At 49.8% G+C, this 121896-nt stretch overlaps 4 protein-coding genes, 1 long non-coding RNA gene, 2 other non-coding genes and 1 pseudogene across 33 annotated transcripts; 5 read left to right on the plus strand and 3 right to left on the minus strand.

Annotated features, from left to right (window-relative positions):
• The first annotated feature begins 15277 nt into the window (after positions 1-15277).
• On the plus strand, positions 15278-15339 carry LOC112132163 (U7 small nuclear RNA). Its single transcript, XR_002913971.1, has one exon. It is a non-coding gene; the product is annotated as a U7 small nuclear RNA (small nuclear RNA).
• A 4503-nt stretch (positions 15340-19842) lies between these two features.
• On the minus strand, positions 19843-28471 carry SH2D6 (SH2 domain containing 6). 7 transcript variants are annotated; one of them, XM_054547977.2, is made up of 13 exons: positions 26440-28471; positions 25606-25664; positions 24916-24976; positions 24092-24114; positions 23603-23663; positions 23125-23203; positions 22866-22896; positions 22739-22763; positions 22124-22182; positions 21750-21833; positions 21422-21580; positions 20648-20776; positions 19843-20405 (listed from the first exon to the last, which is right to left on the minus strand). In XM_054547977.2, exons 1-12 carry the CDS (start codon positions 26546-26548, stop codon positions 20660-20662), a joined length of 867 nt encoding a protein of 288 aa, XP_054403952.1. In that variant the 5' UTR covers positions 26549-28471; the 3' UTR covers positions 19843-20405; positions 20648-20659. The 7 variants fall into 7 exon arrangements, 4 of the variants coding, with proteins under 4 accessions (XP_054403952.1, XP_024098437.2, XP_054403950.1 ...); XM_024242669.3 differs by lacking the exon at positions 21750-21833; XR_008522317.2 differs by having other exon boundaries at positions 20648-21833; positions 22124-22179.
• An 11446-nt stretch (positions 28472-39917) lies between these two features.
• LOC103889806 (uncharacterized) lies at positions 39918-42816 on the minus strand. Its single transcript, XR_654165.4, has 3 exons — positions 42503-42816; positions 41908-42079; positions 39918-40789 (listed from the first exon to the last, which is right to left on the minus strand). It is a non-coding gene; the product is annotated as an uncharacterized LOC103889806 (long non-coding RNA).
• Positions 42783-62192, plus strand: CAPG (capping actin protein, gelsolin like). Of its 9 annotated transcripts, none has more exons than XM_054547971.2 (11): positions 46177-46537; positions 48214-48290; positions 54702-54737; positions 54903-55075; positions 55177-55331; positions 55531-55695; positions 57573-57722; positions 58077-58169; positions 58707-58839; positions 61334-61422; positions 62001-62192. In XM_054547971.2, exons 3-11 carry the CDS (start codon positions 54715-54717, stop codon positions 62064-62066), a joined length of 1047 nt encoding a protein of 348 aa, XP_054403946.1. In that variant the 5' UTR covers positions 46177-46537; positions 48214-48290; positions 54702-54714; the 3' UTR covers positions 62067-62192. The 9 variants fall into 9 exon arrangements, with proteins under 9 accessions (XP_002811876.1, XP_054403947.1, XP_002811877.1 ...); XM_063713578.1 differs by lacking the exon at positions 48214-48290 and adding an exon at positions 48035-48128 and having other exon boundaries at positions 46474-46537; XM_063713577.1 differs by having other exon boundaries at positions 46477-46556.
• Positions 62193-65199: 3007 nt separating this feature from the next.
• On the minus strand, positions 65200-102209 carry ELMOD3 (ELMO domain containing 3). Of its 13 annotated transcripts, XM_063713241.1 has the most exons (14): positions 102118-102187; positions 101777-101871; positions 101349-101392; positions 99667-99955; positions 94696-94770; positions 93790-93859; positions 88194-88262; positions 87119-87210; positions 85737-85860; positions 85380-85502; positions 79466-79596; positions 67124-67200; positions 66686-66813; positions 65200-66192 (listed from the first exon to the last, which is right to left on the minus strand). In XM_063713241.1, the coding sequence occupies exons 4-14, from the start codon at positions 99718-99720 to the stop codon at positions 65990-65992; spliced, it is 1146 nt and encodes a 381-aa protein (XP_063569311.1). In that variant the 5' UTR covers positions 99721-99955; positions 101349-101392; positions 101777-101871; positions 102118-102187; the 3' UTR covers positions 65200-65989.
• Positions 83454-83514, plus strand: LOC112132168 (U7 small nuclear RNA). The gene has a single exon (XR_002913976.1). It is a non-coding gene; the product is annotated as a U7 small nuclear RNA (small nuclear RNA).
• Positions 102210-102260: 51 nt separating the features above from the next.
• On the plus strand, positions 102261-114992 carry RETSAT (retinol saturase). The gene is made up of 11 exons (XM_009237133.4): positions 102261-102611; positions 105070-105252; positions 105913-106154; positions 106693-106894; positions 107353-107550; positions 110969-111088; positions 112350-112488; positions 112740-112849; positions 112923-113089; positions 113290-113449; positions 113707-114992. The coding sequence occupies exons 1-11, from the start codon at positions 102440-102442 to the stop codon at positions 113844-113846; spliced, it is 1833 nt and encodes a 610-aa protein (XP_009235408.3). The 5' UTR covers positions 102261-102439; the 3' UTR covers positions 113847-114992.
• Positions 114993-115115: 123 nt separating this feature from the next.
• On the plus strand, positions 115116-116593 carry LOC100435084 (phosphatidylethanolamine-binding protein 1-like; annotated as a pseudogene).
• The last annotated feature ends 5303 nt before the right edge of the window (positions 116594-121896 follow it).

Raw genomic sequence — 121896 nt, forward strand, 5'->3', positions numbered from 1 at the left:
CGGCTGAGTTCAACCTTGAAGGCTCTGGGGGAGGAGCACCTAACACTTGTTGGGCATCTGCTAAGCAATCAAGGCCTTTTGTATATTTTATCACCTTCATCCTGGCAGCAAGACATGGGATAGATGGTGAATCTGACATTTGCCCGGCACCTTTGGTTTTTGTTTTCTTTTCATAAACTCTCATTTGATTCCATGGTAACCCAGTGAAGTGGTCAGAGCCCTCTTTGGTGAATGAGAAAACTGGATCCAAAAGTCCTCCATATCCTCATTACTCAAAGTGTGGTCATCAGTATCACCTGGGAGCTTGTTAGAAACACAGATCGCCCGCTTATCCCAGGCTCACCCACTGGAATGTGCATTTAAACAAGAAGCCCAGGGATTCGTGGGCACATTAAAGCTGATCTATGTGACTGCTGGAGGAGTCTGGACCAGCCTTACACAGCTAAGTCTGCCCCTGGTCAGCAACGTTTGGCACAAACGCCAAGGTTACCTGCAACTCTGAGACAAGCTCGGCCATCAGCGGGGAGTGAGGCTGACAGAGCTGGGGATTGGGTGGTGAGAGGAGAGTGGAAAAGGGAAGTCAAGTCAAGGGTTGTTTGTGGGGATTACGCTGTGTGCCCGTTGCTGTGGCTCCAGGCATCAGGTGCTCCAGGACTGACGATGCAGCTGAGGATTGGGAAGCAGGAGACCATCAGGGAAGATGGCAGCCCAGCCCATGGAGGCAAGCAAAGTGGAGTGGCTGAAGAGTTAGTGCTGGAGGAGGCACAGTCCCCTGGGAGTGGAGGGCCTCCCTGAGTGAGAGAGAAGGCAGGAGGAGGTGAGTAGGCCTGGGATGTGGAGGGCCGTGTACACCTGGCCGGGGAGTGCAGGCTTGGTCTGGGGGCAGTGGAAAGTCTACACTGGAGAGGTGTCCTGTGCCTCTTCCTCCACCCTGTTTCCCTCACCGGCGTCTCCTCATGGAAACATCTGTCTTGATAATCTTGACAGTCTCCTCTAGGACATCATAGCTCACAGACCTGCTTCCAGCCAATTCTCAACAACCAGAATTGAGCCCAGCCTGTCCTTTCCCTCTTCCTGAGCCTCCAAAGAGCCACCACTTTTCACCCAGTCACTGGCCACTCACCTTGGGAGTGATCTCAGACTCCTCCTGGTCCTGTAACCTCCACACTGCATTGCTCTTTGAGTTATCTCTGCTAAAAACCCTTCATCATCCCTAAGCATCCTCCCCACCTGCAGCGTCTCCAACCCACTCTCAGGCTTCCTTTGTTGGGTCCAAATTCCTCAGCCTGAGCTATTGTTCATAGCTCTCTACACCTTCCTCCTACCTTATCTTACCTGTCAGTGCTCCCAGGGTCCCAGTTCCCCCTCCTCCCCACCCTGCCTCCACTCCTGCCATTTGATCTCCTTGTCCCTTCCTGCTTGTCTGTCCCCTGCTGGTGAGAGGTGAAGCCAGCTGGACTTCCTGGGTTGAGTGGGGACTTGGAGACTCTTCTGTCTTACAAGAGGATTGTAAAATGCACCAATCAGCACTCTGTAGCTAGGTTTGTAAAACACACCAATCAGCACTCTGTAGCTAGCTAGAGGTTTGTAAAATGCACTAATCAGTGCTCTGTAAAAATGCACCAGTCAGCACTCTGTGGCTAGCTAGAGGTTTGTAAAATGGACCAATCAGCAGGACATGGGTGGGGACAAGTAAGGGAATAAAAGCTGGTCACCCCCAGCCAGGAGCGGCAACCCGCTCAGGTCCCCTTCCATGCTGTGGAAGCTTTGTTCTTTTGCTCTTCAAAACAAATCTTGCTGCTGCTCATTCTTTGGGTCTGTGCCACCTTTAAGAGCTGTAACACTCACAGTGAAGGTCCGCAGCTTCATTATTGAAATCAGCGAGACCACGAACCCATCAGAAGGAACCAACTCCAGACACTCTGGGAGAGACTACCTCTCTTTGTTTCCTCTGGCCAAAGCCTGCCTGTCTTTCTATGCCCATTATACATGCCTTTACTTCCTTCCTGTTGGGATTAGAAGATTAGAACCCAGGATTTGTGACTAGTGGCCAGGTTATAATTTTTTTTTTTTTGAAACTGAGTCTTGCTCTGTCATCCAGGCTGGAGTGCAGTGGCATGAACATGGCTCACTGCAGCCTCAACTTCCTGGGGTCAAGTGATCCTCCTGCTTCAGCCTCCCATGTAGCTGGGACCACAGGCATCCACTACTATGCCTGGCTAATTTTTTTTTTTTCTTTTTGAGACGGAGTCTCGCTCTGTTGCCCAGGGTGGAGTGCAGTGGCACGATCTTGGCTCACTGCAACCTCTGCCTCCTGGGTTCAAGCAATTCTCCTGCCTTAGCCTCCTGAGTACCTGGGATTGCAGGCATGCGCCACCACTCCTGGCTAATTTTTGTATTTTTATTAGAGACGGGGTTTCGCCATATTGGCCAGGGTGGTCTTCAACTCCTGAGTTCATGATCTGCCCACCTCAGCCTCCCAAAGTGCTGGGATTACAGGCATGAGCCACCACGCCTGGCCTCCTTCCTGCTTTCTAAACATACTTTCTTGTTTTCTAGGCTGAGCATGTATTATGTTATAATTATAGGATGAACATAAACCTTTCTGAAGAATGAATTGCCGCTAGGGAGAGGCTGAAGGGCGGGGTGCGGGACAGGAAGGTGGCTGTGAAGCACATCTGGGAGTGGAGCCATTGATTAGTGTTGGCCTCGGGAGGACGGGGAGGGGGAGGTGGAAAGCTCTGTGACTTCATGCCATGTTTAATTCAGACCTGGGCTTGAACCCCAGCTTTCCCTTTGCTCCTTAATCTGTGACCTTGGGAAAATTAGTTAACACTGAATTTCTACGTTTACTAAATTATGTGGCCTTAAGAAACTAATCTAGCCTCTTTAAGCCTCATCCATTCAACAGTTTTAGTATCTAGGAAATGTTAAATCAAGTTTAATCTAAAGCTGCCTCCTTACATTTTTTATTTCTTATTTATTTATTTATTTATTTATTTATTTATTTATTTATTTATTTGAGACAGAGTCTCATTCTGTTGCCCAGGCTGGAGTGCAATGGCATGATCTTGGCTCACTGTAACCTCCGCCTCCCAGGTTCAAGTAATTCTCCTGCCTCAGCCTCCCAAGTAGCTGGGATTACAGGTGCACGCCACCACACCCGGCTAAATTTTGTATTTTCAGTAGAGACACGGTTTCACCATGTTGGCCAGGCTGGTCTTGAACTCCTGACCTCAGGTGATCCACCTGCCTCGGCCTCCCAAGTGCTGAGATTACAAGCATGAGCCACCGCGCCTGGCGTCCTTACATATTTTAAGTTTGGGCTAAAAGTTTCTCTGTACATCACGAACTATAGCCTAAATGGAAGCGTAAACAGACTGTAATCTACTCTTGGGCCAATCACTGAGTTTTGGCCAATCAAATGTGGCCAACTCTTCAAACTGTGTTCAAATAAGGCAAACGCAAAACTGTAACCAATCCGGCTGTTTCTGTACCTCGCTTCCGTTTGCTGTATATCTCTTTCCTTTTTCTGTCCATAAATCTTCTTCCACCACGTGGCTACACTGCAGTCTGTGGGTCTACTCTGGCTCAGGAGGCTGCCTGATTCGGGAATCGTTCTTTGCTCAGCTTTTACATTTAATTCAGCTGAAGCTTTTCTTTTAACAGGAACTATGTACCAGACACTGTTCTACCTGCTAGGCTCTAGCAGGAAATAATTCAGGCAAATTCTTCATCTTCATGGAGTTTTTATAGTTTAGAGAGGAGAGGGACATAATAAATAGCCAAGAAGAAGCGTAGTGGCTCATGCCTGTAATCCCAGCACTTTGGGAGGCTAAGGCAGAAGAATCACTTGAGCCCAGGCATTTAAAACCAGTCTGGGCAATACAGTGAGACCCCCCCATCTCTACAAAAAATTAAAAATTTAGCCAGGCATGGTGGCACACACCTGTAGTTCCATTTACTCAGGAGGCTGAGGATGGAGGATGGTTTGAGCCTGGGAGATTTAGACTGCAGTGAGCCATGATCCCACCACTGCACTCCAGCCTAAGCAACAGAGCATAAGACCCTGTCTCAGGAAAAAAAAAAAAGGCCAGGCGCAGTGGCTCACACCTGTAATCTCAGAACTTTTGGAGGCCAAGGTGAGCAGATCACTTGAGGTCAGGACTTCAAGACCAGATTGATCAATATGGCAAAAACCCATCTCTACTAAAAATACAAAAATTAGCCAGGCATTGTGGCAGATGCCTGTAATCCCAGGTACTCAGGAGGCTGAGGCAGGAGAGTCGCTTGAACCCGGGAGGTGGAAGTTGCAGTGAGCTGAGGTCACAGCACTGCACTCCAGCCTGAGGGACGGAGTGAGACTTCTTTGCCCCTATCCAGCAGGAAGTAGCTAGAGCGATCATCACCCAATTCAGGAAATTCGGAAATTTGTGATATTTTATTTTTATATATGTGCACTCATGTGCACACACACACACACATATGATATGAAAAAAATGCAAAGAGGAGGAATCCAGAATGTGGAGTGTGGGAAGATTTGTTTGTCTTGGAGTAGTGTGGGGAGGCCTCACTGAGGGGTGACATCTGAGCAGAGACCAGAAGGAAATAGAACAGCCAGCTTTGTGAGTGTTTGGGGGAGAGAATTCCAGGCTGAGAAGACAGCAATGCACTCAAGGCAAGAGTGGGCTTGCAGTGTCTGAGGCCAGTGTGGCAGGGGTCAAGGGAAAAGTCAGTGGCAGGAGATGGAGCCAGGGAGGTGGCAGAGGGCCAGATCACACAAGGCCTGGTAGGCTGTGGTCAAGACTTCAGTGGCTAGGATTAGTGGCAGCAGGGCCAGTGGTGGGTATATTTTGAAGGTAGAGCCAACAGGGTTTGCTGATTTTTTTTTTTTTTTTTTTGAGACAGGGTCTTGCTCTGTCACTCAGGTTAGAGTGCAGTGGTTGCAATCTCAGCTCACTACATCCTCGTCCTCCTGGGCTCAGGTGATCCTCCCACCTCAGCCCCGCTAGTAGCTGGGTATACATGCAAGCACCACTATGCCCTGCTAATTTTTGTATTTTTTGTAGAGACGGGATTTTGCCATGTTGGCCAAGCTGGCCTTGAACTCCTGTACTCAAGTGATCCTCCCGCCTCGGCTTTCCAAAGTGCTGGGATTACAGGCAGGAGCCACCACGTCTAGCCTTGCTGGTATATTAATGTCGATTGTGAGTAAATGAAACAGGTCAATGAAGAGTCCTTTGGTTTTGGTCTGAGCATGGAGAAGGTGAAGGTATCGTTTACTGAGCTAGGTAAGGCTGCAGAAGGAGCAGGTCTGGGGTAAAAATAAAAGTTTAATTTTGGATATTGTGCCAGCTGTGTCTATTAGACACCCAGGTCAAGATGTTGATTAGGCAGTTGGATATTCAAACCTGGAGTTCAGGGGACAGGTCAGGGCTGGAGATACAAATTTGGGAGAGGTCGGCATAGAGAGATTGATCTTAAAGCCATGAGCCTGGATGAGGTCACCTGGAGTGTGAACAAGGACAGAGAAGAGAAGGACTGACTCCTGGGGCCCTGCAGTATTTTGACATCAGGAAAATGAAGAGAAACCAGAAATATTCATGGGGAAGGAGGGGCCAGTGACATAAAAGAAGGTCCAAGAAAGGGTGGTGTCTCAGAGACCAAGTAAGGATGTGTTTAATAAACATGATCCCAGCTGGGCATGGTGGAGCACACCTGTAATCCCAGCTACTTGGGAGGCTTAGGCTGGAGGGTCACTCGAGCCCAGGAGCTCAAGGCCAGCCTAGGCTACATAGCAAGATCCTGTCTCTAAAAAAATAAAATGTGAACCCTTGTGTTTTTGTTTCTAGTGTTGTTGATAGACTGAATTCATGCTATAGGTGGGTGATTCTGCAAGCACTTTGTCAACAGTTACTCTGGAGGCCTAGTGTCATTATGGCTATATTAAAGAAAGGCTGCCTTTTTTTTTTTTTTTTTTTGAGAGACAGGATCTCACTCTGTTGCCCAGGCTGGAGTGCAGTGGCATGATCACGACTCACTGCAGCCTCCACTTCCCAGGTTCAAGTGATCCTTCTGCCTCAGCCTCCTGAGTAGCTGGGATTACAGGCACACATCAGCACAGCTGATTATTTTTTTTTAATTTACTTTTATCTTTTTTTTTTTTAATGAAATGGGGTCTCGCTATGTTTCCCAGGCCTGTCTTGAACTCCTGAGGTCAAGCAATCTGCCTTCCTTGGCCTTCCAAAGCGCTGGCATTACAGGTGTCAGCCACCACTTCCGGCCATTAATATTTAAAAAAATTTTTTTGTTGAGATGGGGTATCTATGTTGCTCAGGCTGGTCTCAAACTCTTGGGCTCAAGTAATCCTCCTGCCTCAGTGTCCCAAAGTGCTGGGATTACAGGCGTAAGCCATTGTACCTGACAGAGGCTGCCATTTTTAGTGGCCAATGGTTGAACAGCCAATCCATCCAATGTAATCCAGCAGTCTTCCTCTTCCCCCTCACACAGCCACCTGCAGTGAAAATCGGGAGGGAACAGGCAATGAGGGTGCCGCGGGGAGCAGCACTTGGCAGGAGACCATGGATGGAATTCCAGGTAGGCAGGTAGGGCCTGACAGCCACAATAGAGCTTTGGTCTCTGGGGAGCCTGGTGAGTGTCAGGTGAGACACTGGCCCTTCAGTACAGTGACACCTTGGGCAGAATGAGGAAGCAGGAAGGGGTCCCAGGTGTTAGAACAGATGAGTTCTTTGGTGAGTACACAAATTTTCAGGTGGTAGAAACACCAAATAGAGCCTCCAGATCCCTTCTCTGTGACCCATGGCCTGTCACACCATAGATTCGCCATCCCCTCACCCTTCTCCATCTTTGGGAATCCCCTCTCTGATTCCAGCCCCGTGACTTGACCTGTTCTTCTCCCTCCAGCAGCACGGGCTTCTGATCCTCTCAAGTCAGAGCCCCTCTGGTTCATGGGTCCCTTCCCAGAGTCTCTCACCCCAGTGATGTCCTCAAACCCACCCTAGAACTGAGCCTGGTTTCACAAAACAGCCGTGGCAGCTACTTTCTGTTCTCCGAAATAAATAAAAGTCTCCTCTTGTCCCTGTTGCATTACTAATCAGCCACAGCTCATACCCTCTGAAGTCTTCTTATTATCCTGTTTCCTGAGAACCTGATTCTTCCAGGCACTCTGTGATGTTTAGAGAGAAACCTGCTTTATTTTATTTGTTTTTATTTATTTTTATTTTTATTGTGACGGAGTCTGGCTCTGTCACCCAGGCTGGAGTGCAGTGGTGTGATCTCAGCTCACTGCAACCTCTGCCTCCCAGGTTCAAGCAATTCTCCTGCTTCAGCCTCCCAAGTAGCTGGGATTACAGGCATGTACCACCATGCCCGGCTAATTTTTTTTTTTTTTTTTTTGTATTTTTAGTAGAGACGTGGTTTCACCATGTTGGCCAGGCTGGTCTCGAACTCCTGACCTCAGGTAATCCACCTTCCTTGGCCGCCCAAAGTGCTGGGATTACAGGTGTGAGCCACTGTGCCCAGCCAAGCCCTGCTTTATTGAAGTTAGCTTTTACGTCAAAGACAGAATGTGAAGATATAATAGATGAGGGCTCATCTCAGAAAAACCCCATGGATCATAGAGGTGGGGTGAGAAGGAACTGGGAGGAGGAGGGGATCGCAGGAGGAGTCACCCTTTCTGCTAGAGAACTGTGCATTTTCCATTTCACAGAGGGACAGTCTCTTTTTGTCCTCCTGTTGTAATGTGCAACACTCTGTTCAGTTCATGGCCAAGGAACAGAATGTCTCACCACGGGAGGCCTCACCCCCAGGGAGCCAACCCACGGCCTTGGTCTTCTGAGCAGGGGCATTAACAGAGCCAACTGCACAAAAAAGAACTCATGAGTCACAGGGCCCGTGGGCCAGTGGGTTTGGTGGCCAGGGATGTGTGTGTGTGTCCTGGGAGAAACCGCAGGGCCTCGGGGTGCCCCTGGAAGAAGAGCAGACCCCCTCCCTCTCTGACTGCATTCAGCCAGTGTCCTTAGCCACTGCTGAGGGGCTGATCTGGGGCCCAGCTCGAAATCCAGCTCATAAGAGATGACCCAAGAAGAAGAGTCCTTGACCCTGTCCTTGAGATCTCCATAGACAAGTTGTGGTGAGATATTTAAGAACTCAAGGTCATTTACAAAGCAAAGAGAAGACAATAGGGAAGTGGGGCAATGATATGAAAAACTGAGGGTGCCCCAGTTAGCTGTGACCTTGGGTCTTCTTAATTCTTGGATCCTCAGCTTTCCTAAGAAACAAGGAGGCCAATACCATCTGTTCTTCACTTCTGCCTTGGGCGTCCAGTGGGGTAACAGGTGGAGGGCTGTGAGGGGAGAGAGAACTGCAGCGGGGGCCTGTGATGGGAAGAGCCTGTCTCTGGTCATTTCCTTTTGGTTCCCAAGGAATGTTCAAAGCAGAGGAGTTTGTCCTTCCTCATCCCAAGCATAAGAGTTAAGCGAGTTGTGACCTTGCTGTGTGAGCTCAGATAATAAAAAAATTCAGCGGTTAATGGAGCCTTATCTTTGGAAAGACATACAAAAGACTGGTAGCACTGCTTGCCCCAGGAGGGTGGAGAATGGGCAGCTGGGCCACAGGTGCTTGGGGGGAGAATTGACTTTCTCTGTATTATGCTCTTTTGCACTTTTTAAATGTAATACCATGTGATTGTAATATCTAGTAACAAATAAAGAGAATTCAAACTTAAAAGTGATTCAAGTGAGCCGGGCGCAGTGGCTCATTCCTGTAATCCCAGCACTTTGGGTGGCTGAGGCGGGCCAATGACCTGAGGTCAGGAGTTCAAGACCAGGCTGGCCAACATGGTGAAACGCTGTCTCTACTAAAAATACAAAAATTAGCTGGACGTGGTGGCGGGCACCTGTAATCCCGGCTACTCGGGAGGCTGAGGCACGAGAATCACTTGAACCGAGAGGCAGAGGCTGCAATGAGCTGAGATCACGCCACTGCTCTCCAGCCTGGGCACAGAGTGAAACTCCGTCTCAAAAAAAAAAAAAGAAAAAAGTGATTCAAGTGATTCAAGTTTCTAGGAATTGGTTCAGGGTTGGGGCAGAGTCAGGAGTTAAACTTTATTCTTTTATTCTTTTTTTTTCTTTTTTTTTTTTGAGATGGAGTTTCGCTCTTGCTGCCCAGGCTAGAGTGCAATGGCGCGATCTCAGCTCACCGTAACCTCCACCTCCTGGGTTCAAGCGATTCTCTTTCCTCACCCTCCCAAGTAGCTGGGATTACAGGCAAGAGCCACCACACCTGATTAATTTTGTATTTTTAGTAGAGACGGGGTTTCTCTATGTTGGTCAGGCTGGTCTCGAACTCCCAACATCAGATGATCGCCCGCCTTGGCCTCCCAAAGTGCTGGGATTACAGGTGTGAGTCACCACGCCCAGCTAAACTTTATTCTTTAGATCTCCTCTCAGTGAAAGGACAGGAGAGTAGAAGGAGGATTTGGAGTGCTCAGCAGGCTGGGCCTCCTCATCGCTCTTTCCAGCGAGCCCTTGCCCACACCGCAGGCCTCCCTGTCAGGCCTAAGTCTGGGAGAGGTGGGTGCAGCTGGCACAGCCTGTGCCTGCCCTCCAGCGCAGGACACCATGTTCTCGCCTGCCCATGAGTCCAGCTGCCTGAGCTCACCAGCAGCAGAAGTTGCATATGCTGCAAGAACTGCTGGGAGGGTTGGCCGGGAGTCATGAAGGTGGGTGCATGGTCCCCCAGACACGGTCAGACGGGGTTGAGGAGAAAGGGCAGGCCCCAGATACAATGGGCAGACTGGAAAGGCCTTGTTCAATCCTGAATCCTGGCATCAGCGAGGAGGCCAGTGATGGCCACGGTGACTGGTCCTCGGCCAGAACTGGAGGAGCCGGTCCTGTAGCCAGCCTCAATCCCCAGGCAATAGACCCAATCCCACTGGTGCCAGCCTGAGCTCAGCAGGACAGTTGAGTATTGTCTAAGCAAACAGCTATGGTAAAGGGAGGCACAGCTCCAGTGCTCCAGGTACCCTTCCTGCTCCTCAGCCTGTCTCCAGTCCCTCCCAGACAGGTGTGGCTCTGGCATGCCACTACCCTAAATCCACAAGTCCTGGTCTCCCAGCCTCCTACATCTACCACTGCCCATGGGAAACACTGTTCTCTGCTCCCTGTCCCAGCTGGTATCCTGTGACAGTCGAGCATGTGGCGGGAAGCCTGCCTCCTGCTCAGTGCGTGTGTATGGGGCAGGATTAAAGTAGCAGGAGGATATGGGAAGACCCTGTGGTGTGACTCCTGGTGCTGCCAGTTCAGCGTCCTGGGCCTCAGCTTCTCCACCTAGGGCCTCCCTACATTATAGCATCGTCACTAGGATCCCTCAAAACACTAATCGCAAGAGCACTTTGTAAGATGAGGCATGCATTTGATATGCGTCGAGTTATTATTTGTCACATTCTCATTACAGAGCTCTTAGTAAGTAGATGCTGAATGAATCCTGGTCCTGAGCTGATGACACCTGAGGGCTGTTGAAGAGTGATAGGCCCCAGCCTTCCTACATTGGGCCTGGATGTCCAGTAAAAGGGGAGAGCCAGAGGAGGAAAGTCCATCTTCTCATGGGATAAGAAGGTCTGGAGACTTCCCAGGGGCTGTCTGACCTCTCCCGGAAGAGGAAGTGGGCTGGTGTGGACAGACCCTGAGGCGCAGAGGCTGCAGGGAGCCCCGCCCCTCTATTCCACTGCAGAGGTCCCTGGAGGCAGGGATTTGGTCCCTGCACTGCTCTTAGGCTGCCCATGCAGAGGTGCGGGGTTGACTCAGAGATGCTCAGAAATGACCTGGAAATGAAGGGGCTGAGGAGCTCCAGGCTGCCCCGCTCCTCCTTGCCACCCTATCCCTGATAGCAACAGACAAGGCCAGGAGGCTCCTGGGAACCTGCTGCCTAATTCCCACCCCATCCCCCAAGCAAGGCCTGCTTCCAGATCCTTAGGTGGCCCTCCTACGCTTTCAGAAAGAATGGAGCTGAATCCTAGGAGGCTGAGGCAGAGGGGGATGAACATGCATTTTCAAGGGCATACCAGGTGCAAAGAGGCTCTGGGTGCTGGGGACAGGCTGAGCTCACCCACCCGGGGCCTTGCATCAGCTGCAGGGCTGGCTGCCAGGCCCTGGGAATTAGGTAGCAGGCTCCCAGGAGCCTCCCGGCCTTGTCTGTTGTTATCAGGAAGAGGGTGGCAAGTAGGAGCAGGCCAGCCTGGAGCTCCTCAGCCCCTCCATTTCCAGGTCACCCAGCTGTCCCAGCTCCCAGCTTCCCAGGCAGTGAACATTCTGTGCAATCAAGGGCAGGCACAACCTAGGGCCTGGGAGATCACCCAGCCTGCCCAAGGCCTCTTTGCTGGAAGCCTTCTTAAGTTTGTGGGCATTTCCCAGGCTGATCTGGGAACTGTGGGGCTGGTTTCTCTCGGGCCATGACATCACTGCTTTAAAAACGATCCTCCAGCTGGGTGCAGTGGCTCATGCCTGTAATCCCAACACTTTGGGAGGCCAAGGCAAGAGGATTGCTTGAGGCCAAGAAGTTCGAGACCCACCTGAACAACGTAGTGAGATTCTGTCTCTACAAAATATTTAAAAAACAACCAGACATGGTGGTGTGCCCTGTAGTCTCAGCTACTCAAGAAACTGAGGCAGGAGGATTGCTTGAGCCAGGAGTTCAAGGCTGTAGTGAGTCATGATTGCAGTACTGCACTCTAGTCTGGGCAAGAGAAACCTCGTCTCTAAAAAATTAAATATAAAAATGAGCCCCCACCAACAGCTGCAGGTGCCGCAGATGCAAGCTGACAGTATATGAGAGAGGCTTCCAAAGTGGCCATGGATTATTGCCATTGCATCTCAGGGCTGAAGGCGACAGGAGGTTCGCAGGTGAGACACCTTGTTCAGTTGTTCTCCCTGGGACCCAGCCCCAGTGTTTTGGATTGCCTAGTACCTTCTTTATCCCTGGATCCTCTTGGGGTGCAAAAGTGGATGTGCCCTGGGGAGAAAAGTCTGTTCTGAGCATCAGGGCTGCTATCTGGGATGTCCTGAGAGCAGAGCTGAGGTCTACAGGCAAAGGAAAGGAGACCGGAGAAGGGACTGGAGCAGAAAGCAGGCCGGGGAGCAGGAACACAGGCTCACGGGAGCCTCGGGCCCTTGTCCTGGTCAGTCCTAACTTAGTGCTCTGGCCTCGGTTTCCCAATCTGTCTTCCTTGATTCCTTCCCACAGGCAGGACTTTCCCTTAGCTGAGGAGCTGCTAGAGGAAAAATGTAGTTACCCTCTCCCCTCCATTCACAGACTCCTCTCCCCTCCATGGGCCTTAATTTCCTCATCTATAATGTGAGGAGACGGGACAAGGCAGCCTTGGAGCCCAGCAGCTTAGATGTCCTAGGAATCTATGCTATTATGACTCAGCCAGAACCTCCCTCTCTTTCAATGCTCTTTCCCCACCCAGCCCCTACCCTGGTGCCTGTTGTGCTTTTGCTCCTCATCTCCCACCTTCTGTCCCTCCAACTTCCCGGCTGCATGGAAGCTGGGCAAATCCACATTAGAATGTCTGAAACCCGTGTTTGCTTTTTATCCACTGTGTCTCCTGGGAATCCAGAGTGCGTGGTGGAGGGGCACTTCTCCCTAGAGGACACTTAGGAGGGCATACTTTGTGGAGCTAAGTAGAAGGGCTGGTGGGGGGCATAGGGGAGAGGGTGCTGGGATGAGTAGGGTGGGAGTTGGGAGGTGGCCCAGGCTATGAGAGAAGCATAGTCCCAGGCAGCAGGAATACTGGAGTTGGAAAGGCCCTTAGGGATCCTTGAGGCCAACCACCCTGCCCGTCTCACTCCATTTTAAAGATGAGTAAACTGAGGCTCAGCAAAATCAAGTGACTTGAAAGAATATATATATACACATATATGTGTATACATATATGTGTGTGTGTGTGTATATATATATATATTTTTTTTTTAGAGATGGAGTTTCACTCTTGTTGCCCAGGCTGGAGTGCAGTGACATGATCTCAGCTCACTGCAACCTCTGCCTCCCAGGTTCAAGCGATTCTCGTGCCTCAGCCTCCCAAGTAGCTAGGATTACAGGTGCCCACCACCACGCCCAGCTAATTTTTTGTATTTTTAGTAGAGACGGGGTTTCATCATGTTGGCCAGGCTGGTCTCGATCTCCTGACCTCAGGTGACCCACCCGCTTCGGCCTCCCAAAGTGTTGAGAATACCAACCACCACCACCTGGCCCAGCCAAGAAAATATAATTTAACATCAAGAAAGGAGGAAGAACTTGACTTCCATTTAAAAGATGGCCCTTAAATGGAATAGTTTTGCACAGAAAAAGCTCATGCCGGTTGCAGTGAGCTGAGATCGCACCACTGCACTCCAGCCTAGGTGACACAGTAAGACTCTGTTTCCAACAAGAAAAAAAAAAAAAAAAAAAAGCTCATGCCACAGGTTGTGTTTTTCTCTCTCTCTCTCTTTTTTTTTTTTTTTTTTTTTGTCACCAGTGATGACATGGTGATCATCATCACGGTCCATGGGTGTTCTGAGGACCAGATTTGGAAACTACTGTCCTGACATCCTTCTGCTGCTGCCACCTTTCTTTCTCTTCAACCAGCTTTGCAAAGTAAAGAAAGGGAACACTCAGGAGAATTTAGATCAAAAGTACTTTTATTTATTTACAGAGACAGGGTCTCACTATGTTGCCCAGGCAGATCCTGAACTCCTGAGCTTGAGTGATCTGCCCACCTCAGCCTCTCAAAGTGCTGGGATTACAGGCGTGAGCCACTGTGCCCAGCCCAAAAGCACTTTGAAAACAACTTCAGTATTCCCCAAAATGATCACTGCAGACATGAGGGCAACAAAAGCACAGTTGTTCAGAGAGGTGTGCAGGCAGGGGCCCAGCTGGGGTCCCTGGGCCAGGGCTAGGACTTACTCCATGCTGGGCAGAACCTACAGAATGTAGGTAGGCAGGTAAGTACGAGGGTAGGTGGGTGGGTAGCTCGCTGGCTCCTCTTGCATCCTTAGCACTTAGGAGTTCTGGGAATATTGATTCTGGGAAGACAGTGAGTGTGCTGGACCCTATCCTGGTAGAGAAAGGCTGTTTCTCTACTTGGCTGAGTCTTCCCCTGACTCAAGGGTTCCTAGAGACTGGTAGTGAAGCTGGGGAGGGATAATCTTTCAGCAGATGTAGAGGAAAAATGAGATGCTGGTTTGGTGCCTGGCACATAGTAAGCACTCAATTATTATTTGTGAGTGAACAGTGGAATGTATGGTATAGTTTATGGTAAATTCAGAGATGACCAGACAAGTCTAAGTTCTATTAATCGTTCTACCACTAACTGCTCTGTGCTTCAGATGAATCTTCTGACCTCCCTGAACTTCAAGGACATGAGTGCCTCTACTGGGCAGGAGTCTTCCTCTTCTTCTCTTTTTAAAGATGGGGTCTTAACTATGTTGCCCAGGCTGTAGCACAAATGGCTATTCACAGGTATGATCCCACTATTGATCAGCACAAGAGTTTTAACCTGCTCTGTTTCCTACCTGGGCAGGTTCACCCCTGATTAGGCAATCTGGTGATCACCCACTCTTGGGAGGTCACCATATTGATGCCACTAAGTTCAGACTCCAGAACAGCATAGCACACTACAGCCCAGAACTCCCAGGCTCAAGCAATCCTCTTGTCTCAGCCTCCCAAGTAATTAGGATGACAGGCACACATCACTACCTCTGCTAATATTTTTCTTTTTATTTTTTTGTAGAGACAGGGGTCTCACTATGTTGCCCAAGATGGTCTCAAACTCCTGAGCTCAAGCAATCCTTCCTCTTTGGCCTCCCAAAGCACTAGGATTACAGGTGTGAGCCACTGCACCTGGCCTGGACTCTTCTTTACAAAGATCAGAAGCCATATTCCCACTAGCTTAAGCCAAAAAAGAAATTTCTAGCTCACATAACTGGGAGGGGCACTAAGGCAAATACTGCGGCTTTGGGGAAGGACCCAAAGTCTCCAAGACTCTTTTTCTTTGTCTTTGCTTCACTTCTGCTCTATCCACATGGCAGGGAAGGTGGCCATTTGCAGCTCAGATTTGGAAAGAGGGCTGGATTCTCTCTCTCAACATCAAGAGGTTTTCATGGGCCCTGTTTGGTCCCAGTCAGACCTAGGTCACATGCCTGATCTATAGTGGGGGAAGTGGATTGTGCTACCAGAAGGGGAACAGGAAAGCCTGGTGGGCAGACAAAACAATAATTATTAATGTTACAGCTCTTTTAGTATTCGTCTAGCAGGCTTTCCAGTTTTTACCAGAAAGCCCCCTGAAAAAAAAATTTCTTAAAAAAACAACAACAATAATTATTACAGTACCTACAGTGCCTAAAGACGTCATAAGTATGTGTGTATACTGGGAAAGACTGAGTCCTTAAAAATGCGGCACAAAAGTGACCTGAACCAAGCTTTGCCAAATCACAGTTATTAATATTATTAGGTACCAATCAGATGGCTCTTATTACATGTCAAGCTCTGTATTAGGCTAAGTATACGGGGTTTTTGTTTTGTTTTGTTTTGTTTTTGTTTTTTGAGACAGAGTCTCACTCTGTCACCCAGGCTGGAGTGCAGTGGCGTGATCTTGGCTCACTGCAGGCTCTGCCTCCCAGGTTCAAGCGATTCTCCTGCCTCAGCCTCCCGAGTAGCTGGACTACAGGTGCCCGCCACCATGCCCAGCTAACTTTTTTTTTTTTTTTTGTATTTTTAGTAGAGACGGAGTTTCACCATGTTGGCCAGAATGGTCTCAATCTCCTGACCTCGTGATCTGCCCGCCTCGGCCTCCCAAAGTGCTGGGATTACGGGCGTGAGCCACCGCACTCAGCCAGTATATGGATCTTTTTAACTTTTAAGTTCAGGGGCACATATGCAGGTTTGTTACATAGGTAAACTTGTAACAAACATAGGGGTTTGTTGTACAGATTATTTCATCACCCAGGTATTAAGCCTTGTACCCATTGGCTATTTTTTCTGATCTTCTCCCTCCTCCCACCCTCCCCTCTTCGATAGGCCCCAGTGCGTGTTGTTTCTCTCCACACATCCATGTGTTCTCATCACTTAGCACGGGCACCTACAGGTGAGAACATGCGGTATTTGGTTTTCTGTTCCCGTGTTAGTTTGCTAAGGATAACAGCCCCCAGCTCCATCCATCTCTCTGCAAAGGGCATGATCTCATTCTTTTTCTATGGCTGCAAAGTATATGTTAAATCCATGTTTTGTTTTTTGAGATAGGATCTTGCTCTGTTGCTCAGTCTAGGGTGCAGTGACGTGATCATGGCTCACTGCAGCCTCAGCCTCGAAGACTCAAGTAGCTGAGACTACAAGCACACACCACCACACCCAGCTAATTTTTTTATTTTTTTGTAGTGATGGGATTTTTTTTATTGGCCAGGTTATTCTCGAACTCCTGAGCTCAAGTGATCCTTCCACCCTGGTCCCCTGAAGTGCTGGGATTACAGGTGTGAGCCACTGCGCCCAGCCTATACATGTTATTTACATCATTTCTCATCCTCACAACAATCCTGAGACATATGTATTGTTAGCCCCATTTTAAAAGCGGAGAGACTGGCCGGGCACAGTGGCTCATGCCTGTAATCCCAGTGCTTTGGGAGGCCAAGGCAGGTGGATCACTTGAGGTCAGGAGTTTGAGACCAGCCTGGCCAACATGGTGAAACCCGTCTCTACTAAAAAAATACAAAAATTATCTGGGCTTGGTGGCGGGCACCTGTAATTCCAGCTACTCAGGAGGCTGAGGCAGGAGTATTGCTTGAACCTGGGAGGTGGAGGTTGCAGTGAGCCAAGATTATGCCACTGCACTCCAGCCTGGGTGACAGAGTAATACTCAGTTTCAAAAACATAAAAGTGGAGAGACTGAGGCTAAGGTTACGCAGGAAGTGAGTGGCTGAGCCAGAATGAAACTTGGGTCCTTCTGTCCATGTTTTCACCAAAGATCAGGCTGCCTCTTCAGAAACCAAAGCTGAAAGCCTGGCAGAAGATTGCTTAGACCATGCTCTGAGCCCCAGCAGGTGTGGTTTTGCTGAGGCTTTCATGCCCTTCTCAGCTGCACACTCCTTCAGCTCACCTGTGCTACAGACCCTCCCCGGCCTCTGGAGACAGGTAACCCACTGTCTGTTTGTAACACACGGGCTTCTTCACCAAAAGGCACTTTTTTTTTTTTTCTTTTTGAGAGAGTCTTGCTCTGTCTCTTGGGCTGGAGTGCAGTGGCGCGATGTCAGCTCACTGCAACCTCCACCTCCCGGGCTCAAGCAATTCTCCTGCCTCAGCCTCCTGAGTAGCTGGGATTCCAGGCATGTGCCACCAGGGCCTGGGTAATTTTTGTATTTTTAGTAGAGACAGGGTTTCACCACGTTGGCCAGGCTGGTCTCGAACTCCTGACCTCAAGTGATCTGCCCGCCTCAGCAGGCTGGGATTATAGGTGTGAGCCACCTCACCCGGCCTCCAAACGGCACTTCTCAAAGACTTAATCCCCTAGTCGGTGACCCTGCCTAGAATTTTCTAGAGTCTGGCCTGCTGGGTGGGAGAAAATGGGGATGGGGTGCTTGGAGGGATGCTGGCATGGTGAAAAATCAAGGGGAGTCATCTCTCACCCGAATGATCAGAATACCTGTAGCCCCTAAATGTTCCCCCGGCCTCTGTGCAGCCCCTCTGGCCCATTCAGCACTACACAATGAGAGTGATGCTCCTAGAATACCATCATCCCTCCTGCATCCACCCCTGCTCAGAGCCTCCATGGCTCCCCACTGCCTTACGGAGGCCTCCCAGGCTCCTCCAGACTTAGCCCCTGCCGAAATCTCCAGCTTTCCCCACTGCCCCTCACACTTGCGAAGGCATGAGACTTGGAACCCTGGCCATATGTGGCTACTTAAAAGTAATTAAATCGTTAATGAACAATTCAGTTCCTCAGTTACACTAGTCACATTCCAAGTGCTCAATGACCCCCAGTGGCTGGTGGCTACTGTACTCGACAATGCAGATACAGAACGTTTCTATCATCACAGAAAGTTCTATTGGACAGCACTGGATTGGACTTTTCACTTAACAAAGGAGGCCCTGATAAAAGAATGTTATCAGCTTTAGAGGAATCCAGAATAGACTTGACCTATTTGATCACTCTTTCAATAAATATGCGCCACCTGCTGTATTCCAGGCCCAGAACACCCAATAGTGGGCAGTAGCAGCTTGTCTGTCCTGGGAGTGAAGAGACGATGGCCTAAGTACCTGGGCCCAGGCTGGGGGAGTGGTGAAGGCTCCCTGGACAAGGGGCCATCTGCTCAGGCCTGCAAGCTGAGGAGGCACTGGGCAGGCAACAGGTTCCTTTTTGCCCTCAAGGGTTACAGACTGTCCCACTGCCTAGCTGCTCCTCCTCTCTTTCTCCCCAGGGAGGGGAGGAATGGAGGCTAGTTCCTTGAAGTTAGTCCCTAAGCTGGGAAAAATCAGAGTCCCTGTTGGGCCATTAACTTCAGGAGCTCTGGGCTGTAATTTCTACTCCCCCACCAAAGGCCTCATGGCTGCGGGGCTCAGTAACAACAGGCCCCTGAGTCCCGAGGCCTTTGTGGCCACAGAGTGGAGAGCTCCTCTAGGGAAGTGGAACCTGTAGAGCTGTTGCGGGGATACTAGGGGGCTGACTGTACCCTGGGTCCCAGCCCAAGGTGCCAAGCTCCCCAGCCTCCACAGCCCCTGCGGGCCTGCGGGATGAGGCTGGGGAGGGTGTGGAGGACCGAGGCCAGGGTCTGGAGGGAGCCAGGGCTGGGCCAGTAGGGCTGAGGGTGTGTGTTGGGGGTCTCCTATTCTCCTGTTTCTGCTAGAGGCCTCCGCTGCTGGTCCCTTCCTCAAATACACACACCAGTGTCCACCCGCCCCCCGCCCCCACCCCTATGCCGGCTGCCCCAGCCCGTGCCCCTTCCTGGTGCCCTGGCCGATAACTGCGTCTTCCCAGCGATTTTGACAGTGGCAGCTAATTGGCCGGAATTTGGTGTTTCCTTCTCCCCATCAGGCACCCCTTTACGCAGGCATCCCTTTACGTGGCATGTCTCACTTAAGCCTCCTACCCAGAGGACGATTACGTAGGGACGATTATCTTCCCCTTATTACAGGCAAGAAATGAAGGTTCCGAGGCGGTAATCCGCAGGAGCCGGCAGTGACGGAAACTGTCCACGCCCTGCAGCCCCGCACCCCGCCCCCCGCCCCCAGCCTCGCGCTTGCATCCCAGTGTCTTCAGTGCCCGCCCGCGGGCCCCATCCCCCGCGGGGTTCCTGCGCCTCCCGGCCCTGCCAGAGCCCGGGGTCGGAGGGCAAGCACGGCAGGGAGGCCCGGGGGTGCGAAGTGGGATGGGGGTCCGGGCCCTCGGTGCCAGCCTGAGCTCGAGGCGGCCGCAGAGCCGCCCTTTGTTTGGCTGTGCTCGCGGCTTCTGCGGAGTCACGGTCACATGGAGCTTCTGGCACGGGGTGTTCCGGGCGCCACGCCAGGGCCCGAGACGCCCCCGCCCCCTGGCCTGCCCTGTGCCGCCAGGGGCCCTCGCCCGCCTGCAGGCCGCCGGCCACCCGGAGTTCCCTGGGCCTCGGGGTCCGCGCACTGTCCCGCAGCTCCGCCTGGCCGCCTGGGAACCTGAAGTGCCCCTCCACCTCCCACCGCCCCCCAAGCTCTCGCCCGCCGTCCTGTCTTGTCTGAGCGCCACTGTTCAGCTTTCCCTAGCTTTGACCCTAGACTGGAGCATCAGATCTAGTTGTTTCTCGGGGCCCACTGTCTCCCCTCCTCTAGACAACACCAAGCTCCCAAAATCAGGCTCATCACTCCCCCGGTAGCACGGTACAGTAAGTAGGTGTTGGAGGAGTAGGTAATGGACTCCATTCTCCTCATTTAATAGGGTGTCAGAGACATCACTGAGCCTCCCTCCCTTCCGCACTCCAACTCCCACAAATCAAAACAAAAATCAGCCACTCAGCCTGGCCTCGCTCGGCACAGAGCATCTAAAAGTAAAAGCCCCAATCTGGGGTAGAAACGGATGGCCCTTTCTGCCTGGGCCTAGCTCCTGCATCTCCATAACTGCAGGCTAGTCTGCCTGTGGCACTTGAGAACCGTGGGGCCTCCCTCGTGCAGGCCACCTCTGCTTCAGTTAGCAGATTCAATAATTCATTCAACAAATGTTTATTGAAAGCAAACTTGTGCAAGGCAGGCCAGTCCTTCTCAGGGTGCCCTAGGCCCACAAGTAGATGTGAGAGGATCCTTTGCTGTTCTGGCAGTGCCTGTGCTGTCCCCTGACTGGTCTAGGCCACCACGGTTCCTTCATCCAGGACCTAGTAAACTGGGGGACACCTGCATTCCTGGAGGCCAGGAAGAGGGTGTCAGCTTTGGAGAGGCAACAGAGAGGGCAGTGGGAGGCTCTAGGTGAGCATGGGGTGGGGTCTCCAGGACCCTTCCCTGGGCCTCCAGGCAGCCTTTCTCCATTAATGCTGCTTGCGGGCACTGGGAAAGGCTAGGGCGAGGAGGGGTGGGGAAGGAGAGAGGAAGACAGCCCAAGGTGGGGCGGGGCAAGAAGCAAACTGGGGCCAAAGGCTGTGTGTACTTTGCTGTGGCCTCAAGGCTTGGCAGGGAAGAGCAGGCAGGTGAGTTCACGGCTGCCGCTGTGTCTGTCCACAAGGGGCAGAGGGTGCTGTGTGAAGTGCTGGATCATGGCGGCCACGGAGCAGAAGAGCTGGCCAGGGAGGCAGGGCATCCGTGAGTCCCGTGAGCTTCATGCTGGGAGCAATTTCCTGAGGCAACTGTGGGACTCTGACAAGGGGACTTTTGACATTTTTCTAGATATCTTCCTTCCTGTTTGCCCCATGCCGCTCCACTGCCATTTTGCTGCCCCGTTCCAGGCCTCAGGCAACTTTCCTGCTGCTGCACCTATGGGCACGCCACTGGCCAGACTCTTATGTCCAAGGCTAGATCAAACTGACTCTAGGGTGCGCTTCTGCCCTGGTCCTCCAGCATGGGGAGCTGTGTGATGGGTGTCTCTAGTTTGCATCCTGGCAAATGCTGGGTGCAACGTTGAGTCCTCGGGGGAGGTAGACAAGAGTCTGAAGATCCTGGACCCCTGGCCCTCCTCCCAGCTGGGTTCATTAAAGGCACAAAGGCCCCACCTCAACCCTGTGCAGACTGAGCCATGGCAGGAGGGGCACCTCCCCCACCAGAGGGCCTGGCGTCTGGGAAGGAGTTCAGGGCTCTGGGCTCTGTCATTTCTGCCCACCCCAGAAAGATACAAAATGAAGGTTCTTCCCTAGGCAAATGCTCTTGGCTGGGCCTGGGGTACTGCTCTGCAGTCCCTCCTTAGGCCCCTGCCTCCTCCAGCTCCCACCTCCTCATGGTTCCTGCCCTCCCGGCCCAGGGCATAGTGGCATCCGCCATCCAGCCGCCGGATGGGAATGTTGAAGACCCGGCCTCGGAGAAGCACTGCCAGGGTGAAGGGCTGGGAGCCATGAGGCCCTGAGCTGGGGCGCACGGTATAGGCCCCATCCTGTGGAAGAGACCCCAGCCATCAACCTCATCTTCCAATAGCCCTCCCACCGCCCTGACCCATGATGGGGCCAGAACCCTCCTGGCTCTCCTGCTCCCCACTGCTCGGCCAGCCACAGCCTGTGAGCAGAAGGGGTTTTGGAGAAGACCCGGGGTCTGTGGCTGCCCACCTTTTGTAAGTGGAGCAGGGCACTCTCAACAGCATGGCGGTCACAGTTCCCCGAGTACCAAGGCTGAGCCAGCAGATCACCATCCTGTGCATACACACAGTCACTCAGAGACATGCCAGGGCACTCGATCAGGCATGGGGAGCCGAGGACCCAGGGTGCAGTTATTTGTGTTCCCATAGCCTTTGCTCAACTGAGTCCCCCGCAGGCAGAACAAAGAGGTGTCCCTGGTCTGGGGCACGGTGGGGTGCCGCACACGTGTGTTCAATGTGTTCTTGCAGTGGTGCACCCTTCAGCCCAAGAGGGTTGCTGGGTGAGGACTCTCAGGCTCTGCTCCCGGAACCTCTCCCTACAGCCTGCTCCCAGCCCCTCCTCACCTCAGCAGCTGAGGCGCTCCCAGTGGGGGCTACAGAGGGAAGAGATGATTTCCTTCCTGCTAGAAGAAGCAGATTATTGAGCTGGGGTGGGGTGGGGGTGGGCAAAGGCGGCTTCTAGGGGACAGCTGCGGGGGTGGGGGGTAGGAGGAGGTGTACATGGGCCCGAGTCCAAACCCCGGCACCCAGTGCTTCCTCCACTCTCCAGATCCAGTGCCCTGGTAGGACCCACCAGCCAGGCCTCGTGTGACCTCCAAATGAGGCGTGATCTTGAGGCACAGACTAGGAGCTTCCTGATTTGGTGCAGGCCCTGGAAAATGCCCAAGAGGGACCCCTCAGGCCCGATCGCAGCTGCAGTCAGAGCTTCAGGGACATCCTCAGTAACTTGGGGCCTGAGGGAGTCTGGCCTGCAGGGCTGGGGCTGGGGCAGGCCCTGGCAGAACCACCTGCATTCATGCTGAAGATGCCTGCATTCACCTACTTTTTTTTTTTTTTTTTAAGTCTAGTCAAGTGCAGGAGTGAGAAGTGGGGAAAGGGTAGAACAAGGAGTTTGATCTGTAACTGACTGTGAACAACCAGTTGGGATAACTCACTACCTTTGGACCAGCCTTTACTCACCTTTAGAGGCGGCATCTGCTGCTCCCTCCCTGATAGGAGGTCTGATCAGAAGAGGCCGGGCCCCAGGTCCCACCCTGAGCCTCCCTCCCTGCTTCCCTCTCTTCTCCCCTGACCATCAGCCTCTTACATTCTGAGTTTCCTGGGGGGCTGTGGTAGGCCTGTAGGAAGCAAATTGGGGGACAGAACTCAGGGTCTTTATGTTTTTCAAGAGAAAGAGCCAGTGAACCCAGCATTCCAAGCTGCCCCTGCCACCACTGCCAACAACCGTGGGACAGTGCAAGGAGATTCCATCCCAGGGTCAGGGCTGGGGAAGCCTGAACTGGGGTGCTGTCTCTCTCTGTGTCTCACATACGTACACACAGGTGCACACCTGGTGGGGCACTTACCCGGGCACCATTGATGTCCTGGGCAGAGGGCCTGAGGGCATCAGGACTTGGAAGCTGAGAGTCTGAGTCAAAGCCAGGACTGAAACAGGGAGGGCAGGCTGGGCTCGGCTGGGCACCAGGCAGGGAATCCATGCTGGCCAGGGTGGGGCTGAGAACAGCTGCAGGGCCTGCTGCTTCTCTGCAGCCTGGACTTTCTGGGAGTGCTTCCAACCAGAGGCAGATGCTGTCCTGGCCACAGCAGCTGGGGAGCCCCACCCAGCCCATGCTCTAAGGGGAGCACCTCCCTTGCTGGCACAGTGTGGGTCAACCTGGACCACACGCAGGAGTGTGATGTCCATGCGGTGACTGAAGGCAAATGCGTGTTGGTGGGGGTGGTGAGAGGCAGCAAGGGAAGCAGATGGAGCCAGGAGAGTGTGTTGTGCTGTGAGCAGCTGAGGGCCTCAGGCAGGAGGGGTCTGGAGCTGAGGGAGGGGCTCACCTGGATTGGGCTCACATTCCAAGTAAAGATCCTCATCAGGTTTCTTTGGAGGGCCTGGCTCCTAAGGTAGGGAGGGGTGTGTGAGACCATGGGTTTGACCAGTCCTGAGACTCCATTTAGGACTAGGGGTTTCGGGGGAGGAGCCATCGATTTGAAGGGGTGGCAGGCACCTCACTCCCTCCTCGCACGGTGACCCTCTTTCTGGGAGCTAGCTTGAATGATGACAATTTCTCCTCTGTCTCAGAGGGGGCATCCCACGAGCACCTTCCCCTTCAGAGGCGCCCATGGGCCCCAGCTCTCAGAGAGTGTGAGGAGGATCCCTGGCTCATTGCCTGCCAGGGGCCTGTGGCTGAGGGGCAGGGGCCCTGCTCTGGGCCTTTTCCCTTGGTTTCAGGGATATTTCCTGGCCCTCCCCAGCCCCCAACCCACCCCTGCCAGTTTCTTAACCAGAAGCCTGGAAAGTGAGGTGGAAATGGAGGGGCTGCTCACCACTCTGGACGATGCACCCTGCTCTGGAAGGAAAAGGAGAGAACCACCTGTCATGCACGGCAGGGAGCAGAAAGGAATTCAGTGGGACTGAGGCTGAAAGAGCAGAGTCTCCTTAGGGCGCCTCCGAGGAGAGCATCTCAGAGCCAGCTTTGAAGCCCCAGGAGAAAGCTTTTCTCGTCCCCTGATGGTTCTCTGCACAGCCCTATGGTGTCACCTTTCCTGACCTCCCAACTGACTTGCCAGGCCTGGCTCCAAATGACTTTGGACTGTTCAAAAAATCATAGCAGCTGGGCACAGTGGCTCATGCCTGTAATTCCCAGCACTTTGGGAGGCCGAGGTGGGCAGATCACTTGAAGTGAGGAGTTCGAGGCCAGCCTGGCCAACAAGGTGAAATCTTGTCTCTACTAAAAATACAAAAATTAGCCAGAAATCGCTTGAACCCGGGAGGCAGAGGTTGCAGTGAGCCAAGATTGTGCCACTGCACTCCAGCCTGGGTAACAGAGTGAGACTCCGACTCAAAAAAAAAAAATCAGAGCAGCCGAACCAAAAAAAAAAAAAAAAAAAAGAGCAGACTCTGCTTCTGTGTGATCTTAGGCACAGCATTTCATATCTCTGGGCCTCAGTCTCCTCATTCATTTCATTAGAGGCAACGCCACCTACCTGCCTACCTTAGAGGACTGGTAGGTTAAAAAGGGGCACAGCCAGGGGAGTGCCATGAAGGGGCAGAGTATGAGACCCATGTCAGGCAAGCACAGCTCTACCCCGTGGCGGGAGGACTCCCCATCCCAGGGTGGAGCCACAGAAAGAGAGGACATCCCCATTACCTCGCCTCCCGAAGATAGGTCCCTGCTTCCCGGCCACCGGCAGGCTCACTGCTCCCTTCAGCTGTGGGCACAGTGGGGCTGGTGAGCGCGGATGGTGAGAGCAGGAGGGCAAGGATGGGGTGGGATAGGATGGGATGGGACCACTTGTATCTGTGTAACTTTAAAAAATGTACAAAAGGGATGACTCTTCCCTTTGCTTCTACCCTGTGGCTCTTTCTTTGTTGTGAATGACTCCCTGCTTTTCACAAAAATTCTAGTGAAATGTATGATAAAGGTAGTAGCTTTCAAAATCCATAAAGTCCCACTGGGATAAAGGTGGGAATGGGAGCTGGCAGTGACTGACAGCTGAGGAAGGGATTTCTTTGCTCTGGAGGTGGGGAGGGTCCTCAGGTCCCAGAATCCAAGGGAGGGCAGCTGAGCCCCTCCCCTCCCCCTCAGAGAGATGAGAAGGGCACCGTGGGTGAAGCTGAAAGGGAGGCTGGAAGGACCAGGCCAGGCGAGTTGGAGGAGTGACTGACAGCGGCAGGGCTCTGGCTTCTCATGCATCTGGCATCTGATTTTTCAGGGGCCTCTTGAATGCAAATGTGGGGGAATCTTGCAAATGAGATGCCTCTAAGATTCACTCACTGGGAAATGGCAGCCTGGGATGGGGCGGGTGGGGAAGGAGGGACTTCTGGAGAGGCCTCTCACCATGGTGGGCTGAGGCAGGGGTGGCGATGGCTTTGATGGACCCAGGGGGCCAGAGTGATCTGGAAAAGATCGCATGTGTTGTGAGTTGGTGGGTTCCTCCCAGGTGGGTTCCCATTTTCCTCCCGCCTCCCCCCCACCAGCCTCCATTTCCTCCTCCTTCCCTCGCTCCCCTTGCTCATTGGCTTCCTGACAGCCCAGTCTCCATGGCAACTGGAGGCGGGCAGTTTCCCTGCCCCCACCTGGCCGAGGAGCTGAGCAGTGGGGGTGGGATGCCAGCGGCAGCCGGGGCTCTCCCAGCACCCCCGCCCTTGGCCTGAAGAAGTGTTGGGATCTCAGAAGGGGAATGCCAGGCCCCTGCTGTTGCCTTGGTTACACCACCCCTCCTCTTCCCTTCCCACTCTTCTTCCTCCCTCCCACCCTCCCTCTCTCCATTCCTTCATCTCTCTCTCTCTCCCTGCCCAGCCAAGCGGCCCTGGTGACTGCCAGCTGAGGCCTCCTTTGCTGCCTCAGTGCGGACAGGGGAGGAGAGGCGAAGCCTATGCCCTCTTGTCTTGTGGGGACCCTCCTGCCCTGCCCAAGCACCTGGTCTCCCTGCCTCCCACCTCCCAGCCCTCACCCAGGTACAAGGAGTCCTCCTCAGTGCCAGGAAGGTGAGCAGGGGCTAGACTGAGGGGTAGAGCCTCACAGGGGGGCAGCTCATACTTATTTTCCTCCTCCTCCTCCTCCTGGGCCTGGAGGAAGGGATGCTCAGCACAGCAGGAATGGAGGGGAGAGAGTGTTCAGCGCAGGCTCTGGCCGCTGCCTCCCCACCCCAGCCTCAGTAGGCAGACTCACCTTGTGTCTCCAAGTCCCTGGGGCAGGCAGAAAGGAAGGGCTGGAAGCATCTTCTCTCCAACCTGGGGAGTCTGGACAGACAAGCTGGCCTCACCTCCTCCCTGCCCATCTTTCCCCAGTATAATAAACCACCCGCCCTTGACAGCTCCAGTGCTTCAACTCAAAGGAACCACTCATCACAGGCATTCCCAATACTGCTGCGGGGCCACTGAGGTAGGCAGTTTGGAAACAAGGGGCCCTTCCACCTATGCCCATCCCCTGTCCCCTGCACCCTTGATTCTGGCCAAGACAGCTGGGAGAGTTCGGCCCCTGTGACTCAGCAGTGCTGGGCTCTGGGAGGCAGGAGGTGTGCAGAGTCGCTCAGGGGGGACCTGACTTGCAAGGGATCCCAGTCTGTTGGGCCCCTCTGACCCCCTGTGTCACTTACCCACACATCTGGGGGGTGGGAGCGGTGGCCCCAGCCTGCAAGCACATTCTAGTCAACTCTGCCCAAGGGGCCCTGGAGTTTCTGTGAGACAGACGCTGTGTTCTGGGACATTCACATCCATGACAGTGTGACTGACAGATGCCCTGGTACCAGGGCAGCAGAGAAGGAGGCTGGGGGCAGAGCTGGTGCCCGTGGGCACATAACTGCATGAGCTGGTGCCCTGGGGAAGCCGGGAGTCGGGGAGCCCTAGTGCTGACAGGAAGTGGAGGCGCGTGAATGGTCTCCCTGGGCAGAGAGGGGCCAGGCAGAGCCCGCACCGCTCCTGGGATGGCTGTGCCCAGGAGAGGAGGGGTAGAGAGAGACAAGAGGGGAGGGCAGGAGAGAGAGGAGCCCCAGTACTCACCGGGGCCTGCTCCCACTGAGCTTGTCTTGGAAAAAGCCAGGTTGGGGAGAAGAGGGGTCAGTGCAACCACCCTGTGGCCGAGTCCCGGGCCTCCCAGGTGGGCAGATTTACGTGCCTGGGGCCGTCCCGGGACCACATCTTACCCATGGCAGAGGCAGAGGAGCTTTGCCTCCCTGGAGCCCAGGATCTGCCACAAATGGCCTGGGGACAAGGGCTCCATTGTTCCCATCATTTGCATCTCCTAAACACCAGGAAGGTAGAACTGCTGTGGCCTCCAACCCCGGACCAACGTCATCCAGGACACTCCCAGGGCCCAGCCCCAGGTCCCTGAGCCTCCCCTAGGCGGGCCTCCCCCAGCTGTGGTCTCCAGCCCCTCTGCACGATAAGAGGAAGAGCTAAGCTGGACCAGGGTTCTCAGGCTTCCTTCAGCTCTCTGATCAGTGTCACCTTTCTCAACTCATAGACAACATTACATTATTTGGCAGATCCAATTAAAAACAGCAGGCTGGCCTTGCAGACACTTTTCTTAAACTCTTTACTACTGTTGTCATTTGCTGGTGAGTGATGACCAACGATTAAGGAAATGAAGGCGAGGGAAGCGCTTAGAAAAAGGTTCTCATATTTAGTGTGGCAGCTTCATTTTTTGATGGATGTATTTATCCATTCAGTGGGTATTTATTGAACATCCACTATCTGCCAGAGGCGGTTCTAGGCACCGAAGATGCCGTAGGAAAGCGAAGCAGGCAGGCATTACGTGTGTTTCCTCATTGGATTCTCACAATAACGTCATGCCGCAAGTACTAGTTTTATCCCTGCTTTTCAAATGAGGAAACTGAGTGTATTAGTCAGCTCAGGCTGCCATAACCAAAACCCACAAACTGTGTGGCTTAAGCAACAGAAATGTCATTTTCTCACTGTTCTGGAGCTAGAAGTCTAAGATCAAGGTGCCATAAGGGTTGGTTTGTGATGCGGCCTCTCTTCGTGGCTTGTAAACAGCTGCTTTCTCTGTGTCCTCACAAGGCCTCTTGTCTGTGCAGAGAGAGGCGGTTCTGGTAACTCTTCTTCTTATGAAGACACCCACACTATCAGATTAGGGCCCCACCCCCATGACCTCATTTATTCTTAATGACCTCCCTAAAGACCCTATCTCTAAATAGTCACATAGGGGGTTAGGATTTTAGCATATGAATCTTAAGGGAACACAATTCAGTCCTAACACTGAGGCTCTGAGAAGTTGAATAGCTTTCCTGAGGTCATGCAATGAGCAAATGTTGGAGGTGGGATTCAACCTGAGCTCTGCCTGCCCCAGAGCCTGTGCCCTAAAGGCTAAGCATCCTGTACCTCACCAGGATTGGGTCTGGACCCTCCTTTCCTACAATGGAATTAGCAGTGCTAATTGTGACCTTCCTTAAGCAGCTCATGACTTCCAGGGGCTCTGTTACCTGAGTGAATTTAGGAACTTTGACTTTCTGAGAAGGGTCGCAATAAAAAGGAGGGCTGGGGCCTAGCGTCTGACTCTGTTTAAGTCAGGGAATGAGGAAACAGACCACGATCATGAATGATGACATGAGAACTTCTAAGGCCCTGGAGCTTTCTTGTGCTTATTATTTCGGTGGCATCCTGGCTGTTGGCACAAAGAAGAAATAAAGCCCATGTGCTTGCATCTTTGGAGGCCACCAGGCTGGGGGCACTGGGGAGACACCCAGGGATGGAGAGGAAGACCAGAAAATTCCTGGGACCTGCAGGCAAAAGGGCATCCAAGAAACCAAGAAGAGTCACTGGGAGCCCATTTGGTACAAAGCTTCACAGGGAGCCCATTTAGTACAAAGGGAAAAACTGAAAAAACAAAAATAATAAATCCTCATCCAGAATTGGTTCTACTGGGTCTATTCTTTGTCCTCCACTCTCAGCTGACCTTTCTTCCACATTTGAACCATAAGGCAGGCGGCAACTTCCCTCACCCAAGGGGACCTCGTTTGGAATCAGGGTCAGTAGGATGTTCTGGACACCACCCCACTGTAAACCTCAGCCTGAGCGAGTTTCCCAGTCCATGCTGCCCTCACTCCAGCCACCTCCCTGCTCTGCTCAGGGCTTTGCATAGGCAAATGCCAAGGCCTGGGTGAGTGAAAGGGCCCCAGGCAGAGGGCAGAGTCCATGCCATGTAGGTGGGGGCACTGGCCTGGGCAGATCTGGGAGAAGGGGAAGGAAAGAGGCCTGCCTCAGTGGCCTCGTGTTGTCACACAGGCAGATTGGGACATTCTCTTTATCCATCTTTGGCATGGAATTGCTCTGTGCACACCATAGATATTCCCTGGGGATGAATTCCTGGAAGCAAACTTACTAGAAACTCACATTTTGAATGTATAATGCCCCATTGTCCGGCAGCACCTGAGTGCCTGTTTTATGGTCCTTCCATAGCACAAAGTGATTCTCCAAATTTTTCAGGTCTCAGCTACTGAGAACAGGCCATGGGCCCAAGGTAGTCTAAATCCACCCTCAGAAAACACACAGTGGTGTTTAAATAAAACTCAAATGGATTTTTCCCCTGCTCTCACACAACAACAGTCAATACAGAGCAGACCTCTGCGACCAAACGTGGTGGCAGGGTGGGCAGTTCTCCCCACCACCCAGTGAGCAATCAGTTCTGCAGCGGACACAGTGGGGTGTCCTCCAACCCAATTCCAACACTACCTACCTGGAGACAGAGTCAGATCCCATAGGTTGAGGGCTCAGTCCCCAAGATGCCTGCCCTGCCACCCCAGATACCAGGCACAAGTCTGGGCCTCCAGAACTTCTGACCAACTGGCTTCAAGCTGGGGTTCCCACAACCTCCTCTTTGGGTTTGATTAATTTGCTGGAGCAGCAGCTCACAGAACTCAGTGAAACACTTACTTGTGTTTACTGGTTTATTATGAAGGATATTGCAAAGGATACAGATGAAGAGATGTGTAGGACAGAAATAGTGGGAAAGGGTGTGTGGAGGCTCCATGCCCTCCCTGGGCACACCACACTCGAGGAGCCTCCACATGGTCAGCTATGGAGAAGCTCTCTGAAAAAGGCCTCTTGGGTTTTTATAGAAGATTCATAACCACAGCATTCCTTCCCCCAGAGTATGGGGCAGGACCCTCTCTGGAATTAGGGTCCCACAATCAGAAAGGTGGAGGAAGATAAGAGTACGGCCTTGGGCGGGTGAAAGAAGGACAGGAAAAGGCCAGAGAGATTCTGTTTCCCCAAGGCCTGCTCCTGAGGCCTAACACAGCCAACATCATAATCAAAGGCTCTAAACAGGGCTGTGGGAGTTATGAGCCTGGAACCGTGGACGAAAACCTACATATGGAAGAAATACTTGAGGTCATTTTTGCCAGCAGACAGAGAAGATGGCGAAGTGTAGCCAGGACCCGTGGTGTGAGTGGACTGGGATTCATTGCAAGGAGGAGGATGGAGGTGGCTCTGAGGACCTGCAGGGGGACAGGTAAGCAGGCTGTGATCAGAGGTCTCAGAGGTGGGAGAGCGCAGCAACGTGGAGGAAGAGCCGTGGAGATGTGGGTGGCGGGGCTCACCAAGAACAGAAGGGGACATCTGCCATCCTTTTTGGCTGCTAAACATGCTCTACATTTGGGGAGTTCTCCACCTCATGAATCCTTGTTTCCAATTGCAGAAGCCAGGTGAGGCCTTCCCAGCCTCCCCTTGCCGCTGAGGTGCAGGCTCTGCCAGCCAGAGGCCCCGTGCCAGACTCTGAACCTGCATCAGGCACCAAGATGAATGCACCCTGGGAGGGTGGTGACGGCCAAATCCTGTTTCCAGAGGCTTAGGGGGGTGAGCCCTTAGTGCCACCACCCAGGGCCCAAATCAGTGGCATTGGCAAACAGTGGTATCAGCGTCCAGGGTGGCTCTGCCAGGCTGGCTTGGCTGTGACCTTTGGGACATTATTCCTGGCTAACTCTCTGGCTTCTGGCCCTGCTGGAGATGCTACGAGCTACAGAATAGTTTTAATAAATTATTTTCCAGCTTAAACTAGCTAGAGTCTGTTTCTCTTACTTTCAGTTAAGAACTTTAATCTGGCCGGGCATGGTGGCTCACGCTTGTAATCCCAACACTTTGGGAGGCTGAGGTGGGTGGATCACAAAGTCAGGAGTTTGAGACCAGCCTGGCCAACATGGTGAAAACCTGTCTCTACTAAAAATATACAAAAATATTAGCTGGGCATTGTGGTGAGTACCTGTAATCCCAGCCCTCAGGAGGTTGAGGCAGGAGAATAGCTTGAACCCGGGAGGCGGAGGTTGCTGTGAGCCGAGATCGCGCCATTGCTCTCAAACCTGGGCAGTAAGAGTGAAACACAGTCTCAAAAAAGAAAAAGAAAAGAAAAGAAAGAAAGAAAAGAAAAGAACTTTAATTTGGGGATGAAACCTCAGAGTCAGTGGGATCACCAAATGGAAGCCAAGAAACTCAAACAGTGAACCCAGCTATGGGTGTCTCCTGGGAAGGTGGAACCAGATAGAACTAGTGTCATAGCATTATACCTGTATAGTCTTGGGACTATTTATTTATTTATTTATTTTGAGATGGAGTCTCGCTCTGTCACCCAGGCTGGAGTGCAGTGGCACGATCTCGGCTCACTGCAACCTCTGCCTCCCGGGTTCAAGCGATTCTCCTTTTTCAGCCTCCCGAGTAGCTGGGACTACAGGCGCACATCACCATGCCTGGCTAATTTTTGTATTTTTAGTACAGACGGGGTTTCACTATGTTGGCCGGGCTGGTCTCAAACTCCTGACCTTGTGATCCACCTGCCTTGGCCTCCCAAAGTGCTGGGATTACGGGCATAAGCCAACACGCCTGGCCAGGACTATTTATTTTTAGAGACAGGGTCTCATCCTGTCACCCAGGCTAGAGCGCAGTGGCACGACCATAGACCACTGCAGCCTCAAACTCATGCCTCAAGCTTAGGTTAGGACTCAAGTGATCCTCCAGCCTCAACCTCCCAAGTAGCTAGGACTATATGCTCGCACCACCAGGCCCAGCTAATTTTTAAACATTTTTTGTAGACATGAGGTCTCGCTATGTGGCCCAGGATGGTCTGAAACTCCTGGCCTCAAGTGATCCTCCTGCCTCAGCCTCCCAAAGTGTTGGGATTACAGGTGAGACCTACTGTGCCCAACCATTAATTATTTTTATAATTAAAAAAACAATCAATATAGATAGAAAGAAAGAAAAAGAAGGGAAGAAGGGAAAGAGGGAGGGAGATGTGACCTGGACTTCAAATATAAGGAAGCACAGGAAGACAGAGGCACTAGAGGAAGGCAGGGCCAGGGAGCGGGAGGCCAGGCCAACAGGAGGTTATGTGGGGGCCACCACAGGAAAGCCAGGTTTCCCTTCTTGAGGGGAGTGGAAGAGAGGTATTGATGGCACAAGGATTCCTCTCCCAGCAGAGTGGGAACCCACAAAGGCAAGTGAAGTTTAGGTGGGGTAGAAAGGAAAGAACTTTCTGAACATGAGGTTAGGGCCAAGTGCGTGGGGAGAGGTCTGTCCCTGAGGAAATAGGGGGACAGGAGCTGGGGAGCTCAGAAGCTCAAGACCAGCCTGGAAACGGGGACAAGGCAGGGAGCTGCATGTGGAGAAGAAGGCCCCACGAGGGTAAGGGGCCTTGAGTCCTCAGGACATTTTTGCCAGAGCAGGTGCTCAGGTTAGAGGCCCAAGACGTTCCTGGTGGAAGGGCCTACAGCCAACGGAACTCTGTGGTTGGGTTCAAGTTAAAGCCAGGGGCAATCCCAGGTGACAGCAGTTTGCAGTAGGGAGGGAAGGGGCTGTCCTGGGCCAATGGATGATGGGGCTGGCTTCACACAAGCTAGCAGAGGCCCCTCTTCCTCCCTCGCCTGCTGCTGTCACAGGTCTGCTGACTCAGCTGACTCGGGACAGCTGTGATGGGTGATGAAGGGCTGACAGAGCAAGGGACAGATGGCTCCCTAGGAGAGGCCTCTGCCCCATCCCTCCCTGGTGCACAATCATTTCTTGCAACAGTTTCAGAGCTTTGTGAGAGACCATCCCTCTGTCTCCCCTGGCAGTGGGTAGAAAGTCTGGTGTGTAGTTTGTTGGCCAGGTGCAGTGGCTCACATCTCTAACCCCAGCACTTTGGGAGGTCAAGGCGGGTGGATCTGTTGAGGTCAGGAGTTCAAGACCAGCCCGGCCAACATGGTAAAACCCCATCTCTACTAAAAATACAAAAAATTAACCAGGCGTGGTAGCACACGCCTATAATCCCAGTTACACGGGAGGCTGAGACAGGAGAATCACTTGAACCTGGGAGATGGGGGTTGCAGTGAGCCAAGATTGTGCCATTGCACTCCAGCCTGGGCGACAGAGTGAGCAGAGTGAGACTTCGTCACAAAACAAAACAAAACAACAACAAAAAAAACAGGCCGGGTGCAGGGACTCATGCTTGTAGTCCCAGCACTTTGGGAGGCCAAGGCAGGCGGATTACCTGAGGTCAGGAGTTTGAGACCAGCCTGGCCAACATGGCGAAACCCTGTCTCTACTAAAAACACAAAAATTAGCTAGATGTGGTGGCACGCGCCTGTAATCCTAGCTACTAGGGAGGCTGAGGCAGGAGAACTGCTTGAACCTGGGAGGCACAGGTTGCAATGAGCCGAGATTGTGCCACTGCACTCCAGCCTGGGTGACAAGAGTGAAACACCATCTCAAAACAAAACAAAACAAACAAACAAAAGTCTGGTGTGTAGTTTGTCTCTGTTTTTCCGGAAGGCATTCCACTAGTTCTTCTCAGGTTCTCCTAGGGTTAGGCTGGGGACTGAAAGTTGAGGTTGGTTTTCCCCAGCCTCTAGGGTGCAGTGTTCCAGACAGCAGCACCCTCTTCCCTCTGTCCCACCCAGGTGATGTGCCTCTGTCCCACTCACCTGTCCTGCCCTGCCCTGTTCCGGAACCTTTGCTCATAGTAGCTCTGGTCGTGTCACGGCTCTGCCTAAAACCCTTGAGTGACTCCTCATGGCTCCTTGAACAGAAACCAAATGCTTCTTGATGCCTGGAAAGATCAGGCCCCTCCTACGTCCCCATCCCCAGTCCCTCCATTGTTTCCCAGGGACTCCCTCACACTCACCTTCTGTCTCTGCTCTTCCAATGTGACTGAGGCCCAGGCAGACCATTCTGCATCCTGTTGACTTAAGGAAATTTCAGTGGAATTTCTAGATATTTACTCAATCTTTACAGAATATGACAAAGAGAGAGAGCATTCTTTTTAATTTTTTAAATTTAAAAACAGATATGGGGTCTCACTATGTTGTCCAGGCTGGTCTTGAACTTCTGGGCTCAAGCAATCCACCCGCCTCAGCCTCCCAAAGTGTTGGGATCACAGGTGTGAGCCACTGCACTCAGCCAAGAGGGCATTCTTAATATGCAGCAAAACAGTAAAAAGAAAAAAAGAAAGAAAGAAAGAAAAAAGGACTCTTCTATATGTATATCATACTTCAAAAAATGTTACCCCCAAAATGGCAATATCCTCTTCACAGATGTCCCCATCTCCCAGAGCCCAGCCCTCTCCCCTCCACCTTGGCTCTTTATCCTGCACTCAGCCACAGTCTCTTTAGCTGTCTTTCAGCTTGATCCATTCCCCCGCTGCCCAGATTCTGACCCCAAGAGAGCCCAGGAGGTGACCAAGTACACAGGATACCCGGGTGAGGCTGGGTGTGGGGGAGAGTGGTTGCAAACACAGTGTGACATGGCTTCTTTCCACCCTTTCTAATCTCCGCCGGGCCCTTCTTATCTGGAGTGTACACTTGCTAGTCCTCCTCTGGAGCATCCTGGCCCCTTTCCTCCCTCCTCCTGCAGTCTCCAGCTTAGGTGACCCTTCCCCAGCAGCAGAGGTCCCAGACCAGGGCAGTCTCCTACCCTGCTCTCTGAGTTCCCACCATAATTAAACCTACAGGTTTATTTCACAGCTAGACTGTAAACTCCCACACTCGACTGCACGCTATGTAAATGGGCAGCCACTGTGTCTGCTAGGTTCACGGCCAAATTCCAAGTGCTGGGCCCACAGCCTGGCACACAGCAGGCTCTCAATCAATATTTGTTGTAGCTGCTATTCAAACCTTACTCATTCTTTACAGGTTGCGCAAAGCCTGCCTCTCTGCAAACATCTTTGGTCTCTCTTCTCTGAAAGGCCCGTGTCTTGCCCATTTCCTGTCCATATGTCTTCGACTACCAGGCCTAGGCTGAGGCACAATCCCCCGAGGTCCCGGCTGTGTTTACCTGCTGAAAACCTTTTTCGCCAGTGCAGATGGATCACCAAGGACTCCCTCACACTCACCTTCTCTGGTTCTCTGGATACCTCTGGCCGACCTTCCCCACCCCAGTGGGTCCTTTCCTCTATTTGCCTTCCTTAGCAGGAGCGGCCGGCGTCTGTTCCTCCCCTACCCTCTCCCTCCTCCACCAAATGTAACATGGCCCTGCTTAGGCTTCCTTCTTCAGCACAGAGCCTGGGAGCCAAGCTTTTCCTGTTCCCAGGCGGTCTTCTACCCTCCCCGTTAGGAGAGACTGGACGCAGTGGCTCCCCAACGTCTCCAACCCCACCTCCTTCCTTGATGGGCCTGGAGGGCCCTGAGATCACCCTCCCTCCCTTTTACCAACAGAAAAGCCGAGGCCAGAGAAGAATAGATGCTGGCCAAGGCCATATGATGTACACAGAGCCAAAGCCACAGTCCCCTCACCCCGTCCCGGGCCACTGTGGGGACCTAAGCAGTCGTTCTACGGGAGAGGGCGTCCCCTGGTGGTGAGGAGGGGCATGGCAGCCTGTCGCTCATTTCCTGGGCCCGGAGGCTGACGGTGGAAGGGGCGTGGCCTGGAGGACCACCGACCCAGGCTTTAGTTATCAGGAAGGTAAATGAAGGCAAGGCCCGTAGAGCGAAAGAACGTGGGAAGTTATGACAAATTTTGCTGGGCTTTGCCCTTCCTTAGCCACATTCCCTGTAATAACCTAACAACACTGCTCTGTGACTTTAACTGCACCCTGCTGATTGCTGTTGGATCTTCAGGGAGCAGGAATGGGCATTAAACAGCTTTTGGCACACTGCATGTCCCAAGGGTCATTACTGACTTGGGGGTCTGGTGCTAAGCCCTGGAATGCAGAAGATCACATTCTGGTAATAAGATTCTAATAATAAGAGAATGGGCTCAGTTCGGGCATGGTGGCTCATGCCTGTAATCCCAGCACTTTGGGAGGCCAAGGTGGGCTGATGACCTGAGGTCAGGAGTTCGAGACCAGCCTGGCCAACATGGTGAAACCCCGTCTCTACTAAAAATACGAAAATTAGCCAGGCGTGGTAGTGTGCGCTTGTAATCCCATAATCCCAGCTACTGAGGCTGAGGCAGGCTGAGGCAGGAAAACCGCTTAAGTCCGGGAGGCAAAAGTTGCAGTGGACCAAGATTGCGCCACTGCACTCCAGCCTGGGAGACAGAGCGAGACTCCGTCTCAGGAAAAAAAAAAAAAAAAAAAAAAAAGAGAATGGGCTCTTATTAAAGAGTCCAGGGACTGAGTCAATAGCTGTCTCCAAGTCTCTATGGTACCTATCTCTCCTCTCTAGGGGCAGAAGGGCTACTCAACAAAAGGCTGATTATTTTAACAGAAACACTCAGAAAACCAAACCTTTGAGAACTTCCCAGGCAGAAATGGGCATGCTTAGAGACCACGGGACCAGTTAATATGAACCCCACATCTGCTATCAAGAGAATCTGGGCAATCCACATTGAATACCCCTTTTGGAGCTGTTTCTAGGTGTTTAGAGATCAAATATTTCTAGGAAGTGGCTCGCCTCGAACTAACCACACGAGAATGAAATCTCACTGACTTACAAGGTCATGGCTAAACCTTCATTGCCTAGGTATTTTCCTCCTTCCTTGACGATCCAGGATGTAGCAGTATATGCCCAGATCAGGAAGTGTAAAAGCTGAAAATGGAGCTGGAGACAGAAAGTCCAACTGTGTTGCTGGCCACTGTGGTGTCACTGCTCCTGATACAGGTGTAACCTGAGTCTCCCGCTTGGGAGCCAGAAATCAGCTGAGAAGAGGCCTCTGGAAAGAGGCTGCCCTGGCCCAGAAGGGTGGATGAAGTAGGGCCTCAGCACAGCTCATCCTACCGAGCAGGCCGGACCCTGAGTTCCTGGCTTGCACTGAAGGGTCTGGGTAAGTCCCTTCTGTAGCGCCTCAGAAGCTCCTTGGGCAACCTGGGAAGTTAGGACAAGAGTTCTGACATTTGACCCTGAGGTGTGAGGAGAGTGCTTTGAGAGAGAGGATGCTGAATGCGAGTGCCCTGGTTATTGCCTTCTGGCAGCCTCCTAACCTCACCTTGACTCTGCCATGTAAAATTGATGCCGGGGTGCAGGGCGCCGACGATGGTCAGATACCGCGGCCTGAACACCCTGGGACCTACATCCCTGACTTGGAGGACCCAGGCCTTCCCTGGGCTTCACCATGAGTCCTGCAGGCCACACAAGGACCCTAACAGACCTAGTCCAGTCTCAGGGTCTGGGCCGCTCCTCCCTCCAGGAATGGGAGTTTGCTCTAGGCGATGGAGGAAGGGTTCAGGAGGCCACTCTGCGTCCTTACCAGGCTGTGGGCCCAACCCCCCACCCACCATCTTCATCTCCCACGGCCCCAACCTCGTAGGGAGGGCAGGGCGGGGCTCAGGTTCGCAGAGAAGGAGGGCTCGGACCAGCGACTCCAAGGCAGAGGGGCGCGTGCAGGGGTGGGGAGCTGGGTTTGCGAGGAGAGAAGGCCATCTCCTCTCCAGCAGGGGAGCCCCCACCTAGCCACCGGGATCCCACCCTGGCTGGCGCAATCTTTGTATCCGGATCAGCACCCAAGGCCCCGCCCAACGGCCCGCTGCCTGCCGGGATTTGTAGTTTATAGGGGAAAGGCCAAAACGCGCGCGCGCGCGAGTGTGTGTGTGTGTGTGTGTGTGTGTGTGTGTGTGACTGTGTGTTTGTGAGACTGTGTATGTAAGTGTGTCCGGGGGTCTGTTGTGGTGCTCCCGTCCCCAAGGGCCCTCCGGACCTGGGCTCAGCAAAGGCACCACAGGCCGCAGCTTCCGAGACCGCGCCCCGCGGCCCACTGCCTGCTGGGATTTGTAGTTTGTAGGGGTCTAGGGCCCAGGCTGGGGCCAGGTTGGGGCCTCACACGCCGCCTGGCGTGCGGCTCTCCTGCGTCCTCGTTTTTCTCGTGAGCCCTGGATCTGCACAGTGGGCCCGGCGCGAGGCCCGCAACTCCGGCTGGGCTCCCGGTGGCACTTTCTGCCGACCCTGAGATGTACCCGCCACGCCTGCGGGACTGACCTCTAGGTGGGCAAACCGAGGCACAAAGAGGGGCGCGCTCTGGCCGGAGTCGGCCCTCTTGTGAGAATTTGGGCTGGGAGACCCAGCCCAGGCCTGGCAGGCAAGGCTGGGCCAGGCGAGGGTCCTGGGCCCTTTCGGTGTGAGAGTGTGCAATCAGTAGTGTTTCAAAATAATGAACAGACCTGCCCAGGACTGGCCGTACACATTAGCGCTAGTTACCTTACGGGCTTGACTGATCAAATTTTTATTTGGCACCACTACAGAGGGGAGCCCAGGGAGGGAGGAAGTCTCTCGTGACCAAGAAAACCAATGGACCACCCTGGCCTACAACTATGCTTTAACGACAAAAATAAACCGAGTCTGGGAGCGGGGGAGGACGAGGGGTGTTTTGTAAACTGTGAAGTCCAGGGTATGAGTGAGGTGTTACTATCATCAGGATCAGACCTCAAAGCACTGGAGAAAAGGTCTGGGCCTTCAAGAGCCTCACCTTAAAAGGGAGGGTATGGGCGGGCGCAGTGGCTCACGCCTGTAATCCTAGCATTTTGGGAGGCTGAGGCAAGCAGATCACCTGAGGTCAGGGGTTCAAGACCAGCCTGGCCAACATGTCGAAACCCCATCTCTACTAAAAATACAAAAAATTACCCGGGCGTGGTGGCACGTGCCAGTAATCCCAGCTACTCCGGAGGCTGAGGCAGGAGAATTGCTTGAACTCGGGAGGCGGAGTTTGCAGTGAGCCGAGATGGTGCCACTGCACTCCAGCCTGGGCAACAGAGCCAGACTCTGTCTCAAAAAAAAAACAGAGCTGAGATAGCTGTTTGCATGTGAAAGGACTCACAGCTGGCACTAGCATGTGGTGATAGTGGGGAGGGCATGGACTCCCACTACATGGCTCCCACCTATCCTCTGCCGCTTACTAAGTGGGACCTAAAACAAGTGATTTTGACCTACTTTATCTCTCTTTATCTCTGTTTCCTCATCTGTCAAAGGAGGATAATAAGAGGATCCATGTTAGAGAGTAAATGCGAGGATTAAAGGAGAAAATCATATCAAGGATAGCACCTGGCATATAGTGGCAGCAAGCAATAGTGCTAGCTGTTATGGTGTTGAGTACCCAGTGTGACGCTGGCTGTACAGGGGTAAACCTGTCTTCTGGGGGACTAGTCCCCCCATCCCAGGCACCTGGTGCCCTCCCCAGGCCACTCATGCTGTACTGGACAGTCCCACTTTCCCAAGAAGTCACAAGGAATTCCAGCATGTCACTGTTCTGGTTGCCCCTGAGCACCTAGCAGTGATTTAAGAAAAGGCAAAACCAAAGTTTTGGTTTTGAGCTTTATTCGGAAAATATGGCCACCCAGTCCCCTGGCCATTCCCCAGGGCCTGTGAAGTGATCCAGAAAAATTCATTTGCAAATCAAATTTAATGGCTAGAAGCATCCTGAATCAATGTCTTCAAATGAATATTTAGGGCCGGTGAGGTGGCTCACACCTGTAATCCTAACACTTTGGGAGTCCGAGGCAGGCGGATCACCTGAGGTCAGGAGTTCGAGACTAGCCTGGCCAAAATGATGAAACCCTGTCTCTACTAAAAATACAAAAAAATTAGCCAGCATAGTGGCGTGCGCCTGTAGTCCCAGCTATTTGGGAGGCTGAGGCAGGAGAATCACTTGAACCGGGGAGGGGAAGGTTGCAGTGAGCTGAGATTGTGCCATTGCACTCCAGCTTGGGCGACAAGAGTGAGACTCTGTCTGAAAAAAAGAAAAAAAAAAAAAAAGAATATTTGGGGGAATTTTGATGTTGGAATTAAGCATTGCAAAACATCCCTGTCAGTCCCCCGTGATGAGGAAATGCAACTGCTCAGCCTGAGCTGTGCCTCTGGGTTGGAGTTAGAAGAGCCAGAAGGGACCCTTCGAGTCTAGTGCTTTCATTCACAGATGGGAAACTGAGGCCCAGAGAGGGCCACATGGCAGGGTAGTTAGAAGACAGGTCGGGAACTTGCTAGGAAGAATCTTTTGCAATTTCAGAACTTCTCAGCACTGGAAATGAGTCCATACCCCGAGTTTATGGACACAGAAGCAGAAAACTGATTGTCCTGGACATCCCCAGACCTTGGCCAGAGCCCAAGCAGCCAAGCCCAGAAGCCAGTGTCCAGTGCTTCTCTCTCCTGGGTTTCTTCAGCCAGATGTTCATCCTAGAAGTAGGAGTTTATTAATAATGGCGATGATACCTTGCATTGTCCAGGACTTCATTCTTTTTGCAGATCCTCCTGGTTGGGCACAGTGGCTCACTCCTGTAATCCCAGCACTTTGGGAGGCCGAGGCAGGAGGATCACTTGAGCTCAGGAGTTCAAGGCTGCAGTGAGCTATGATCATACCACTGCACTCCAGAGCCTAGGTGACAGAGCGAGACCCTGTCTCTTAAAAGAAAAAAGAAAAAAAGCAGCCTCTCATTGAATCCTCACAACCTTCCAAGGTAGGAGGACTGGGGCTTCTGTTCTCGTTTCACAGATGAGGAGTCTGTGGCTAGGAAGTCTTAAGGGATTATCCCAAGGCAACAGAATCTGGGCAGTATTAGAATGTGGGGGTTTTGCTGTCTAATCTGTTAATGCATTCAGTAAAAATTTTTTTGAGTGCGTATTACCTGCTGGGTGCTATGCAGGGTGCTGGGGTTGCAAGGATGACTTGACACGGTCCCTGGCTAGAGGTGCTAACATTGTGGTGGAGGAAGCACATGGTGGGGAGGGAACTTTCTGGTGTGATAGAAGTGTTTTATATCTTGGTAGGGATGTGGGTTACATGGGTGTTGCATCTGTCAAAACTGATTTAAATGTACACATGATTTGTGCATTTCACTATAAATTTGACCTAAACAAAACAAAACAAAAACTGAATGCTCTGGGAGGACTATGCCTGGGCACAACCTTGGAGAGGCCTAGTTGTCTGAAAGCAGGCCAGGTTGCCCATGGATCCAAATCCACTTTTGCTATCGGGTGTGCCTGAGAAGTGTTCCCATGGGGGTGTAGATGCAGGTGGCCCAGTGGCTTGATGTCCAGAATACCTGGGGAGCACTGCAGAGGGAGTTTCAGAGGAGGGATATTTAAGCTGAGTCTGCAGAGTGAGCAGAGTTGGCAAAAGGAAGGCAGATAGTAGGCAGCGGGAGGTGGTTTCTGAGGACTCCTTGCTGGAGTGTGCTAGTCTGAGGTCACCCAGATAGAAAAATTGTTTCCTTATCCCAGGCCCCACCCGTGGGCTTCAGAGAAACTCATTCTGGTTGGGATTTTCGAAGCTGCCTCCCACAAAAGGATCTTACCACTGTGTCACAAGGCCATGGCCTGATCCTCATGCTCTTTGTCAACTGACATCTCTCATGGGTTGGCTATGCCACATTCAGGAGCCAAGGCGGAAGTGTGGACCCATTGCTGTCCAACACATTTCCAGAAGGCCTGGCTTCCTGGTGCAGACACTTGCTGGCCTGTTTTCCTCTAAATAAAGAAGAGAAGGGTCAGGTGTTGCAGGTCAGATCAGCCTGGGTTAGAATCCTGGTTCAGCAGTTGGGTGTGGTGGCTCATGCCTATAATGCCAGCACTTTGGGAGGCCAAAGCGGGAGGATCGCTGGAGCCCAGGAGTTTGAGACCAGCCTGGGCAACAGAGTGAGACACAGTCTCTCCAAAAAAAAAAAAAAAAAGTTAGCTGGGCGTGGTGGCACATGCCTGCAGTCCCAGCTACTCAGGAGACTGAGGCTGGAGGATTGCTTGAGCCTGGGAGGTTGAGGCTGTAGTGACCTGTGATCACACCACCGCACTCCAGGTCCTGCGACAGAGTGAGACCCTGTCTCAAAAAAAAAAAAAAAAAATCCTAGTTCTGCTACTGAACTAGCAGTGTGACACTCTGGACAAGTTACTTACCCTTTCAGAGCCTCCCCAAGACTTCATGTTTCCAGCAGGAATAATGATAGTAGATGTGAGGACGCACCAAGCACATAGTAGGCTCTCACAGAACAGTAGCTGTTCACAGGGTGATTGAGGCCGGGGGCCTAATGATTGAATGGAAGTGAACACTGCAATTCTCTCCAAAGTTTACAGCATAGTAAGCTTGTCCTTAGCTTCCCCTATACCCTCCTTCCCACCCCCAATTCTAGGACCCTTTCGGGCGCCCCAGCTTCCCATAGGGGCGCCCCGCCAGCTCAGAGCGGCCGGGCCCCTCCCTCTGACTCACTGGGGGCGGCTCCTGGCCGCGCACCTCCAGGGGGCGGGGGGCGGCTGAGACAGCGCCCAGAGCCTCGGAGCAAGGCGTTGGCAGGCAAGTAGCGCGCTTCGGGGTCCGGTCGCCGGGGACCTGGGCTCCCCCTGTAGGGGTCGAACGGGCTTAGCCGGTTCGAAGGCGCTCCGCTCCCTCCTCTTCTCCCACAGCCGGGGGCCGCTCTTAGGGGCGCGCCGTCTCCTGGCTTCCTGTAGGAAGAGGCGGGAGATGGTGGGTCCGTGCTAAAGAAATGCTTTATTTTACTTCATTTGGGACAAACTAAGCAGTAGTGCTCAGGGGAGACCACAAGGGTAGGAACACTGTGCGTCTGGTAAAAAAACTAGTTCTAGAGCGTCGTTACCAGATAACTCATTAGCATGTGCATTGAGTTCGTAGCCGCTCCCGAGAGTCCTAGGCTGAGCGACCCGCCCTTTTGTTTCGCTGCTGTTGTTTGTTTTTTGAGACGGAGTTTTGCTTTTACTGCCCAGGCTGGAGTGCAGTGGCTCACTGCAACCTCCGCCTCCCGGGTTCAAGCGATTCTCCTGCCTCAGCCTCCCGAGTAGCTGAGATTATAGGCGCCCGCCACCACGCCCAGCTAATTTTTGTATTATTAGTAGAGATGGGGTTTCGCCACGTTGGTCAGGCTGGTCTCGAACTTCTGACCTCAGGTGATCCACCCACCACGGCCTCCCAGAGGGTTGGGATTACAGGCGTGAGCCTCTGCGCCCAGCCAATTGTTTCGCTGTTAATGTGTAAACCTCTCCCCTTTTTTCCTGTGGTGATGGGAGAGGCTTTAGCCTAGAGAGGCTGAGTGTGAGGAACAGTGATTCCCATTGATCCTTGTCCCCTCCGTGGGTCACAGAGTCCAGAACTTAAGAGCCACCCAAGGTATGCGCTGTTGTGACCAAAATCTATGAAGCTTTCCAGCGCTGGGGCTGGGGATGGAAATAGGAGAGTGCTCTGTGGTTTAACTTTCTTTCCTCCTGTGGAGAAACCGGGAGCTAGGGGAGGGGCCAGGCACATTACTACCTCCCGTGCTGCTGGCACATTGCAAACTAAAGGGAAGAGAAGGAAGTCTGGGTTTATCGAACATGTATTATTTGCTCATTAATCATAGGATCTCATTTCATCTTCACATTTAACTGTATGCACGTGTTACAGATTGGGGCACAGGGAGGCTCCAGGAGGTTAAGTCACTTGCACAGCTAGTAAGGAGCCAAATTGTCTAGCTCTTCTCACTCTACCAGGTTAACCGCCCAGCCTCTGGTTTTGTGGGGACTAGGCCCTACTGGGATTCTAACCCAGACTATCCTTTTTTTTCTTTTTTAAACTTTTAAGTTCAGGGGTACATGTACGTGTTTGTTACATAGGTAAACTCGTGTCATGGGGCTTTGTTGTACAGATTATTTTGTCTCCCCGGTATTAAGCCTAGTACTCATTAGTTATTTTCCTGACTCTCTCCCTCCTCCCACCCTCCACCAAGCTACCCTATTATTATTGTTATTATTATTATTTTTTGAGACTGAGTCTTGCCCAGTCACCCAGGCTGGAGTGCAATGGCGCAATCTTGGCTCGCTGCAACCTCCACCTCCCGGGTTCAAGCGATTCTCCTGCCTCAGCCTCCTGAATAGCTGAGATTACAGGCGTGTGCCACCACCCCCGGCTAATTTTTTGTATCTTTAGTAGAGATGGGGGTTTAACCATGCTGGCCAGGCTGGTCTGGAACTCCCGACCTCGTGATCCATCTGCCTTGGCCTCCCAAAGTGCTGGGATTACAGGCGTGAGCCACCGCGCCCGGCCCATATTACCCTATTTTTAAGGCTGGCAGTTTGGCCATGGAGACACTTGGATGCTAGCTACAGGCCATGTTCTTTGGGGAGAACATTTAACTTCCCGTCTTGCTCTAGTGAAATTTTATCAGTTTCGTTTCAATGAGAAACATTCATCCAGTATTGTTTTTTTTTTTTTTTTTTTTTTGAGATGGAGTCTTGCTTTGTCTCCCAGGCTGGAGTGCAGTGCGCCATCTCGGCTCTCTGCATCCTCTGCCTCCTGGGTTCAAGTGATTCTTCTGCCTCAGTCGCTCCAGTAGCTAGGATTACAGGTACCCATGACCATGCCAGGCTAATTTTTGTATTTGTAGTAGAGACAGGGTTTCACCATGTTGGCCAGTCTGGTCTTGAACTCCTGACCTCAGGTAATCTGCCTGCCTCAGTCTCCCAAAGTGCTGGGATTACCGGAGACAGCCACCATGCCCAGCCCATCCAGTACTGTATTTTCTCCAGACTTTTCCCACGCAGTCAAATAATGAGGTTTTGTTTGAAGGTCTGCTAATTAGGAAGACTTGTTCCAGATTTTGCTCCAGGGTCCCCAGGCCTTGACCCTGAACCTGAAGCCTTGTCTCAAGCCAGCCTGCTGACCAATACCTTTCCAGGACAGGCCGGCCAGGTTCTGGGCAGAGGAGCCACGCTTGTGTGGCTGCATAACTGGGTGCTCACTTTCTCCTGGAGCCTCATACCGAGTCTGCTCATCCTTCCCCCAGGGATTCAGAAGGGAATGGGAGCCTCCCTTGCAGGGGCTTCTGCTCCGTGTGTGTTTGTGGGCAGTCTCTTGTGCTCTCAGGACCTCGGTGTCCTCCAGAAAGCCAGCGAGTTGGAGGAGACATGCTCTAGGGTCTAGTGACTGTGATGTAGGAAGGATAGTTGCCCTGGGTCAACCCAGGATGGGCTGTCTCTCAGAGGGCCCAGGGCCCAGAAGTCACGATGATAAACATCTGGTGAATGAGAAGCAGACCAAAGGGTAGAGACCCGAGAAGCATCAGCATGGCATGCGGAAGATAGCAAAGAATGCTTTATGGCCTCAGCCATTCCCTGAGAACTGAGCTTAGCCAGGTGCAGTAGCCCACACCTGTAATCCCAGCACTTTGGGAGGCTGAAGTGGGAGGATTGCTTCAGCTCAGGAGTTCTAGACCAGCCTGAGTAGCAAGACTCTGTCTCCAGAAAAAATAAAAAAATTAGTCGGGCGTGTTGGTGCAGGCCTGTGGTGTCAGCTGCTCAGGAGGCCGAGGCAGGAGGATCGCTTGAGCCCAGGAGTTCAAGGCTGCAGTTAGCTGTGATCACACCACTGCACTCCAGCTTGTGTGACAGTGAGCCCTGTCTCAGGAAAAAAAAAAACAAACCAAAAAACTGATCTTAAAAAAAATCAAATACTTGCATTCGGGGCAAAGAGAAAGACAAGCTGAGGGAGGAGGAAAAAGTGATGTGGAGCCAGTGACCCTGCCCAGGAAATGTGACTAACCCAGCAGCAGTGGGGGCTGTGCAGCGCCTGCCCCAGGCCCTGAATGAAGAACATGGCTTTCCTTGCTGGTCTCAGACTCAGAGATGCCCTCCCTGATTTGCCTTGGCTGTGACCTGCAGCGGGCTGAGGCCACTGTGGTGGGGCTGTGTGGACCTCCAGCCTCCCTGTGGGCCCCTCTGAGGAGATGGCCTGGCATACCCACTGCCCACCCAAGTGACTGCTCTTCTGCTTCAGGCCTGCTGGCCTCCCAGAACTGCCTGCCCCTCCCTGTCGGGGGACATCGCCTCCACACCGGCTGGGGAAGGAGCTCAGGGGTGGGGCTGGTGGGTGGGGCAGCCAGAGAAGTAAGAGGGAAGTGAGAAGCTGGCTGGGGCAGACTGGAAGGAAGACGAACCTACGAAGCAGAAGTAGGAGAAAGAAAGGAAAGTAGGAGTGTTGAAAGGGGAAGGTGGCAGGGTGGCTGCCAGCACGGCTGGCTGGTACCCTCCTGGGTGGGCAGGCGAGGGCTGGCTGTGGTGGCCTGGGAACAGAGACCCACGTTTCTGGATACCACTTTGTGCCAGGGTGGAGTTCCCCCAGCCTGCTGTCCTGCCAGCCTTATGCCAGGCTCCAGGCACCTGATCTGATGGCAGCTGCCAAGCTGGCCGGGAGGATGGGTGGGCTGTGCCCATGCTGCACATGGAGGAACTCTTGGGTCAGGGCTTGTCCCAGCTGTGCCAGACCTCCTGACAGAGGCCACCACACTGCTCCTGAAGGCCCTCAGCCAGACTGGAGGTGAAATCAGATTAGAAACTGCCTGTCCCCAAGACAGGACTGTGGTGTGATGCTATTTGGGTGGGAGTGGCTTGGGGAGGGGGCAAGGCAGTCCTAGCCATTTGAATTCAAATGCAAGTGGCACATTTGATTATTTTGCAAACTCTGGAAGACCTTGGCTGAGGGTCTAGGTGGCCTGTCTGAGGTAGGAGGTGGGGAGGGAGGAAGTGGTGGACCCTGGGGAAGGGTAGGAGACCTATTTGGTATCAGGGGAAAAACCATTTGGAATCCCCAAATGAGGCCTCTGGACCCAGATTCTGAGAATGCCATGTACCAGGCTGGGAGATTCGGTTTGGTTTCAAGGGTAGGCACCTACCTCCACCAGGAGAAGTGGAGGTGCTGCTTCATTTCACATCTGGGGCAAGCAGGGACTGTGAAGGGAAGAGACCTATTGGGGGTCAGTGGAATCAGGGTCTGAGGAAGGCAAAGGTACCACTGGACCCCGGCAGGATTTTTGTCCCTCTGATGGCTGTCAAGTCTTTCCTTAAAGGTGTGTGTAACGGTGACCTCTTCTCCGAGGTCCCCCAGTGTGTCCTCAAAGACAGCCTAAGTCAGGACCATGGGACAGCCAGCAGGACTTGCCTCCTCTCCACCCCCAGCCCCATGGCAGTCTGGGACCCCTAGCCCCTGCTCTCTGCCTCCTGGGGCTGCTCCAGCCTGTCCCAGCCTTTTGAAATCCTGGGCTATCCCTTAGGTGCCACCCCAGTCTAATAATTGGAGCCAGCAGGTCCAGTTAATCAAATGCATTCTTTGAGCACCTGCATGAGGTTCCAGCTAGATCCAGAGGCAAAATACACTTCCTGCCCTGCAGGACCCTATAGTGTAGTAGTGGAGGTGGGCAGGTCCATAACTCACCACACTATGGCAGAGTGGGGAAAGTAAAGGCTTTAAGAGGTGTAGAAGAGGCTGTTTGGTAAGGTGGTGAGTTTCCCATCACTGGAAGCCTTCAAGAAGAGGATGGTAAGAGATGCTATAGAAGAGATTTCTGCACTATGCGTGTATGGGTATGTGTAGGGCGGTGCAGGCAGAGCAGGACTAGATAAGAACTTTAGCGCTTTCTTTTTTTTCTTTTATTCCTCCCCCCGCCCCAGCTCCCCTCTTCAACTTTAGCACTTTCTAATGCGCTGACATCTGTGATTCTGTGACATTCCCCACTTAGAGGAAGTTTGTCTGCGGTTTCACTGGGTATGATGGCTCCCTTGTTCACTGCAGCCTGCAGCTAAACCATCAAACATGGGCTATTCTTTGTCTCTGTGCATGTCACCCCCAGTGCCAAGCCCCCAGCACAGACCTGGAGTGGAATTGAATAGACTCTTTCCTGGGCTGCTTGAGGAACAGAGGCATCAGGTGTGTCCTTGCTCCAGTTGAGATATGAAGCAGCCAGGTTATGCTATGAAACAGGCTAAAGTATGTGCTCCCAGGGGAGAGGGCTGGGAGAACTCCCAGAGAAGGCGGAGGCCACTGAATGTCCTGGAAGTTTCCTTAGACAGCTGGGGCTTGATACGGGCCTGGAAGGATAAGGGGGCTTTTTTTATTTTTTATTTTTATTTTTTTTGTGAGACGGAGTCTTGCTCTGTTGCCCAGGCTAGAGTGCAGTGGTGCCATCTCGGCTCACTGCAACCTCTGCCTCCCGGGTTCCAGCAGTTCTCCTGCCTCAGCCTTCTAAGTAGCTGGGACTACAGGCATGCACCACCATGCCTGGCTAATTTTGTATTTTTAGCAGAGACGGAGTTTTACCATGTTGGCCAGGCTGGTCTTGAACTCCTAACCTCAGGTGATTCACCCGCCTCAGCCTTCCAAAGTGCTGGGATTACAGGCGTGAGCCACTGTGCCCAGCCTAGGATGAGGGGGCTTTAATGGATGTAAGGGTGAACGTGGACGCTGAGGAAGCTCAAGGAGCTGTGGGCTTGGACAGAGGGCTGGGATAGGGGAAAGAATGAAACGCCAGAGGTCAGGGTGGACCCTTCCCCAGGAGAGACTGGAACAAAAGGTCTCGGGACAGAGATCTAATGAGGCAGCAGGAGTTTCAACCCTGACCAAGCATTAGAGTCATCTGGAGCTTCTCAAACACTGACATCCAGGCTCCACCCAGAGAGTCTGGTTTTAATGAGTCCAATATGGAAGCTAGACACTGGGGTTTTTCGTTCTTATTTTTCTGTAAATTACTTTTTTTTTTTTTTTTTGAGACAGAGTCTCACTCTGTCACCCAGGCTGGAGTGCAGTGGTGTGATCTCAGCTTACTGCAATCTCCACCTCTCAGGTTCAAGCAATTCTTGTGCTGCAGTGTCCCAAGTAGCTAGGATGACAGGTGTGCGCCACCACACCCAGCTAATTTTTGTATATTTTGTAGAGACAGGGTTTCACCATGTTGCCCAGGCTGGTCTTGAACTCCTGAGCTCAAGCATTCCACCCACCTCAGTCTCCCAATGTGCTGGGATTACAGGCATGAGCCACCATGCCTGGCTGGCATTGGGGTTTTTCAAAAGCCCCCAAATGATTCTAATGTGCAGGCGAGCATTTAACACTGTTCTGGACAGAATTCACTGGCAGTACTACCATCACTTCGAACATATGTTCAAAATATGGGTGATCAAGCCCCACTCCAGACCTGTGGAATCAGAATCCCCAGACCAGGGGCTTGGGCACTGTTAAAGAAAAAAAATATGGCCCAGGCGCAGTGCCTCACGCCTGTAATCCTAGCACTTTGGGAGGCCAAGGTGGGCAATCACTGGAGGTCAGGAGTTCAAGACCAGCCTGGCTGACATGGTGAAACCTCACCTCTACTAAAAGTACAAAAAATTAGCCAGATGTGGTGGTGCACGCCTCTAATCCCACTACACAGGAGGCTGAGGCAGGAGAATTGCTTCAACTCAGGAGGCAGAGGTTGCAATGAGCTGAGACTGTGCCACTGCGCTCCAGCCTGAGCAGCAGAGTGGAATTCTGTCTCAAAAACAAAAAAAGAAAATTACTAAGAGGAAACATCAAGGGTAAAGAGATTCTGGCTAGACTGACCTAACAGGATTCCTTTTTTTTTTTTTTTTTTGAGACAGAGTTTCACTCTTGTTGCCCAGGTTGGAGTGCAATGGCATGATCTCAGCTCACTGCAACCTCTGCCTTCCGGGTTCAAGTGATTCTCCTGCCTCAGCCTCCCGAGTAGCTGGGATTACAGGCATGCGCCACGACGCCCAGCTAATTTTGTATTTTTAGTAGAGATGGGGTTTCTCCATGTTGGTCAGGCTGGTCTCGAACTCCCGACCTCAGGTGATCTGTCCGCCTTGGCCTCCCAAAGTGCTGGGATTATAGGCGTGAGCCACTGTGCCCGGCCCCTAACAGGATTCTTGCTGAATACCGGCCAGAGTGATCGGACATCACAGGGGCGACGGGGGCAGGCAGATGAGGAACCCAATCAGATATCCACGATTATCAGATTGACCAGATATCAAGGGTAGGGGGTTCTGGGTAAATGGCCTTAGCAGGGTTCTTTTGCTGAAATCGGATTTTACAAGCACACAGATGGGCCTACGGGGGGTTCAGAAGCCTAGTTAAAGTTTGGCCAAGCAAAGAATCTTTGTCAGTACTGACATTTTAATAAGGTCCCAAGGTCATTCTAATGGGCAGCCAAACTCCTTTCTTTTCTTTTTCTTTTTTTTTTTTTTTTGAGACCGAGTCTCACTCCATTGCCCAGGCTGGAGTGCAGTGGCACGGATCTTGGCTCACTGCAACCTCCGCCTCCCAGGTTCAAGTGATTTCCGGATAATTTTTGTGCTTTTAGTAGAGACGGGGTTTCACCATGTTGACCAGGCTGGTCTCGAACTCCTGACCTCAAGTGATCCGCCCACCTCGGCCTCCCAAAGTGCTAGGATTACAGGCGTGAGCCACCGCACCCGGCCTGCCAAACCCCTTTCATCCAAACCCTGATGTGGCTCTCTGGCATGTGAGCTGCCTGATTTTGAGTTAAACACAGAATAAAAAACAGTAAAGCTGACAATTGGCGCACTCCATGTCTCATTCTTGAGCGCTCCCTGATGGCTTGAGCTTGGGGCAGCCACTTCACCAGCTCAGGCCTGAGTCATAGGCTGGGCTGCCTGTTGCAGGGGATGTGGGCACAGCATGTGATCCTCTGTGGGATGGAGAAACGTTAAAGTTTCCCTCCGCAAACCTCTGCTCTCTGCATCTCCTCTTCCGGAATCGTGGTGTCAAAATATGCCTTCCACTATTTTGTAGGTTGGGAAAGGAAAAGGAAAGTCATAATTCACACAGCATTTCACATCCATTATCACTGCCCTTGACCTGTCCCTCTTTGTTTCCTACTCAGACTTGATACCTTCTGCTCTGTCATCTGCCTTCCCCCTACCCCTGACTTCCCTGGCTCCTGCCAAATGTTGCACTTCCTGATCCTGCTGCCCCAGCCCCCAAGAATCTCCTAATGGTGCCAACTTGCATTTTTACCCTCCAATTCCCCCAGCCCTTACCCTGTGCCACTGGGGCTCATCTAACACAAACTCTGTCCGAATGGATGCACAGCATGAATTGTATTATGTACGAAGTGCATGCTGGCTCTGTGATCTCTGCATTTGAGCCAAAAAAAGAAATCCTCTAGTGATGGGAACCCATGAAAGCGACAGTGAGTGGAGCCATAGCTGTTGCATTTTCTGAATTTTTTAAAAAGATAATATCTTTTTAAAAAATACTTGCGTTTAGCATTTTTTCCCTTGAATGACTTTTGTCCAGAAAAAGTGTTCATCATTCTGGCATTTGAGGGAAGCTGGGCATACAGAATTGATAGCTGATGCCTAGGAGTGTGTGAAATTTCTCAGGGAGGGAGTTTAGAATTAGAGCAGCCATTAAGTATAATGTTAGGTGAAGGGTTTTTGTTTGTTTGTTGTATTTTAATAGATGCCTTTTTAACAGGTTAAGGAAGTTTCTTTCTATTCCTAGTTTGTGAGTAAAAAAAAAATTTTTTTTTTTTTTTTTTTTTTTTTTGAGAGGGGGTCTCACTCTGTCATCCAGGTTGCAGTTCAGTGGCATGATCTTGGCTTACTGCACCCTCTATCTCCTGGGCTCAAGCGATACTCCCTCCTCAGCCTCCTGAGTAGCTGGGATCTGGAATTACAGGCTTGCACTACCACATTTGGCTGATTTTTATTTTTATTTTTTGAGACAGAGTCTCGCTCTGTCACCCAGGCTGGAGTGCAGTGGCACAATCTCGACTCACTGCAACCTCTGCCTCCTGGGTTCAAGCAATTCTCCTGCCTCAGCCTCCCAAGTAGCTGGGATTACAGACGCACGCCACCACGCCCAGCTAATTTTTGTATTTTAGTAGAGACGGGGTTTCACCATGTTGGCCAGGCTGGTCTTGAACTCCTGACCTCGTGATCCGCCCACCTCAGCCTCCCAACGTGCTGGAATTACAGGTGTGAGCCACTGTGCCTGGCCTTGGCTGATTTTTAAAATTTTTGTAGGGTTGTGGTCTCCTTATATTGCCCAGGCTTGAAAAAATTTTAAACTAGAAATGAATGTAGAATTTTGCTAAATGCTGTTTCTGCATCTGTTGAGGTGTTTACACATACATGTTTGTTAATAGGGTGGATAGCACTGATTTTCAAATTTTGGTGGTTTTTTTTGTGTGTGTGTGTGTGTTGTGAGCGGCTTTTTAAATTTATTTTAAATTTATAATTGACAGATAATAATTGTACATACTTAGCACATGCAGTGTGATGTTTCATTGTACATATACAATGTATGTGTATACATTGTATAATGATCAAATCAAGGTAATTAGCATATCCATCACTTTAAACATTTATCATATCTTTGTGATGATAACATTCAAATCCTCTCTTCTGGCTATCTTGAAATATACACTGCATTATTATTAGCTATTGTCACCCTGATTTTTAGATATTAAACCAACCTTGCATTCCTGGGATAAACCTCATTTGGTCATCATGGTTTATTTTTTATATATTATTTGATTTCATTTGCTAAAATTTTGTTAATTTTTTTTTTTTTTTTTTTTTTTTTGTGATAGAGTCTCACTCTGTCACCCAGGCTGGAGTACAATGGCATGGGCTCAGCTCACTGCAGCCTCTGCTTCCTGGGTTCAAGCGATTTTCCTGCCTCAGCCTCCTAAGTAGCTGGGACTATAGGCGCGTGCCACCACACCCGGCAAATTTTTGTATTTTTAGTAGAGATAGGGTTTCACCATGTTGGCCAGGCTGGTCTTGAACTCCTGACCTCATGATCCACCCACCTTGGCCTCCCAAAGTGCTGGGATTACAGGCGTGAGCCACTGTGCCCAGCCAAATTGTGTTAATTTTTATATGTGTATGTTCCTGAGAGATATTGATCTGTAATTTTCTTTTTGTATAATATATTTATCTGGTTTTGTTATCAGGAGAATGGTGGCAGCATAGGATGAATTGAGAAGTTTTCTGTCATCTCTTTTTCTGAAGATTTTGTGTACAATTGGTATTATGTCCTTTTTAACTTTTTGGTAGAAATTACCAGTGAAGCCATCTGGACTTGGGTTTTTTGGGGGAGAATGAGTTTTTTACTACAAATTTATTTTCTTTAATAGATATGGCCACTGTTCAGATAGTCTGTGTCTTCTCGAATGAGCTTTCATAATTTGTGTCTTTGAAGGAATTTGCCAATTTTATATAAGTGGTTGAATATATTGGAATAAAGTTTTTATAATATTCCCTTTATCCTTTTAATATCTGTAAAATCTGTGGTGATCTCACATCTCTCATTTCTGTATTGATATTTGTGTTTTCTCTTTCTGTTAATCAGTTTGTCTAAAGATTTATCAATTTTATTGGTTTAAAAAAACAACTTGCCAGGCACAGTGGCTCACGCCTGTAATCCCAGCACTTTGGGAGGCTGAGGCGCGTGAATCACCTGAGGTCAGGAGTTTAAGACCAGCCTGGCCAACATGGTGAAACCCCGTCTCTACTAAAAATGCAAAAATTAGCCAGGTGTGGTGGTGTGGGCCTGCAATCCCAGCTACTTGGGAAGCTGAGGCACAAGAATCACTTGAACTCATGAGGCAGAGGTTGCAGTGAGCTGAGATCATGCCACTGCACTCCAGCCTGAGTGACAGAGTGAGACTCTGTCTCCAAAAAAAAAAAGCCAACTTGAGGCCCGGCAAGGTGGCTCATGCCTATAATCTCAGCACTTTGGGAGGCTGACGTGGGCAAATCACTTGAGGTCAGGAGTTCAACACCAGCCTGGGCAACATGGCAAAACCCCATCTCTACTAAAAATACAAAAATTAGCCGGGCGTGATGGTGTTGCCTGTAATCCCAGCTGCTTGGGAGGCTGAGACCGGAGGATTACTTGAACCCAGCAGGCGGAGGTTGCAGTGAGGCAAGATCGCACCACTGCACTCCAGCCTGGGCAACAGAGTGAGACTCAGTCTCAAAAAAAAAAAAAAATTCATTGCTCTTCTCTCTTGTTTCTGTTTTCTGTTAATTTCTGCTCTTATTTTAATTTCCGTGAGATCTCAGCAGAGGGAAGACCCTGGCCCAGGGGTCAGAGACCTTATTTCCATGAACCACTCACTAGCTGTGTGGCCTTGGACTTAGAATTTCTGAGACTCATTTTCTTTGTCTGCATAATGGAACTAGGGCTCCTGGAGATGGAGTAGTTGATGAATATGAAAGTACTTGGCCACTGGAAAGGGGCTTTCCAGCCCCACGTGAGAGGTCCTTTTTGCAGCATTTGTAATAATAATGGCTTCTTCTTTCTTTCCAGATCTGAAGACAGCATGTACACAGCCATTCCCCAGAGGTAAGTTGCATGCCCTATCTCCTTTCACAACTTCCCCTTCTTCACCTCCAAGGGCTGCCCCTCCCCACTGCTCTTCTCATCCCCAGACTGCAGTCGCCAGGCCTGCCCAGGGCTGTGCTTGGGTGAGTGGGTCCAGGCTGCTGTCAACCCTCTCTCTTCTCGCAGTGGCTCTCCATTCCCAGGCTCAGTGCAGGATCCAGGCCTGCATGTGTGGCGGGTGGAGAAGCTGAAGCCGGTGCCCGTGGTGCGAGAGAACCAGGGCATCTTCTTCTCGGGGGACTCCTACCTAGTGCTGCACAATGGCCCAGAAGAGGTTTCCCATCTGCACCTGTGGATAGGTAAGGGGATCTGGTTGGGGGAAGGTTGGGCCCAGGAAGGGGAGGGAGGGGGCTGGCATGGATCACAAGGGCCTTGCTCTGCCCTCTCCCACTTGTCCCAGGCCAGCAGTCATCCCGGGATGAGCAGGGGGCCTGTGCCGTCCTGGCTGTGCACCTCAACACGCTGCTGGGAGAGCGGCCTGTGCAGCACCGCGAGGTGCAGGGCAATGAGTCTGACCTCTTCATGAGCTACTTCCCACGAGGCCTCAAGTACCAGGTCAGAGCCCACCTCCAGGCACCCCCACCCTGCAGCTTCTCTCAGAGCCAGCCCTGCTTCTGGCTGGTTCTTACCCTGCAGAAGACCCAGGTGCCTTTGGGGCTGGGTCCCCACCTTTCTGCCCGTCTCCCAGTGGGATGGGGTGCAGAGGGGTCTGGGTCTCCTGTCAGTCCACTCAGGTGGGCCGTCTGGGCTGCAGGAAGGTGGTGTGGAGTCAGCATTTCACAAGACCTCCACAGGAGCCCCAGCTGCCATCAAGAAACTCTACCAGGTGAAGGGGAAGAAGAACATCCGTGCCACCGAGCGGGCACTGAACTGGGACAGCTTCAACACTGGGGACTGCTTCATCCTGGACCTGGGCCAGGTGGGTAGGCTGGCCAGACTGAGCACTCCATATTGGTACCATCCTTTACAAGGACGGAGGGGCAGGAGGCCAGGAAAGAGGGAGAGAAGCTGAGAAGCCGTAAGCCCATTCCAAGTCAGATCACTCTGACCATTGGAGAATGTCCCTATATTTGTAAGGACTGATGCCAGCCTCCTTCTGCCATCTAGACATTGCCTCTGATGCTCTGGAGCTTTTTCTCTTCTCTTGGAAGCCTCTGAGTTCACTGCCTGCCAGGCCATTCATTAATTCAGCCATTTATCTCTTCATTCAGTGAATCTATGATGCCCTCTCTGAGCCAGCACAGGGACCATGAAAGCTCGCTCTGGGGAGGCAGCCAAGATGGGCCGGTCACTTGCCATAACCTGAGGCAGGATGTGATGAGGGCTTTAAGCGGGACAGCTGCCATGTGCTGGGGGGGGCTTAGGGCAGGGAGGGGCCCTCTAGCCTGAGCCGAAGCCAGTTGTCCCAGGAAGGTGACGTTGGACTAGACCTATAGGAGGGGAGATGCCACTCCAGGCAAAGGGAGAAGGTGAGCTGAGCCACCAAAGTGGGGAAGGGTGCAGACATGCACACACCAGGGGTCTAGTGAGACTGGGACCCGGGCTGGGGGACAGGAGCAGGGGGAGGGAAATTGCTAAGCAAGGTGGAAGGTGAGCCCTAGGTCATGAGGAGATTGGCTGGCTGAGGAGTATGGGCTGCATCTTGTGGTGCTGAAGATTTGGGGCAGGGAGATCAATCCAGGAGCTCTTGGTGAGGAGGACTACACGTGCTGAGACAAGGAAGGGGACAGGTGAACAGACCTCGCCATTACCAGAAAAGGAGAGGTGATGGGCTCTGCCCGGCAGGGCGGTGGATAGAAATGTGAGATGCTGCGCTCAAGGAGCCATTCAGCCATTCACCCATCCAGTCCTTCACTCAGTCAGTCAATATTTATTTTGTGCCTAAATCCATGCTGGGCTCTGTTTTAGCAGTGGACCCACAGCAGTGAGCAAAGCCAAACAAAACCTTCATGTCCTAATGAAGCTCACTTTCTAGTAGGTGGAGATAGGTGGTAAGAGACGTTTAAACATAGGAGATATGTGATGGGAAGAAAAATAAAGAGGCGCCGGGTGCGGCGGTTCACGCCTGTAATCCCAGCACTTTGGGAGGCCGAGGTGGGCAGATCACCTGAGGTCGGGAGTTTGAGACCAGCCTGGCCAACATGGAGAAACCCCATTTCTACTAAAAATATAAAATTAGCTGGGCATGGTGGCGCATGCCTGTAATCCCAGCTACTCGGCAGGCTGAGGCAGGAGGATCTCTTGAACCCAGGAGGTGGAGGTTGCGGTGAGCTGAGATTGTACCATTGCACTCCAGCCTGGGCAACAAGAGCGAAACTCCATCTCAAAAAAAAAAAAAAAGAAAAAGAAAGAGGCTTGATCCCAGCGGTTTGTAACCAGCCTGGGCAACATAGTGGGATCCCATTTCTACAAAAAATTAAGAAATTAGCCAGGCACGGTGGCACGTGCTTATAGTCCCAGCTGCTTAGAAGCTAAGGTGCAAGGATTGCTTGAGCCCGTGACATCGAGGCTGCAGTGAGCCATGATTGCGTCTTTGCACTCCAGCCTGGATGACAGAGTGAGACCCTGTCTCGAAAAAAAAGAAAGGAAGACAGATGGCAGGTGGGCAGAGAAACAGTTGCAGAGGGTGGTCGTGGGCATTTTCAGAGAGGCCTCTGTGCTGTGCTCTGCCTTCCTGGTTGTCCTGCCTCAGGGACAGTTCAGAGAGGAGAGAGGGAGAGCTGTGGGCCCTTCTCTGAGCTGGGGAGCAGGACACAGGCATCTGGCTCTGACCCGGACTTTCCTGCTTCCCTGCAGAACATCTTCGCCTGGTGTGGTGGAAAGTCCAACATCCTGGAACGCAACAAGGCGAGGGACCTGGCCCTGGCCATCCGGGACAGTGAGCGACAGGGCAAGGCCCAGGTGGAGATTGTCACTGATGGGGAGGAGCCTGCTGAGATGATCCAGGTTGGGGGACATTGGAGTGGGTGGCTGGGAGCCTCTGGTTGAAAGTGGCCAAGAGAGGTAGTGATGAGCTGAGGGCTGAGGGTGGCCCGGTGGAGGGTGGCAGGGGCCATCTGGCATACTGCCTAGGGCTGTGGCCAGCTCACAGGGTGCCCCTCTGGGTAGATGCTCGTCCTTGAGGCTGAGCAGCCTGGCTGGTGGGATGGGCTGGACTCAGCCCTCACTCACCTCACCTCTGCTGGGTGCCCTAGTGCAGGGTGCAGTTTGCCCCAGCAGAAGCGGTGGCCCTGGGCATGACGGGCTGGGAAGTTCCAGGGCAGGGGTCCCTATAAACCTGGCCTGCCCCGGCACCTGCAGGTCCTGGGCCCCAAGCCTGCTCTGAAGGAGGGCAACCCGGAGGAAGACCTCACAGCTGACAAGGCAAATGCCCAGGCCGCAGCTCTGTATAAGGTGGGCCCCCCAAGCCTGCCCTGGGACCCGGCAGCAGGGAGGGTGGGAGTCTGCACAGCACAGCTGCATGCAAGCAGAGTGGAGGGGAGAAGGCAGGGGGAAGGTAGGGCTGGAACCGGGGTGGGAGGTGGGGAGTTATACAGGGCTGGGAGTGAGACGAGGATGGGGAGTGGGCGGAAGGCAGGCCCTCCTGAGGAGATGAGTGCACCTCACTTCCAGCCTATGCTTGGTGAAGGCTTGAAGCCAATGCTGAGCTTTTCTTTCTTGAATTCTGTGCGTTTCTTTGTAATTTGGAATCCACCTAATTTCCAAATGGGTTCGGGGCCCCTGTGCTGCAGGGATTGGGGTGACGGGAGGGAGTGGGGCTGCCTGGAATTTGCTTTTCAGGTCTTCACTCTCTTGTCTGCTCCTGGGACCTGGGCGGTGGGCAGCGGGGCACAATGGGAGGGACCTAGGGAGGACCAGCCTCCCCCTCCTCAGGCTGAGGTGAGGGCTGGTGTGTGGGGGGTGAGATCAGGCACTGTCCCTCCTCCCCAGGTCTCTGATGCCACTGGACAGATGAACCTGACCAAGGTGGCTGACTCCAGCCCCTTTGCCCTTGAACTGTTGATATCTGATGACTGCTTCGTGCTGGACAACGGGCTCTGTGGCAAGATCTATATCTGGAAGGGTACGTGGCTCCTCTGTAACAGCCTGAGATGCCTGTAGCTGCTCTGACCCGGGCAGGCTTCCCTTTGCAGGACTCAGCCTGTCTAGCTGCTTGTAAAAGACAGCCTCAGGAAGCCTGCATGCTTCTGGCTGGCCATTTTCTCTCTCTTTAAAAAATTTTTTTAAGGTAGAGATGGGTTCTCTCTATGTTGCCCAGGATGGTATCAAACTCTCAGCCTCCAGTGATCTTCACCTTGACCTCCCAAAGTGCTGGGATTAGAGGACATGGCATAGGCCTCGCTATTTTCCTTTCTTTCTTTCTTTCTTTTTCTTTCTTTCTTTCTTCTTTCTTTCTTCCTTTCTTTTCTTTCTTTCTTTCTCTTTTTCTTTCTTTCTTTCTTTTTCTTTCTTTCTTTCTTTCTCTCTTTCTCTCTTTTCTTTCTTTTCTTTCTTGTCTTGCTCTGTTACCCAGGCTGGAGCGCAGTGGCACGATCTTGGCTCACTGCAACCTCCGCCTCCTGGGTTCAAGCAATTCTCCTGCCTTAGCCTCCTGAGTAGCTGGGACTACAGGTGCGTGCCACCACGCCTGGCTAATTTTTGTATTTTTAGTAGAGATAGGGTTTCACCATCAGGCTGGTCTCGAACCTCTGACCTCAAGTGATCCACCTGCCTCGGCCTCCCAAAGTGCTGGGATTACAGACATGAGCCACTGCCTTGCCATTTTCTCTTTGCTGTTCCCACCTCCTAAATTCTAGACAATGGCTCTGAAACTACAGCAAGCCTCAGAATCACCCCACGGCCTGTTTAGATGGCTGGGCTCCACCCCCATAGATTCTGATTCACTAGGTCTGGAGTGGGGCAGAACGTGCATCTCTAACAAGTTTCTGGGTTATGTCTGTGCTACTGGTTCCAGGGACCACACTTTGAGAACCACTGCCCTAGCCCAGCTTTAGACCTTTGGGGCTTCTAGGACCCCTCATCCTGGGATTCTGCCTCAAGGTTTGACAGAAGTGAATTTTAGACAAATTAAACATCATTTTATGCAGTGAGTGGTGAACCTGTAGAACTTGTTTTTCCAAGAGATTCCATCTTCTGGAAATAGAAACACTGTTGGGCAGAGCCTGTTCTGCTTGGTTTGACTGAAAATGAAACAAACTTGTTCTAAGTCTCTTCCTGGGGTCTGAGAATTTTCAGCAATAGCATTTGCTCAACACCCAGTTGTGGGGTCAACCAAGGTGGAGAAAATGCCAGCCCCTAGCCTGGTCAGGAAGGCAGACAAGTAGGTGGGTATCTACAGATAGCTGCTACCAGGCATTTCATAGTATTGCTTCTGAAACTCAGCAGAGATAGAGGTGAAAGGCAGGAGCTGGGAGCAGCAAAAGAGTGGAAAGCGAGAGGCGTGTGCTGCAGGGCTGCCTTTTCTCTCCTGCCAGAGGGTACATATCCCATGGAACCAATGCCAAGCAGTGGGGGTTCACAGAGTCCCACAGAAGCATGTGTAAACCGGAGCAAGGAACCCAACCACTATGGAAAGAGAAATCAGAGGAGAAACAGGAAACTTGGGAGGCCAGGAAGAGAAGGATCTCATGGGTAGGGAGGCAGCTGGTCAGTTGACAGAGGAAGGAATCCAGCATATTAATTTCAGGTACATTGTAGTTCATGGCATTTTATAGCCTGCCTAGAGAGCCAACCACATCACAGCATTGTTTCAGCATCATTTCCTTGGAAAAATGTCTGGCAGCCTGGGCAACATGGCAAAATATCACTTCTCTACAAAAAAAACACAAAAATTAGCTGACTGTGGTGGCGTGCACCTGTGGTCCCAGTTACATGGGAGGCTGAGGTGGGCAGATTGCTTGAGCCTGGGAGGTTGAGGCTGTAGTGAGCTGTGATGGTTCTGCTGCACTCCAGCCTGGGTGACAGAATGAGACTGCGTCTCAGAAAAAATAAAAATAAAAAAGCCTGGAATAAGCAGTTTGAGTTCTCAGGACTGCTAGCAGAAATGACTGGATTATGTGGGGTCTTCATTTTCGTAAGTGCTTAGTTAGCATAACCGTTAGTCCAGTGTAGCCCTGCCGGCATTATGGGAGTAAGTCACCTCTATAATAAATTGTACGCTTTGTCTTATTTAGTTTTTCAGAAAAGGCTTGATGAATTCAAGAGGTGAGGGGTCCTAGGGGAAAAGGAGACCTGTGGCCTCACAGTCTGATGCTAGGGTGAACACCTGTTCCCCTCCCTGAAATATTCCAGGGGCTCAGGTCAGAGCAGAGGTTTGCATGATCAGACCTGGGCAGAAGAGGGGTTTTCATCTACCTTGGTGCTGCCAGCTTGGGAAAATTCTTAAGGGACTGACTCCACATCTCCAAAGAGCCCCTCAGCATTCTTGGGACCCCTGGTCCATTTATTGTAAAAATTGCTGGCTCTTCTGTGGACTCCCTTAAATTTCCTCAAGAAAAATGGGATGGCGGCTAAAGAGGGTCCCTGCTCCTTTTAAAAATCTCCTTCCTATGATCCAGGGCGAAAAGCGAATGAGAAGGAGCGGCAGGCAGCCCTGCAGGTGGCGGAGGGCTTCATCTCGCGCATGCAGTACGCCCCGAACACTCAGGTAAGGAGATGCGCACACCCCCAGCCCTCCTCCTAGGGCTCTTCCTGTGGCCCCTGACCCCTCAAATTGGCCAGGAAGGGCAGGAGAGCCTCGGGCACTGTCAGGAACAACAGGCCTCCCTCTTAGACCCATCCTGTGGGAAAGCCCATCTCAATCCTTCAAAATGTCAAAATACTTATTATTTTCAAAGAGGATGTTGGGCAGCACTCTCCTGGGCGCCAAGAGAACTGGGTACTCCTCCTCTGGGCCATTGTCCCTAGCTGGTGCCACCCCTCCCGCTGCAGCACAGTGTCCACAAGTCATCCTGTGGGGAGCTGACAGGGCTCAGCTACAGTTGGTGGCGTTTATTGAACTGTGCACCCACGCCCTTGAAGCAGTCTATTGCCTCAGTCTGTGTCCCTGAAATCTTGGTTCTCATCTCATGGCTCACCCAGGGGAGCTTTCCCAGCCTGGACTGCACATGGATTCAGGCCAGGCACCCACACCTTCCTCCCTGGCTCTGGCCCCCTCCTGTCCTCCTGGGCAGAGGCAGAGGTGGCAACTTTGTGAACCAGACTTCTCCCCCGCTGTCCCTGCAGGTGGAGATTCTGCCTCAGGGCCGTGAGAGTCCCATCTTCAAGCAATTTTTCAAGGACTGGAAATGAGGGTGGGCGTCTTCCTGCCCCATGCTCCCCTGCTCCCCACCCCCTGCCTGCTTGCTTCTCTGGCTGCCTGGTCAGTGCAGAGGTGCCCCCTGCAGATGTTCAATAAAGGAGACAAGTGCTTTCCCAGCTCTTTTCCTGCACTGCCTGCCCTGAGCTGATTCTCACTGTCACCCACCTATTCACCTGGGTTCATCCCCATGCTGGGGGTGGAGTAGCACACAGATGACAATTGGACAGCCTTGGAGGGGCCAGAGCTGCTTTGCATGACTGAGGAGTCCCAGCCAGGCTTGCAGGGACTGCCATGAACCCAATAGGGAGGTGGCACAGTGCCATGCCTCAGGATCACTTTCATCCGGGGGTTCAGTTCAGTCTCACATTCCCAACAGGGAGAAGGTTGTGGCAATGGGCTTGGGATGCAGCTCCATTTAAGCCAGTATTTCTTCAGATGCCCTAATAAAGCACTGCCAGGCAGCTTCAAGTGACATATGCTCACTGAGCAAGAGAGGACAGCCTTTCACAACTGTACCAAGCCTGGCTTATTTCTTCGTAGGCACATTGCACTGCATGTTTGGCTGGTGAGCCCAGGGCCACTGCAGGGTTGTGTGAAAAGCACCAGGCTAGCATGGACAGTCTTCAGTCTGGTTCTTACCCTGCCTCTGTGATCCTAGGCAAGTTACTTTGCTTTGCGAGACCTTAGTTCATTCTCTTGGGTAACGAAGTGGTGGTGGGATGTCAGAGGCTAGAGAGCTAAATAGCAGGGAGAATGCAGTAGCCAAAAAGAGGTCCCATCTGAGAAGGCATGCCCAGGGGCCAAGAGCAGGGTGTGAGTGAGCCTGTGTCAGCTTGGACCAGAGGCCGTGAGGCCTGGCAAGGCTGCAGCCACCCTGACTCACCCTCACCCCCAGGTCCTCTGGACTGTGTGGCTTCCGAGCTCCAGAAATTGGATTCTTTCATCCCAAAACAAAAATTCTGATCAATTGGCAAGTTGAACTTGCTGATTTTGTGCCAAGAACCATAGATACCCCAGCCGGGTGCGGTGGCTCACACCTATAACTCCAGCACTTTGGGAGGGCGAGACAGGCGGATCATTTGTGATCAGGAGTTTGAGACCAGTCTGGCCAACACGGAAACCCCGTCTCTACTAAAAACACAAAAAATTAGCCGGGCATGGTTGCGCATGCCTGTAATCTCAGCTACTTGGGAGGCTGAGGCAGGAGAATCGCTTAAACCTGGGAGGTAGAGGTTGCAGTGAGCCGAGATTGCACCACTGCACTCCAGCCTGGGTGACAGAGACTCCGACTCAAAAAATAAAAATAAAAAAGAAATGAGCTCCTCTGTAGATCTGCCTCCATGTCTTCTCCGTAGACTTCTTAGCCCTACTTGACAGCCTACACAAAGAGCAGGCGCCAGGGATGGTTTTTTAAAGGGGAGAGAATAAAGGTTGCCCTACATTAGTGGTTCTGATAACCTTTTTAGAGATGGGGAGTATTTTAAGTCTCCTATGAAAGGCCTAGGCCCTTTCCCTATAAGTATACACAGATTGAGATTTTTGTGGCTGGGCACGGTGTCTCATGCCTGTAATCCCAGCATTTTGGGAGGCAGAGGCAGGCGGAGTGCTTAAGCTCTGGGGTTTGAGACCAGCCTGGGGAACATGGTGAAACCCCATCTCTACCAAAAATACAAAATTTAGCTAGGCATGGTGGCACACACCTGTAGTCCCAGCTACTCAGGAGGCTGAAGTGGGAGGATGGCTTGAGCCCGGGAGGTGGAGGTTGCAGTGAGCCGAGATCGTGCCACTGCACTCCAGCCTGGGTGACACAGTGAGATCCCGTTTCAAAAAAAAAAAAAAAAAGATTTTTGCATCTGCTTTCAGAGGGTTCAGGTACCCCTCACAACCAGTTCATTAACAGAACTGTAAATTTAAAATTGCCAGTCTACATTATTGCTGATGTTCCAGGGTCTGAAGCTGTGAGTACTCTGTCATCTGGGGGGCACTAAACAGGTAGAAGGTGGGCAGAAAGGACCCTGCAGAGGGAAGAACCACCCAACCTGATACTCCAAAGTGGAGGCCGAGCTGCAGCTTTTCTCCCCTACGTTCCAACTCCTGCCATGCCATGCCCAGCAATCTCCCTGCCATCTCTGGTGGTTAGCTGAGGACCAGACTGGAAGAAGCATTGTGAATGAAGGTGTTAGTTCAGGTCAGGCAGACAACACAAGGCAAACTATGGGGTTTGTTACCAGCCCCACCCTTGAGGCACCCTGCTGACAGCAGTCAGGAGTTCCCTCCACGCCTGGGTGGCCACCTCTCTTCCCCACCTCTGTGATGGTCCCCCTGCGGTGGGTCAGACTTAAAGAGGCCTGCAGGGCCAGATAGTGGTCTTCCACAGCATTCCACTTGAGGGGGTCTGGAGGACAGAAGGCAGCATAGTGGGGCTCTCACCTATCCCCCACTCCCCAGCTCAGGTACCCTGGCCTGGAGGCTCTTTTTTTTTTTTTGAGACGGAGTCTCGCTCTGCTGCCCAGGCCAGAGTGCAATGGCACAGTCTCGGCTCACTGCAAACTCCGCCTCCCGGGTTCACACCATTCTCCTGCCTCAGCCTCCTGAGTAGCTGGGGCTACAGGCATCCGCCACCACGTCCGGCTAATTTTTTGCATTTTCAGTAGAGACGGGGTTTCACCATGTTAGCCAGGATGGTCTCGATCTCCTGACCTCGTGATCCACCCGCCTCGGCCTCCCAAAGTGCTGGGATTACAGGCGTGAGCCACTGCGCCCAGCCTGGAGGCTCTCTTGGGAAGGAACCAACAGTGCTGGCCTTCGCCAGAAGCAAATGCAGGAAAAACGCTGTGCGGATGCCTTATACCAGTCAATCTTAACAAGAGCTGGGCTACCTTGTCCACTGGCTAGAGCTTGCAAGGAGTCTCTGGGCTTGTAAGTATAGCAGAGGATGGACATCCTATGAACTCAGCAGGGTTTGGCTGCAGCACAGGCAACCTTCTGTCTCCTGGAGCCCATGACCAGGCTGGAACCCGCCTATGCCTTCACCCTTAGGTGTGCCTGGCTCTAACCAGGTCCCGGAACAACAGGACCACAGGATGGTGCAAGACTTGTCTTGGAAAAAAACACCTGAGATGCTTAATTAGAACAATTCTTTTATTTGAAAACTGCTGGTATGAATTTCCTCCTTCCCTCAATTAGGCCAGAAACCCATCACGGGGCGTGCACAGCATCTACAGGAGGAAGCCCCAGCTTGTGGGGGCTAGGATGGAGCAGCCGTGAGAGACACCTAGCCAAATGTCCATTTTCCATCATAAACAATGGAGCAGGGGTCAAGGGGAGAAGAGAGTGGGTAAGTGAATGGCCAGAAACTCCAGAGGGGGCCTGACACCCACCTGTGAGGCACCTCCTTGCCCCACCCCCACTGAGGCCTCAGGCCCCTTGCTTGGGTCATGCTGCCCGCTGTCGGCTGCTGCCCCTGCCCTCTTCCTTTGAGTTCTAACAACACAGACACCGGTGCCTGAAAGCCCCGCTGCTGCCAGCGAGTCAGAATTCTGGCTGCCTCTACTTGGGAATCTCCTCCCATGTGGGGATCTGCAGAACATCCAGATGGGGCCATCCCACCTCATGATCCATTCACTCCCAGTGGGATACACTGGAATTCAACCCAGAGACTGGAGCCCAACAGATTAGGACAGAATTCTCCTTGCTCTGGAGGCAGGTCTGCGGGAAGGGGGTGAAGTCTAGCTGCCCCTCATGTCCCACGCCGGTGAGGGTACTTGGCTTCCCACAGCTAAGCCCAGGAGCTTCCTATATCCCATCTGCTGAGACAGCAAGGGGTGCGGCCTGGCCAGGCTCCTGACATGGCTCCACTGACCCTCTGAAAGCCCCTGCAGCTCAGCCTTTAAGCCTCCATTCATCTCGGAGGTCAGATCAGCCATATGCCTTCGGATGAGTGAGACTGAAGGTCACTCTCACCTGTGAAGGTGAGATCCTTGAAGGGAGGGGCTTCTGGCCCATAGCACTTCTGTGCACCCAACAAGGAGGCCTGTCCCTTTGACACCCTGGCCAAGTACAGCTCCAGGGTCTTGAGCAGCCGCCGTGGGCTCTTCTTGGCCAATACTTCCAACTCTGCAACAGAGAAAATTGGGGAGCAGACGGCTTGAGGGGGCTCTGGGTGACACAATAGGGCCTCAAGCCTAGCAGCTCTAGGGAGTACCCCCAACCCCTATCCCATGAAGAGAGAAAGGTGAAGGAGCCTCAGATGGAGAGATCACCACAGAGGTAGGCTGGGGAGCTAGGTCCAGCCACAGGGACCACACACTCTACCTTGTCCGCACAATTCCAACTTTGAATAGTCCAACTATTGGACCCTGGCTCCCAATTTTTGATCAGAATATATGCTTTTCATAAGTATATGGCCAGAAAAGGGCGACAGTCAGGGCAGAGAAAGGAGAACTAGCAGACTCCAGGGGTTGGGTGATGGAGATTTTGGTAAGCTGGAATTTGAGAAAGTGTGGATGGGGAAGAACTGCAGCCAAAACCAGCCTAGCAACCACCTTGGGCTCTCTGGACCTGGGACACTGTGCATTCAGCCTAGGCCTCCCCAGAAGAAAAAGCACACCTTTGAGGACAAAGCCTGAGTCTGAGATGGTCTTCCGCTGTGTCCTCCAGACATGTGCGAGGTGGAGGAATGTGGCGGCATAGAAGCTGTTCACCACGGGGATGACCTTCTGCTGCCGATTACACTCTCTGCAGGAAAAAGGCAGGGTGACCTGCTCAGCAGTGGATGAAGGCTGAGACCTAGGTTCCCTCCCGCCTTCCCTCCCCATTTCCCCAGGGGAGCCAGCCCAAACCCAGGATGCCCCCACCATTCCCCAGGAGCCTGACATCTGAGGCCAAGGGTGGGAGGAGGGATGTCCTGCGGAGACTGGTGCATGGGGACTTTGTCCAGGCCCTCCAGGAGCCAGCAGGTGGAGTAGAGCTGGGGAAAATTAAGCCAGAGTGGGGATGAACCAGGCTTTGCTGGGTCACTCTAACCAGCTGGTGTTTGGGGACTCACCTGGAGAGACACTCCTCTCTCAAGGCCTGGATGGCGATGTGGGTGATGTTCACAGACATCAAACAGAAAGGAAATTGCTGGAATGGAGGGGGCACCCAGTCAGCAGCAACTCCAGGTCTCACTGTGTTTCCTGTCATCTGCAGCCTGGTGTGGCTCACAGGCAAGCACAGCCCCAGAGGCAACAGCTGATATTATTATTGCTTCCACTTAATTTTCCCAATAATCTTCTTCCCATCTTACAGATGAGGAACTAAGGCTCAGTGACCTTAAGTAACTTTCCTAAGGCATGGGAACCAGGATACCAACTGAGGTTATTTGCTCCAGAGCTGGTGTGCATAATCCCCGTGCTAGCTCTCCAGCCTCTTCATCATCCTGACCCATCAGCTCTCCTTGGCCTGCAGCAGACCCAACCCCTGGGCCCACATCATCTCCTGGCATCAGGATGAAGACAGAAGTGAGAGGCTCAGTGCTCTAACTAGCCCTACAGGTTCTTAAAGTCTCCTCTCCCCTTCTTTGGGCTTCTGGTTGTCTGGCTGATCATGAGCATCTCATCCTAAGGCAGATAGAGAAGATGCACGTGGGTAGAAGGTCATCCTGACTTGCGGGCACACCCCATCTCACGATAACACAGAGGCCTGAGAGCCGGCTGTGCGGGTCAGACCCCGAGAGGAGGCAGCCTGAGTCTGGCAGGGGAGCTTCACCAGGAAGGGCCTCAGAATCCCCTACAGGGACAGCTTTAATGCTCTATGTTTAGTCAGGCAAGCTCCTTTCTTTAATAACAATGAAACCAAGCTTGCAAAATCCCTGAATGGAAAGGGCCTTTTTTTTCAGGGAACTTGCAGACATGACATGTTATTTTCCCCTGTTGCACATACACAAGGACACCCAGTGAGAGGAACACATAGACCAGTGCATTCCTTAGTACAGAACAAGAACCAAGGTCTATTTATCCCACCTGCTTCCCAATTGAAGAAAAATCCATTACATTATAGTATAGAACCGTACTGCCCAGTATGGTGGCGACCAGCTGCATGTAGCTATTTAAATGAATTAAACATGAAAAACAAATACAAATTCAGCTCCTTAGTGGTAACTAGCCACATTTCCAGTGCTCAGTAGTCACGTGTGCTTAGTGGCTGCTGTACTGGATGGTGCATTTCCAATATCTAGACCACTTTTGTCACTGCAGAAAGTTCTGGACAGTGCTGAACTGCAGAAGGTCTTCTGGCTCCACAGAGATTTTTCTCAGGGTCTTCCATGATACCTGAATTCCAGATCTTGGCCTGGCTACCTGGTAGCTGTGTGTCCTTGAGAAGGTCACCCAACCTCTGTGAAACTCAGTCTTCCCATCTCTCAAAATCAAAAAGGACATAAACTTTGAGTGCTGTGCAGAAAATAGTTAACACAGCAGACCTGAGACTCCTTAGAGCCTGAGCCTTAGAAAATTCTTAGATCAGGCCATGGCTGACAGCTGAGAACTTGGATTTTGAGATGGTTCCCATCATTCCCTAACATTGTTCCTCAACTGCTCATGCAAACAAGATAGTTTTTGCTGGCTGGGCCCGGGGCTCACAATCCAACACTTTGGGATTACAGGCGGATCGATCACTTGAGTCTAGGAGTTCAAGACCAGCCTGGGCAACATGGTGAGATCCTGTCTCTACAAAAATTATTTTTTTTCAAAAAAACAAACACAAAAAGATACTTTATGCAGAACACCAGCTTTCCCTCTGTGATTTCAGAATTTTGGTATGTGCTAGGCAGAGGGTGCCTACATGACCAGCATGTCATGGTAAAAACCTTGAGTACTGGGTACCTCTAATGAGCTTCTCTGATTGGTGACATTTTATACGTATTGCACAATTTGGCAGTGGAAGAATGAAGTGCGTTCTGTGTGATTCCATTGGGAGAGGCCTCTTGGACATCAGCACCTGGTTTCCTATGGAATTTGTCCCATGTAATTCTTCCCTTTGCTGATTTTGCTTCCGTTGTACTAAATCAGAACTGTTAAGTATAACTATACGTAGAGTCCCTTGAGTCTCTCAGGAATCACTGAACCTGCAGGTGGTCTTGGAAATCCAGCGCTAGTGCCACATTGGGTAGAGTCAAGTCACTAATCATTACAACAACTCCATGAGACAGATTTTTTTTTTTGAGATGGAGTCTTGCTCTGTCGCCCAGGCTGGAGTGCAGTGCAGTGCAGTGGCATGATCTCGGTTCACTGCAACCTCTGTCTCCTGGGTTCAAGGGATTTTCCTGCCTCAGCCTCCCAAATAGCTGGGACTATAGGCACGTGCCACCACGCCCAGCTAATTTTTGTATTTTGAGTAGAGACAGGGTTTCACCATGTTGGCCAAGCTGGTTTTGAAGTCCTGACCTCAGGTGATCTGCCCGCCTCAGCCTCCCAAAGTGCTGGGATTACAGGCATGAGCCACTGCACCTGGCCTTATGAGACAGATTTTGTCAACACCTAACATTTTATCCCACTACCCACCTCACAGAGTTGCTGTGAGCATTACTTAAGATCACATGTGCAAAATACTAGGCACAACACCTGGCCCAAGTAGGTATTAACAAATGTTCGTCGTTATTATACTTGCCTCAACAGGGGTAGCTGAGAACAGCATTGGTGCTGACCTTCATGTATACCTCTGTACCTTCAGGTATTGCCTATTTAATGATCATATATACTTGCATAATATCATCCCTTCCCTTGATTTCTTTCAATCTAAAAATAAATATGAGAAAAACAGTATGGTAACAACATTAACAGAGGACCTGAACTTAGTGTTCATCCATTCTCAGGAACATTCTTTTTTTGAACAAGAGGAGTTTCGCTCTTGTTGCTCAGGCTGGAGTGCAATGGCACGATCTCAGCTCCCGCAACCTCTGCCTCCCAGGTTCAAGCGATTCTCCTGCCTCAGCCTCCCGAGTAGCTGGGATTACAGGTATGCGCCACCATGCCTGGCTAATTTTGTATTTTTAGTAGAGACAAGGTTTCTCCATGTTGATCTGTTGATCAGGCTGGTCTCGACCTCCCGACCTCAGGTGATCTGCCTGTCTCCGCCTTCCAAAGTGCTGGGATTACAGGCGTGAGCCACCACGCCCAGCCTGGGAACATTCTTAAAAAGCCCACTTATTGGCCAGGCATGGTGGCTCACTCCTGTAATCCCAGCATTTTTGGAGTCTGAGGTGGGCACATCACTTGAGGTCAGGAGTTCAAGACTAGCCTGACCAACATGGTGAAACGCTGTCTCTCCTAAAAACGCAAAAATTAGCTAGGTGTAGCGGTGGGCACTTGTAATCCCAGCTACTTGGGAGGCTCAGGCAGAAGAATCGCTTGAACTCAGGAGGCAGAGGTTGCAGTGAGCTGAGATTGTGCCATGCATTCTAGCCTGGCAACAGAGCGAGACTCCATCTCAAAAAAAAAAAAAAAAAAAAAAAAAAAAAAAAGCCTACTTATCAAAAAATGGTAAAAAAAATTGGATTTCAGATCTAAATGTCTCCTTTCCTTCAGCAGTTCCCTCAGACCTAAAAAGCATTGTTTAGAGCTAAAATACTGCACTGAAACTGACTAAAACACAGCAGAGGAACTCAGACCTGGACATTTTTGTGCTTCCATTTACAATTTCATTTATCGTCATGCCTCACGTTTGGGCTTAGAAACCTTTGTCTGCTGAAGCAGGAAGACCGGAGTATCTTCTGTGGCTGCTGCTGACCTGGCCCCAACCCTGAAGATTCCGATTGAGTGGTTCTGATGGGGAGAGTCTAAGCGTCTGCACTCCCACTGCTATGTGACTCTTCAGGGTGTGCTGCTGGCTGGAAATCAATGCTGTACAGAGCCCACCGCCAGGCCAGCTGTCAGGAAACAGGGGCTCTAGGCCCAGCTTCACCACTTATGAGCTATGGCTTTGTTCAGAAACACTGTGACTCTCTTACCCACACATTCCTCTGCTGGAAGGGGAGACTGACAAACCAGCATCATCTCTAACTTACTACAAAAGCCCTCACTGGAAATTATTCTTAACTTAGCAGCTGGTAGGATCCATTTAAAAAAATACATATAAGTTGGACTGTGTTACTCTGCTGCTCAAAGCCCTGCAGTGCCTCCCTCATTTTACCCAGCGTAAAACCTAGAGTCCTTTTCATGGCCTGCTAGGCCCTGCGCCCTCTGGCCCATCATCTACCTCTCCTACTGCCCTTCCTGTCAGGCCTCTGGGCCCAAACCTGCACGTATAAATCCAGATGGCCTGAAGTAACTGAAGAATGACAAAAGGAGTGAAAATGGCCTGTTCCTGCCTTAGCTGATGACATTACCTTGTAAAATTCCTTCTCCTGGCTCATCCTGGCTCAAAAGCTCCCCCACTGAGCACCTTGTGACCCCCACCCCTGCCAGCCAGAGAACAACCCCCTTTGACTGTAATTTTCCACTACCTACCCAAATCCTATAAAATGACCCCACCCCTATTCTCCCTTCGCTGACTCTTTTCGGACTCAGCCCGCCTGCACCCAGGTGAAGTAAACAGCCTTGTTGCTCACACAAAGCCTGTTTGGTGGTCTCTTCATACAGACATGAGTGAAACTTCCTGTGTTCTTTTCACTCCGGTGGCTTCCCTACTACTCATTACCTATGCTAGACACACTCCTTTCTTGAGACCTTAGTTCTAGCTAATCCCTCTGCCTGGTATGTTCTTCTCCCAGATATCAGCTTGGCTAACTTTCCCACCTCCAAGGTTTGGTTTAAGTCTCACTCCCTCATGACAGCTACCCTGACCACCCTATAAAAATACTGTAACCGTCTCTCCACATTCTCTCAACTCTATCCTATTTATTTTTCCTTAGTACTTATTACCTTCTAGAGCACTCTATAATGTATTGATATATTGAGCTTATGGTCATCTCTGCTGGAAGAATCTTTGTTTTATTTACTGATGTATCCCAAGCACCAAGAAGAATAACTAGCACCAAGGGATGCTATTCATTCATTCAGTGAATGAATGAATCCTAGGTCCCATGAATATGGGATAGACAGATGGCAGGAAACAGGTCAAATTTGTTTTCTAAAATGGAGAGACTATTAAAAAAATAAAATTAGCTGGGCATGGTATGGCACACCTGTAGTCCCAGCTGAGGCTGAGGTGGGAGGATCGCTTGAGCCTGGGAGGTCGAGGTTGCAGTGAGCTGTGATTGTGCCACTGCATTCCAGCCTGGGTGACAGGGTGAGACTCTGTTTCAAAAAATAAAAATAAAATGGAGGGATTGCTACCTTTTGTTACTTGAGAAAACCATAAAACCCAACCCCAGAGGGCAGGTCCAGATGGAGACAGAGGAGCTACTGAAGCACCTCTGGCCTGTTGGTAAGTCTGTGGCTCACATGACCCATGGAGGTCCATCTCCTCCTCTTGGGCCCGTGGAGACTAACTCTTCTCTTTCAGGGCCAAGAGATGCTACCCCTGTGCAAGGGATTTCCTCAGGGAGGGCAGAGAGTTGAAACAGCAACATCACAGCTGTGCTTGCTACTTTTGTACATTGTCTCTAATTTTCCCAATGAGCCAGCTGAAGTTTCTATTGTGAAAACAAAGTATCTTGGGTTCCCCAAATCACTAAGCTAAAGGGAAATGTCAAGCTGGAAACTGCTTAGGGCAAACCTGCCTCCCACTCTATTCAAAGTTACCCCTCTGCTCACTGAGATAAATGCATATCTGATTGCCTCCTTTGGAAAGGCTAATCAGATGCTCAAAAGAACACAACCATTTGTCCCTTATTTACCTATGACCTGGAAACCCCCTCCTTGCTTTCAGTCATCCCGCTTTTGCTTCCAGTCCTCCCACCTTTCCGGAGGAACCAATGCTTATCTTACATGTGTCAATTGATGTCTCATATCTCCCTAAAACTGTAAAACCAAGCTGTGCTCTGATGACCTTAGGCACATGTCATCAGCACCTCCTGAGGCTGTGTCACAGGTGCGCATTCCCAACCTTGGAAAAATAAACTTTCTAAATTAACTGAGACCTGCCTCAGATTTTCAGGGTTCACATTTTGGTAACCACAGAGGGATTCTGAGTGGAGGTACCCCTGACCTTTGACAAATCTCCTATCCATGCTTGGTACCAGCATGAGCTAACTTTATGACTCAAAACAACAGAATAATTTGCTGAGGTCTGGGAGTACACCCTCCAGAGAATCCCTGATCTCCCCAAATTTGTTCAAGATCTTTGGCTGGGCGTGGTGGCTCACACCTATAATCCCAACACTTTGGGAGGCCAAGGCGAGTGGATCACCTGAGGTAAGGAGTTCAAGACCAGCCTGAGACCAGTAGCTTCTCTATCTCTGCCTGGACCTGCCCTCTGGGGTTGGGTTTTATGGTTTTCTCAAGTGGCAAAATGTAGCAATCCCTCCATTTTATTTTTATTTTTTGAAACAGAGTCTTGCCCTGTCACCCAGGCTGGAATGCAGTGGCACAATCACAGCTCACTGCAACCTCGACCTCCCAGGATCAAGCAATATGATATGGTGAAACCCTGTCTCTACTAAAAATACAAAAGTTAGCCAGGCGTGGTGGTGGGTGCCTGTAACCCCAGCTACTCGGAAGACTGAGGCAGGAGACTTGCTTGAACCTGGGAGGTGGAGGTTGCAGTGAGCCAAGATTACGCCACTGCACTCCAGCCTGGGTGACAGAGTGAAACTCCATCTCAAAACAAACAAACAAAAAACCAAAAAAGATCTAAAGTTTATTTTGTTGTACAACTCCTCTTTTTTTTGGAGTTTTACTTGCTTTTAACAAGGAAGGCAAGATTTCCTGTTTCCATGACAATGGAAGGCAGGTAATTTCTTTATGGAGTTTGAGCTCACTTCTAACAGGGAAGATGAATTTTTTTGTTTTTTTTTTTTTCCTGCTTCTGGGATGGTAGAGTCTACAGCCTGAGACCCATCCCTAGATAAATAACTGAACTGTCTTGTTTTTAAATTAAGGTTATTACATCCGTGTATCTTTCTGTATGTGCTTTTAAAGTGCTGGCTGGATGCGGTGGCTCACGCCTGTAATCCCAGCACTTTGGGAGGCCAAGGCGGGTGGATCACCTGAGGTCCAGAGTTCAAGACCAGCCTGTTCAACACAGTGAAATCCCATCTCTACTAAAAATACAAAAATTAGATGGACATGGTGGTGCACGCCTGTAGTCTCAGCTACTTGGGAGGCTGAGGCCGAAGAATCACTTGAACTGAAGAGGTGGAGGTTGCAGTGAGCCAAGATTGCGCCACTGCACTCCAGCCTGGGTGACAAAAGTGAGATTCTGTCTCAAAAAAAAAAAAAAGTTACAGGGCTTTAACTCCTGGGTCTAAAAAGAACACCATGTCCTGCCAAATTTTTTTTTTTTTTTGAGACAGAATCTTGCTCTGTTGCCCAGGCTGGAGTGCAGTGGCACAATCTCGGCTCACTACAAGCTCCGCCTCCCAGGTTCACGCCATTCTCCTGCCTCAGCCTCCTGAGTAGCTGGGACTACAGGCGCCCGCCATCACGCTCGGCTAATTTTTTGTATTTTTAGTAGAGATGGGGTTTCACCATGTTAGGCAGGATGGTCTTGACCTCCTGACCTCGTGATCCGCCCGCCTCAGCCTCCTAAAGTGCTGGGATTACACTCGTGAGCCGCTGCACCCGGCCCTATGTCCTGCCAAATCTTTTTTTTTTTTTTTTTCTGAGATGGAGTCTTGCTTTGTCACCCAGGCTGGAGTGCAGTGGCAAGATCTCAGCTCGCTGCAAGCTCCGCCTCCTGGGTTCACACCATTCTCCTGCCTCAGCCTCCCGAGTAGCTGGGATTACAGGCACCCACCACCACGCCCAGCTAATTTTTTGTATTTTTAGTAGAGACGGGGTTTCACCGTGTTGGCCAGGATGGTCTCGATCTCCTGACCTCGTGATCCGCCCGCCTTGGCCTCCCAAAGTGCTGGGATAACAGGCGTGAGCCACCGCACCCAGCCCAAATCTTAAACATTGACAGCAATTAAAACCTCATCTTCAGGCCTGGTAGAAGATGCCAATCAGAATAAACTGCATTCCTAAGACACAGGGCTAGAAATTAAAGCTACTCAACTCCTCAAGGCCCAGGGACGATTGCGGAAGAGGTGGGTGCATGAGATTGCAAGAGCTGATTTTTGAAAGATAAAATAGGTTAAGTTTCTTTATAAATTAATCATGAATGTCAAAGGCACACTGATGCAAAAGCAGCACATGAGCCCCTGTGTCAGATTAACAAGATTTTCTTGAAGCATTAACCAACTCCTTAATAAAGCTTATAAGGTTATAAAAGGCTTACGGAAGTTATATCCTTATGATCAATATTAAAATTTATAGATTGTTTATAAAATTTTGAAAAACAAATTTAATTGGCTTCATGCTGTTTTTATTAGGGCTTATTGATTGAAAAATCAAGTCTCCGCTCTCAAGGAATGGAGATTTTCACCTTCTTTTTGAAATCCTTGAGTTATCACTTTGGTTAAAAGAATGACTTATTTTACAATGACCTGTGATCCTATTTTGTGATATCAAGTTTTAAACCTTTGATATTTGACAAACTTTCCAAAATCAAATAATAAATTATATCTTTTTCTGACCTGATTAATCCTTTAAGATATTAGGCTCCATAAAGTCCAAAAATGACATAATTTGGCTTAGTTGGTATAAAAATTATACAGGAAACACTGTCAAATATGAAATGGTGTACGATTTTCTTTGGGCTGTATTTGTATAAATGTTATTGGTATGTGTTCCAAAATTATGGGAAACTCCTAAAATTCTGATATAACTTAGTGTACATTATCAGTAATAATTATAATTGTTACGTTAAATTATTGTGTGCCACAGAGGTAACAAATTTCCTTGTCAACTGTGTCTTCAACAATGGCTTCTCTAAAACTTTTTGTCATCCACAGACAATTGTTGTGTTGTTTGATCCTCTTTAGAAGGTGGTTTTATAATCACCTATAAAAGGCCGGGCATGGTGGCTCATGCCTGTAATCTCAGCACTTTGGGAGACTGAGGCGAACACATCATTTGAGGTCAGGAGTTCAAGACCAGCCTGGCCAACATGGCAAAACCCTGTTTCTACTAATAATACAAAAATTAACTGGGTGTGGTGGCAGGTGCCTGTAATCCCAGCTACTCGGAGGCTGAGGCAGTAGAATCACTTGAACCTGGGAGGTGGAGGTTGCCATGAGCCAAAATTGCACCACTTGCACTTCACCCTGCACGGCAGAGCAAGAGTAGTCTAAAAATAAATAAATAAATAATCATCATCATCTATAAAACTCTAACAGGGGCTCTTGAATGCAGTTTTCTGGTAACTTTGGAGATTGTGACATCAGAATAGAGGAAAGCTTTCAGACTCATGGAGAGCTAAAATGTTCATGAATATCAAAGCAGAACAGGAATTAACTGCATGGATTGAACTAATTTTTTTGACCTTTTGCTTAAAACATTGCTGATCCTTTGTTTTGTTTTTCAGAGTCTTCAAACTTTTCTTTTGAGCTATTGACAGCTTTTAACAATTTAGTATACTGCTATGACCAAAATTTGGAACATATTTGTTTCTCTCTACCTGAGTTCTCCAGAATTTGGAAATTATTTGTGAGTATTCTTAATTTATGGCAATATAGTTATTTGCGTAAATACAATAAGAATCTGTTTTCGCTGGTAATAGTACACAACTGGAGAAACTGATTATTTTACCAAGGCTTTGACTGGAACCATGTGATTTCCTTTAAGAACTCAAACTTGATTTATGAAGCCAATAAAGCCCTTGGGAAACTGGCCTCATATTTTGTGTACACAGTCCCTGAACAGGGTTTCTGACTTGTGTTAAGTAAAGAATGTTACTTTATGACAGGCCCAGGTTTATCCTGGAACCTCAAGAGAAGAGGAAATTCACCCAACTCATAGATATTTGATGGTACAAATCCATGGCAAGGCTTGGCTTTAAAAAAAGTCTTGCCTGAGATTCCTTCTGTATAACAAAGTTCCATCAAAGCCAATTTTTAAAAAAAGCCTATGTGAAAAATAATTATTCTTGCTGTACTTTATACAAATAATCTGGCCAAGTATTATAAAGCAAATCGGTCCTACCATTATTTGTCTTTAGTAAAAACAGGAAACTGGAGAAAAAAAAATTATGTTTCAAAAACTATAGTACACCTGTCATTAGATCCTAGTCTTGCCTAATATTTTTCAATTTTAATAATTTTCTACAGTTTGGGCTGAATTCTAATTTTTCTTGGCTGCAAGTCTTCAAAATAATGTTTTCAGCCAGGCACGGTGGCTCACACCTGTAATCCCAGCACTCTGGGAGGCTGAGGCGGGCAGATCACGAGGTCAGGAGTTCGAGACCAGCCTGACCAACATGGTGAAACCCCGTCTTTACTAAAAATACAAAAATTAGCCGGACGTGGTGGCGTGTGCCTGTAATCCCAGCTACTCAGGAGGCTGAGGCAGGAGAATCACTTGAACCTGGGAGGCGAAGGTTGCAGTGTGCTATCACGCCACTGCACTCCAGCCTGGGCGACAGGACACAGCGAGACTCTGTCTCCAAAAAAACAAAACAAAACAAAATAATGTTTTCAATTTCTTTTCCTCCTTTTTTTTCCATTTTCCTAATTTGGAGTCACTGAAAATTAAGCCGTGCTTTCTTACAGCCCTGCAAACTGAAGCCAGACAACTTCAGAAGAAAATAACAGCAACCTATTTACATACATAAGCCACTTTCATACCTGCCTACTGATGTATAGACTTCAGAGGAATGTGGCCTATATTGATTTTCCAGGATTGTTCTTTTGTTTGTTGTTGTTGTTTTCCCTTCCTCACCATATTTTCTCTTCATAGGACATAAGACTTCACAACCTTTTAAAAATGAACTTTCCTAATAACTCGGGACCTATCCGTCTAGGAATAAACCATCCTAGCCATAAGAGATCAGATGAAACCTAAGACCAGAGATTCATTTTCTTCTAAAATGCTTTCTCCGAAAGACTTTAAAAAAGAAAAAGGGGAAAATGTGAAAGGAAAATATCTTGGGCCCCCAAAATCACTAAGCTAAAGGGAAATGTCAAGCCAGGAACTGCTTAGGGCAAACCTGCCTCCCATTCTATTCAAAGTTGCCCCTCTGCTCACTGAGATAAATGCATATCTGATTGCCTCCTTTGGACACCCTAATCAGAAATTCAAATGCAATCATTTGTCTCTTATCTACCTATGACCTGAAAGCCCCCTCCCTGCTTCGAGTCCTCCCGCTTTTGCTTCTAGTTGTCCCACCTTTGAGTCCTCCCGCTTTTGCTTCTAGTTGTCCCACCTTTCTGGACCGAATGAATGTTCATTCTTACATATGTTAATTGATGTCTCATATTTCCCTAAAATGTATAAAACCAAGCTGTGCTCTGACTGTCTTGGGCACATATCATCTCTGTCATGGGTGTGTGTTCTCAACCTTGGCAAAATAAACTTTCTAAATTAACTGAGACCTCAGATTTTCGGGGTCACACTGTAAAAAGTAAAGTAGAGGTTCCTCTTCAAAGACTTTCCTCTCCATCTAATTAAGATAAATAGTAACTTCTGTTAGAAGCAAAATGTATTCAAAGACCTCTGCTAACATTCTTAAATATCTGCTAGCCATAATGAAGAAATCACTGTACTTTATGTTCTTAGCTCTCACAATTTAGCCTAAATATTTGCCCTGGCATGCTTATACTAGTCCAAGCAAGCATTAAGTCATAGCCTATTCTTCTTCCTTATTTGAAGGGGTTTTTACCTTTCTCAGCATTCCACATGTTATTTCTTCCTTCCTTTGTTCTCTTCTTCCTTTGCTTCTTTTAAAAAGTTCTAAGTTGCTAGCCAATCAAGACAAATACGAATGTGAAGTCCCATTCCAGCCAATAGAAACCGGACACAGCAGTAAAGTAGATGGGTGAAGTTATAAATGACCCTGCCTCATTTATTCAGTGTACTCTCGTGGTAAAACTGCTAGTGAGTGTACTCTTTCTGCAGAAAGTAAAAAAATAGCCTTGCTGAAGAAATTAAATTTATGTTCAAGTGCTATTTCTTTACGGCACCAAAGAACAAGCATTTCTAACAACACTATGATTTCCATTCTGCAGATGAGGGAATCAAGGCTCTGAGGAGTCAAGGAACTTGCTTGAGCTACACAGCTAATCAGCGGTAGAGCTCATATTTCAATGCAGGTCAGACTGACGGGGAAGCCCATTTCTGGTTTGTCTCAGCTGTCCTGGGAGCCCTCTCGGCCACTCAGGTCCTAGCTCCACAGCCCTTTCCTTTCCTCTGGCTTCCCACCAAAGTCTCACCTGGATGTGGTGACGAGACAGGCGGAAAATCTCCTGTGCCATCAGCAAGGTCTTTGAGTCCATCACCAGGTAGAGGAGATGCAGGAGGGCAAGGAAGCCTGCGCCTCTCAGGTCTGTGGCTGGATTCGCTCCTGTAACAGAGACCTTGAGGAAACAGGGTGCGGCAGCGAGCAATGCTTTAAGGGCTTGCTGTGGGAAGCTGCCCTGACACTGGCCTCTTCCCAGGCTAGCGGAGCATAGGCAGCACAGGTCCACTTTCTGCCACACTTGTGGGGCTCATTCTAATGAGTAAGCAGGGGCTATGCACCAAATGGGGACCCCAGCGCCCTGGGGGCAGCCTCCCACATCAGTTTTCTTGCTGCTGCTTGTGACCCTTGATAGTTACTTCTACACAAAACAACCAAAGCAATCCTTTACAAAAAAGGCTGAATTTACAGTTCTGGAACGAGATGAATAACGCACTTTCTGCCTATTCCTCCCACTAAGTACAGCTAAAAGCCCTGGACATTACTATATAAAATAAACAGAAGGCTCTGAAAGGAGGGAAGACAGACTTACTAGGAATCTTGAGAGCTGAGAAATTACTCTCTGGTGAATTCCTGGGTTTCTTTTTGCCTAATATATCCCAACTGGTGCTGGAAAAGACAGCAACCCAGAAATGCCAATGGAGCAGACCAAAAAGCCCCAAGGAAAGCTGCTCTCTCTAGCCAAAGGGTGAGGAAAGAGGCAGTGTAGCAAGACAGAAAGCTTTAGCCAACACCCACTCTACTGCAGCAAAACACCTCAGAGAAAAATGTGGCCCCATCCCCACTCTTCTCCAGAAAAGGCTGAGCAGGGATCCTAGACTTCCATCCTGGCCTGACTGTATCAAGGCACCCCTTAGCTCCACAAGGGTAGCGTCAGAGAAGGCCGAGCGGGAGCTGGGACTTTATATTTCCCAGTGGTAAGGAGCCCCCTTGCCTCCTCTGCAATGTGGAAGCCACATAGGAAGAGTAACGAGGCACCCCTGCCCCACCAGCCATGTTGGCCAGGCTGGTCTTGAACGTGGTATTACTGCAAGCCAAGTGGGATACCTGGACTTCCACCCCCACCTGGCAGTAACAAGGTGACATCCCTCCTTCCCCTGCTGGCACAGTAACAGGGGAGGCCTGCTAAAGTAGAAGATTTAAGTAAGATCCAGAGTCTCATACAGACTACCCAAAATGTCTAAGATACAATAAAAAATCACTTGTTACACCGAGAACTAGGTAATTCTCAATTTGAATGAGAAAAGATGATCAACAGACACCAACACTGAGATGACACAGTTGTTGGAATTATTTGACAAGGAATTTAAAGCAGCCATGGTAGGCAAAATAATCTCCCCGCCCCACGATGACCACGTCCCCAGAAGCTATGACTATGTTACGTAACATGGCAAAGGGGATTAAGACTGCAGGTAGAATTAAGGTTGCTGATCAGCAGAAAGGGAGATGATCCTGGACTGTCTGGGTGGGCCCAATGTCATCAGAAGGGTCCTTAAAAGTGGAAAAGAAAGGCGGAAGCCCAGAGCCAGAGAAAGAGATGTGAGGAATCGGGCTCAGAGAGATGCTGTTTCTGGCTTTGAAGATGGAAGAATGGAGGTGGCCTCTAGAAGCCGCAAAAGGCAAGGAAATGGATTCTCTTCCAGAGCCTCCAAAAAGAACACTGTGCTGCCAACACCTTGATCTTGACCACAGGTTCTCAGTGAGACCTGAGTCAGACTTCTGAACTAGAAAACTATAAGACAATAATTTGTGTTGTTTTAAGCCACTAGGTTTGTGGTAATGTGTTACAGCAATGATAGAAAATGACTATAGTATCTACCATAAAATAAAATGCCTTTGGTAAGCAATTATGAACAAATACACTTTGAAAAAATGAAAAAATAGAAAGTTTCAGTAAAGAAACAGCAGATATAAAGAAGAACCAAATGGAAACTTTAGAACTGAAAAATAGAAGAACTAGAACTAAAAACTCTCTGGATGGGGTCAACAGGAGAACGGAGACAACAGAATCAGTGAACTTGAATATGGGACAGTAACAATAGAACTACATAATATGAACAACAGAGGGACAGAAAAACAAAAACCAAAATGAACAGAACCTTGGAGATCTGAGACTATAACAAAGATTTTAAAAAATGAACAAAGATAGCATTTGTATCATTGGAATCCCACAAGAGAGGACAAAGTGTGGAGCTGAAGAAAGTATTCAAAGGAATCATAGCTGAAAATTGACCAAGTTTGGCAAAAGACACAAACCTACAGACTCAACACACTGAGCTAACCTCAAACAGGAGAGGCCCAAATAAATCCACACAATGACACATCACAGTCAAATTCCTGAAAACCAAAGACGAAGCAAAGATTTTTTTTTTTTTTTTTGAGATGGAATCTCGCTCTGTCGCCCAGGCTGGAGTGCAGTGGCACGATCTTGGCTCACTGCAACCTCCGCCTCCACAGCAAGCCGCTGTGACTACAGGCACGTGCCACCATGCCTGGCTAATTTTGTATTTTTTTTGTAGAGATGGGGGTTTCACCATATTGGCCAGGCTAGACTCAAACTCCTGACCTCGTGATCCGCCCGCCTCGGCCTCCCAAAATGCTGGGATTACAGGCGTGAGCCACCGCGCCCGGCCAGCAAAGATATTTCTTTTGAGACAGAGTCTCACTTTGTCACCCAGGCTGGTGTGTAACGGTGCGATCACAGCTCACTGCAGCTTTGACTTCTTGGGCTCACGCGATCCTTCTGCCTCAAGCCTCCCCAGTAGCTGGGACTACAAGCATGCGCCACCACACCTGGCTACTAAAAAAAAGGTTTTTTTTTTGGCCAGGCATGGTGGCTCACGCGTGTAATCCCAGCACCCTGGGAGGCGCATGCAGGTGGATCATTTGAGGTCAGGAGTTCAAGACTAGCCTGACCAACATGGTAAAACCCCATCTCTGCTAAAAATACAAAAAATAGCTGGGTGTGGTGGCACAGGCCTGTAGTCAGCTACTTAGAAGGCTGAGGCAGGAGAATTGCTTGAACCCGGGAGGTGGAGGTTGCAGTGAGCTGAGATCATGCCACTGCACTCCAGCCTGGGCAATAGAGTGAGGCTCCATCTCAAGAAAAAAAAATTATTTTTTGTAGAGATAGGGTCTCACAATGTTGCCCAGGCTGATCTTGAACTCCTTGTCTCAAGCAATCCTCCTGCCTTGGCCTCCCAAAGTGCTGGGATTACAGGTTCGAGCCACCATGCCTGGCACAGAAAATATTTTGAAAGCAAAAAGAGAATATGAACTCCTTACTTATAAGGGAGAGATCATTCAAATGACAGTGGATTTCTCATCAGAAACTATGCAGGCCAGAAGGAAGTAGCACATTTTCAAGTGCTGAAAAAAAAGAACTGTTGACCTGGAATTTTATATCCAGAGAATTCAGAAGTGAAGGGGAAACTGAGACATTCTCAGATGAAGGAAAACAAAGACAATTTATAGCCAGCAGACCTATCCTAAGAGAATAACTAAAGGAAGTCCTTGAAATAGAAAAAAAAAAAAAAAAAAAAAAAAACAGCAAACTTTGGAATATTAGGAAGGAAGAACAAACAATGGAAAGAGTAAATACAACAGATTTTCCTTTTTCTTATCTTTTTTTTTTTTTTGAGACGAAGTCTCACTCTGTTGCCCAAGCTGGAGTGCAGTGGCGAGATCTCGGCTCACTGCAACCTCCACATCCTGGGTTCAAGCGATTCTCCTGCCTCAGCCTCCCAAGTAGCTGGGACTACAGGCACACGCCACCATGCCCGGCTAATTTTTGTATTTTTAGTAGAGACAGGGTTTCACTATTTTGGCCAGCCTGGTCTTGAACTCCTGACCTCGTGATCCTCCCGCCTCGGCCTCCCAAAGTGCTGGGATTACAGGTGTGAGCCACCGTGTCTGGCCCAGATTTTCCTTTTTCTTCAGAGATTTAGAAATTACGTTTATTGCAGTGTAACAGCTCTTCTGTAATTTGTCTAGCAGGTTTTCTGGTTCTTCATGAGAACCCCTCCTCAAAAAAATTGTTTGTTGATTGAAACAAAAATCTTAACATTGCTGGTGCGATTCTGAATATATAGAGAGGATACATTTAAGACAATTACATGATAGATGAGAGAGGGAACAGGGACTTAACCATGTTGCCATACCAACAGACCACCAGTTAATTAGGGGTACATAAAGTTTCCTTTTATCTTTTTTTTAAAATTTTTTGAGACAGTCTTGTTCTGTCACTCAGGCTGGAGTGCAGTGGTGCGATCTTGGGTTCATCCTCCGCCTCCTGGGTTCAAGCGATTCTCCTGCCTCAGCCTCCTGAGTAGCTGGGATTACAGGTGCACACCCCCATGCCTGGTAATTTATATATTTTTAGTAGAGATAGGGTTTCACCACGTTGGCCAGGCTGGTCTCAAACTCTTGACCTCAAGTCATCTGCCTGCCTCGGCCTCCCAATGTGCTGGGATTACAGGAGTGAGCCACAGCGCCCAGCCTTAAAGTTTCCTTTCAAAGTTATTTTCCTATTCTATACAAATATAATTTGATATGGTTTTGTCTATTTTTTTTTTTTTTTTTGAGATAGAGTCTCGCTCTGTCACCCAGGCTGGAGTGCAGTGGCGTAATCCTGGCTTACTGCTGCAACCTCTTCCTCCTGGTTGTAGCTGGGACTACAGGCACGTTGCCACCACACCCGGCTAATTTTTGTATTTTTTAGTAGAAATGGGGTTTCGCCATGTTGGCCAGGCTGGTCTTGAACTCCTGACCTCAGGTGATCCACCTGCCTCGGCCTCCCAAAGTGCTGGGATTATAGGTGTGAGCCACCATGCCCGGCCAATTTGATATGGTTTTGAAAAAAAATAGTACAATCCAAAAACTGGTGAAATGATTCTGTTTCACTCAGAAAGCAAAATAATATATGATAAAATTTTCATAAATATTTTTTAGAGAGGAAAAAACCCAAAAATGCCAGATTCTGTCACATCACTCCAGTGTTTTCCATATCACTTACAGTAAATGTTTACAACAGCCTAAAAGACCACCAAGTGATCTTTTCTCCTGTCACTTTCGTCTCCACCTCAGCCACACTCTGGCTATTTTTCTTTTCTGAGACAGAGTCTCCCTTTGTCACCTAGGCTGGAGTGCAGTGGTACGATCTCTGTTCACTGCAACCTCTGCCTCCGGGTTCAAGTGATTTTCCTGCCTCAGCCTCCTGAGTAGCTCAGATTACAGGCACATGCCACCACGCCTGGCTAATTTTTATTTTTTATTTTTTTTCTGAGACAGATTCTTGCTCTGTCACCAAGGCTAGAGTGCCGTAGTGCAATGTCGGCTTACTGCAACCTCCACCTCCTAGGTTCAAGCAATTCTCGTGCCTCAGCCTCCCGAGTAGCTGGGATTACAGGCGCATACCACCAGGCCTGGCTAAATTTTCTATTTTTAGTAGAGACGGGGTTACACCATGTTGGCCAGGCTGGTCTCGAACTCTTGACCTCGTGATCCACCTACCTCAGCCTCCCAAAGTGCTGGGATTACAAGCATGAGCCACCGCACCCAGCCCTAATTTTTGTATTTTTAGTAGAGACGGGATTTCACCATGTTGGCCAGGCTGGTCTCCAACTCCGGACCTCAAGTGATCCGCCCTCTTCAGCCTCCCAAAGTGCTGGGATTACAGGCATGAGCCACCACACCCAACCTACTCTGGCTATTTTTCAAGTAGAGCTAGCAGGCGCCCCCTCAGGGCTTTTGTATTTGCTGCACCCTCCTCCGGGAATACTCCCCTGAGATCTTCCCCCTCATAGTGCTGGAAGAGAACGACCTGGCCTCTCACTCTAGTTCTGGAATCAGAGGCATGAAAAAGAAGATGAGCTACTCCTCCCTCTTACCCTGAAAGCCCAGGTCCTCCCAGTGGTCTCCATGAAGGGCACAGTCAAACTTGGAGCCGGTCAGCTTCTTATAGATGGTCTGGAGGACTCGGCCATGCACTGGGTCTTGGCTATCCAGGCCACCTGCCCCAAAACACACCCACACTCTCTGCCAGATTGCCCCTCGTGGGAGAACTGGGTGCTTCTCAGAGAATGTGAGATCTGGACTGTGAGACATCCAGTTCTCAGCTCCCACTCTCACCCACCAACCATGGTACATGCAATATTTCTGGCTTAGCCTCAGCAACAGGGTCAGCACACACCGTCTTGCCCAACCACAGATGCAGCAACTGCCCTGTGGGCTCGCATTGCACTCACACTGAGCAATGGTCAGGACCAAGTCCCTTTCTTCCCGAAGGCGCTGGTGGAGCTTTGGAGGCCCGAAGAGGTAGTGTCGGAGGGCGGCGAGCCCAGTCCTTCGAATAGTTGGCTGGATTCTTTTCTGGGGAAGAAGTTGCAGGCAATGGGCAGAATGCTGGTTCATCTCCCTTAATCAACTTCCCATCAGGCTCAGACCAGAGGCAGTGCTTGCAGAAAGTAATTCCCCCAGCTATCTGGCTGGTCTTTGGGCCAGGGGAAGGAGGCAGAAGCTGCGAGGCACCTGTTGAGTCTCTAGAGCCAGGCTCTTCCAGCTCCCAGATTTTTTTGCAAGGTGAAAGAGACATCCCCAAGCATAGGTATTATCAGCCATTATTTGCATTTAGTCCTCTGGGCTTTTCCAGAACTAGGTATTCCACTGACTCCCACAGGGGTTACACATGCCCAACTCCCCCAGGCAGTCAGACAAATGCCAGGACAGATTTCCCAGGAGGAGGGGACCCACTGGAGTTAGATGACTCTGGGGGGTAGCTGGAATCTTTTGGTCACAACTAGCACTTCCCAAGTGAGGTCATGTTGGCTTCTCATGGCTCAGGGTCACTACTGCAAGCCTTAAGAATATTCTGATTTCGGTAGCTTTTGGCTCTCTGGGTCCTATAAAAAAACCTGGCTCCTATCTTTTTAGCCTCTCTCCCCTGAGCCAGGTTTTAGGTAGGAGACCTGAAATCACATTTCTCTAAACGTATTGTTACTCAATATGGCCCAGAAAGCTCCCCAGCTTTTTTTATTTTTTACGGAGACAGGGTTTCACTCTGTTGCCCAGGAGTGATCATAGCTTACTGCAGCCTTGAACTCTTGGGTTCAAGTGACCCCTCGCCTCAGCCTCCTCCAAAAGTGCTGGTATTACAAGTGTGAGCCACTATGCCCAGCACCCAACCCACCCCTAGAGTTTATTCCCCCAAATATTCCTTCTTTTTCCAACTTATATCTTTCTTAAATTCCTAAATAGCTTCTGGTTCCTTGAGGGAATGGAAGGTTTTCCTCCACTGGCCATGAATCACTCAGCTCCCTGAACAGTTTGCCTTGCCTCTGCAAGGATCTACCTAATACTTGACTCTAGATGTCCCCATCCCTAAAAGGGAAGAGTAGATAAACAGCTATACAGGCCCCTGAATAACAGGGCCACAGAAGCTGTAAGGGCATAGTCCCACAAAAGCTACCAAGGCCCCAAATGAAGCATGGGTCCTAGGCCACCCATGATGCTGGGCACCAAGATCTTAGGGGAGATTTGCTTGCCCAGTGCCCTGTCCTGGTGGGATAGAGGCTTGGCTCCTAGGGAGAAGGCACTTTGCTTGAGATTCCAAACCCTGCTACCATCATACCTTGAAGGAGGAAAGGTCCACAGTCTGGAAGTGCTGCAGGGCCTCACTGAAGGAGATTAGCTGCCCAGGCTGCTCTGAGCTAGCTTGGCTCCCTGTGGCAAAAGGGAAGACATGCCAGGATTTATAGGAGTCATTCTGTCGACAAACATTTACTGAGGCCTCCTACTTGTCACCTGCAAGCCAAGCACTGGCTTCCAGTTGAACATCAGACACCTACAGCTACAACCAATCTTCTTTCAAGAGGCTGGCATTATCGGCGAAGATGACTCTCTTTTTGGACTAGGCTATTCAGTCTTGCTAGGCCAGCCTCTGCAGTGGGTATGGAGCGGATCTGCCCCACAAGGTGATCCCTAAATGCTCTCATCTATGAGGGGGCAAGTCACTGCCTGAGGTGGGTACCCACATAAGAGCATGCAACCAGTTTGTTTAAGGGCCTTTCCTAATTTCCACTTTTCCCTTCTTACACCTTGTATAGGAACCCCCAACCATACACCTCTGTTATAGCCAATAGGGAATTAACTGATCAGTTAGCAATACAGGTGATGGCTGATACTATTCACTGGGCCTCAGGAGCTGAAGAGAGGCTCAGGCTAGATTTAGGTCCTAGTTCTATCGCTTCATCCAACCTCTTAGAAAGAAACAGGAGACAATTTTTACTCAGCCTTCAGAGCCTTCCAGCAGATTGCTTCAGCTCCCATCCCCAGGGACTTCCTTGTGCAGTAAACAACCTGAGCAGCCTTACACAGGGGCCCGTCTCCATCCTCCTGCCCAGCCTTGCCACTCTGTAGAAGCTGCCCTAACTAAGGTCAACCCTGTCTTCTCTCATGGCTGGGTGAAAGATGGACAGGGATGGTAGCCCTTTCTCCATGGCCTTCACTCTGGTTTCCTCCAGAGGTAGGATGTCATCATCTTAGGATTTGAAAAAGATATTGTAATCTATGTTATATGGTTAAAATGAGCACTCTCAGGAATTCCATCTCCTAGTCCCAGACTCACAGAAACATTTGCCACATGTGTGGATGGTGCCTTTGCTGGCAGAGGGGCTATGGGGAGACAGCAGCATTCCTACAGTTACCTGTCTCTGGCTGGATGGTGTCCACAGCTTCCCATGCTTCTTGGGCTCTGACCACCTCTGTACTCACAACTGCAATAGTGGGAGGAAAGGAGACCCTCTGAGATCTAGGTATGTCTGGGCCTCTACTGCAGACCCCAGCCTTGTCTGCCTGCCTCGGGCCTTTTTTTTTTTAAGAGATGGGGTCTCACTGTGTTGCCCAGGCTGCAGTGCAGTGGCTATTCACAGGCATGATCCCACTATTAATCAGCACAGGATTTTTGAACTGCTCCATTTCTGACCTGGGCCAGTTTTACCTTCCTTAGGCCACCTGGTGGTCCCCCACTCCCACGTGGTCCCCATATTGATGCTGAACTTAGTGGGGCCACATGATAGGCATAGCACACCACAGCCCAGAACTCCTGGACTCAAGCAATCCTCCTGCCTCAGCCTCCTGAGTACCTGGGACTACAGGCACGCACTACCACATCCGGCTGCCTTGGATCTTAACACCCTCTGATCCTCTCCTCACAGGTTTGCTAGAGTGAGCTTTTGCAAAGTAAGACTGGCCGGGCGCAGTGGCTCACGCCTGTAATCCCAGCACTTGGGGAGGCCAAGGCAGGCGAATCATGAGGTCAAGAGATCAAGACCATCCTGGCTAACACAATGAAACCCAGTCTCTACTAAAAATACAAAAAATTAGACGGGCGTGGTGGCAGGCGCCTGTAGTCCCAGCTACTCTGGAGGCTGAGGCAGGAGAATGCGTGAACCCAGGAGGCGGAGTTGCAGTTGCAGTGAGCAGAGATCATGTCACTGCACTCCAGCCTGGGCAACAGAGCGAGACTCCGCCTCAAAAAAAAAAAAAAAAAAAAGAAAAGAAAAGAAAAGTAAGATCCGACATCACTGCTCAAAACCCTCCAGGGATTCTCCACAGTCCTCAAGATAAAACCCATACTCTACAGCACAGTATCCACATAACTTCACAATCTACAGATGGTTCCCCAACTCATGACAGTTCCACTTAACAACTGTTTGACTTTTTGATGGATTTATCAGGGTATTAAATGCATTTTTCTTTTCTTTTTGTTTTCAAATTTTTTGTTTTTTTAAAGGCTAGTCAGGTGAAGCAGTGGGAGTGGAGAAGGAACAAAGACATCTGTAACTGGTTGTGATCAATTCGTTGTAAAAATCATTCTACTCGGACCAGCCGTAAATGCACTTTCGACTTAAATTTTTCGTTTCCAATGGGTTTATTGGGATGGAAGTTCATGTAACTCGAGGAACATTTGTAGATTCTTCTTACCTCTCTAGCTTTGCCCCAGGGCCATCCAGAACTACCTGAAATTCCTCCATGTGCTCTGCCCTCTCCCACCCTCGGTGCCTTTTCACAGACTGCTCTCCCTCTGCTGGAATCAAGACTCCAGGCACTGCCACCTTCAGTTCCAACCCCTGCTGGTGCAGCTCCTTCTTATTCTTCAGTTAGCTCTGACACCATCCTTGCCTGGATGCCTTCTTTGACCTCATCGGTCTGGATGAGGGGCCACTGCTCTGTGAGACCCTGACAACCCGTGCTTATCATAGTGTAGTCATTGTTTCTCCTACTCCACAGTGAGCTACGTGAGGGCAGGTTTTCCAGAGCCTAGCACAGAGCTTGACACATAATAGGTGCTCAACAAATGTTTGATGAATGAATGAATGAATGAAAGCACAATATAAGTGGGAGAAAAAAAGAGCAGAAGGATGGGCTTTCTAGAGCCACCATCCAGCCCTTTTCTCCAAACCAGAGCTGTAATTCTCTGGCTCAAACTGCTAGTGGCATCTTCTGTCACTGACTTTTCCAGTTTGCTACAGAGGACATCAACAATGTGAAGGATGGAGAGACTCCAGTTTAATACCAAAAATATGATCTCTCCAGCCTCAGTGGTATAGTAGGTTGAGACAGCTCCTCTCTGCGTCACAGTCTTGGCTGAGGACATCACATGACAATCAACTGTTGGGAGAATATACCTGCAGATTAAATGAAATGCTACCAGACACTAATGGATAATAAGGAAGAGAAAGCGGCTGGGAAGCAGTAGAGGATAGTTACTGAAAGCACACTTGAGAGCCAAACTACATGTGAATGCTTAATCTCTGCCTCTTACTAGCTGTATGTCTTCAGGCAGGTCACTTATCATCTGTAACCCCTCATGGGGCTGTTGTGAGGATGGGGTAATTCTTCTACTTCCTAGGAGAGCATGTGGCCCAAAAGTAAGCTATTATTATCAACATAGGTGTGGGCTCAGGTCCAGCAGGGCAATGGACAGAGGCAGCAGGTAAGATGGGTCCAGGGTCCTAAATATCTGGACCTTTAGGAAATTCCATCTCACCTGCTCCAGTCCGGAGTAGCAGACACTGAGCCTGGGAGTTTCTAAGACAGCTTTAAGAGAATATTCAACCTTGGAGGATCAAGAAAATAAAACTTACTTTCAGCATAGGAGCTAAAAAGGAGGGACAAAGTAGCTGAACAAAAAGGGAAGAGTAGGCCGGGTGCGGTGGCTCACGCCTATAATCTCAGCACTATGGGACACTGAGGTGGGTGGATCACCTGAGGTCAGGAGTTTGAGACCAGCCTGGCCAACATGGTGAAACCCTGTCTCTACTAAAAATACAAAAAAAAAAAAAAAAAAAAATTAGCTGGGTATGTGGCAGGTGCCTGTAATCCCAGCTACTTGGGAGGCTGAGGCAGGAGAATCACTTGAACTCGGGAGGCGGAGGTTGCAGTGAACCAAGATTGCGCCATTGCACTCTAGCCTGGGTGACAAGAGTGAGACTCTGTTTCAAAAAAAAAAGGGATTGGGGGAAGAGTAGAAGAGCAGGATGCAATGCTTATTATGAAGCTGAACAGGATCCTTCACCCTCTTACCTTCATGCAGCTTTATTGATTCTTCACCTGTCAGAGCCTCATCTACCAGCAACTTAACCAATCCCTCCCCAACCCCATACGCCCTCGCCTACAAACAGCTTGATCAAAATCTGTGAGCCAGGAGCAGGAACCACAGCGGCAAGGGGGTGGGAATATGCTGTCAAAACAGGTTAGTTAACAAAAGTTCAAGGTTTCCACCAGCAATAGCAAGCTGGTGCTTAAAAACTCAACACAAATGCCCAAACCGCGTAAGAGCTTCTTCTCCTTTTCTCTTGGAATGAGGGAGATGCCTCCTATGTGTGACATAAATACTGTTTTCCCCTGAACTACAGAAGAACACAGAGGCAAAGGACAAATATTCAGGATAATTAACACAGCTCACATTAATTAGGTTATCTTTTTTCCTTTTTATAATTGTCTCCTTTATTTCAGCTCTCTTCCACTTACTCATATAGTCAAGAGCACTGCCAATTGAGTCAGCTTATTAATAAATTCTTTTTTACATTTATTTTTATTTATTTATTTATTATATATATATATTTTTTTGAGAAGAAGTCTCGCTCTGTCGCCCAGGCTGGAGTGCAGTGGTGCGATCTCGGTTCACTACAACCTCCACCTCCCGGGTTCAAGCGATTCTCCTGGCTAATTTTTGTATTTTTAGTAGAGAACTCCTGACCTCGTGATCCGCCCGCCTCAGCCTCCCAAAGTGCTGGGATTATAGGCGTGGGCCACCATGCCCAGCCTACATTTATTTTTTACTTTTTTTTTTTTTTAAGTTAGCCAGAGCTATAGGCACATGCCACCATGCCTGTAATCCCAGCACTTTGAGAGGCCAAAGTGGGAGGATCATTTGAGCCAGGAGTTTGAGACCAGCCTGGGCAACATAATGAGACAGTCTCCACCTGAAATTTTTTTAAAATTAGCTAGGCATGGTAGTGCACACCTGTAGTCCCAGCTGGAGCCCAGGAGTTCAAGGCTGGAGTGAACTATAATCACATCACTACACTTCAGCCTGGACAACAGAGTGAGACCCTGTCTCTGGAAAGAAAAAAAAAAAAAAATATATATATATATATATATATATGCATTTAAAAATTATTAATGTATTAATGCTGGGTTTGTCATCATAAAGATAAAATTCCATTAAAAGAAACTTCACAGATGTCCAAATGATGTTCCTATATTAGAATATTTTTTAGCTACGCATAGAAGCTCACACTTATATTCTCAGATACTCAGGAGGCTAAGGTGAGGATCAGCCTGAGCAACACAGCAAGAACCTGTCTCTCTTTTTTTTTTTTGAGATGGAGTCTTGCTTTGCTGCCAGGGTGGAGTGCAGTGGCATGATCTCGGCTCACTGCAACCTCTGCCTCCCAGGTTAAAGTGATTCACCTGCCTCAGCCTGCTGAGTAGCTGGGATTACAGGCGTGCACCACCACGCCCAGCTAATTTTTGTATTTTTAGTAGAGACGGGGTTTAACCATGTTGGTCAGGCTGGTCTTGAACTCCTGATCTCGTGATTTGCCCACTTCAGCCTCCCAAAGTGCTGGGGTTACAGGCGTGAGCCACTGCGCCCAGCGAACCTGTCTCTTAAAAAAAAATTAGCTAGGCCTGGTGGTACACAGTTACTCAGGAGGCTGAGGTGGGAAGACTGCTTGAACCCACAAGTTCTATGATTGCACCACTGCACTCCAGCCTGGGGGACAGAGCAAGGCCCTGTCCCTAAAAAAAAAAAAAAAAAAAAAGTATTTTTTTAAAAGTTCATATTTCTAGTGGCCAGGTATGGGTGCAGTGGTACAATCTTGGTTCACTGCAATCTCCACCTCCTGGGTTCATGCAATTCTTGTGCCTCAGCCTCCAGAGTAGCTGGAATTACAGGCACACACCACTACACCTGGCTAATTTTTAAAATATTTTTAGTAGAGATGGTAATGTGGTTTGGCTCTGTGTCCCCGCCTAAATCTCATCTTGTAAGTCCCATAATTCCCATGTGCTGTGGGAGGGACCTAGTGGGACATAATTGAATCATGGGGGCCAGTCTTTGCTGTGCTGTTCTCATAATAGTGAATAAGTCTCACAAGATCTGATGGTTTTAAAAACAGGAGTTTCCCTGCACAAGCTCTCTCTTTGCCTGCCACCATCCATGTGAGATGTGACTTGCTCCTCCTTGCCTTCCACGATGTTTGTGAGGCCCACCCAGGTATGTGGAAATGTAAGTCCATTAAACCTCTTTTTCTTCCCAGTCTTGGGTATGTCTTTATCAACAGCATGAAAACAGACTAATACAATGGGGTTTCACCATGTTGGCCAGGCTGGAGTGTACCTTTCTCCGTAATCACTTGGCAAGTAGAGTGAACTTTAAATATAGTATGGGGAAGCGCCTTGCAAAGCAGATGAAGTAGAACAACTTTTCAAAGGCTTTTCCCATATGGTGTCTCATTTTCATAACATCCCTTTGAGGATAAGGGAGGTACTAATATTAGAGATCATATGGCTTGCCCAGAGGCACACAGTAAACCACTAGCAGAGGAAGATCAGAACTCTGGTCTTTCGATTCCTAATTCAGTGTTGATTCTATTTTTCCCCAAGGAATGATAAATCTACAAAATTCTGAAAGACAAGGAGTGAGAGAAATTCAAATGATGGACAGCAGATGCATGGGAAGGTCTGACTTAGGTCCCACCCAGACTCCAAGGGCCCTGAAGGGAACCTTACCACGTGGCTCCCATTCATTAGCTTCTGTGGTCAGAGCCTGGAGAATGCCATGGTTCTTCAACTCTGAGATCTGTAGAGGCAGCTGACCTTTAGCGTGAGGATAGAATCCACATACCCCCATATACACAAACGCTTCCCATCCACTGTACTGAATGTCCTTGACACTGGAGGCCAAAAGGACCTAGTGTGCCCTGATGGGTTGACTGAAGTCAATTTTATTTTCTTTTACTTTTTATTTATTTATTTTTTGAGACGGAGTCTCACTCTGTTGCCCAGGCTGGAGTGCAGTGGCCTGATCTTGGCTCACTGCAACCTCCACCTCCTGGGCTCAAGTGATCCTCCTACCTCAGCCTCCCAAGTAGCTGAGACTACAGGTGTGCATCACCACACCCAGCTAGTTTTGTATTTTTAGTAGAGATGGGGTTTCACTGTGTTGGCCAGGCTGGTCCTGAACTCCTGACCTCAAGGGATCCGCCTGCTTCAGCCTCCCAAAGTGCTGGGATTACAGGCATGAGCCACTTACTGGCCTTGAAGTCAATTTTAAATTGAGGTACCTGGAAAACCTCAACTATGATGTGGAACTTGGGTGATGTTGGGGACAAGTCTATGTCCACCTTGAATGTAAATAAACAAAAATTCATACACTCATTTCAGACTGTGGTGTGCCTTTGGTATTCTCTCTGCGTTTTATAGCCTGCTTCATTATGGCAATTATCTTATTAAATAGAAGTTGTTTTGTATGTTTGTGTTCCATACACCCTCCCCTCACTCCCCTCAAGTGTGAGCTCCTGGAAGCTAAGGTCTATGCCACCCTTGTGTCCCCAGTGTCTAGCACAGTTCTGGCACCACACAGTAACACACAACAAAAGCCCTGGCAGAAGGTACCAAGTTGTGGGTGATACATACAGGGATTCCTCTGAAAGCCAGAACACTCTTGTCCTTGTCATATGATGAAGAATACCCAGCAGACACTCTTTCGCTCTGTAAAACAGACAAGGGTCAATCTTCCAGGCACATATTAATCCCCCAAAGATAATAGTTTAAATGTCATACCTTTTTTTTTTTAACTTATAAGTTCAGGGGTACATGTGCAGGTTTGTTACATAGGGAAACTTGGGTCACAGGGGTTTGTTGTACATGTTATTTCATCAGCCAGGTATTTGACCTAGTACCCACTAGTTATTTTTCCTGATCCTCTCCCTCCTCCCACCCTCCACTTTCTTTTCTTTTCTTTTTTTTTTTTGTTTGAGACGGAGGCTCACTCTGTCACCCAGGCTGGAGTGTGGTGGCACAATCTCAGCTCACTGCAAGCTCCGCCTCCCGGGTTCACACCATTCTCCTGCCTCAGTCTCCCAAGTAGCTGGGACTACAGGCGCCCGCCACCACACCCGGCTAATTTTTTGTATTTTTAGTAGAGATGGGGTTTCACCGTGTTAGCCAGGATGGTCTCGATCTCCTGACCTCGTGATCCACCCGCCTTGGCCTCCCAAAGTGCTGGGATTACAGGCGTGAGCCACCGGGCCCGGCCAACCCTCCACTTTCCAATAGGCCCCAGTGTGTGTTGTTCCCTTCTATGTGTCCATGTGTTCTCATCACTTAGCTCCCACTTATAAGTGAAGATATGTGGTATTTGGATTTCTGTTCTGTGTTAGTTTGCTAAAGATAATGGCCTCCAGCTCCATCCATGTCCCTGCAAAGGTAAATGTTGCACCTTTTCCCAGTACCACAAAAAAAGGATGAACTCCGGAGATACCAACCATAATGAATACTGTAAAGGAAAACTTCTGTTTAATCTGGTCCTAGGAAAAACTGCAAAAAGCTTAGTTAATGTTATCTCACAAATTTTATACCGATTTCCCGGCTCTTTGAAAGTCTGAGGGTTCTGAGTGAGCAAAGTTTAGTGAAGCAGTTTCCTATGGCCTTTCTGCTCAGCCAAACCTATCCCCTGCTACAGATTAAAAACAAAAAACCGACCAAAATACTCGGCCAATTGTTTGTAACTCATTTCACAGATACAGAGCTAATTTTTCAATGTGTTCTTTTAAAATCCTAAAAATCACCAGGTGTGGTGGCTCACAGCTATAATCCCAGCACTTTGGGAAGCTGAGGCAGGAGGATTGCTTGAGCCCAGGAATTCCAGAGCAGCCTGGGCAACATGGGGAGACCCTGTCTCTACTGTTTAAAAAAAAAAAAAAATAATCATTTCTATAGTTTGTTACTAGAGAAGTTTCTCTGAACATTTAGAGCACCAAGAAGTATCATGTATCTAAAAAAACCATATGGCACCATTGAAAAGAAGCCCAGAATATTCCCAGATGATACAATTCTGGAGAATGGAGAAGTAATTCTACCAGTGAAAGAATTTCCTGATCAACATCATTAAAGATTATGTAAAAATTTAAAAGGCTTATGAGCCTAAGTTTGTTCCTACGTTACCATATTTACTGAATTTTCTGGAAAAGTAACTTTAATAAAGTTTAATCTCAGAGAAAAAAAAATCATTAAGGCAAAAAAGAAAAACAAGGCGGGTGTGGTTGGCCCACGCCTGTAATCCCAGTACTTTGGGAGACCAAGGCAGGAGGATCTCTTGAGGTCAGGAGTTCAAGCCCAGCCTGGCCAACATGGTGAAACCCAATGTCTACTAAAAAGTACAAAAATTAGCCGGATGTAGTGGCACATGCCTGTAATCTCAGCTACTCAGGTGGCTGAGGCACGAGAATGGCTTCAATCTGGGAGGTGGAAGTTGCAGCGAGCTGAGATTACGCCACTGCACTCCAGCCTGGGCAACAGAGTGAGACTCCATCTCAAAAAAAAAAGAAAAACCAACCCAGTGGAAACATTAGAAAAAGGATATAGATGGTTTACACAAAAGGTAACTCAAATGGTGTTTTTTTTTTGTTTTTTTTGGTTTTTTTTGAGATGGAGTTTTGCTGTTGTTGCCCAGGCTGGAGTGCAATGGTGAAATCTCGGCTCACTTCAACCTACACCTCCCAGGTTCAAGTGATTCTCCTGCCTCAGACTCCTGAGTAGCTGAGATTACAGGCATGCGCCACCACGCCCTGCTAATTTTTAGTAGAATATTTTTAGTCGAGACGGGGTTTCTCCATGTTGGTTTTTTTGAGATAGAGTCTCGCTCTGTTGCCCCACTTGGGGCGTAGTGGCACGATCATGGCTCACTCTCTTCTTGGCTCAAGGGATTCTCCCACCTCAGCATTCCAAGTAGCTGGGACCACAGGTGCACACCACCATGCCCATGTAGCCATGGGGTCTACATATGGTTGCCCAGGCTGGTCTCAAATTCCTGGGCTCAAGCCACCTTGACATCCCAAAGTGCTGGGATTACAGACATGAGCCATCCTGCACAATCACAAATTGGTTTTAAACATATGAACAAATGTTCAACCTCTTCATTAAAAACAAAACAAAACAAAACAAAAAAAGTCACTGGGCGCCATGGCTCACGCCTGTAATCTCAGCACTTTGGGAGGCTGTGGTAGGTGGATCACCTGAGGTCAGGAGTTCAAGACCAGCCTGGCCAACATGGTGAAACCCTGTTTCCACTAAAAATACAAAAAAGTAGCCGGGCGTGGCAGTGCACACCTGTGATCCCAGCTACTCGAAAGGCTGAGGCAGGAGAATCACTTGAACCTGGGAGGCGGAGGGTGCAGTGAGCGGAGATCGCATCATTGCACTCCAGCCTGGGCAACAGAGCAAGACTCTATCTCAAAAAAAAAAAAAAAAAAGAGTCATGTAAAACTACTGTGTTTCATTAGTCAGATTATCAAAGATCAAAAAGTCTGATAACATGTACATTGGCCAGAGTGCATAACACACTGGGGAGTAAACTGTTACCACCTCTATAGCTTGATAGTACCTAATGAAATCATACATGTTTTGTACATGCGGGGCCTGATACTGCATTCTAGTAATTTATCTAACAGATATATTCATCCATGTGCAAAACCGACATGTTTACATTTATAGTGTGATTCTTTGTCACATTGTTTATAATAGCGAAAGGCTGGAAAAACCTAAATGTTCACTAATGGGCTGATTTACATAAATAAAAGCACATTCACTCAGTGAGATACTATATAGCCATAAAGACAATGAGAAAGTGCTTTACAGGCAATATGGGACAATCTTCATGATGTATTACGTGAAAAAGCAAAGGACAGAGTCTATACACTATTTTACCATTTTATTTTTTAAAAGTACATATGCACATTTGCTTGTCTCTGCAGAGACCATTTTCACAATTATACCCAAGGAAGCAGTAGCTTTGTCTCCAGCAGAAAAACTGAGTGGCTGAGGGGACAAGGGTGGAAGGCGGTTTCTTCACAATACGTATATCGTTCTGTACTTTTTGGATTTTGACCCATGTGAATGTATTATGCCAAGGCTCTGGAATCCCAGATCATCCTGTTACTCTAACCCTTCTGCTTTTTTTTTTTCTTTCCAACTAATGCTCATTAAACACAACTTTCATTTCTTCATGTTCCAGATGCAAGGATGGAGGCCAAAACACCTCACAGCTGACCAAACTCCCTGGTAACGGAGCTCATGATGGCTAAGCATTTATTTCCCACTGTAATACAATCAACACACCTGCTGCAGATCCCTCTCCTCACTTCCATCCCTTCATTCATGTAGTCTTCCTCCAGAATACACCTCCACCCTCTTCTCTGATCAAGGTCAGTTCCACCTACTCAAGGCAACCTACCTTACTAGCTGGGGCTACAATGCTGTCTTACACCTCTAAGTCCAGTAACCCTTGTATGCAGCAAAAGTTCCTCTGCAAAAGGCCTGTATAAGGACCTTCTCTTATATTTCTTTTTTCTTTTTTTTTTTGGAGACAGTCTCACTTGGTCACCCAGGCTGGAGTGCAATGGTGTGATCCCAGCTCACTGCAACCTCTGCCTCCTGGGTTCAAGCGATTCTCTTGCCTCAGCTTCCTGAGTAGCTGGGATTACAGGCATGCACCACCATGCCCAGCTAATTTTGTATTTTTAGTAAAGACAGGGTTTCATCATATTAGCCAGGCTGGTCTCCAACTCCCGACCTCAGGTGATCTGCCCACCTCAGCCTCCCAAAGTGCTGGGATTACAGGCGTGAGCCACTGCATCCAGGCTCTTATATTTCTTTTATATGTTTCACACCCATTGGCACAGTACTAAGCACAAAATATTTGTCTCAAATTTTTGTTGAAATTTTATGTCTAAAATATTTGGTGATTCATTGTGCTTAACAACTTCCTGCAGGCGTCTGTGTACCTGAGATTCATTTCATCCTTCCTTTCCTTCTCCAATTCAGTCCCCTCCAGTGTCCAAAGACTTCCCTCTTTGGAACAGTTTGTGTCTTACTACAGTGAAGAAAATCTTTCTGGAGACCCAAAGCAAAGGCTTTGTCCCATTCTGGCCGCTGAATCCCACAGCCTCCATTTAAGACCATTTTTGGGTGGGCAAAGTAGTGTGAAAGGTAAGGCATGTAGGGTTAGCTGCCCGGCTCATACAAAGACATATCACATTGAACTGAGTCCTGAGGACGATCAGGCCAAAGCAAGTGTTTCACAGGGAAGAGGCTAGTAAGGTAAATGATCCAAATCAATGAAATACAGATTTCTTGGGTGATTCCTCAATGAAATTCTCCCCACTACCCAAGCAAAAAGAAAACAAAAATCTCATAACTCACTTACAAAACAAGCTATTAGGAAAAGCAATTGACCCTGAGGTGAACAGAAGCTCCTTCTTATAGAACAAAGAGAACTATAATGAGAGTTTCTAAATTTTTCCAAATATTCTCTTAATATATTCTTACTATACTTAATGAGATATCTCAAACCAACACCATCTTTCCCAAATAAGAGTGCATGCTTACCTGTCCATCTCTTAATTCTTCTTTACTATGGAAAGAGCAAGATTTTTCATTCATGACTCAAAATCATTTGTTCATGTGAGCTTTGTCCTTGGGCCCAGAAAGCGTTTTAGTAAGGTCTGAGATCAGAAGCTATGTGGAGAGCCAGAGATCCAGTTGCTCTACCTTTGCCTTCCTTCTTGGCAGTCACTCAGACTAAGAGTAAGAAAACAGTCCCTTTGTGCCATCCGAGGGTGCAGGAGGTTTCTGTGAGTGCTGAGAGAAGTCCCCTGAGGTCTTCGAAGCCTCAGCTCTGCACAAAAGAAAAAAAAGAAATTGAAAAAGAAAACTGGTTTCACCATTCAGTTATGCCTCTGTTGACAATTTTTTTTTTTTTTTTTTGAGTTGGAGTCTTGCCCTGTTGCCCAGGCTGGAGTGCAGCCGCGCGATCTCAGCTCACTACAACCTCCGCCTCCCAGGTTCAAGCGATTCTCCTGTCCCAGTCTCCCGAGTAACTGGAATTACAGGCGTGCGCTACCACACCCTGCTAATTTTTGTATTTTTGGTAGAGACGGGGTTTCACTATGTTGGTTAGGCTGGTCTCGAATTCCTGACTTCGTGATCCGCCCGCCCGCCTCGGCCTTCCAAAGTGCTGGGATTACAGGCATGAGCCAACACGTTCGGCCTGTTGACAAAATTTAAGCAGCTGTGAATTTATTCTGAATGAACAAGTTGCCTCAGCCAAATGCTTACCTCTTACTACCCAAGCCACAGGATGGCAAAAAGGGGACCATGCAGGGGACCGTGGGCTGGATTCTGTGTCCAAAAGGCAGTAGCACCACTAGAAGGGATGGGGTCTGTTTCCGACAATGGAGTTACTGGGACCTGGGCCAGCTTATCAAAGGTGTGAGGCTAAAGGTGGCAACTTGGTGGGTTGTCTTAGCTGAAGTGCTCAGGCTTTGTTTAGGCCTCACACACAGGTTGGGTCAGGGGCTTATAATACTAGACCTGGTTCCAACAATGGTAGAAATTCAAAATGTAACACGATGTTCTAACCTTTCTCAGTTATCACCGATACTGTGCATGTGGAAGCTGGCTAGCCAGTTTGGGCAATTCTAAGTCTTTCATCTGACATTGCTTCCCTCAGGAAAAGGGCTGGACAAGGCTCATACCTCATCACAGGGGAAGTGGACATCCGGAATGTCTGTCACATCAAAAATTGCATCCTAAGTGGGCAGATGGCCCACACACAACTGACAATCATAGTTCACAGGCTTGGGTGACTAAGGAAGGAGGGTAGCCTCTCTATGAGGTCAGCCCTCCACTGTGGTAATAATGATCAGGATTCCATAAAAACTGGCTGCTGGTGTCAGGATGCTTTGATTATTAACACTGAGAGGAAGAATACCTCCTGGCTCTTGGGCTGGACATGTGGCTCACTGTAATCCTAGGGACAGGGCAATGCCCCCTTAGTCCTGGCACCTCAGGAACTAAACTGCTCTCACTGTGGCCTCTGGGGCCTCAACATCTGCCTCCCCTTTCCTTTTCCTCCATCATGGCCTCCATGACAGTCTGCGACAAAACACACATTGGCCAGCCTTGGCAAGGTGACAGGCAGGTATGGTAATAGCAATTTCAGGAGGGCTCTTCTGTTGCTGTGGAGAAAATGAACCAAGTAGCATAGAATCGTGACCAGCTTTCCACACCTGGCTGGAGCACTCCTGGGACCTTCAGTAGGGACAGTTACTATCTGTATCAGAGAAGAAAAGAGCAACAACTCCGTTAAGCAAGGAAGTACTCAAAGGCAAATTCCTGATAGTTGGACCTAAGGAAACGGCCTTCCTGTAAAAATGGATCCTTCTCAAATCAAGTATGCATTGTGCACTCTCTTTAGGCAAGGACGAGGTATGATTCTTCAACTGCTTGCTGGAGGTTAGACTCTCTGCATAGGAATTTAAATTAGATCGGCCCTTCGCTGATCCTTTCGCCGTGTTTGTCCATGGGCGGCTCCCCGTCCCCCAGGTTCCCCACGGATGGGGTGTCATTAGGGACCCGCCATAGAGGACTCCGTCCCAGGCGGGCCCCCAGGACAAAACTATGGGCCACTTTGAGGGGCACAGAGCCAGACGCTCACCGGTTGTGATGCGCAGGTAACAGAGAGCTCAATTCATCATGACACCCAGTCAGACAGGGGCTGTGAGCGGCCTTTGGACAGAACTTTCGCATAGCCTGGAGGCGTAAGAGAAGGAAAGCAATTTAACACCTCAGGGCAGCGAGTCCAGGGCAGAGCCAGGACCAGAACTCAGGAGTCCTGTCTCCCAGTCGGGATTCTCTTTCAGTCTTACAACTCTCGGCCTTGTCTCGCCCCATAGTGATAATTTCCACCGGATCACATTCTCCCTCCCTCCTCAGGCCGGCTGCTAGCTCCGCACAGGCACCAACCACTCCCCTTGGCAAGTGTTAACGCGTTCTCACCGTTAATAGAGCTTTCCAAACTTGGGGGTCCCGCCGCCTCGGCTAGGCCTCATCGGCTCATGCGCACAGCCTCTTCCGTGCAGGCTCCCCTGGCCCCGAGAACTACATTTCCCAGTAGGCAATGGAACCCCAAAAGAAGTACGGAGAGGCGGGAGGGTCAATCATGACCGGAGAGTTGGCTCTTCGCCGGCTGGCTGGTTAATCAGTGCTCAAAGCTGCCTCCGCCTTCTTACTGGAGAGCGAACTAGCCCGGGCGGAGCCACAGTCCTAGAGGCTGAGCGCAGTCGGAGCTTTTCCATTTACCCGACCCGACGCCGGCGTGATGTGGCTTCCGCTGGTGCTGCTTCTGGCCGTGCTGCTGCTGGCCGTCCTCTGCAAAGTTTACTTGGGACTATTCTCTGGCAGCTCCCCGAATCCTTTCTCCGAAGATGTCAAACGGCCACCCGCGCCCCTGGTAACTGACAAGGAGGCCAGGAAGAAGGTTCTCAAACAAGGTAGCAGGAGGGACCCTGGGGTCCGGGGCTGCACTCGAGGCATTCTCACAGATTTGGGTTCTCATTTTGCCAAGGCAGCAGCTACCAGACCTGGGCCTTAGTTTCCCCATATGTAAAGTACTGGAAGGGCTTCCTTGCACGTGGAGGAGCCCCTCTTTAGTGTGCGACACTGTCGATAGTCTTTGCCCTAGTAGGCCCCGGGAATAGTAGTCCCAAGGGTGCGGTCATTGTCCTTGGTTTGCAAGGTCTTGGCACCCGCCCTGCCACTTGTAATCCCCGTGGCTCATGGAACTGATAATCCCCGTGGCTCATTCCTCCACTTGGTTCCAGGACCTTAACTTTTTCACCTACCCTCCCATGCGAGCTCAGGGGTGTGGGGGAGCAGCACAGAAATGCGTAGGAAATCGCATTTTGCCCGTCCGGTGATTGAACAGGCTTTGCATGGTCCCAACTCGTAAGGCTTGAACCCTAGTTCTGAAACTTTGGCAGAGGTTCAACAAGGCGCCTCAGGCTCAGAGCCTGCTCTCCACTCTCATCTTTAAACGTATTTTGTGGTTGCTTCTAGGGTTTAAAGAGTTCTGCTGCTTTAAAAAATAATGGATCACCTGTTTGATCTACAGAGTCCCTCTCACTTGTAAATTTTAGAATTCTCCGTGTCATATCTTGCTACACAATCGGAGACAGTACTGTTCTAAGTGGAAGGACTAATCATCTGGACTTCTGAGAACTGAGTTTTAGCTTGGACTCTGTCACTAATTTGCTGCATAACCATTAGCACCTACCTGGGCTGGTCTAAAAATGGGTGGACTAGCTTAACTGCTTTTCAAACCGAGTTGTGATCTATTAGTGGGCTATGAAATCAATTTAGTGAGTTGCAACTGGCATTATTTATTTATTTATTGAAACAGAGTCTCGCTCTATTGCCCATGCTAGAGTGCAGTGGCGCGATCTCCGCTCACCGCAACTTCCGCCTCCTGGGTTCAAGTGATTATCGTGCCTCGGCCTCCCGAGTAGTGTGCACGCCCAGCTAATTTTTGTATTTTTAGTAGAGACAGGGTTTCACCATGTTGTCTAGGATATCGAACTCCTGGCCTCAAGTGATCCACCCACCTTGGCCTCCCAAAGTGTTGGGATTACAGGCGTGAGCCATCGCGCCCGGCCACAACTAGTATTTTAGAATGCAGTAGAATAGAAAATATCAGAGTGCATTATACATAGTTCCACTAAGTATTGCATTGTGATACTTGTTTCATATATTTATCTTATATACTTACATGTGAAATTTTTTTTTACTATTGGTCTCTCTAAAAACATTCAAAAAATAAGCAGTTTGCCAAGTTCTCTTGTATCTTGAAACATCCCAGATCTCAGTTTTTTGCCAGTGATTGTTAAAGAACAGATCTTGTGTCGGAAGTACCCATATAGCACCACTTGCTATCCAGTTTTGTCTTCTGAGAAGGTGCTGCCTCCCTCAGCACTGCCCCCAGACCTTCCCTATGGGAGGGGCTGGTGCTGTGATTTCTCAGAGCTGCAGCCTCTGAGCAGTTCTGTCCTGCCCAAGCCTTTCCATCACCACCTGGAAGAACCACCATAAGATCCAGCTATTCCACTATTGCTTGCAGACCCTGCATCTTCCAAAGAAACCCGGCTTGTGGGCTGGTGTGTTGGCTCATGCCTGTAATCCCAGCACTTTGGGAGGCTGAGGTGGGCGGATCACTTGAGGCCAGGAGTTCAAGATCAGCCTGGGCAACATAGCAAGACTTTGGCTCTATAAACCATAAAATAGGCGGGGCGCGGTGGCTCACGCCTGTAATCCCAGCACTTTGGGAGGCCGAGGCAGGCGGATCACGAGGTCAGGAGATCAAGACCATCCTGGCTAACATGGTGAAACCCCATCTTTACTAAAAAATATTAAAAAAAAAAATTAGCCGGGCATGGTGGTGGGCACCTGTAGTCTCAGCTACTCGGGAGGCTGAGGCAGGAGAGTGATGTGAACCCGGGAGGCGGAGCTTGCAGTAAGCGGAGATTGCACCACTGCACTCCAGCCTGGGTGACAGAGCGAGACTCCATCTTAAAAAATAAATAAATAAAAATAAAAATAAATTAGCCAGGCACGGTGGCATGCACCTGTAGTCCCAGCTACTCGGGAACCAGAAGCAGGAGGATTGCTTGAGGCCAGGAGTTCAAGGCTGCAGTGAGCTGTGATCACATCACTGCACTTCATCCTGGGCCAGAGTGAGACCTTGTCTCAACAAAAAACCAAAACCCCAAATCTGCCTGGCTGATTCTGAGTATTCCCAGGTAAAATGTTTGAAACATGTTAGTCAAGAGTTCTGTGCCAAACTGCTCTAGAGGTTTCTTGCACTGTACAAGCTAGAGAAGTCTTCTTTGGTTTCCCTATCTTTGCTATTTCCCTGCCCCTGCCTGAGAAACCCACCCTTTGGCCCTTCCGCTGTAGCTTTTTCAGCCAACCGAGTGCCGGAGAAGCTGGATGTGGTGGTAATTGGCAGTGGCTTTGGGGGCCTGGCTGCAGCTGCAATTCTAGCTAAAGCTGGCAAGCGAGTCCTGGTGCTGGAACAACATACCAAGGCAGGGGGCTGCTGTCATACCTTTGGAAAGAATGGCCTTGAATTTGACACAGGTAAGGCTTGTGTGGAAAAGGGTTGGGAGCATGGCTATATATTGAAGAGGCTTGGAGCAGCCCTTGTGGGGTGATACTGAGCATTTCTGTTGTTTTGGAAGTGCCATCTTCTCTCTGGGCACTTTTTTTCTTTGTTTGTTTCAGACAGAGTCTCACTTCGTCACCCAGGCTGGAGCGCAGTAGTGTGATCCCAGCTTACTGTAACCTCTACCTCCTGAGTTCAAGTGATTCTCATGCCTCAGTCTCCCGAGTGGCTGGGATTACACTCAGTAATCCCACCAAGTGGGCCACCATACCCTGCTAATTTTTTTGTATTTTAGTAGAGATGGGATTTCTCCATGTTGGCCAGGCTGGTCTCGAGCTCCTGACCTCAAGTGACCCACCTCCCTCTGCCTCCCAAAGTGTTGGGATTACAGGTGTGAGCCACCGTGCCCAGCCTCTGGGCACTTTTCTTATGTGACAGCATAGCTACTGGGAGTTGAACCGGGCAGGGATCTGGTGGTTTCTGCTGTGACACCTCCCTGCAGTCAGGGTGAGCAGCTCACTCTAGGCGTGAACTTGGTCAGGCCAGAGAACCTCTTCCACCTCACTTCCTCAGCCACCTTTCCAGGGCTCAATCCCCATATCCCTTTACTACCTTGTTTTTCCATCTCCCAACAGGAATCCATTACATTGGGCGTATGGAAGAGGGCAGCACTGGCCGTTTTATCTTGGACCAGATCACTGAAGGGCAGCTGGACTGGGCTCCCCTGTCCTCTCCTTTTGACATCATGGTACTAGAAGGGCCCAGTGGCCGAAAGGAGTACCCCATGTACAGTGGAGAGAAAGCCTACATTCAGGGCCTCAAGGAGAAGTTTCCACAGGAGGAAGCTATCATTGACAAGTATATAAAGCTGGTTAAGGTAACATGGACATGCTGAGGACCTAGAGTTTGTTCCCGATCAGGCTGGCTTTCTTTATTATTAGTGGAGGCACTGGGGGTGGAGAGTGCAGTGGGGGAGGCAGGAAGGGAGGAAGAGTCATATCTGTTCTTAGCTCAGCCTCCACCCAAGTCCATCCAGTTCTCCGTCTCTCTCTCTCTGGAGCCTTGGCTCCACGGCTGCTGCTGTCACCCTGGCATCTGGGGATGCCCTGCTCTCCTCCCTGACTAGGCTGGCTTCCATGACATCAGATCACTACTCCTTCTTACTGCATCCGAGACCAGATTGGGATTTTTGAAAAGGAATTTGAGCAGGAAAATAAAAAGCAAAAAAAGGACTCATCCGAGTGTAGGATGGGAAAAAGTCACAGAGTATAGATTTTTAAAAAATATTCAAATTCAGCAAAGTTCAGCCAGGGGTAAGTGTTGCTGGATTCTCGGGCTGGTCCAGGCTATGGGGATAGCAGTCCTGTCACAGCGGTTCTAGAGGTGAGGCCTGCTGTCCTCATTCACTCCCCCAGGTGGTATCCAGTGGAGCCCCTCATGCCATCCTGTTGAAGTTCCTCCCATTGCCTGTGGTTCAGCTCCTCAACAGGTGTGGGCTGCTGACTCGTTTCTCTCCATTCCTTCAAGCATCCACCCAGAGCCTGGCTGAGGTCCTGCAGCAGCTGGGGGCCTCCTCTGAGCTCCAGGCAGTGCTCAGCTACATCTTCCCCACTTACGGTGGGTACTGGCCCTGGGCTCTGGGCAGCTTCTGGAGGAGGAAGGGCTTCCCTCTCATCTCTCAATCTTTCTTCTCGACCCTGCCTGGCTGACTGATATGGAGCAGTGTAAACCCCACGCCCTCTGGAGCTTGTGGATGAGAAGTCTGGCCACCTGCTGGACTCCTTGGTCAAAATTCTCTTCATCCGTGCCTTGGATGATTTTTCAGTTCAACCAACACTGTCCTCCTTGGTCTTGGCAGCATGGCAGTTTGCATGGAGGGTATTCCTAGTGGCGCCAAGATCTCTAAGGTACCCCATGTCTGGATGGAAAGGCTCCTCTGGCTGCCTTGGACCCTGAGGAACATGTGGTTCCTCGGATAGACTGGGCTGTGTGTTATCTCGCAGAATTCCACGTTCCTTTCTGAATGGTGCTGGTGCCTGCTCTTGCCTGCTCACCACCCTTCCATCCTTCTGCAGGTGTCACCCCCAGTCACAGTGCCTTTTCCATGCACGCCCTGCTGGTTAACCACTACATGGAAGGAGGCTTTTATCCCCGAGGGGGTTCCAGTGAAATTGCCTTCCACACCATCCCTGTGATTCAGCGGGCTGGGGGCGCTGTCCTTACAAAGGCCACTGTGCAGAGTGTGTTGCTGGACTCAGCTGGGAAAGCCTGTGGTGAGAGCCCTGTCCCACCCTGCCCTTCTGGGTCCCTGGGTTGGTGTGGGCGAGACCTGGGGTCTCCCTGAGACCGGAAGGAGTAGAACTGACCTCCTTATGGAAGCTTAAGGTGAGAATCTGCCCTAGAGCAGGGTCCAGGGATAGTGATTAGTCCAGAAATAAAAAGGAAGCAGGAAAGATAAAGGATTGGCGGGGCATAGTGGTCCACGCCTGTAACCCCAGCACTTTGGGAGGCTGAGATGGGAGGATCACTTGAGCTCAGGAATTTGAGATCAGCCTGGGCAACATGGTTAAACCCTGTCTCTTTAAAAAAAAAAACAAAACAAAAAAAACAGAAAAATATGGCCGGGCATGGTGGCTCACGCTTGTAATCCCAGCACTTTGGGAGGCCGAGGCAGGCGGCTCACAAGGTCAGGAGTTCAAGACCAGCCTGGCCAATATGGTGAAACCCCGTCTCTACTAAAAATACAAAAATTAGCTGGGCATGGTGGCACGCGCCTATGGTCCCAGCTACTTGGGAGGCAGAGGCGGAAGAACTGCTTGAACCCAGGAGGTAGAGGCTGCAGTGAGCTGAGATCGTGCCACCACACTCCAGCCTGGGCGACAGAGCGAGACGCCATCTCAAAAAAAAAAAAAAAAAAAGAAAAAAGAAAAGAAAAATAAAGGATTGCATGGTCCCCAAACAACAGTATTTATTTATTTATTTAATAGATAAAATTATTTACCCAGTAATCTATGACTTTTTTTTTTTTTTTTTTGAGATGGAGTCTCGCTCTGTTGCCCAGGCTGGAGTGCAGTGGTGCGATCTCGGCTCACTGCAAGCTCCGCCTCCTGGGTTCACGCCATTCTCCCGCCTCAGCCTCCCAAGTAGCTGAGACTGCAGGTGCCCGCCACCACGCCCAGCTAATTTTTTGTATTTTTAGTAGAGATGGGGTTTCACCATGTGTTAGCCAGGATGGTCTCGATCTCCTGATCTTGTGATCTGCCCACCTTGGCCTCCCAAAGTGCTGGGATTACAGGCATGAGCCACGGAGACCAGCCAACTGTTTTCTTGAGTGTAGAGACTGTCTTTTATCTTTGTATCTATAAATCTTAGCACATATTAGAGGCTCAATAAATGCTGTTGAGTGGCCGATAGAATGAATGAGTAACCTTGGATTCCACAGGGTAGTATGGAGGCCAGCAAGGTTCCCTGCCTCTATCTGTAAAGTGGGGCCCGGAACCTTATTACCCTGGCTCAGGTTGATGCTGTAACCCGCATAGGGACCCAGAATCCCAATATAAATGAACTCTTGGAATAGAGGGTCTGTGCAAGAAGGACTCTGTTAAACAGAATAGGCCATCTATGACTAATGGGTGCTTAAAGAAGCCAGGGAAGCAGGTAAAAAGAGGCCTGGGAAAAACTGGGCTGATGTAGACATGCATTTATCAGAGGAACCTTTCAAGGAGGTGATAAGTGGGGGGCCCAGTGCAAAATGAAAAATCAGGGAGAAAAGGCCATCAGTGATCTGAGAGAATCCATTAGTAGAAGAGACTGATAAGTTAATGGGTGGTAAGAGAGAGGTGGCTGTCGGTTGGGCAAGGTTTTCTCTGATGTCCATGAACAAGTTCTCCTTTCAGCTGAAAGGGGTCCAGGAAGCAAGGTAGGTTTATCAGTTGAGTTAAATACAATCCAGATATATTTGTTTGTTTTTCAAGTGCTAGGTAATAAAAGATAGAGATAAAAGAGGCCGGGTGCAGTGGCTCATGCCTGTAATCCCAGCACTTTGGGTGGCCAAGGCAGGCAGATCACCTGAGGTTGGGAGTTCGAGACCAGCCTGGCCAACATGGTGAAACCCTGTCTTTACTAAAAATACAACAATTAGCCAGGGCCAGGCACGGTGGCTCACGCCTGTAATCCCAGCACTTTGGGAGGCTGAGGTGGGTGGATCACAAGGTCAGGAGTTCGAGACCAGCCTGGCCAATATGGTGAAACCCTGTATTTACTAAAAATACCAAAATTAGCCAGGCACAGTGCTGAGAGCCTGTAATCCTAGCTACTTGGAGACCAGGACAGGAGAATCGCTTGAACCTGGGAGGCGGATGTTGCAGTGAGCTGAGATTGCACCACTGCACTCCAGCCTGGGCAATGGAGCGAGGCTTCATCTTACAAAGGAAAAAGCATTCATTTACGTGCCATCTGGAGGCGTGTGCTAAGGATGGGGGTAACAGACAGCATGGTGAAACAGGGGAAACCTCCTAGAGGCACAGGTGTTGGAGCTGAGTAATAAAGGGTGAGATGAAGCTAGCAAGCAGATGAGGCTGGAGAATATTCCAGGAAGGGGAAGCAGCATGTGCAAAGGCGTGGAGATATGAAAGAGCTGAGTGTTTTCAGGCATCCAAAAGTATTAGGTTGAACAACAAGAAACTGCCATTTTTGTAGGTAAGAAATGGTTGACTCTCAGCTGTTTGATATTGGTTCTGCCTAATAGTTTAGTGGGGGTTTAGTGAGAGTGACCAGAGATGGATGGAGCTGGACACACAGAGGGGACCACATTGCACAGGCTGCTGTAAGATTTTGGAGGTTCTCTTATCCAGGATGAGGCATCATTGCAGGGTTTTATTTTTATTTTATTCATTCATTCATTCATTCATTTTTTTAGATACACAGTCTCACTCTATTGCCCAGGCTAGAGTGCAGTAGTGTCACCATAGCTCACTGTAGCGTTTAACTCCTGGGCTGAACCCATTCCTCTGGCTGACGAGATAGGACTACAGGTGTGCACAACTCCATACAGCTTAATTTAATTTTTTTCTTTTTTTCTGTAGAAACAGGGTCTCACTATGTTGCCCAGGCTGGTCTTGAGCTCCTGTACACAAGCAATCAGTCCTCTTACCTCAGACTCCCAAAGCGCTGGGAGTACAGGCATGAGCCACTGTGCCCAGCCCCGATTGGAGGGTATTAAAGAGTATTTGGAAACAACTGTGGCAGCAGAGAAAAGGGCCTGGATTTCCAGTGGAAGGTCTTTAGCCTTTGAGCTTTGTCTGGGATTTGGCTCAAACACAGAGTACACACAAACATACACACACACAGGTAGGTACAGAGCTAGGGAAAGTAAGCCCAAGCAGTTGTAGGATAGTGTGAAAGCACCTGAAGATATTCACTCACTGTGCATTTTCCCAGGGGAAACATACACACACACAGGTAGGTACAGAGCTAGGGAAAGTAAGCCCAAGCAGTTGTAGGATAGTGTGAAAGCACCTGAAGATATTCACTCACTGTGCATTTTCCCAGGGGCCTGCCCTGCCTGAGTCTAGGTAGCTGGACTCGAAGGTCTGAGAAATGGGCACAGGCAGAGAGAGATCCATGGGGGCCGTGGGCCTTCCTCTTCATCCCGGAGCTCACAGACCCTCAACCAAGCTCTTGTGCCTGCAGGTGTCAGTGTGAAGAAGGGGCATGAGCTGGTGAACATCTATTGCCCCATCGTGGTCTCCAACGCAGGACTGTTCAACACCTATGAACACCTACTGCCGGGGAATGCCCGCTGCCTGCCAGGTAAAAGGCGGGTCTGCACTGCCCCTCTTGCAGGTTCCCCAATGTGTCCCCTTCTGGAGCCAACTTGCTCCGTCTGGGTCATGCTTCTCCTCTTCTTGGCCAGCCCTCTGATTGTCTTTAAGCAACAAGGTGAGAACGCTGCCTCTAACATCATCCTAACCCTAGCATTTAATTTGGGGAAACTGAGGCCCATACAGATTAATTACAGTCCTGAGGCCAGTCAGCTGAAAGGGGCAGGGCTGAGCAGAGTAGCTGGTCTGATTTGAAAGCTCTGCTCCTCCCACCCTTCTGGGCTGAGGGGGCTTCCAGAGAAGAGGCCTCAGGAAGAGAAGCAGGAGAGCAGGCAGCCTACAGGGAGCAGAGCCGCCGAGCCAACGCAGCTAAGAGGTCCTGCCACCTTTATGTAACTGGATCTGAGGAAGGTGGCCGCTGGGAAGAGGGGACCAGTAACCCAGCAGGGGTGAGAGAGAGGGGCCCAGATGAAGGACTCAGGATGGGGCGGGAACTGGAGAGCACGGAGCAGCTCCGGATGTGGTGTGGTGGAAACGTTGACTGGTACAGGAGCTAGAGAGCAGGGGAAGGAGCCCTGACCCCAGAGGGTGGGCCCGGGAGCTGCTCCCTGAGGAGCTGAGGAAGGGGAAAGCAGAGGGGCTGGGGGGCAAAGCGAGGTCCTGGCTTTCCTCGTGGGTACCGGGTGGTAAGGGAGTTGTGATTGTCTCCAGGGCATAGGGTGGTTTCACCAGCGCCAGCCTCTCCTTCCTTTGCCCTGCGTGGCTGAGCCTGCAGCCTGCTTGGCCTCCCCTCTCTCAGACTCTCAGGAGCTGAAGGGGTGAGGCAGAGACGGCCCAGGGGCAGAGCAGGGAGGTCGGGCATGGTGCGCAGGGAGGTCGGGCATGGTGCACAGGCAGACTCTGCCTTTGCTACTTCCTACCTTTCTCTCTCTGACCCTGACCTCCCTTCTCCCCTGTCCCAGGACCTCTGGGAACTGACACTGTCCTGGCCAGGCAGCCCTGCTAGAGTCACCTGTCCCTTCTGCCCCCCTCTCACTGTCTGGTTACGATTTTCCCTTGTCTATGAATTTTCCTCCTGAACACGATCTGAAGGCCTCAAAAATATTTAGTTAAATGAAGGAAGCAGAGTGGCCAGGGGCCCAGCATGCCTCAGGCAGGTGCCAGAGCTGGCACCCCAAGGCTCTCCTGGCAGCAAGGAGTGGCCGTCTCCGGCCATGGTCTGCACAGGCACCAAGCACTCCCCTTGGCAGGTGTGAAGCAGCAACTGGGGACGGTGCAGCCCGGCTTAGGCATGACGTCTGTTTTCATCGGCCTGCAAGGCACCAAGGAAGACCTGCATCTGCCGTCCACCAACTACTATGTTTACTATGACACGGACATGGACCAGGCGTAAGGCGCGCGCGCGTGCGTGTGTGTGTGTGTGTGGCCCGTGCCTCCCTGCTTGACTCAGAGAATGAGCAGAGGTTATGGAATGGGAGGAAGTGGGCAATTTCTCATTTGCTCCTGGAAGTTTGTCACGCCAAGGCTGTGGCTCAGCCTCACCCCTGTGGGAAGTCCCTAGGGATGAGCAGTCCTTGCAGTGGTTCTGGGGTTTTGAGGACAAAAGCCTGGAGATAGCACCACACTCTTGTCACACGCAGGATGGAGCGCTACGTCTCCATGCCCAGGGAAGAGGCTGCGGAACACATCCCTCTTCTCTTCATCGCTTTCCCATCAGCCAAAGATCCGACCTGGGAGGACCGATTCCCAGGTGGGGCTGCAGGTCCCGGGTGAGGGGGTGGAGGGAGCGGCTGGGCAGTAGTAACATCAGCTCTGATCCCCAGGCCGGTCCACCATGATCATTCTCATACCCACCGCCTACGAGTGGTTTGAGGAGTGGCAGGCAGAGCTGAAGGGAAAGCGGGGCAGTGACTATGAGACCTTCAAAAACTCCTTTGTGGAAGCCTCTATGTCAGTGGTCCTGAAACTGTTCCCACAGCTGGAGGGGAAGGTAGGGGGTAAAGTCTTTGGGGTGGTGACGGACCTCACGGTGCGGTTTCTGCCCTTTCCTTGAGACAGGGGAATTGGGCCCCAAGACACGAGCCCCAGGGAAGGACAGGGCACCCATCCCTGGAGTCAGCGAATGGGAAAGAGCGGAAGAGGGAGGGGAGCCAGGATCTCACATGCCTGCCCCACCCTTTGTGCCCTCAGGTGGAGAGTGTGACTGCAGGATCCCCACTCACCAACCAGTTCTATCTGGCTGCTCCCCGAGGTGCCTGCTACGGGGCTGACCATGACCTGGGCCGCCTGCACCCTCGTGTGATGGCCTCCTTGAGGGCCCAGAGCCCCATCCCCAACCTCTATCTGACAGGTATACTCACTGCCCCATGTTGTCAGGACCTGAGACCCTGAGCCCCTGTCGCCCAACGTCCTCTGTTCCTGCCCTCAGGCCCTGCTGTCCCCTGCAGCCTCCCATCCCCTGAGCAGGCCTGCCTGAGCAGGCTGTGGCCCCGGTCTGATTGGAGCCAGCTCTGGGTGGCCCTCACGTGGAGGGAAGAGCACCAGGGCCCCACCCTCCCCTGGGCCTGCCTGGGTGCACGCTCAGGGGCCTCTGCTCTTGCCTCCTAGGCCAGGATATCTTCACCTGTGGGCTGCTCGGGGCCCTGCAAGGTGCCCTGCTGTGCAGCAGCGCCATCCTGAAGCGGAACTTGTACTCAGACCTTAAGGATCTTGATTCTAGGATCCGGGCACAGAAGAAAAAGAATTAGTTCCATCTCGGAGGAGTCAGAGGAATTTGCCCAATGGCTGGGGCATCTCCCTTGACTTACCCATAATGTCTTTCTGCATTAGTTCCTTGCACATATAAAGCACTCTAATTTGGTTCTGATGCCTGAAGAGAGGCCTAGTTTAAATCACAATTCTGAATCTGGGGCAATGGAATCACTGCTTCCAGCCGGGGCAGGTGAGATCTTTACGCCTTTTATAACATGCCATCCCTACTAATAGGATATTGACTTGGATAGCTTGATGTCTCATGACGAGCGGCACTCTGCATCCCTCACCCATGCCTCCTAACTCAGTGATCAAAGCGAATATTCCATCTGTGGATAGAACCCCTGGCAGTGTTGTCAGCTCAAGCTGGTGGGTTCAGTTCTGTCCTGAGGCTCCTGCTCTCATTCACTTAGTGCTGCGCTGCACAGCTCTACTCTGTCAAGGGAAAAGGGAGACTAATGAGGCTTAACTCAAAACCTGGGCATGGTTTTGGTTGCCATTCCATAGGTTTGGAGAGCTCTAGATCTCTTTTTTGCTGGGTTCAGTGGCTCTTCAGGGGACAGGAAATGCCTGTGTCTGGCGCAGTGTTGTTCTGGAGCTTTGGGGTAACAGCAGGATCCATCAGTTAGTAGGGTGCATGTCAGATGATTATATCCAATTCATATGGAAGTCCCGGGTCTGTCTTCCTTATCATCGGGGTGGCATCTGGTTCTCAGTGTGCCAGCAAGGACTCAGTACCTGAGCCTCAATCAAGCCTTATCCACCAAATACACAGGGAAGGGTGATGCAGGGAAGGGTGACATCAGGAGTCAGGGCATGGACTGGTAAGATGAATATTTTGCTGGGCTGAAGCAGGCTGCAGGGCATTCCAGGCAAGGGCACAGCAGGGGACAGCGCAGGGAGGTATGGGGTAAGGGAGGGAAGTCACATCAGAAAAGGGAAAGTTACAGAATGTGTGTGAAGCCCAGAAATGGCATTTGCAGTTAATTAGCACCTGTGAGGGTTAGACAGGTAGGTGAATGCAAGCGCAAGGTTTGGAAAAATGACTTTTCAGTTATGTCTTTGGTATCAGACATACGAAAGGTCTCTTTGTAGTTCATGTTAATGTAACATTAATAAATTTATTGATTCCATTGCTTTAACATTTGAAATTTATTTTGGTTTTTTGTTCAAGAAAACAAAACTATTATTACGATGGCATTTGCAGAAGCTCAGTAAAACACTACATACTGAATAACACCAAAATAAGCTTTAAAAAATAAAATTAAGGAATTATAAAGTTACAAAAAGTGGGGTCTGCGCCTTCCCGAGCCAGTGTGCTGAGCTCTCCGTGTCGCTGTTGCCGCCTGCACCTGGCCTACTCCTGCACTCCCGGCTGTACGCTCTGCTTGGCCTCGCCATGCCGGTGGACCTCAGCAAGTGGTCTGGGCCCCTGAGCCTATGAGAAATGGACGAGCGGTCACAGCACCTGCTGCATGTCACCTACGCTCAGGCGGCAGTGGATGAGCTGGGCAAAGTGCTGACGCCCACCCAGGTTAAGAATAGACCCACCAGCATTTCGTGGGATGGTCTTGATTCAGGGAAGCTCTACACCTTGGTCCTGACAGACCCGGATGCTCCCAGCAGGAAGGATCCCAAATACAGAGAATGGCATCATTTCCTGGTGGTCAACATGAAGGGCAATGACATCAGCAGTGACATAGTGCTCTCCGATTATGTGGGCTCAGGGCCTCTCAAGGGCACAGGTCTCCACCGCTATGTCTGGCTGGTTTATGAGCAGGACAGGCCACTAAAGTGTGACGAGCCCATCCTCAGCAACCGATCTGGAGACCACCATGGCAAATTCGAGGTGGCGTCCTTCCGTAAAAAGTACAAGCTTGGGGCCCCAATGGCCGGCACGTGTTACCAGGCTGAGTGGGACGACTATGTGCCCAAACTGTACGAGCAGCTGTCTGGGAAGTAGGGGGTTAGCTTGGGGACCTGAACTGTCCTGGAGGCCCCAAGCCACATTCCCCAGTTCAGTGTTGCATGTATAATAGATTTCTCCTCTTCCTGCCCCCCTTGGCACAGGCGAGACCTGACCAGTCAGATGGTGGTTGAGGGTGACTTTTCCTGCTGCCTGGCCTTTATAATTTTACTCACTCACTCTGATTTATGTTTTGATCAAATTTGAACTTCATTTTGGGGGATATTTTGGTACTGTGATGGGGTCATCAAATTGTTAATCTGAAAATAGCAACCCAGAATGTAAAAAAGAAAAAACTTAGGGGGGAAAAAAACCAGGTCTACAGTGATAGAGCAAAGCATCAAAGAATCTTTAAGGAAGGTTTTAAAAAAAAAGATTGGTTGCCTCTGCCTTTGTGATCCTGAGTCCAGAATGGTACACAATGTGTTTTTATGGTGATGTCACTCACCTAGACAACCAGAGGCTGGCATTGAGGCTAACCCCCAACACAGTGCATCTCAGATGCCTCAATAGGCATCAGTATGTCGCTCTGGTCCCTTTAAAGAGCAATCCTGGAAGAAGCAGGAGGGAGAGTGGCATTGCTGTTGTTGGGACATGGCCATCTAGACCGGCAGCAGCGCTCGCTGACAGCTTGGGAGGAAACCTTAGATCGGTGTTTGTTAAACTGATCATTCTTCATGGGGGTAAGAAAAGCTGGTCTGGAGTTGCTGAACATTGTGTTAATTGTGCTGTTTGCTTATACTTGAATAAAAACAGAAACCTGAATGAAAAAGAAAAGTTACAAAAAGTGGCCATCTACCGATTGGGCAAACAAAAAAGAACAGTTTCAACACTTAGTCATTTATTGCACATGGAGTCTGATGAATTAAAGGAATACCAATCAGAGTGTCGGGGGCTGGCGTGTTGGCAGTTTGAAGTACCATACAGCTCAGGGCTGGGTGCTTTGGCTCACGCCTTTAATCCCAGCATTCTGGGAGGCCAAGGCAGGTAGATTGCTTGAGCTCAGGAGTTCAAGACCAGTCTGAGCAACATGGCAAGACCCTGTCTCTATAGAAAGTCCCCACCCCACCCCCCCAGAAAAATTAGCTGGGCATGGTGGTGTGCCCCTGTAGTCCCAGCTATTCAGGAGGCTGAGGTGGGAGGATCACTTGAGCCCGGGAGGTGGAGGTTGCAGTGAGCCAAGATTGTGACACTGCACTCCAGCCTGAGCAAGAGAGTGGGACCCCGTCTCAAAACAAAACAAACAAAAAAACCAAACATATAGCTCAGACCCAAACCCTTTACAGAGGAGTTTCTAAATTGGGAGATTTGGCTAAATACAATGGCTCATGTCTGTAATCCCAGTATTTTGGGAGGCTGAGGTGGAAGGATTGTTTGAACCCAGGAGTTTGAGGCTGCAGTGAGCTGTGATCACACCACTGCACTCCAGCCAGAGTGACAGAGCGAGACCCTCTCTCTAAAAAAAACAAAACAAAACAAATAAACAAATTGGGAGATTTGGTAAATTCACGTCTGACCTGTAGAACTACCTGAGTTGAGAGTCACCCTTGGCTCTGGATGTACCGTTTAATTACAGCTAAAAATCTCTACCCAGGATTCCTACTGGAGCAAGTCACGCCGAGCCCAACCTTCCTAGCAAGAGTTTTCACAGCGTTCTAGCTCTCATCACACTTGCAGCATTCTGCATCAGGTTACCCTGTACAGTCAAGCACAAGAGAAGACACCAGCATCACCAGCAGGAGAATTCTACAGGTTTAGAATTCTATCAGCACATGTGTCACTAAAAGCCATTATGGGGGGACTATGTCAGAATATATGTAAATAGCTGTCAGATCTTTCCCAGTTGCCTCAGCCTTTCCACACAGACTGGTCTTCGACTTGCCCTGAGTCCAGAAGTGGACTCTTATAGCAATTCTACTCAGGAATCTGTAGCAGGAAAACAGGTTCCTCTATTAACATCCATGACTGAAGCACAGATTCGTCTAATAGAAATCACCCTTCACCGGGCGCGGTGGCTCACGCCTGTAATCCCAGCACTTTGGGAGCCAAGGCAGGCGGATCACCTGAAGTTGGGAGTTCAAGACCAGCCTGACCAACGTGGAGAAACCTCGTCTCTACTAAAAAGGCAAAATTAGCCAGGCGCGGTGGTACGTGCCTGTAGTCCCAGCTACTCGGGAGGCTGAGGCTGGAGAATCGCTTGAACCAGGGAGGTTGTGGTGAGCTGAGATCGTGCCGTTGTCCTCCAGCCTGGGCAAGAGCGAAACTCCGTCTCAAAAAAAAAAAAAAATCACCCTTCAACCAAAAGCTGGGTGCAGAAAGGGAAGCCCTTAGCTGACTATAGGAGGTGCCTCTTGTGGCTCCACGTGCTTCTTACACACCACCCCTAGCTTGAGTGATGCCTCAGCCGGCTCACCCTCATCCACACAATCTCTAGAAAACATGCTTTGAATATTGTCTTTGAAAATACAACCACGCAGAAAATAAGCTTTCCTTTAGTGTGCAGTATTTTATTCAGTGCAATTCTAAAGGCAAACTTGAATTCAACTGTACTCTTTCTGCACAAGAAATGAAACTTCTCAGAGGTTCAAAAGCTGAGCTCTGTGGACTCCGTGACGAAATCTACACATCCACTGCCAACCCCTTGGTTTCTGAAACCAACCTTGCTTCCTGCTGTCCTCTTTAAGAGCAAAACCCAACATGTATAAGGTCAGAGCAAGTGGTAGCCAGGAAAAGCTTGGGGACCTCTAGCATATCCAGAGGGCATGAAGAAAGAAAACATGTCCTCTGCCAAAGGCAAAATGGAGTTTGTGAAGCAGGAGTGGTGGCTCATGCCTGTAATCTCAGCATTTTGGGAGGCCAAGGAGGCCAATCATCTGAGGTCAGGAGTTCGAGGCCAGCCTGGCCAACATGGCAAAACCTCGTCTCTACTAAAAATATAAAACGTAGCTAAGTGTGGTGGCAAGCGCCTGTAATCACAGCTACACGAGACGCTGAGGCAGGAGAATCGCTTAAACCCAGGGGGTGGAGGCTGCAGTGAGCCAAGATCCCACTGTTGCATTCCAGCCTGGGCGACGGAGTGAAATTCTGTCTCAAAAAAAAAAAAAAAAAAAATACTTATCCACCACCACAGAAACAGCAATTAATTAAAATCACACAAAATAATAATAATAATTTATTATTTTGAGATAAGGTCTTGCTCTTCTCTCAGGCTGGAGTGCAGTGGTGTGATCATAGGTCACTGCAGCCTTGACCTCCTGGGTTCAAACAATCCTCCCACCTCAGCCTCCCAAATACCTGGGACAGCAGGCAAGAGGCACATTCCGTGTGTGTGTGTGTGTGTGCGCGCGTGCGTGCGTGCGTGTGTGTGTGTAGAGATGGGGTCTTGCTGTGTTTCCCATTTTGTGTGTGTGTGTGTGTGTGTGTGTGTGTGTTTAGAGATGGGGTCTTGCTGTGTTTGTGTGTGTGTGTGTGTGTGTGTGTTTAGAGATGGGGTCTTGCTGTGTTTCCCAGGCTGATCTCAAACTCCTGGGCTCAAGCAATCCTCCTGTCTGCGGACCTCCCTAAATGCTGGGATTACAAGTATGAGCCATCATGCCTGGCCCCACAAAATGATTTTTAAAGTCAGTTAGAAATCAAACATACACTAGAAAGAAATACACTTGATGGAGAGATGGGAATCCTGACTCTGCTTCACACTGTTCTGTATTATTTTGCATTATTTACATGTAGTTTTTTTTTTCCCTCAAATTGAAAGAAAAGTTATAATGAAGAGGGGAAACTCCTTAAGGCCGATTATCTGAGAAGCTAGCAGTCCAGCGCTAAATTGTGAAGCTGACCTCTTGAGGTAGTTAACAAAGATGTTTCTCTTTATGTCTTTTTGCAAGTAGCACACTGCCCTAATTACTCCAGCTTTTTGGTGAGTTTTGAAACTGGGAAGTGTGAATTCTTCAGCTTTGTTCTTTTCCAAGTCTGTTTTTGCCTTTCTATGCCTCTTGCATTTCCATATGTATTGTGGAATCTGCTTGTCGATTCTGCACCAAGCCAGCTGGAATCTTAATAGAGACTGTGTTTAATACAGACTGGGTGTAGACCAATTTGGGGAGCATAGCCATGTTAACAAAATTCTGTCTTCCAATCCATGAATATAGGCTATCTTTCCATTTCTTTAGGTCTTCTTTAATTTCTTTCAATATTTTGTAGTTTTCACAACACAAATTTTGCAATTCTTTGGTTAAATTTATTTCTATGGATTTTTTATACTATTCCTAAATGCAATTATTTCTTATTTATTTTCAGATTTTCCATTGCAAAGGTATAGAAATATAGTTGATTTCTGTATGTTGATCTCAAAGGATGTGGAGAAAATAAACAATAGAAAACAAGGAGATAGTGTCCCAGAAGATAAGTGACCTGACTAGGTATAGCACTAAAGGCCACAAAGAGGCCTGCAAGGCAAACATTTTACATAAGGTTTTCTTTTGGTTTTTTTTTTTTGAGACCAAGTCTCACTCTGTTGCCTAAGCTGAAGGGCAGTGGCGAGATCACGGCTCACTGCAACCTCCACCTCCTGGGTTCAAGTGATTCTCCTGCCTCAGCCTCCCAAGTAGCTGGGACTACAGGCACGCGCCACCATGCCCGGCTAATTTCTGTATTTTTAGTAGAGACGGGGTTTCACTATTTTGGCCAGGCTGGTCTTGAACTCCTGACCTTGTGATCCTCCCGCCTTGGCCTCCCAAAGTGCTGGGATTACAGGTGTGAGCCACCGTGCCCGGCCTGTTTTGTTTTTTTTTAGACAGAATCTCGCTCTGTTGCCCAGGCTGGAGGGCAGTGGCAGGATCTCAGCTCACTGCAGCCTCTGCGTCCTGGGTTCAAGCGATTCTTGTGTCTCAGCCTCCCGAGCAGCTGGGATTACAGGTACCTGTCACCATGCCCGGCTAATTTTTTTATTTTTAGCAGAGATGGGGTTTCACCGTGTTGGCCAGGCTGGTCTCGAACTCCTGACCTCAAGTGATCCACTGCCTTGGCCTCCCAAAGTGCTGGGATTACAGGTGTGAGCCACTGTGCCCGGCCAACATATGGGCTTATAACTTGCTTTATTTTTGGTTAACAATCATATGCACATATTACTATAGGAAAGGAGGACCAACAAAATATTCATGATAATAGCTCTGGATTAAGAATATTTTTCTGGCCAGGTGTGGTGGCTCATATGTGTAATTGCAGCACTTTGGGAGGCTGAGGTGGGAGGATTGCTTGAGCCCAGGAGTTCAAGACCAGCCTGGGCAACATAGTTCAAGACCAGCCTGGGCAATAGCCTGTCTCTACAAAAAGTTTAAAAATTAGCTAGGTGTGGTGGCATGCACCCGTAGTCCCAGCTACTTGGGAGGCTGAGGTGGGAGGATTACTTGAGCCTGTGGGTCAAGGCTGCAGTGAGCTATGGTCGGTCTCAAAAAATAAAAATAAAAAAAGAAATATCTTTCTTACTTTGGTTTATCTTTGTTTTATAATTTTTCTATAATGAACATATTACAGTAATAATTTTAGAGCATTATATGCTACATATAGTGTTAAACACTATATTTTACATGAATAGTCTAATTCTTAACATTTTAATTTCCATTTCATAGTGAAGAAACAGGCCGGGCGTGGTGGCATACACCTGTAATCTCAGCACTTTGGGAGGCCAAAGTGGGTGGATCACTTGAGGTCAGGAGTTTGAGACCAGCCTGGCCAACATGGTGAAACCCTGTCTCTATTAAAAATACAAAAATTAGCTGGGTGTGGTGGCACACACCTGTAGTCCCAGCTACTCGGGAGGCTGAGGCACGAGAATTGCTCAAATCCAGGACGTAGAAGTCGCAGTGTGCCAAGATCGCACCACTGCACTCCAGCCTGGGTGTCAGAGTGAGAACCTGTCTCAACATAATAATAATAATAATAAAGAAACAAATATTTAAAGTAAGTAAATCGTCCAGTCATGTGAATTACTTGTGCAATAAGTGTTCAAGAATAACACTTAAGGACTATATTTCTCCTATCTGTTTCGCAGATTAATAATACTCACTGCTATCAAAGCTTTG

Source organism: Pongo abelii, chromosome 12, assembly GCF_028885655.2.
Source record: "Pongo abelii isolate AG06213 chromosome 12, NHGRI_mPonAbe1-v2.0_pri, whole genome shotgun sequence".
NCBI classification, from domain to species: Eukaryota; Metazoa; Chordata; class Mammalia; order Primates; family Hominidae; genus Pongo; species Pongo abelii.

Coding starts and splice junctions, on each gene's coding strand:
- SH2D6 (XM_054547975.2), bottom strand. CDS start 26,548: ATGGGCAGGGAGGAGGTGAGGCCAGCTTGTCTGTCCAGACTCCCCAGG. Junction 24,977..25,605: donor CCCTGCCTCAGCCCACCATG/GTGAGAGGCCTC, acceptor CTGTGCCCACAG/CTGAAGGGAGCAGTGAGCCT. Junction 22,764..22,865: donor CCCCCCAGGAAACTCAGAAT/GTAAGAGGCTGA, acceptor CCTATCAGGGAG/GGAGCAGCAGATGCCGCCTC.
- CAPG (XM_002811830.5), top strand. CDS start 54,715: ATGTACACAGCCATTCCCCAGAG. Junction 54,738..54,902: donor TACACAGCCATTCCCCAGAG/GTAAGTTGCATG, acceptor CTCTTCTCGCAG/TGGCTCTCCATTCCCAGGCT. Junction 58,170..58,706: donor AGGCCGCAGCTCTGTATAAG/GTGGGCCCCCCA, acceptor CCTCCTCCCCAG/GTCTCTGATGCCACTGGACA.
- ELMOD3 (XM_024241933.3), bottom strand. CDS start 99,720: ATGAATGAAAAATCTTGCTCTTTCCATAGTAAAGAAGAATTAAGAGAT. Junction 88,263..93,789: donor TAATGAATGGGAGCCACGTG/GTAAGGTTCCCT, acceptor CCACTATTGCAG/TTGTGAGTACAGAGGTGGTC. Junction 87,211..88,193: donor CACCATCCAGCCAGAGACAG/GTAACTGTAGGA, acceptor CTTTTGCCACAG/GGAGCCAAGCTAGCTCAGAG.
- RETSAT (XM_009237133.4), top strand. CDS start 102,440: ATGTGGCTTCCGCTGGTGCTGCTTCTGGCCGTGCTGCTGCTGGCCGTC. Junction 102,612..105,069: donor GAAGAAGGTTCTCAAACAAG/GTAGCAGGAGGG, acceptor CTTCCGCTGTAG/CTTTTTCAGCCAACCGAGTG. Junction 111,089..112,349: donor GAATGCCCGCTGCCTGCCAG/GTAAAAGGCGGG, acceptor TCCCCTTGGCAG/GTGTGAAGCAGCAACTGGGG.